Source organism: Panthera pardus, unplaced genomic scaffold (genome assembly GCF_024362965.1).
Source record: "Panthera pardus isolate Hobbes unplaced genomic scaffold, ASM2436296v1 HiC_scaffold_17, whole genome shotgun sequence".
Classification (NCBI taxonomy): domain Eukaryota; kingdom Metazoa; phylum Chordata; class Mammalia; order Carnivora; family Felidae; genus Panthera; species Panthera pardus.
This window is the reverse complement of record NW_026526732.1, coordinates 74,659,122-74,803,300: the sequence shown is the minus strand read 5'-3', so window position 1 is coordinate 74,803,300 and position 144,179 is coordinate 74,659,122. Positions and strand designations below refer to the sequence as shown.

Below are 144,179 nucleotides of genomic sequence, written 5' to 3'. Positions count from 1 at the left end.
GCTGCCACATTATATTATCTAAAATGTCCAATATTTAGGGGAAAATACCAGTATACATGACATGCAAAGAAACAGGGGAGTGTGGCCCATATACAGAGGGACAAAAAGCAGTTAGTAGAAATTGTCCCTAAGGTGGTCCCATATGTGGATTTATCAGAAAAAGATTTTAAAACAGCTAAGGAGTTAAAGGGAAGTTGTCTGACAACTATATCTCATTAAATAAATAATATCAATAAAGAGGTAGAATTCTATAAACTTAAAAACCAAACAGAAATATCAGAGTGAAAAGTGCAATTGCTGAAGAGATAAATAATCACTAGAGTGGCTCAACAATGGATCTAAGCTGGTAGAACAAAAAATCAGTGATCTTGAAGACAGATAAATAGAGCTTACTCAGTCTGAGGAACAAAAAGAAAAAAATGAATAAAAATAAACAGAGCCTATGAGATGTGTAAGATACCATCAATATAACAACACATGCATAATGGGAGCCCTAAAAAGAGAGGAGAGAATGAACCGAGTAGAGGTGGCCATAAGCTTGAAAGTGAACAAAAGAATAAAACAACTAACCCAGACTTTTAAGCTTAAAACGTCATAAAGATACTTCCTTCTTGTTATTCTGCTTGTTCATTTTAATTTACTCAGCAGGGACGATGTAAGACAGGTGTCAGACCTAAAGTTCGCATATTTGATACAAGGCTGATTTGAGTGATGAAATGGTTTCATCTTGTGCTGTGGAGAATTTATGTATCTGGAAAAACGAACTGGGAATCTCTCAAACAGGACTATAAAACAAACCACAGCAAATCAACATCCTGACAAAGCAGGGGTCGCAATGGCCATTCCCTGTCCACCTGCACTGCCATTCATCTCACATCTCCTTCCCAGCTGCACTGTTCCTTCAACATAAGACTTCCTCTTAGCAATAATTGATCAGCAAGAGGATTTTGGATTACCCTCCATTCAACCTTTGAATAAGTAAGAAGTAATTCCAACAGAATATACCTTTGTCCAAATGAAGAGTGAGAAAAGATTGTAATGTTCGTCTTCCAGACTGCTGATGTTGCTGATCAGCAGTACCACCAGACACTTGGACACAGACCTACGAGACAGCAGCTATCAAGGTCAACAGCTTCCCATAGACCTCTCCATGAGTTCCCCTCATGGTCTCGCTTCAGTGGCCACATGTGCTTGGCTTTCTTGGGCTTCCCTGCAGGCCCTCACTAGTTCACCAGCAACCAGTGCATTGGGAAGGGTTCTCTCTTTTGTGTCCCAAAACCTTCCCCTAGACCACCCCTTGCCCAGCTCCTCCCACATTTGTGTCAGATCTAATTCTGACACTAAATCCCTCTTCCCACCATCCTTGTAGCAGCTCTGTCTTCCTGAGTGACCTGGACTGAGAAAGAAGCTGAATATTCCTCTCTCCTCACACTGTGCCAGCAGCAAGCCCTCCTCTCCCTGAAACAAACATATGCCTTAGGCTAACTAGAACAAAGCTTCTATTTCCATAAGACAAAAGAGAAAAGTAAATTAATAATTTTCCAATTATTGCCACTCGAAAAAGTTCTAATCTGGGCCCAGTAATATGTTTTCAACTGGATCAGCCCTAACTTACTAAATACCTGTAAGATTTAAGAAGGGCATAATGAAAGATAAAGTTAGAAAGAGTAAATGCTATCAAACAGCTCATAAAGTTTATAGACCTAGAAAATATGAAGTCACAGAGGTCAGTACCAAAGAGTAAGTTCATGAGAAATGCAATGTTTAGAGAAAACGTCACTGTTTTAATATTGAAGGTCCCAAGGACCATGCATGGCTGAACAAAAATAAAGCTGAGTAAAAAAAAAAATAGTCATTAGTCACTTATAAACGGAATGGAATGTCACTAACCTATTAGCCTCTTGCAAGTAAGAGCTTACTGAACACTGATGATCTTTTCTCCATACATCTCCAAGTTGACAGCATCCCAGATGATGGCATGGCATTACTAGAAAAGATGCAGGGCCAGACTTAGCCTCAGACACTCTCAGTGCCTGCCTAGGACAGCTGGGGTAAACTTCACTGGCCTTCACAAAGACTCTCTCTGAGAGCTCAGCTCTTTGCATTCTTCTAGAGTAGCAATCAGGGAGCCCCTGAAATGCCCATAATAGTATCTGCGTTGTTAATGTCATATTTGGAGCCAAATATCTTTCAGGGGAGCCAGGCAGCCTGGTTCCTAGAGAAGGATGGTAACCAACCAGGAAGAGACACTAAATGGATCTGAATTCTCCCACCAGTGATTCCCTCCAGGTATAAAAGAGATTGCTTCTAGATACTTGAGAAGTAGACATAGCATATCTTTGGTTTTTCTTGTGCCCTTTCCTGAGACCCCTTTTCAGCACCACCATACCCCCCACTAGCCTCTATTCCCCGGCCCTCAATTTGGTGTTGGACTCAGGCAAGTGTCTAATGGCCCTTTTCCCAGTCTCCAAGTCCTCCATGGAACCCTCATCACTTCAGTTTCTGGTGTCAATGGTGATCACTTGCTCTTCTAATCAACCTGCCAGTATCAGCAGTGTTTCAGGTAAGGTCATTCCCTCCCCCAGCCAGGGCCCTCCACCAGTACAAGCAGCTGTTGTGCATTTACCTGCAGCCTTTGCATGGTCTCAAAAAAAGGGGGACACTATTCTGGAGGGACTCTTGGTCCAAAGGCAAAATCTGTATCATTTCAATTAGCCTAAAAAGGGGCATTTTAAGAAGCTAGGTTTGGGGCATCTGGGGCTCAGTCAGTTAAACGTCCAACTTCGGCTCAGGTCATGATCTCATGGTTCATGAGTTTGAGTTCCGCATGGGGCTCTGTGCTGACAGCTCAGAGCCTGGTGCCTTCTTGGGATCCTGTGTCTCCCTCTCTCTCTGCCCCTCCCACACTCATGCTCTGTCTCTCTCTCAAAAATAAACATTAAAACATTTTAAATAAAAATAAAAGTTAAGTCTGAAGTCAAAACAATTGCACTGTCACCTGTAGCCCACCTCCAAATCAATTCAATTCAGTAAAAGATTATTGCCCTATAGGGGTGCCTGGGTGGCTCAGTCAGCTGAGCGTCTGATGTCAGGTCACGTCATGATCTCACACTTTGTGAGTTCAAGCCCTGCATCAGGCTCTGTGCTGATAGCTTGGAGCCCTGAGCCTGCTTCAGATTCTGTGTCTCCCCCTCTCTCTGCCCCTCCTCTGCTCACACTCTGTCTCTCTCTCAAAAATAGATAAACATTAAAAAATAAAAAAAAAATGATTATTGCCCTATAGACCCACTGCCTCCTATTATTAAGGTCAGCACTGAAAAGGGTTGTCCTACTCACACTGCACATGTCTCTAAAGAGGAGAGGACCATGACACTTGAGAAGTCCCAGCAATGCAGGGACTCCTGCTACTCTCCCAGTTCACACAGTTGTCTATGTGACAACTCTGAGAGTCCTTGGGGCTTATCGCTTTCTCTTGCCCTTCTACTCCTATCCCAACTATCTTGAGAAGGCCTCATCTTGCCACTGCCATTTGTCTCCATTAACATCTCTACTCTCCCCCAGCATACTTAAGAATGTCAGCCCTTGAGTTGCCAAGAAGTGCTGTGTGTCCCTGGGGTTCTCAATATGCCAAAGCCACACTGTATTTTTTGAAAACGTAAAGAAAATCTCTCGTCCTCTCCCTCTCTGCATGCTGTATCACTTGGGCCCCAGAGCAGTGACTGTCTGTGGCTTGAGCCTCCCCAGAGTTTCCTGACAGTTCAGTCTGTGGCCCTTCTCTGCTGGCCTCAAACTTGTCTCCTTGGGGTGAACCAGGGACTGCAGCAGACCTGAACTAACCCTGTCCTTTCTCCCTTCTTGCCCCTCACCCCTACCCCATGCCAATCAGCAAGAATAGTTAGGCCCTACAGTAGCACCTGCCCCACCAGCACATCAGACCTGAACACTTGCTGTTATAAGCTGAAATGTGTCACCAAAAAAATAGATGTTGAAGTCCTACTCTGTGGTACCTGAAATGTGACCTTAATTGGAAAATGGGTCTGTGCAGACGTAATCAAATTAAGATGAGGCTATTAAAGTGGGCCCTAGCCCAATATGTCTGCCGTCCTTATAAGAAGAGGCAAAAACCATGTGAGGGCAGTGACAGAGAACACCATGTGATGAGGAATGTCAAGGATGGATGATGACCACCACCAGAAGCTAGGAAGAGGCAAGGAAGGATTCTACCCAGAGTCTCAGAAAGAGCATAGTACCTGACACCTTGGTTTTGAACTTTCTGTCTCCAAAACTGTAAGAGGTTAACTTCTGCTGTTTTAAGCCACCAAAATTTATGGTAATTTGTTATAGCAGCCATTGGAAACTAAGACACCCACTCTGGCTGAAGATGAGACCCTCCCCCATACCTATTCTGAGATAATATAAATGCACTCCACCTCATTATGCTTCATTCCTCTGGCCTTATATTTGCTAACCACAGAAAGTTGAGGGACAAATCAGCAAATCTTGCTTATTCTAAGGATAGGGGATTGGGCCAGGAGGCAGAGTTATTCTCTCTTATTTTTTCAAACTCCACCAACACTGATGCTCGGCAGCCTCATCACTCTAGGAGATAAAAAGGCTCCCATCCTTTGTTTCTGGATAAACCACAACCAGGGCATTAGAGTGAGTTTGGGTAGAGGCGTGGGGCAGAACAAAACATGAAAAGGGAATTGTCCATTCTGACACCTTCACAGTGATGTGCTCACGTATCGTCTTGATATCAAATCCAGATTGGCTAGGAGGTCGCATCCTCCTCCTGATGTGTGCACAGAGAAACACACATTTCCCATTAAATGCCAAGGTCACCCACGGGGTGCTTTGGCAGAGCTGTGTGGAGAAGTTGTACAGCACCTGCCTACATATGTTTGGCCCAACGCCCTCTCCTTGCTTCCCCTCTGATCAGAAGCACATTTATCTGCAACTTTTTTTAAGTCAGAAAAATAAAGAATCTCTCCGAGACTGTTCTGATTTTTTTTAAAACCAATTCCAGACCATGCACAATATTTTTGCTGAATTTCAGTTATGACATCCTACTGAATTTATTCTGTTCAGATAGAGCATAAAGGGAAATTCACCATCGATGGATATGAATATCTATTGCTGCAAAGCTGAGCTCTTCTCTCATTCCTCCTCACACCCATTTCTTTGCTACTTTTCTTTCTCTCCTCTCTCACGTTTAGTCCTTCCCCTGATCTCATCAGTTTCCCTCCCTAATTCACCTGATCTTTCCCTTCTCCTCCCCCAGCCCCAACAACCATCATAGCCAGCCCAAGGCAAGTTATGAAAGAGGAAAATTTGTTCTTCAGAACACTGTGTTCCCTTTTATGCACCTTTCCCCACCTCACCTCACCACTGCTGGGCACCCAATGGTCACTTTCAGTGCCTTGCTTTTCCTATTTGTATAAAAAGACATTCTTTTCATTTGTAAGTTGAAGAAAATAATGCCCTCTTCAAGGGAGTTCTTGCAAAGATCAAAACGTAGGAGTGTCTAGGTGTTCCTGGGTGGCTCAGTCAGTTAAGCCTCTGACTCTTGATTTCAGCTCAGGTCATGATCTCATGGTTCTTGAGTATGAGCCTCATGTTGGGCTGTGCTTGGGATTCTCTCTCTCTCTCTCTCTCTCTCTCTCTCTCTCTGCCTCTATACTGCTTGTTCTCTCTCTCTCTCTCTCTCTCTCTCTCTCTCTCAAAATAAATAAATAAACTTAAAAAAAATGTATGAGTGTCTAAAACTGTGGACCTTCCATAACTGTTATTTCCCTCCTGCATTCCAGCCCTCCTCATGCCTTCTTCCTCCCCATTCTCCATACCAGGCCTTGATACTAGCCAATGATCCATGGTATGAGTTTATTTTATTTTTTTAATGTTTATTTATTTACTTTGAGAGGGAGACAGAGAGAATGCATGAGCACAAGTTGAGGAGGGCCAGAGAGAAAGAAGCTCAATCAGGCTCCACACTGTCAGTGCAAAGCCCAATACAGGGCTTGATCTCATCAATTAGGTCATGACCTGAGCCAAAATCAAGAGTCAGATGCTTAATTGCCTGAGCTACCTAGGCGCCCCACATAGTGTGATTTTAAATCAAGGTAGAGCCCCTTTCAAGAACACTTGTTTTAGGCCTTATTTATAATTGATGAGCAAAAGTCTTTAATACTTGATCAAGGCATTTTAGCCTTGAGGGGATGGGAATCAGAAAAAGAGGGACCTCCTCTGTCCAGAGAAAATGCCCATCCAGGTGACACTATGACTTCACAGCCCATCTTGCTCCCTCCATGTTGAGGTGCCTTCTTGTGAGAGAGACAGAGACAGAGAAGCAAAGACAGGCACACAGAGGGTTATAGTCCAGTTATTCAAGTGTCCACTAGCTACTCTAACTTTGTTCCTGGCACCCCATCTCTAGTATATGGTAGTCAGAGATGTCCCTCTCTGGTGACTTCACTCAAACATGTCCTAACTTAAATTCCAAGAAAAAAAAAATGGTTGAGAACTTCTATCCCCGCTCCTTGCCAAGTTTAAGCCTCCCTATCAGAGAAACGAAGGGTTCCATAGATGTATTGGTTCAATAGTGACCTAAACCCCCTTGCTTCTGACAGATTGACCAATATCCCAGATGTTACCTGAGGCTTTCTCAACTCTCGAGAACCTACATACACTTAACTGGAGTGCTCAATTCCATGGTCCATGACAGTTCAAACTCCTCATGGTTTCTGTAAATTGCTTAGGGTGTGTTTCCACGAGACTCTTCTAATTCTGCTGTCACCTTTTTCTTCACCTTCCACAAAGAAATCTGTTCTTGCAAAATGATGTGTGAGTTTAGTAATTTCACCAATCAAGGGGAGTGTCCTGTAATGTACTGGATAGCATCACACTATCCCATGGCCCTTTACTCTCTGTCCTCCACAACTCCTCAGCAGTCCATAAAGTTTTTCTGCCTCACACAGAATAGATTCACTCCTTTCTCTCAGGCTTGAAGCCAGCCAATACCATGCCCTAAAAGAGGGAATATTTGCCTAAGAGAAATCACTGGGCAATTCCTAATCGATCAACTGTCCTCCTAACACACATACATAGGACAACTCTGCCTAGGAGACTCTATAAGGAAAGAGGAAAAGCCAGGAGCTTTAGTAGCTAAAGAAAAGGCCATGAGTCCATCGTAGATTCTGGCCCAGAGTGAGGCAGAGATTAATGGAGATAATCCAGTTGAGAAGGAAGGGAGAGAGGAAAACTGGGGAAGAGAAAGGGAGAAAGGAATACCAATACTCATAGACTATTCAAGTCCTGCTCAGAAACTCAAGCAAGACTTGTGCCATCTCTTTGCCCTACTTTCTTGTCTGTGAAGTGTTATACTCAGAACTAAGCCCCATTCTTACTTAAAGATACAAAGGGTGAAACCAGTTCTTCCAAAGCAGAAGTATTTTATGCAATGTTTTCAGTATTTTGGAAGAGATATAAACTTTTTTTACTACACTAGGACACTAATTAGTAAATCTCAACTGTAATAATGTGCCAAATAACATTCCAGGGAGTGAATGTCAGGGATTTAGCACTGCTTGCCTTACCGATGGCCAAACTGATTCAGCTGGTTAAGGTGGCTGCCTGTCAAAGGGAAAGATAGAAATGTCTGCAGGTATAACTGTCTGATTGTGAGCATATGAAGAGCTATGTTTACTTATAAGAACCTCCCATAATGCATTCATGGTCTCTTAAGGAGAGAACATATACATTTATCTTGGAGGAAAGGATGCATTTCCTAAAACCCATATTCCAATATTGTTAAGTGCTACATTCGTCTCCACTGCCACTTCCCTTTGCTAGTAAACTCTCTCTACTGGTCCCAATATAGCTAAGAAAAGCCAATGAATGTAGGGGTAATAACAGTTACAGCCTGTGCTGATATTGATTTCACTTGACCTGATGGGCAAAGGTGGGGCGGGGAACCTACCTAATACACACGTCTATGAATCTGGCTTCTGCTAAGTATTTATAAAATGTTGAGGAATCAAATCAGTGAATGTTTCTACTGTTTTGAATTAACAGCCTGTTTCAGATTAACACCAATAAGAAACTAAATAAAAAACAAGTTAGAATTTGCAAAATAATAATAAAGGAGAACACACAATTTTGTGTTGATGTGGCGTCTAAAGAAAACAGAAAGCATTAGTTCAGGATACTTTCAAGTACCTGGCTTTCTTGAGAGTGAAATCTTTAGGTTTCTGTGTATTCCTTGGTATCGAATGGTGAGATGATAAAACAGAGGTTAAACAAAGATCCTCCTCCACATGCCTTTAGACAAAATGTCAACCAAAGGACCCATTATATAAACAGAACATAGCACATGTAATCTGACTGGGTTTCCAAGTCATTTCTGTGACAATAAGCCCTCTCTGTTCTTGCAGAAGGAGAAAGAGGGACAGAAAAGAACACAGAGAGGAAGTTTGAAAAGTTACTCTCAGGTTTCCTAAAGTCAGGCTTTTTACATGTGAATTTTCAATGCGGATTTTCTGTGAATACTTGATTAAAGAACTCCTTCACAGAGAAAGAAAATAAAGAAGAAAGAAAAAGTATTCCAAATGTCAATTTTAAAGAAGGGATTAGATTATTCTTCATTTTTAATTTATCCCTACAGCATATACACACATATGCTAATAATACGGATAATCTAGAAATGACTTCAAGAACAAAAAGAAAACATAAGACCAGTGCTTGGAACTTTGCTTTAAAAGAAAGGGTATCAAGTGAGAGATCCTTGTCCACCAACAATAATGTCAACAATGTCTGAGAAGACCCACAGCAAAGTCCAGACCAACTTAGCATCAGAAGCCTCCTAAATCAGCCCCATCAGGCTAGGAAAACACACCCCCAGTCCTGCCCACTGCAACCATCATTGCAAGCAACGGAGTTAGATACTGCTGAGGAAAATGGTAAAAGGGAACATACAGCTTTCCAAGGTTCTGGGCAGGAGTTGCCAATAATGAAAATACTCAAGTTACCAGAAAATTCAGTCCTGCTAGAGATTTGGGTGATTTGATAGCAGAATGCACAACCTGCACACTTTTAAAGGACTCAGCTATCAAAGCCATAGAAACTCATGACCCATCAGTAATGTGCTTGTCCTCATGTCAATCACAAGATCCTGCTTTTTCAAGCTGATTTCACTCAGTCCTAATGATGGGGATTTTTTTGAGTCCCTTAAGAACAGTCATCAGCAAACTTCTTCAGTAAAGGCCAAAGAGTAAATACTTTAGGCTTTGCAGGCCACATAACCTCTATCACAATTTTTTAACTCTGCTGTTGAAGCCCAAAAGCAGCTACAAACTATATATATGTATATATATACATACATATATACATATACATATATATACATACATATATACATATGCACATATATATAAAACTGACGATGGCTGTGTTTCATAAACCTTTATTTACAATAATAGACAATGGCCAGATATGACTCACAGGCTGTAGTTTGCTGAGCCTTGCTGTAGGCAATCAACCTGAAGCCCCAGCATGTTCCCAGAATGGCTGATCCATATTTCACAGTGGATGTGAATACAGACGGACTTCTGTGTTAGCATCATGCTCTTGCACTCACTCATATCAACCCTCAGCGTAACATTTTGGTAGATTAAAAGTGAGTGCAGATTCTCTGAAATTCTTCTGTTGGAAGAGCTAAGATCTCTATACTCCCCTCTTTAATTGGAATTACATCTGTGACTACATGACCAATAGAATACAGCAGAAGGTATATTGTGCCCTTTTCCAGGCCTAGGCTCTAAAAGACTGGCAGTTTCTCATTCCTGTCTTCTTTATTGGAGCATTTGCTTGTGGAACCCAGCTGCCATGCTGTGAGGAAGTCGAAACAGTGCCACACAGAGACTCTGATGGAGAGGAATTGAGGCTCCTGGCCAACATTCTAACCTGGGCTCCCAGCCTAGCCTCTAAAGCACCCTTCACAAGATCCTCTATATATTCTGTTGTCTGCTGTTCAGATGCAGTCTAGTTGGATAATTTCAAGCCTTGGAGAATGACAAAGCCACTAGGTGAAGGACCCTGGGTCCCTGAGGAACTGAATGGAGTAGAGACATCTCCCACAACCTGCATCCGACCACACAGCCCATCAATCTGCACTGGCCTGTGACAAACCTTTACTTATTAAGCCACTAGGGTTTTTAATGTTGTTACATACTCCCAAAGTTGACATACCCTAAAGAAGAAGGAAACAAGGATGGTGGACCACTGTGGACTAGTGTTATAACAAGACAGCATGACTCAAAAAAAAAAAAAAAAAAAAAAAAAGGAAGAATTGGCAGTATTTCCAAAGATAAATCAGTAGGGCTCCATGATTGGCACACACTGTGAATCAGAGCCTTCTGGGCTCTAGACCCTAAATGAGAAGTATGAGTTGTTTATTCAGTGAAACCTAGTCAACCATGGAACTTATTTATACAGGGCTGACAAGATGCACTTGATAAATGCGGCTCTTTCCACAGCTGGTCTTCAGGAAGCAAGAGTAACAGACAGTTACTCTCTACCCTTCATACACACAACACACGAAATTGCTAATTATTTCTTTTGTTAAAGAAATGTAATGTCCCGTATATGTGGGCCAAATCCAGCCTGCTGCCTATTTTTGTATGATCCATGAGTTAAGAATGGTTTTCACATTTGTAAATTGTTGAAAATATTCAAAAGAAGAGAAGTATTTTACGACAAATGAAAATTATATGAAATTCATGTATCACTGTTCCATGAATAATGGTTTCTTGGAATATAGCCATGCTGTATTGTCTATAGCTACCTTCTCAAAATGGCAGAGTCAAGTAGTTGTGACACAGACCACATGGCCCACAAAGGCTAAAATATTTACAACCAAGACCTTTAAAGAAAAAGCTTGCAGGTCTTTGCTTTAGACCATTGTGGTCCATTAACCCTTCATCCTGAATTAATTTACTAGATTGGCCCCTCTTCTAACAAGCTCTGAGGAAACAAGAACATTGCCCTGCCATTTTAAGGAAGTGAGAGGCAGAATGAAGGAGATATCAAAAAGCTCAGTAGTAACACTGAGTAGTAATACTCCCCAGGCAGTGAGTAACAGTGAGGGGTCTCTGTGTCAAGGGAAGTCATGAGGCATGTGGAGAAGGATGTCTGGCCCAGTGAAGTAGTCAGTGAACAAAAGGGAAGAACAAAAGTAGAAAACAAAAATGAAAATGTTCCTTGAGTTAGTCCCAACTCTCCCAACCTGTCAACATATCCAGTGGTTTTGATGTTTTGTTGAAGTAAAACAAACTGATAAAGAGTAATTATAAAACAGTTTTTTTAAAAGAAGTGAGAGTGGGAGACAGCCAAAGCATAAGAGACTCTTAAAAACTAAGAACAAACTGAGGGTTGATGGGGGGTGGGAGGGAGGGGAGGGGAGGTGATGGGCATTGAAGAGGGCATCTTTTGGGATGAGCACTGGGTGTTGTATGGAAACCAATCTGACAATAAATTTCATATATTAAAAAAATAAATAAAGTTGACCAAAAAAACCCAGCTTTTTTTAAAACGAATTTCTAGAAGGGCAAACTATCTCATTATAATACAACATTTTCCAGTTTTGTGAAAATTTTTCTTTTTTTTAAGTTAATTTATTTATTCTGAGAGCAATAGCATGCATGCATGTATATCAGCAGGGGAAGGGGCAGAGAGACAAGGAGACAAAAAATCCCAAGCAGGTGGTGTGTTATCAGCACAGAGCCTGATGCAGGGCTCAATCCCATGAACTGTGAGATCATGACCTGAGCCAATATCAAGAGTTAGATGCTTAACTGACCAAGCCACCCAGGCGCCCTGAAAATTTTTCAGTCAATGCTAATAGAACTTGAGATAACAATGACCCCAGACCTGCTCTCTCAGTGATGGGGTTGCTGGGCCTGTCCATGTTTCTAGCTGAATTCCTTTCTTACCTGCTGCTTTATGGAGAGCAGGGTCTTATCCTGGATGTGGAAGCAACAACAAAAACCCCCACAGAAATTTCATAAGATTCCTTTTTTTCAGGCCAGCTCTGCAGCCACATCTCCTAAGACCACCTCAGTTTGGCTTTGGTAATGCCCAGGAGAGCCAGTAAGGGATTAGGAAAAACAGAAATCATTGTTCGCCAATGATTGGCCTCTGATGGCCAATCTGACATCAGCCCAGAGTTACAGCCTGGATAGTTGGGATTGTACTCAGGTAGATTAACTTCTAGGGGATTTGTTCTCAGTAATCTTTATTTTCAAGTGGTTGGGAAAGCTTCAAAGTAACAACTACAATTCATGAACTTGTTCTAAAAAATAATAATACCGATTGGCATCTGTGTGAATTTCAACTGCAGAGACAAGGAAAGAAACTTTTAAATAAAACCTCTCCCATGCCTATCTTCTTTCACATGTTTCCATGTTCTTTCATACACTTCCCCACTCACCCAACTTCTCACTAATTCCCTCATCCCTTTAAAATTCCCCTGACTCACAACCCTTCCTCAAAGGCACTCAGTGACCAGCCCCTCCTAAGGTGTCCTGAGAAGACAGCAAGAAGCATGCCTTTATTAAAAACACAAAAATTAACAATCGTTTAAAAACCATTATGACTTTAATAAGGCAAATGAGAAGCACCGCCCTACATGCCATCAGCACTTAAGACCATATCAATGCTGGTCCTAAGCATGATGAGGCAATGACCCGATACACAAAAACAAAGACGTAAAACATGGTAATGAACCTTAGATAATGAACAAAACTTGGATTGTTAGGACTAGAAAGAAAGTGAGGCATAATCAAGCTCAGCCAGGTCATTTATCAGATGGAGCAGGTGACAGAACCAACCCCATGTTATCTCCTCCATTCCCAGTCTGGTGCTCTCTCTGATGCTCCCCACTCCCTCTAGGTTTTCTTTCTGCCATCCTCAGCTTCCCCAGGTCTGTTGTCTTCAGAAGGATACAAACTAACCAAGCATTTCACCTACTAATCATGATTAATGTCCTTACAAACTTTGTTGTTTTAGGTAAAATTACACTGAGGTTTCTCATGGAAGGCTATATGGGTGCTCCTTGTGGAATGGAATCAATAAGCTGTCATGCTCTTCTACATAAGTGTGGCCCGCCTTTTAAATACCTAAAAACTGAATCCTTAAAGAAAGCCTATAATAATCTTTTTAACAAAACAAATAATAGACTACTCAATTTATTGCTGATTATTGATGTTTACAACTGGATTTTCTTGAGAATGTTTCCATAACTTCAGATCCAGCAAAGAAGTAACTCTAGTCTATAGGGAACTAACACTATTTAGTCTATATGTAACTGAAACTATAGGACTATAAACTAAGACTATAACTTAATGCAAATATGCAGGGTTAGATCAATAAGCCAATTTAGCACTGCACAGAAACCCATTTCAACTTCATTCACAAAATATGGTTTGCATAAACTGTATGATACAAACAGGCATGTTTATCCTAAAAAGAATGGGAGTGTTGACTAGGAAAGGTTTAGGTAGAGATGTGATTTGGATATTTTCATTGTAGACTCACTGAACTTTTCATGCCAGATTTTACTATTATACATTCTGTATGATACGCACCAAATTTTATTTCACATCACTGACTGACAGCAAACTAACTAAACTATAAAATAATTCAAAGCATCAAAGAGAAATTAACCTGCCCCTAATCAGCCATGGATATGGTTTATTCTAGTTAATTGTGGTAGTTGAAGTAACGTATTACAAGCAATGTAGATCAACTGAAAAAGTGGGAACTATCCCTGATTAGTATCTAATGTTAAAGAACAATGCTATACCTTTTCTAAAAATGTCTATTAACAGAAGAGTCAGTGAGAAGGGCAGAAAAATTGAATGGGGGTTTGAAAAAGACAAATTGCAAGTGACTATGGAAGAAAGCAATTCATCTAGCATGCGACTGTCCTCTGGGGCCTTGGTAAATACAGAGCTTCCTCTGCCTTTGTGGCTTTCAATGCTAATTGCACAGCAATCACCTGAGGACTATTTTTAAATACATCTGGGGATGCCCAAATCAATTGAATTAAATATCTAAGAATGAGTCTTGGCATCTTTATTTCTTAAACTCTTCAAGAGATTCAAACATGCACCCAGCACTGAGAACCACTTCATCTCTTCCAGGGACCTTCCATTGTCCAAAACCCCCAACTCTGAGACAAGCAGCACCAACATGGTTTACAGGGTAACTGGAGGCAGCAGCCCCAGCAGTTATGAAAACAATTTCTAGATTCTTCTTTGCTCTAACAACCAGCCTTTCCAGGGAAGGCATTCTGAGTTGCCATGTGTTCCCACTCCCAGTCCACACACAACTTTCTCCCCAGTTCCAGTCTTCTGAAAGATCTTCTTAGGAAATAATTACCCAAATGAGAAGAGAAAGTGTATAATACAGAATTGAGAGGCAACAAAGATCAACAATTTTGACTGCACAGCTCTTACAAGCATATTCTTCTGCTGACATAGTGCTTAGGCTGAGGGGAGTGTCTTAAAGTTTCCTTAGATTGCTGGGTTTTCCTCCAGGTACTATGAAGGTCCACGGAATTTTTTTTTCTTTTTTCTTAAAGTTTATTTATTTATTTTGAGAGAGAGAGTGATAGCAAGAGAGAGAGAGAGAATCCCAAGCAGGCTCTGCACTGTCAGCACAGAGCCCGATGGGGGCTCAAACTCACGAACTGCAAGATCATAACCTGAGCAACCTGAGCCAAAGTCAGACGCTTAACTGACTGAGCCATCCAGGCGCCCCACCCCCACCCCGCCCCTGCCGGCCACTGCCGTGGCTTTTTTAGATGGAATTTTTTTTTCTTAGAATAGTTCTAAAAGTTCTCATAAGTAAGTCTGGAAGCCCCATTTCTAATAAGTTTTTCTTTCTACCACTGAATTCATGAGAAAGCAGAGAATTCAAAGTTATACCCCTTAAATATACAATATTTTTCAGTCTTTCAGACATGTTGGTTGAAGATCTGCTAACCACCAACAGATGTGTTATATAATGGTTTTCTTTGGACAAAACTAAAGCTATTCATCTCTCCAAATCCCTCTAGCTGCTTCAAGGTGTCTTGAGTCCAAAGCATAGTTAACTTAGTGCTTGTTCCACTGTGGCTAATTAAAATATGCTTTAGGTAGTTCAGAATATTTCCCATGCAATTTGCCTCCCTGAGCTGGTCTAGTTCTTTCCTTTATTCCTTTTATTTCTGAGATTCACCCAAGGATTATGCTACTTGAGAAAGCATGCCACAAAGAATAATCACTGACCAACTCTAGTTGGAATGCAATATTAATCTTCAATTTATTTTTCTGAGAAAGTCATGCTCAAGCATCCTTTCATTTGTCTTCCATAGAGAGCTATGCTTTCGGCCCAAATTGTGTTAATGGTAGCTTCCCAAATGAAATTCCAACCTGCTTCCAGACTCAGGCACCATAGGGATGCACGTGGATGAGAAGAAGCTAAGTTTGAATTGAGTCAGAAGCTTCTGGACATTACTTTCACTAAATAATCTTGTAGCAAACCCATCTAATGAAAATCAGATCTCATTCAAGGAGGGAAATTTGCTTTTCTGAATAAAACTAAATTGGTCCCATAAGATCTATTACCCCAAGCATTAAAGGTCCTGTCTACACAGTAGTAAATGAAGTGGTCAATGAATTTAGCCAAAATCTCTAATAAAAACCAAAATATTCTCCTAGAATTCAAATCCTATCAGGGAACATAAGGGAGAGAGTGACTAATATTTATTAATGGGTTTCAGGCACACTTTTTCCTTGATCAAATAAATACACTGTTAATCAACAAATATATTTGAATGCTTACTATATGTTCAGTCAGAACTGTGCCAAGTCAGAAAGGAGATCTGGAAGATGTATAAGACTGATGCAAAAGAAATTAGGGTTTCGCTTGACTTCTGCTTTCAATTATAGATTATGATGCAACATAACACATATATGTTGTGAAATTTTGGAATTTTTCTCCATTGCTACCAAAAATAAATAAATAAATAAATGATCAGTCATCTCCATTTTAGCTATCAGAACCAGGCATAATGAATAGCACATAGTAGATCTTAACAAATATCTGTGACACAAATAAACAAGCAAATAAATTAATATTTTCTGAGCATACAGAGTACATCAAGCTGAAGGGTCATAGTAACAAAAACACTCTGCTGAGTGTTTATACATTTGGTATTAGACTGCTGAATCTTTACCAAAATCCATGTTGCTTTTTCTCCTCCCTGAGCACACAGCTAATCCCATTCTTCAGCCGTCCTTGCAGTGAGATTTGGCCCTGTAATGAGATGGAGCCAATGGAGGATGCGTGTAAGTAGTATGAGCCGCTTCCAGGTCTCTCTCATTAAGTCTTGTGTGCTCCTCCCCTTCCAGGTAACTGGATGAGACATTCACACAAGGTTGAAGACCACATGTTTGTGAAAGCAGAGCCTCTGTCAGCCTACACCCCTGAATGACAGTAAAGACTTCCCACTAGCTCCATTTTTATAGGTAAGAAAACTAAGTCACAGAGAAGTTAATCCTAGATAATAAGGGGCAGCAAAGAATGTGAACTGGAACGCATTTCTGTCTCAACATTGTATTCTTCCTCAAAAGCACACAAAATACTTAAAGGAGTTTCTATATAATTGACCTCTAACCTCTTCCAGTTGACCATTTCCACAACCTAGAATGACAGTGATGATCTCTCCCAATATGCCATTCACAGAGTGCCTCCCTTTACCTACTCCCTTACCTCTCAGATGCATATCATGATGGCACATCTACTTGGTGAGTCTGTCCCAATCTGCCATAATTTTCTGTCTTATGCTGCCTATTTTGTAAACCCCTCAAACAATGCCATACTGCCTGTTCAATAACAGACTTTTGGCAGCAAGAAAGAACAGAAATCAAACATTCAGTGTGTCTTATTCGTTTGGAACAAACAAAAAAGCATAGACAAAACTTGCAGAAGATTAGTAAAAAAACTACTAAAGGTTTTGCTGTTTTGCTATAAAAAACACTCATGTTAAAACGTTCAGAAATAGGGAATTAATCACTTTAGAATTCATTTAAAGGTTATATAAAGTAATGCACAAATATTTCTATAACTTAGAGATAAGTAACATGTAACGTGACAAGCATGTCCACTTAGCTGAGAGTTAATCCATTTGTTCAGTAAAACTCCCTAGGACAGGAAGGTCTCTAAGGTGGGGACATGGAACTGAGCTTCTGGGGTACCCACAAAATTGCACAGACCTTTAAAATGGCCTTATACAAACAGAATATTATCTATGATGTCTTGATCACACACAATCCACCTAGAGGAGAAATAAATATCTAGCCCCTGAAACTTCTTACATGCAGAGCATAAAAACTTCACACACACACACACACACACACACACACACACACACACGCACACACAGCAGTCTAGGAGAGGTATCCTGCATTTCACAAACAAGTGTAACCTAAAATCCCAGAGACCACAGCAGGCCCAGAAAGCAAAGTGGGAAGACTGCTGACCACAGCTTCCAACTCATGCTTGCTTTGCCTTGCTGACAAGAATTGATGTATGAAGTTTCTGGGGTAACTTTATAAGCATCATCTTTCCTTTGAGGACATCAGAGCTTATATCCTGTCATTTGGGCACGAGCTTACCACATACTCTGCCTTTAGTTTCTGTGTTCTCCAGGACACTTGCTACTCTAGAATCCCAGTACTAAAGTTGCAAATATACAGACAAATAGCTGCTTCTCTCTAACTCTTCTGGGTATATTCAGTTTTCAGAAACTAAATTTTTGAACAAAATGTCAACTGCTATAAATATTGTGTTCATTATATCATTGTTTTACAGAAGCCTTTAGATGAAACAAGAGAAGGCCACAATTAAGTAACAGATGGAGTTATGACACAGGTGATCTGAAAGTCAATTTAATACTTGCACTAGAGCAGATTCTGTATTTGACTCTCAACCATATGTAATAATATGGATAGGGAAATTATCATAATAATGACACTTAATTTTTAAATAATTTTTTTTGCCACTGTAGTGGATTTTTAAATATTACTTAGGGCCATCGAGCCATTTCCAGAATTAGTTAGAAAGAGATATTATGGAGGACTAAACAAAAGAAGAATGGATCTCATCAGTGCACTCTGTTAGTGTATGCCAGTTTTCACTCATGGGTGGAAAATTAGGCACAATAAGGAAAATACAACGAGCTTTTAATGGAGTTAAATTTATTTAAATGATTATATAATTTGAGATATGTCATTTCTATTCTTCTGATGTATAAATGTCCTTTCTTTTGTGAAATGATGTAACTATACGAGATAGTTCCTAGTATTTTGTCCACAATTAACAAAGTAAAAAAGCAAACAATTCTACCCTATGCCCCAAAATATGTTTTTAAAGATTCTACTGGTCCATGGAATCCAAAGTCTGAGAGATACTAAGCTAGTCCAGTCCTCCTGAAATTTGCAGCTTACATATGGCAACAGAAGATGAGTGTGAGGTTTCCTTGATGACTTCTAAATGAATGCTTTACTCAAGATACCAGAGTTTTTAAAATTAGAAGTATTTCCTGAGCATCTTCCGTGTACTCAGTACAAATCTTAGAATTCCTGCAGAAGAAAGAAAGAACTGTCCTTTTCAGTAAAGAATTTGTAGTCTAGGGGCACCTGGGTGGCTCAGTCAGTTAAGTATCTGACTTTGGCTCAGGTCATGATCTCATGGTTTGTGAGTTCGAGCCCCACATCGGGCTTTGTGCTGACATCTCAGAGCCTGAAGCCTGCTTCAGATTCTGTCTGTCTCCCTCTCTTTCTGCCCCTTCCCCACTGGTGCTCTGTCTCTCTCTCTCTCAAAAATAAACACTAAAACATTTTTAAAAAAAGAATCTATAGTCTAGTTGTAAAACAACAAGCACCCATGTGAACTAGAAAGAAACCAAGCAAACACACACACACACACACACACACACACACACACACACACGTGCACACACATCTTGCCAAGGGCAAGATTGTGTAGCATGGACTAAGAGCAAATGACCTTTTGAGAAATAAAAGGCGAATATAGGGTGGATAACACAAGAAATGATTCTTGAGCAAATTGTTAAAGGAAGAATGGTATCTGTGTGGACTGAAAACATACAGAGAAGGCTTTGTGAATAAACAGAAAAGCACTAAAACGAAATCTTAGAGACAGGAATAGTACCTGAGATACAGAGCAAAGCAAAGTGATGGGCCTGGCTATTATGGATGGGTCCTAAGAGGCCAGAGGTATTAGGTACCAAGTAGCCCTTGACAGAGGCCTAAAATAAGATGCTACAGAATTTAGACTTAATCTTATGACATACTAACGGCAATCATACTCAATTCAAGTATTAGATCCAACTGAAAACAAAGTGGTGAGGAAATGTTAAGGAGAATCCCAAAATTCATCTTCTCCAACCAGTCTCAAACCAAAAATAAACCTCCATCAAAAGCCCTTTTGTCTGTAGGTCAATTTAAAAGGTTTAAAGGCATCAAGCCCAGTTATAAGCTTATCATAGTAATTCATAGGCTACTATAGTATAGACTATACCTTTTCAACAAGGGCTTTATCACCCCCAAAGGGACAATAACTGGTTCTTGGTGGGGAAGCAGGGTGTGAAAAATATCTTAGATATTTAATACTTTTTAATAATATTTATGATGATAATATTTGTAACAAAATATCATTTCTTAGGATTTGGGTTTTGACTTCTCTTATTAGGGAGAAATCAAATTCATTTTTATTTTAATTTACTTAATTCATTAATTTAGATTTAATTTCGTTTTCTCCTTAAACATATGGGCAATGAAAAAAGGTTAAGAGACACTGGTCTAGATCTAGAATAGACTTAGTTTTGTTAATGATGTTTCTTTCATATATTTAGTAATGAAGATTGCCTTTAGTGTCTCTGGTTTCCAATTTTAGCATTCTTTCCCCTTTCTATTCTGCCCCTGATCCCAAGTTCTGGTACACAATCTTTTTGTGCCAAGGAAAATATCTGCTATATCAATCATCTCTACCTTAGAAAAATCTGAAGGCAAGATTTGTCTTTTGCAGATATATCTTCATTTTAAGTCTTTTATCAAACTTGGGAATAAAAGATGTTGCACTATCACATGGGCTCACCCCTACTAGGTTCAAAGTTCTCTTTGTACCAGTGAGTGAGTAGGCATTCTTCCAGACATGCCAGATGGTCACTGCCCTTTCTACAATATTTAGACTGCATTGCCCAAATGCCAATGCCCAGGCTCCAAAGAGCATTATGACCAACAGGGAGTGGTTATACTGGCAATGGTTAAAACTCATTAACTTCTTACTATGTTCCAGGCACTGTTCTCATCAATGCCTGTGACCAATTCCATTAATTCTCAAAACAAATCTATGAAGCAGGTACTATTATTATCACTCTATTTGACAAATGAGAAATCTGAAGCAAGAGAGGTTACCTTACATGCCAGGTGACACACCCAGCAAGTGCCAGAGCCAAGGTTTAAATCCTGCTATATTGACACCAAAGCTTGCTTGCTGAAGCACTCCATGACACTACCATGGAAAATGTCTCAGAGCAAGGACTCTGGGCCTGGCAGTTCTGTACTCAAATCCTGTCTCTATCATTTCCCACCTGGTGACCTTGAACTGATTACCCAGCCTCTCTGAACCTTGGTTTCTGCAGTTTGCTCATCATGGGGTTATCATATGGTATAAATAAGATTGTGCATGGCTGAACAATTCTGAACTGAAAAAATAATCAGGACCAATATTGCCAAGAAGTCAATTCTTCCTAACTTTGATCTGTAGATCTAGTCAAAATCCCAACAAGTTATTTTTTGGATATCAACAAAAATTATAAAGTTTATATGAAAAGTCAAAAGACCCAAAGCACCCAATGTAATGTTGAAGGAAAAGAAGGTTGGAAGACTAACATTAACCAACTTCAAAACTTTCTATAAAGCTACAGTAATGAAGACAGTCTGGTATTGGTGAAAGAACATAAATCAACAGAACAGAATAGAGAGCCCAGAAATAGACCCACATAAATATGGTCAGCTGATCCTTGACAAAAGAACAAAGGCAATATAATGGAGAAAAGATCATCTTTTCAACAAATAGTGCTGGAACAACTGGACGTCCATAAGCAAAAAAAAAAAAAAAAAAGTGAATCTAGACACAGACCCTATATCTTTCACAAAATTAACTCAAAATAGATCAGAGAACTAACTGTAACAGAAAACTATGAAAATCCTAGAAGATAACATAGAAGAAAATCTCGATTATCTTGTGTATGATGATGACTTTTTAGATACACCACCAAAGGCATGAAAGAAAAATCTGATAAGCTGAACTTCATTAAAATTAAAAACTTCTGCTTTGCAAAAGACATGGTCAAGAGAATAAAAAGACATGCCACAGACTGGGAGATAATGTTTACAAAAAACAGATCTATATGATAAAGGACTGCTATCTAAATTATACAAAGAAATCTTAAAACTTACCAATAAGAAAATGAATGATCTGATTTTTAAAATAGGCTAAAGACCTGAAAAAACACCATGCCAAAGAAAATATAATGCTGGCAAATATGCATATGAAAAGATGGTTGACATCAAATGTCATTAGAGAACTATATATTAAAACAAAAATGTGGGGTGCTTAGTAGCTTAGTCGGTTGAATATCAGACTCTTGATTTCAGCTCAGGTCTTAATCTCAGGGTCATTAGTTCAAGCCCCAAACTGGGCTCCATGCTGGGCATGAGGCCTACTTAAACAAAACAAAACAAACAACAACAACAACAAAAAACAATGTGATACCACTACACATATTAGAATGGCCAAAATCTAGAACACTGACAATAGCAAATACTGGCAAGAATGTGGGGCAATAAGAGCTCTCATTCATTCTTGATAGGAATGTAAAATGGTACAGCCATTTTTTGGAAGACAGTTTAGCTAAATACACTCTTACCATACGATCTAGCAATCACACTCCTTGGCATTTACCTAAAGGAGTTGAAAATTTATTTATACATTTTATGAAAATGTATCCCCACAAAAAACTGCACAAGGATGTTTATAGCAACTTCCTTCATAATTTCCAGACTTTGGAAGCATCCAAGATGTCCATCAGTAGGTGAATGGATAAATAAACTGTAGTACATTCAGATAATGGAATATCATTCAGCACTTTAAAAAAAATGGCAATTAGGCCAGGAAAAGGCATGGTGAAAACTTAAATGCATATTACTAAGTGGAAAAAACAACCTGAAAAGGCTATTTACTATATGATTACAAATATATGACCTTCTGGAAAAGGTAAAACTATGGAGACAGTAAAAGGATCAGTCATGGCCAAGGGTTAGGAAAGATGGAGGTGTGAATAGGCAGAGAAGAAAGGATTTTTAGGGTGGTGAAACTATCTGCATGATACTATAATGATGGCTATATGTCATTATACATTTGTCCAAACCCACAAAATGTACAATACCAAGAGTGAACCCTAATGTAAATTATGGACTCTGGGTGATAATGATGAGTCAATGTAGGTTCTCAGTTGCAATAAATGTACCATTGTCTTGCTACCTGTTGATAGTGAGGGAGGTGGGAGGTATATAGGAAATTTCTGTACTTCTACTCAATTTTCCTGTGAACCTAAAACTTTTCTGAAAAATAAAGTCTATTTTAAAAGACTTCAAAAGGGAGGAAAATCAGGAGAGGCTTGGAGATCAAAACTAGAAGGATGGAAGAAGATTCTTCTTTGTTAATATTCTGAGCCCAAGAGTCCAGGAAAGCACTTAAGAAATAGACCACAGAAAGATAAAAGCTTAAGTTAGGTTGCTAGGAGCTACCCAGACACAGGTAGAGTATAGACACAGGTAGAGTATAGAGTATAGAACTGACAGGATCTGGAATGACCAGATGTGCTGGTGACTGAGACTACTGAGACCTCTCCTTCCTGGTCTCAGTCCCATCACAGAACAAGCCCTTCCCCAGGGCAAGATCTCCACCTCTCCCCCTTATCTACAGCTTCCTGAATATACGAGAAGATGTAAAAGGGTACTAGTTAAACTTGTTGAATTCCTATAATATATAGGAAATAATAAACATCACTTCAACATAGACAAATGACCATAAACCACTAAGGGGCTACAGAGATGAATGCTCTAAAAGAGCCAGGAACCAGGAAGCTCTGCTTCCTGGAATCAAATTTAAGCCAAAAGGTATTCTCACCTGGTTGCCTCAAGCATATCCCATGATTCAGAGGTGCTGCCAAAAACCCAGATCAAAAAAAGAATTAAATGAGAGAAGGGTAGGGAAAAGAAACCAGAATTTCTCCCCAGGACCCCAGTAAAGGCATTTATTAGCCTCATCCACCCCGCGGTACCTTAGAAACAAAAGGTCGCCATCCAAATGCAAACAAACTTCTTTCCCTGCTGTGACTGCATTTCATAATTCTTGCACTTCCTAACATGGAGCAGCTCCATCTATGAGATCATTTGTTTTCCCAAGAACTCAGTTACAGGGCTTGCCAATCATTCAGATCGCAGGCACTGGCCAGGAAAACTGTGTGAGGAAAGAAAAGCATTAAGCCCCTTACTGCTCCTCTCTTAGGTCAGCCAGAGCATTAGAATCCCATACAATTGTCTTTTCAAAAAAAATTATTCTTACAAGATAACAAGTTCCAAATGTTGTCTTTTCTTAAAGGTATGTTTGTTTCAAATCATATGTTTTTAATCTATGAACAGCCTGAGTTATAATTATTCCAATTCTATACACTATCCAAAAGCCAAGAGATAACATGCAGAAGTGATGAATGTGTTATTGGTGATATATAGAGTCAATCTGGTGATTCAAGACATAAACAGAGTCACACGGAAACAGAAGAAATGGTGAACAACACATCCAATTTGCATTATGCCTGCTCCTAGAACAGACCAGTTTCAGGCCCTCCATTTGAGGAGCAAATGATCTCTGCTTTGTGAAAAGACTCTGGTGTTAGTCATTGTATACCTTAGGGTGAATTTGAATTACTCAACCCCCACACTCTATTTGTGCTTGAAATCTTATCATTGGGGAAAAAAAGGTTTTATCTGGTTTTTAAGGGAATTTGAAACCTCAATGAATAGATGAAATAGATGTGGAAAAGTAAGAGACTGGGAAATCACAATATGTTTAAGAAAAAAAAAGATTCACCAAGAGTGTTTTTAATTGCATACTGCTTATAATGCTAACAAAGGGGCTCCTTAGACTTAAAATCAGAGGATCTATCACAGAATTCATTTTTTTTTTGTCAAGTCTCATCAAGCATCAGGCTCCTAAAAGGGGGTTTTGTTTGTTTGTTTGTTTGTTTGTTTGTTTGTTTGTTTTGCTCTTAGTAAGTACTGCCCATTTTTTAATGCATGGTTGTTTCTTCTTCTTCTTCTTCTTCTTCTTCTTCTTCTTCTTCTTCTTCTTCTTCTTCTTCTTCTTTTGGAGAAACTAAAACAGTGATTGGGAAGACCAAGTCTTATCTGACTTGACCAATGAGGTTTAGGTCATTTCACAAGTCACAAAATATAAAGTTATAGATGCACATAAACTATTGGATTTAGTGAAGTGCTATAAACAATTAGACTACCTCACTGGAATATTTTATTCAGTACAACTCCCTGAAATAGATATTTTAGAGATTTCGAAGAAGGAAGACCCAAAACATTATCAAGATAGGGTTCTGGCATCTTGGGGATCTTCTTCCCCAGTTCAGACAGTTTCTCTCAAACTTGACCCCCTACCTCCAACTAAATCAGGCCATACAGACCATGCTGGAATCCCTTCAGATTCGTTTCTGAAAAGGTATTGCTTTTCTCCAAAGACAGGAAACAGATATTGTCAAATGGGGGGAGGGGGGAGAAATATCTTCATTACGATGGATGAGCAATCTCACCTACAATGGGAGTGAAAGATTATATAATAATTTCTCTTTTGATTTAACTCAAGAAGGCCTAAAATTCACCCTGGACAAGGAAGGGTGAAACTCATCTCTTTTCTTCATTCTACACTGAAGACCAAAACCACAGTTGTGAAAAGGGAAATCAATAGCTAACTGAAAAACCTTTTGAGGAATCAATTTACTTCAAGACTGTTACAAATCTTAGTATATTTCAGATTGAGTTTAAAATAGATCACATCTCACAGAGTTTGATGAAGGAAATGAGACTGATAAATAAAATACTCCTTGATATGAAACCTTAGTCGTCCATGAGAAGAAGAAACCTGACTCTTGTTGCTTGCTCATAAATACAATAGCCACAGCCTGATGGTAAGCATCAAATTTTCAGGAAGACTAGTTACAATGAATTAGTCTATTCTCTGGGAAAGAAAGAGAAATAATTTGTAAATACATGCTCCAGAAGATAATCAAACCATTAATTAAAGTAAGATATCTTCCCATCCTGACACTAGATGACTAAAATAAACATTAAAAGGTTCCAATAAACTGCATGCAATGATGAACCAATTTCTGAAATTATGACAAAAATTTTATTTTATTCCTGGACAAATACTAGTAATATTTATTGAATACTTCCCATATGTATAATACAGTCCCAGAGAATGCCACATTTCAGAGGGAACATAAAATAAAACCCTTCCTAGTCTCGGCCATAAAATCATACACACCCCAAAATAAACTAAAAAGTTACCAAATCCCTGGTAATTTTGACCTATTGGAAAGAAATATTTTCTGAACTGAATACAATTTTTCCGCTATAGAATATATACAAACAAACAGAATTTTAAGACTAAGTTCCCTGTGGCTAAATTGGGCTAAATGTTATTTAGTAGACATTCTGCACTCCTTAACAGATTTGAATAACTTCTAATGTACTCCAATTATCTGCACATTAGCTTTAGTTTACATGGAATTCAATCATGTGTATATGAAGAGCTTTCCTAAAATGGTGAAAACGCAGCTTTCTCAAGTAGGTAAATATTTCCTTTTAATAATTTCTGTACGTTTTATTTTGCTAATAATATCTCCTTCTTGCTAATAGCTTGGAAGCAAATATAAGCTTACTTATAATAATAATTTTCAAATTACTGAAACTGTACAATAAATTTCAATTTGCATAAAAATCACACATAAGAGTAACTTCCACTATAAGAATAACACTAACAATGAATCTTTTCTTCTGTGCTTATCATGTGCCAGTCACTATGCTTATGTGCACACTGATCTCATTGAGTTATCAAAACAACATTTTCAGGAAGGTATTCTACTGCTCCATCTTTAAACAAGTGGGAACTAGCAGAGTCTGAGAGTTTACACAGTATGTTATACTAGTCGCCCTCCAGTTGAGAGATGCAAATTGGTATTATTTCATTTGTCACTTTAAGGCACAGTCTCAGCACATTTAAATAAGAAGTGGGTGCCCATGGGGCACCTGGGTGGCTCAGTTCGTTAACCATCTGACTCTTGATTTTGGCTCAAGTCATGATATCATGGTTCATGAGATCTAGCCCCACATCAGGCTCTGCACTGACAGCAGGGAGCCTGCTTGTGACTCTCTCTCCCTCTCTGTCTCTCTCTCTCTCTCTCTCCCTGTCCCTCCCCCACTTGTACATACTCTCTCTGTCAAAATAAATTTTAAAAAAATTGAGTGCCTGTGAAAAACATCACTGAAACACTTTTTACTAGTATATACAAATAGAATCTGATTTTCAATAATAACACTATTACATCCTGTTTTATATGTAATTTCTACACTATGATCAACCTAGAAGAACATATCCCTGGAAGTAGCCTGACTGGGGATGACCTTCCTGACAATAGCATCATCTTTGCCCAGTCTCCCAGCCTCCTAGTGTCCTTTTCTTCTATTCTCTGTTGTCACTCTGGTTTATACAGTCACAACCCATGCCTGGACCATTCCAGCAGGATTATCCTGGTTTTCCTATTCAAACTTCCCTTTGCTTACCTATTTTCTGCCTATTCTCTTATAATTAGTGTTTGTCTCTCCAAACCTGACCAGTCAAGTTTTCAAACATAAGCCACACTGGTTTCCTCCCACTTCCTTCCCATTCCCTACAGTCCTGTCCCCACCCCCATCTCTGCTTTTTCTCAGGCTCCTTTGTATCTCTTCTTTCTCCTCCCACCTTTAAATATGAGTGTTTCTCAGACCCCATCCTGGCCTACCACTCTGCCCAGCCGACATACTCTCTGGCCCATTTCATCCACATATGCTAGTAACTGACTCACATCTGACCTCAACAAGACTCTGCTATCTGGATGTCTAATGGGTTCTTTACACTCACGATTCCCATCTGTCTGATCCTGCTTTTTTTCCTATGTCCCCTATCTCAGGCAATGACATATTCTAATGAATCCCAATCATTCATATGACTCCTGACCTCTGCAGATTTTTCCTCCCAAATAGCTCATGCCCTCCTCTCCATGCCTATGACCACTAACTAAGCCACAACAAGTGCCATCAACAAACCTCACTAGGACTATTACAATAGCCTCCTAATGATTTCCCTATCTCCAGTCCTGTCTCTGGGAACACCATCCTCCACATGGACATTGGATTATTTCCTAACATGTAAAGCCTGATTATAACAATATTTTGCCTAAAAGCTTCTGATGGCCTGCCATCACCTGCCCTGTCTCAGTAACACTCCTATCACGTTCCATGGTACACACTACCTTTTCACAAAACCAAACCCATGTAGGATCTCCTTGCTCTCCAATGTTTTCAGTGCTTTGTTTATATTGTTCCTCCTACATGGAATGCCCTCCCCATTCTTTGCCCAGTGTGCCAGAGGAGACTGGCAGTAGAGTCAGTGAAAGCTTCCTCAAGGAGGAAAAAGATATCTTTCTAATAAAAGAAGCATGAAGTAGAGTATCACATACAAAGTCCTGGACAACCAGTCCATGTCAACATAAGCTAAACTCTCTTTGCACAATTATGGTTTCAACTGACCCTGTGCAAACTATCTTGCTCTGGAAACTACCCATTATGTGCCCATTTTATTGTCATGTTTCTAAATTCCCTGGAGACAGACCACGTTTAAGGCCACTTCATATTCCTGCCATCCACCCAAGTATACCACTTGACACATGGTAAATATCCAATAATTGCCCAAGGATGTAACCTGACAACATCCATTGACAGGAGTATTCTGAAACAAGTCTGTCTGTCCTCTGTGAGAAGTCTGTCAGTCTAATGATTATGGCCCTGAGACATCATGTTTATGAGGGAAAAAGTGTTCATTTGGATTTGGATAAAAGGCAAGGTTTAATGGTTAAGATTTCATTCCCTGACCTAACTCTCCACATACATTAACTCATTTTATCCCTACAACAACCTTCTGCAGTGGTGTTATTGTTGCTATCTCACAGGTAAGGAAGTTGAACACATAAGTAGGTTGTTCATTAAGAGAAAAGTCAGTAACAAACACTTGTAAAGATGCTTAACATCACTCATCATCAGGGAAATGCAAATGAAAACTACAATGAGGTATCACCTCACACCTGTTAGAATGGCTAAAACTAACAACACAGAAAACAGTAGATGTTGGCAAGGATGCAGACAAAAGGGAACACTTTTGCACTGTTAGTGGGAATGCAGACTGATGCAGCCACTCTGAAACAGTATGGAGGTTCCTAAAAAAGTTAAAAACAGAACTATCCTTCAATCCAATAATGTACTACTAGGTATCCAAAGGATACAAAAATATTGATTCAAAGGGTATACACACCTTGATGTTTATAGCAGTATTATCAACAATAGCCAAATTATGGAAAGAGCCCAAATGTCCATCAACTGATGAATAGATAATATAGATAGATAGAGATATAGATACACACACACACACACACACACACACACACACACACACACCACAATGGAATATTACTCAGCCAGCAAAAAGAATGAATTTTTGCCATTTGCAAAAATGTGGATGGAGCTAGACAGTATTATGCCAAGTGAAATAGGTCAGTCAGAGAAAGACAAATACCATATGATTTCATTCATATTTGGAATTTAAAAAACAAAACAGATGAATATAGGGGGAAAAAGAAGCAAACCATGAGAGACTCTTAATTATAGAGAACAAACTGAGGGTTACTGGACGGGAGGTGGGCAGGGGGATGGATTAAATGGGTGATAGGCATCGCACTTGTTGGGATGAGCACTAAGTGTTTCATGTAAGTGATGAATCACTAAACTCTAGTCCTGAAACCAATATTACACCATATGTTAATGAGAATTTAAATAAAAACTTGAAACAATGAAAAGAGAGAGAGAGAGAGAAAAAAAGCCAGCATATGCAATCAAGCAGTCTGGTTCCAGAGGCTCTGCTCTCCTCAGGGTATCAGGGGCCTGCCAGACAGCGCCCAGGGCAACTGCTAGACACTCACAATATTACTGACCATTTTAATCCTACGTTCCAATGGCGATAAAGCACTCTAGTCCCACCCCTCAAAATACACCCTTATCTTAAACAACATGAAAAATATGTAAAATTAAAATTATTATGTTTAAATACATTTTCTGCTGAAGCACTTAAATAAAAAAAATTTATCCTCTTCCATATTTTATTGATTGTGATTAATAATTTCAAGAGAAAAAAAATCGAGCCCTTCAGTAGACTATAAGAATAAGCTTTTAGGGGTGCCTGGGTGGCTCAGTCGGTTAAGCATCGACTTCAGCCCAGGTCATGATCTCACAGTTCGTGAGTTCAAGCCCCGCGTCAGGCTCTGTGCTGACAGCTTGGAGCCTGGAGCCTGCTTAGGATTCTGAGGCTCCCTCTCTCTCTGCCCACCCCCCTCCCCAGCTCATGCTCCCACTCTGTCTCTGTCAAAAATAAATAAACTTAAAAAAAATAAGCTTTTATTATAATGAGATTAGAAGTATCATAACATTTAATGCCTCATCAGACTTATAAAAATGAATGATTCCATATATGTGGAAGGATGATTATTTGAATAATTTGTAATATATGGCCTCCATCTCCTGCACGTCCTTGTTTCCTAGAGTCCCTGCCACCAGCAGTCCAGGCAGCCAGGTGTTCCAGCCTCATACTTTCAGAGTTGAATTGTACTGCCAAAATACAGAAAGTTACTGATCAGTTTGGTTTTTTTTAAATATTCACTCATGAAAAACTATACATGTATGATATATATGTATGCCATAAAAGTTTATAATAAAATCAACTCCAATATGCCCAACATCTAGTGATCCAGACTCAGTTTTTGTGGCTCAAACACAATCATGAATCTTTAGAAGAAACTATGGCTTTGTGAAGAAGCCTTTTGAGCTGAAAATTCCTGAATCCTCTGCATCATTTGAGTCCTGGTTTGAACAACAAGGACAGAAGTAATACTGGTTATCATGAGTTTGTCAGTTTAGATTCAATAAAGATTCCATGAGACAAGACTAGAGAAGGACTAGAGAGTGGCAGGAAGAGTTGCCTGATGACAACTTCTAAGAATCCTTGGGCCTGTGTCCCCTACCTGTTAAGCTCCAATGGGAGCTTGTTGGGAGTCCAAGAGTTCCTGCATGGAATCCTGGAAAATGAAGGCATGGCCTGGGGAAAGAGGCAGAATGAAAACATGAATAGACTGAGTTTTAATCTAAGATGATTATATTTGCCTAGCATTTTCTAAGATTTCATTTTCTGCAAAGATGTAGATAGAGAGATAGAAATAAATTCAAGTGACAGGAAATTAAAGACAGTTACTTTTTTTGTACACCTGAGAATGTGACTAAGACATGTACAGTTATAACATATATTGGTAAAATATTTTTTGAATTTTACTCTAGAAACATATATACACCACTTGGGAATACTGTATCAAGTGGTATGTGTAATGGATCAGGCTAACAAAGCAAATCAATCTAAGTGTCTCTACCTTTTGTTAATGCAAAGCATTTGTCTGAGAAAAGAGCTAATGGTTGGTTTATTAACCAACTACTGAGCATTGTGGATATGGGAAGTTAGAATTATCTACCCAATCTATCTGTCACCAATATATTAACATAATCTTTGAAGTGCTTTCCAAATCTGAGATTACATAACTCTGCTATATTCTGCTCAAGAGGGAAATTAAACATTTGGGGGAAAGTCTCTGAACCCATTCAGTAGCATTTACTCCTCACAGTTAATGCAGAAAAGAGGTGAAGCCCTCCTCCATTCCATATATCATGGGCTCACAGCCACCCATTCTGAACCAACATCATTCTCTCAACCTGTAAGACCACTTAAGATTCCCATCTTCTTACAAAACCATGAAAAAAAAAAAAGGGAAATAAAGCACAGACCCTAAACATTTCCAGCCAATCTACCTCTATACAAAGATCATGCTCACAATAGGAAACTTAAGACAATGGCAATCAACTCTTAAATGAGTTTGGCCCCTGGTATGTGCTTTGCTAGAGCCCTCAGATACTGGTCTCTCTTTAAAAGAAGGTGGCTTGGTTCCATCGTGTAATGGTTAGCACTCTGGACTCTAAAAGAAGGTGGCTCAGTCGGTTGAGCATCCGACTTCAGCTCAGGTCATGATCTCACAGTCCATTAGTTCAAGCCCCGCATCAGGCTCTGTGCTGACAGCTCAGAGCCTGGAGCCTGCTTCGTATTCTGTGTTTCCCTCTCTCTCTGGCCCTCCCCTGCTCATGCTCTGTCTCTCTCTGTCTCAAAAATAAATAAAAACATTTAAAAATTTTTAAAAGAAGGATTTGATTGTGCGCAGTCATGTAACATTGTGTGCTTAAATTAAATGTATTGCTCTTAGAAATTTCCAGAACTCAGGCATCCATAGCTTCACTTTGTAACCCATGTGTGACAAAGTGTGAAGAGTTTGTGGGGGGATTAAAATCAGAAAAATTGGAGTTGAAATCCAAGGCAGCCACTGACCTAGAAAAACTTACACTCTAGAGAGGATGACAGATATATACCACAAAATTTCAATACAGTGCCATGAGTGCTTTGACAGACATAAACACATGATGTTATGAGAGCAGAAGCAGAAGTGTTGGGGGCAGGAGAAGTGTCAAGAAATGAGTCTTACAGAGAGAATGCTTGAGCCAAGTCTTAAAAGAGAAGTAGGAGCCTGCCAGGCAAAGAAAAGTGCTTATTAACTGCTAAACAAGGAAGATCAGTTACACCATGCACATGGCTACACAAGGAAAGCACACATCATCAATTGCTGTGAAACAGCCATGAGAATCAATCCTGACGAAGCGTGTATCTGGTGCTTTTGATGAAAAGTGTAGTAGAGATCTCAGGGGGAAAGATGAAAGATCAGAGAGACCTATAGGTATAAGAACCTTGTCTCTCCACACCATCCATCCACTCAAACTATTTTTATTGGACAGAACTGAAAGAAACATTGTTGGCAAATAAAATACCTACCAGAACATTCTGGACTGCTTCACGCTGCATATATACTCGAACTTTGACCCATACAGCACAAATCCATATTCAAGTGGTTAAGGGGCCATATAAGATGAGCTCTTGTTATGAATGAAACTTTGGTGATTACATCAGCTACGCTAACCCAGAACAGCTGACAACTATTGCCAATATCATGCGTTCAGCAATCAGCAACATCTTTGGTACAGATGTCAGGGAAACCATCGTGCCAATTATGCTGTAATGATGAGAGTAGAGAGCCTGGCTAGGGAATTCTCATTTCATGTCTTCTTTGAAAAAGCATCTCTTAAAAGAGGGCAATATACAATATATACAGTGTATCCTGTCACTCTTTTTGGCTTGAGCTGCACCCCTTTTGACTCTGTGGATCACTGAACTTTCTGATCTTGGAGTTGGGATGGTATAAGCTAAAGGGTTTTGGCACACACAAAACCCACTACATTCTTGAATGCTCAAGACAGCTTTACAGTGTCTTAAGCTACATCTGAGCAAACCTGTTTCTTACTAATAATGTCAGTCTTTTGAATATTTTCTCTACAAAGGACGCAAGGAGAAAAATATCATTTGTTAATCAGAACTCATCTAAATTTCACAGTTAATTGAATGATTCTGCATTCCATCTTAGAAAAAAATAATAAAGAGTAGGAGACAATCTTTTACAGGAAAACAGGCAATGCATACCCTGGTGTCAGTGTGGATTTAAGTCCTTCTCTCACATCTTCTGTAATGGCAGTACTTTGCAATTCATTCACTTTTCCTAAGCAATATTCACCAAGCACCTACTGTATGCTAAGGACTGCTCCAAATGAGAGAAAATGTTCAGATATGTGACCTCAGCACAATGTTTTCAATCATTAGAGAAAAAAATAGCTTATGCTTACTATATTGAACTTACTAAGGTTAGGAAGTGTTCAAATAGGATTTTCATCAGTAAGGAAGGAAACAAAAATGCATTCACTGTCAAGCCTCAGTTAACCAGATAATTCTATTACAAGCACTCAATTCTACTACTCATGAATGCTTTTGGTAATTCCAGGACTTTCAAAATTTGAATAAATATATGGATCAAGGGGCATTAGATTAAGCAAAAGGTTTCAGCTTCTAGCCAAAATAAATGAATGCAAGACTATAGAAAAATGGGGAAGAAGGAATCACCACAAGGCAGACCTTCAGATCATGAAGGTGACACACCTTCATAGGCTTGTGTAAATTTAGACCCTAAGCACACTCTTGCTGCCAGAAACTGCTTCCAATAGAAAATTTTATAGGCATTTTAAAGTCTCATGGGTGAGTCCCTGAGAATATCACAGTTGGTCAAAAAACATATGTGTTTCAACTTTTTCTAACTTGCTTTGGTGTTAGCTTATAAAAACTCATAGGTGTATATTGGACTCATTAAACTGAGGGACTCATAAGCACTGGCTCGATCAGGGCAGGGTGCTGACAGGCATTATACATTATGCAAGCTTCCCCACATCATTCTGCCAACGTGCTTCCATTTTAATCCAAAACATTCCCAACTTGTCAAATACTAGGCCTCCCTGGAACACATAAACCCAGTCATGCCACCTCATGCAAAGGTTCTCTGATGTGGACAAATTTCCACTGGAGACTATAAGGAACCCATGACCACATTTTCACATGTTACTTCAGATCAATCCAAAATCCTCTCTCCAGAACTCTTATAACAGTAAAGCAGTAACCTAGGCAAAGCAGGTGGAAGAAGATGGAGCCAAAGCATGCTACTTAACAGTTGTCAAGCACCAGGTTTATTCATCACTGAATAAATAAGTGAATATATACATTTCATTTAAGAGCCCACTGGGGATGAAGATGTTATTATTTATTTATTTATTTATTTATTTATTCATCATGTATTCATTTATTTGTTGTATTTTCAGAATCTCCCAGAACTGTCAAGATCATACTGAAGCTGAATGCACAAAATACTTTCAAATCTCTAAATTTTCTAAAAGGGCCACAGACAGAGTTCACATAAAATATACTTTCATGTTGACAAATTGGCATGTCAAGACAATTAGCCTCTTTGTAGAAAGATGGTGGACAGATGTATGGAAGAATCATGGGTCTGATTGTTCCACAAAAGTCAATAAGGCTGAGTCTCCAACAGAGCTACTATGTCAAAGAAGGCAGAGATAAGAATTGGAAATCTGATGGAAAACAGCCACGCAGGAAATACAAAGGGAAACATGTTGAATTGTGGTTGAAAATAGTATGAGTAAACTTTGTTCTATGACATGTGTGGAGCTGGAAGCAACACACCCAGGAAGAGTGATTATAAGCCATAAATAAGAGGTTTATGACAAGCTGAACAATAAAAGCCTAATGGAGAGGTAAATTCCTTATGATGCAATGTGAGCTCTCTGCAAACCTTATGAAAAGAAGTCAAGAGAAGAGGCAGAGGGCTCTGAATTCAGAAGAGAACCCTGAAGAGTGGTGAAGTGAAAAAAAAATTAGTGATGTGCTTCCTTCAATTAAAAAAAAAAAAAGGTAGAAATGGTCCCAAAATTTTAAGTCAATTTAACTAATATCTAGAAGAGGTTCAAAGGATATTTACTAGTCATCATGTATCTGAAAATATGCTCATTCATGTCACTGATTATTTGTGCCTAGTGTAAATCAATATCTAAATTAGGTGAGTCTAAAAGATAGGTGTGTGTAAAATGTTTGGAGAACCCAGAGGGAGAATTATGCCGGGTCAATTTAGTTTTCTTCTTCAATAGATAGATGATGTCAAAAAGGAAAAAAAACAATACTTCCAGAGAATCTGATTCTCCAAATATGACATTTTTATGAATAATTGAAAAATACACTGTCTAGAATATTTTGATGTGTGAGCGCACACAATAAACCAGAGGACTAAACCCAAAATTTGGTTATACTCAACTCAAGTTAAGGGATGTCACTGAGTGAGATGGTTGACATTCATTAATGGCTTTATCAGCAACTTAGCTGGCAGGATAAGCAACACAATGTCACTGGAATGGTCGGCAACAAATTGGGAACACTATGAAAAAACAGGAATAGAATTTGGTGATCTAAAGGTATCTGGCTAAATATCCCTGATGAATATGGATGCAAAAATTCTCAACAAGATACTAGCAAATTGAATTCAACAGCATATAAAAAGAATTATTCACGATGATCAAGTGGGATTCGTTCCTGGGCTGTAGGGCTGGTTCAACATTCGCAAATCAATCAATGTGATACATCACATTAATAAAAGAAAAGAAAAGAACCATATGATCCTGTCAATCAGTGCAGAAAAAGCATTTGACAAAATTCAGCAACCTTTCTTAATAAAAACACTTGAGAAAGCCGGGATAGAAGGAACATACTTAAACATCATAAAAGCCATTTATGAAAAGCCCACAGCTAACATCATCCTCACTGGGGAAAAACTGAGAGCTTTCCCCTGAGATCAGGAACACGACTGAGATGTCCACTCTCACTGCTGCTGTTTAACATGGTGTTGGAAGTTCTAGCATCAGCAATCAGATAACAAAAGGAAATCAAAGGCATCAAAATTGTCAAAGATGAAGTCAAGCTTTCACTTTTTGGAGATGACATGATATTATACATGGAAAACCCGACAGACTCCACCAAAAGTCTGCTAGAACATGAATTCAGCAAAGTCACAGGATATAAAATCAATGTACAGAAATGAGTTGCATTCTTATACACTAATAATTAAGCAACAGAAAGACAAATAAAGAAACTGATCCCATTCACAATTGCACCAAGAATCATAAAATACCTAGGAATAAACCTAACCAAAGATGTAAAAGATCTGTATGCTGAAAATTATAGAAAGCTTATGAAGGAAATTGAAGAAGGTATAAAGAAATGGAAAAACATTCCATGCTCATGGATTTGAAGAATATATATTGTTAAAATGTCACCACTACCCAAAGCTATCTACACATTCAATGAAATCCCAAAATTGCACCAGCATTCTTCTCGAAGCTAGAACAAGCAATCCTAAAATGTGTATGGAACCACAAAAGACCCCAAATAGCCAAAGTGATATTGAAGAAGACCAAAGCAGGAGGCATCAAAATCCCAGACTTTAGCCTCTACTACAAAGCTGTAATCATCAAGACAGCATGGTATTGGCACAAAAACAGACACACAGACCAATGGAATAGAATAGAGACTCCAGAATTGGACCCACAAAAGTATGGCAACTAATCTCTGACAAAGCAGGAAAGTATATCCAATGGAAAATAGACAGTCTCTTTAACAAATGGTGCTGGGAGAACTGGAGAGCAACATGCAGAAGAATGAAACTAGACCACTTTCTTACACCATTCACAAAAACAAACTCAAAATGGATAAAGGGCCTGAATGTGAGACAGGAAACCATCAAAACCCTAGAGGAGAAAGCAGGAAAAAATCTCTCCAACCTCAGCCGCAGCAATTTCTTACTTGACACATCTCCAAAGGCAAGGGAATTAAAAGCAAAAATGAACTATTAGGACCTCATGAAGATAAAAAGCAAAGGAAACAATCAACAAAACTAAAAGGCAACCAACGGAATGGGAAAAGACATTTGCAAATGACATACCAGATAAAGGGCTAGTATCCAAAATCTATAAAGAACTCACCAAACTCCACACCTGAAAAACAAATAATCCAGTGAAGAAATGAGCAGAAAACATGAATAGACACTTCTCTAAAGTGGCCAACAGGCTAATGAAAAGATGCTCAACATCACTCCTCATCAGGGAAATACAAATCAAAACCACACTGAGATACCACCTCACGCCAGTCAGAGTGGCTAAAATGAACAAATCAGAAGCCTATAGATGCTGGCGAGGATGTGGAGAAACGGGAACCCTCTTGCACTTGGTGGGAATGAAAACTGGTGCAGCCACTCTGGAAAACAGTGTGGAGGTTCCTCAATAATTAAAAATAGATCTACCCTGTGACCCAGCAATAGCACTGCTAGGAATTTACGCAAGGGATAGAGGAGGGCTGATGCATAGGGGCACTTGTACCCCAATGTTTACAGCAGCACTTTCAACAATAGCCAAATTATGGAAACAGCTTAAATGTCCATCAACTGATGAATGGATAAAGAAATTGTGGTTTATATACACAATGGAATACTACGTGGCAATGAGAAAGAATGAAATATGGCCTTTTGTAGCAACATGGATGGAACTGGAGAGTGTGATGCTAAGTGAAATAAGTCATACAGAGAAAGACAGATACCATATGTTTTCACTCTTATGTGGATCCTGAGAAACTTAACAGAAGACCATGGGGGAGGGGAAGGGAAAAAAAAGTTAGAGAGGGAGGGAGGCAAATCATAAGAGACTCTTAAAAACTGAGAATAAACTGAGGTTTGATGGGGGGTGGGAGGGAGGGGAGGATGGGTGATGGGCATTGAGTAGGGCACCTGTTGGGATGAGCACTGGGCGTTGTATGGAAACCAATCTGACAATAAATTTCATATTAATTAAAATAAACAAATAAATAAAGGTATCTGGCTAAAACCAAAATGATGCTCTTTAAGAATGCTTATGGATTAAAAACATAAATTTAGTGAGGCAATGATTTCTTAGATATAACATCAAAGGCATGATTTGTAAATAAATAAATAAGCACACAAACAAAATTACATAGACTTCTTCAACATGTTTTAAATTTCTGCTCTTCAAAAGATAATGTTAAGAGAATAAAATACAAACCACAGATTGGGAGAGTATATTTATAAGTCATTTACCTGATAAAGGTCTTGTGTGTAGAATATATAAAAAACTCCAAAAAGAACACAATAATAAGAAAAGAAATAAACCAAGGTTTTAAAAATGTGGAGAAAATGAACAGATACTTCACTAAAGAAAACATACAGATGGCAAACAAGATGAAAAGATGTTAATCATTATCATCAGTCATTAGAGAAATGCAAATTAAAACCATAATGAGATGCCACTACATAGTTCATAGTATGTGTAAAATTAAGAAAATTGAACTTAAGAGATGTTGGCAAGGACATGGATAAAATAAACTCTCATACGCTACTAGTAGGAACACAAAATGCTGTACTTGTTTTGGAAAACAGTTTGCCAATTTCTTAAAAAGTTAAACATATATTTACCATGTGATCCAATCATTCAAATCCCTAAGTATCTACTGAATAAAAATTAAAGATTATGTCCATACAAAGATCTGTATACTCATGTTTATAGCAACCTTTTTAAAAAATTTTTTTAATGTTTATTTATTTTTGAGACAGAGAGAGACAGAGCATGAACAGGGGAGGGTCAGAGAGAGAGGGAGACACAGAATCTGAAACAGGCTCCAGGCTCTGAGCTGTCAGCACAGAGCCTGACGCAGGGCTTGAACTCACGAACTGCGAGATCATGACCTGAGCCGCAGTTGGACACTTAACCGACTGAGCCACCCAGGCACCCCTAGAGCAACCTTATATGCAATAGCCAAAAACTGGAAACAACTCAATTGGCTATTACCAAGTGTTTGCATAAAGAAACTGTGGTATATCCACACAATGAAGTGCTTGAAATAAAAAGGAATGAACTGTTAATACACACTGCAACATGAATGAATTGCAAAATATTATGATGAATGAAAGGAGCCAAAAAAAAAAAAGGATTACACATTGCATAATTCCATTTACAAAATTCTATAAAGCGCAAACTAATCTAAAAATGACCAAGAGCAGATCAGTGGTTGCCTGGGCCCTTGGAGGATGGGAGATGTGGGGCATGAGAACAGTAAAAAGGAATAGCAGGAAGGAAGAATTATAAAAGGACACAAGGAAGTAGTACTTCCTTGTACTACTTGGGGAGTAGTACGCATGTTCATTGTCTTGATTGTGTCGATTATACCTCAGTAAAACAGTAAACAAACACATAAACATAAAATAAAAGTTAAAGAGTAATTCCAAATGAAGAAAAAAGGAACTGGCATTATAATGGGCAGCTCAGTGTATTTATGCATCATTTTTGTATGACTGTCAGAAAGGCAACGTGGTATTGTTGTGCAAGAGTTGGCAAATAGTCTTTCCATTGTAATGGCACTGGTCATTCCCTTATTTGAGTAAAGAGGTTGGTCTAGGGTCCATATTGAAAAATGACAGAATGAAATTCAATAGAAAATCTATTCATTGCATATGTAACTGGCTGGACTAAGAAATATGAGCTTGGATTATTGAAATTTCCTAATTAACAGCTACTAGTGTCACCATTTCAAAATCTCCTTTCTGCTGAGTAGCTACCTCCCTTAACAAAATCTCCCTTCTGACAAAATGTCACTTCCATTATTTTCCCATCATTTATTTGCAATTAAAACCATCTCAGGTCCTGTGTAAAGCTTCCTTCTCTCTCCAGGTCTAGCTGAACTATTGATTCAAGCTGCTTGGGTTGGGGAGGTGGGGGTTGGTCTGCTCTCCCACTCTTTTTTCTCACTTCCCTCCTTTCTTCCTCCTTCTTTACCCTTCTAGCATATGGTCACTGCAAAAGTTTCTTTAGTGAGTGCTGGGGAGGTCTGGCACCTCTTGCTTCAGTAGCCAAAAATCATAGATAGTAAGTCCACTGTCCCTTTTGCTGGTCCTTTTTTGCTGCTTCTTTCACCATGACAGGCAGCCAAATGCTGACTGTCTCATGGGGGTGCACATGTTGTTTTTCAAAGGGCACTCAGTGACCTCTCCCTCCTTAATGCCCCCCTAGATGAGAAGTCTGCTGAGGTTCTGTGGCTATGCCTCTTATTCCCCACCATCATTCACCAAAATGGACAGCCCAATCCATATCCTTTTGGGCCTCAATTCCCTTTGCCCAAATAAATATCACCCCTAGAGGCTGCTACCAAAATTAAGCGAACTTAAGATCAGTCCCCACTTGAGGTCTCCATTTGACCACAGGGAACTCCCAGAATTCCTTGTCAAGTCAAACAGTGGGAAGGCAGACAGTGGGAACTACCATCCACCCCATCCTAGAACTCCCTCTCTCTTCTGCCATCTCTTTTCCTGCTCCTTTTTCTCACAAGCAGTATTACACATTCTGATGGTTTAGGGTTTAGGGGCACAGAGAAGAAACTATCACCCATTCCTAACTATAGAGAGAAGAGTATTCTGAGTACCCCAATCTTGTAGACAGTCAAAGGAACAAATCAAATGTTTCCTCTTCTCCAAGGCAAAGAGAGGAGAATGATACCATTGCATCTTGACAAATTCTACATTCTCCCCAAAATCAGGTCCTTCACTCACTCACCCTTTTCTACCTTTTCTTGATAAAGATCTCAAAACTGTTGAGCCTCTCTCAATGGGGTAGGGTAGGGAGACAGACATTAAGAAGCAAGCCCTCTTTGGACTTGGCCTGAGAGAATTCAGTAAATGTTCCCAATGCCAGGTAAAGGGGGGTGTGTGTCCCACTATAACCTACCCCTGAGCTACTGTTGAATGGCTTCCAGGAAAGAGGATCTCCCTCAGTCCCTATACACACATACCACATGAATCTACTTTTTCTAGAGCCCTTTGCTGGGTGCTCCAAAGAATTCCAGAGTGAATAGGTATACAGTCTGACAGGAAATATTCAAAAAGTAGCTGAAGAATCATAATGGCAAAGTAGAACAAATTCCATAAAGAGCCACAGATAAGGTCAAGGATAGACTGTACTGCATCAAGCACTGTTCAGGAATTGTCTTCTATACTTAAAATGAAAGAAGAGATTTCCTCCAGTTGTGGGATCATGAAGACATTGGCATTTGTTCTGAGCCTTAAAGAGAATGGAGTTTGAACTTGTAGACATAGGTGGGGAGGCAATTAGAGGTGAGGAAATTTTTTGGAGACAGTAAATCACAAGGGATAACTTATTAACTACCTTTAAGTACAATGTTTCTCAACTTCCCTGATTATAGGAATCACTAAGGATGCTTGTTAAAAATGCAGATTCCTAGCTCCACCTCAGACCTCCTGGATCAGATCCAGAAAAAGACACAGGGAATCTGAATTTTTAACTCATACCTCCTGGACGATTCCTATAATGAAGCAAGTTTGGGAAATATTAATGAAGGATCTTAAATCTACTTTGAGTAAGAAATGAAACTGTTACCTATCCCGTTGGACAAAAAGAAACAACAAAAAAAGGGCTCTCATCTCTGTAAAAGTTTGGTATGGAATAAAAAAGACTCTAATTAAAGGTTTCTAAATACTGCAATAGACTTTTATGAGAGTTAGAATCCCCATCCCTGAAAAGCTTTTAAAATGAAGGAAATCACTATTTGCCCTAGAGGTTCTGGCTCTGGGGAATAGGCAGAGTATTGAATTATTTGGGGATCATTTGGGGATTGTGAGAAACTGAAACTCACCCAAGCAAGCACGAATGAAAAGTTTATTACGAGAACACAGGAGAATCTTAAGCAGACCAAATAGAGGAAACAGAGTGGGGCCTTAGGGAAACTGGGAAGTCATCAGGCACCTTTGCTCCCTCTCTCTCTTTGGGACCAAATATTCACTTAATTCTGTGTGTCTCTGCATACATATTTAATTATCTTCTCTCTTCAAGCCAGCTTCTCTATTTAATTATCTACTTATCAATGGCAACTTCATCTTCCAATTCAACATGACTCCCCAGATACTCAGAGTGAACTGGTACAGTCACCATGCCCCAATTCCATATTTCTCCAGGTGATAAAATCTGATTAGTCCATCTTGGGTCACATGCCCACACATGATCCAATCAGTTGTGATTAAAGGTACTCCTTTTTGGCACTCTGAGAATGTAGCTGGGAGAAACATGAAACTCTCATATAAGAATAGGTCAAATAAATCTTCTGTTGCCTTAATTTTAGATTTTATTCCAAAAACAATGATGTTCTTACATGAAAACCTTATTCTTTTAAGAACAGTCCCTTTTAGCTATATTTTGAAACTCTTGTGAAACAACCACCAATTGATATGGCAAGAACAAGTATTTGTAAAAAATGAGTAATCTGATCTGGTTTCAGAATCTTCTGGATAATCTGAATTCTTATCTAAGAATTTCTATGTCTAGAAATGCAATACAAGAAGCATTTTCCTGAAATTCCTCAGACTCTTATGCTAATTAACCTCTATCATTTTAAAACCCATGTGCTTCAAGATAAACTTCAATGTATGTGTTAATTTTCACTTAACTCATCTCAACATTGACCAAGTTACCCAAAGTCCAAAGGTCTTTAAAAAGTTTTTGCAGCCCTTTCCTTATGAACAACACTGACTTTCACCCTCAGTATATGAAACCTGAACCTTGCACTGCTTTGGCTTGAATTTGGTTGGTCACTCTGGCCCCCAAGTGATTCAACACTAAATTTACTCAACATTAAGTTGTCCTTAGTTTTAGGAGAAAAACTGTTCTCCTTGTCTCTTGTGGCTAAGGGATGTAAAAAAAAAGAGCAGACCACGAAACTGAAATACAATTCTATCCAGAATTGTATAGTGGAACAGGGGAGCACAGTGACCCTATTCTAAGTCTTGCCTCACAATGCATGCAAAGGCCCCAGTACTCTAAAAGTCCACTCTTGTTGCTTTTCTTCCACTTCTAATGGGCCCCAGTGGACTTCTCTACCTGCCTTCTATTCATTCTCTCCATCCTCCTCTACAGCCTCCTCCCAGTCATGTTCTCCTCCTAGTGAGACACTCTTATCCAGAATATGAATTACCATTGCCCAGTGACAGTGGGATTTATGGCGTTCTACTCTTACAAACAGGCTCACTTTAGCATCTCCCATTACTTTGAGGCTCCAGTAGAATACTAAGCAAGAGAAAAACTCTTTCCTTTATTAAAACATTCGACGTAGGAAACCAGCCAAGGAAATTGAATAAAAGAACAGAAGTAAAGGAGATTTTCAGTGAAAGAAATAAAGAAAAAGAGAAAATAAAACTGTATTTGTTGTAGTCTGACCCATAAGGCTGTGCAAAGCTAACCAATTAGTCATCTCAAGTTGTCTGTTCCAGAGATTCCACCAATTTTCCAGAGTTCTCAGTTGCAATCAGAGCTAGATATGAACACAGATGTATAGACTCTTCAAAAGAATACATCTGCCACTAAGAAAATGGTATGTCGGGCGCCTGGATGGCTCAGTTGGTTAAGTGTCTGACTTTGGCTCAGGTCATGGTCTTGCAGTTCATGAGTTCAAGCCCCACATCAGGTTCATTGCTGTCAGCACGGAGCCCGCTTTGGATCCTCTGTCCCCTCTCTTTGGCCCTCCCCCGCTTGTGCTTTCTCTCTCTCCCTCAAAAATAAACATTAAAAAAATTTTTTTAATTTTATTTTCTTAATTTACATCCAAATTAGTTAGTATATAGTGCAACAATGATTTCAGGAGTAGATTCCTTAATGCCCCTTAGCCATTTATCCCATCCCCCCTCCCACAACCCCTCCAGTTAACCCTCTGTTCTCCATATTTAAGAGTCTCTTATGTTTTGTCCCCCTCCCTGTTTTTTAAAAAAATTTTAATAATTAAAAAAAGAAAATGGTATTATGAATAATATACTATGAAAATGATATACCATGAATGTATAAATTTCTGGGGGAGAATATAAGGAAATAAGCTAAACAGTAACTGTGCCTAGTTCAAGGGCCAAAAATACCCATACAATTCCCCACCCCACCCCCCACCAACTTCACCTTCTCTTTGACTTTATAGATTTGTCTAGTTTGGATTTATCACATAATAAGAATCATACAGTTTGTGTCTTTTTGAGGTTCATCTAATTTATGCCATGTCTCAGTACGTTATTTCTTTTTATACCTGAATGATATTCGATTTTATTTATGTACTACATTTTGGTTATCCATTTATCTATCAATGGATGCTTGGGCTGTTTCTACCTTTTGGCTAATATGAACAATGTTGTTATAAACAATTTATGTGCAAGTTTCTGAGAAGTAAGAATCATTTATGGCAAAAGAAAGGGAGAAACATTTTTAAGATAGCAACTCAGCACCCATTTCTCTACAAGTTGCAAGGTGTGCAGTAATACTAACTTAAAAGATAACCCAGACCCAGTAAAGTAGAAAGCCTGGATGTTTTCTTAGCCACATATCAAAATGCAAAACCCCTGGGGCTAGTAGTGGCCCCTGAGCACACTTAACACGGAGCCTGTTCTCCACCCAGACAAAATCAATGGGGATGAAACTGACCACACTTCTACCAAAAATCAAGAAATGTTGTGGCCAACTTCAGAGATGTCTGAACAGGGGGTATTTGCAATGATTAATGAATTAACATCACTCAGAAGTAAGTGCTTATGATCATGGACCTAGAGGAAGACATAGGGTGGGGGTGGGGAGACAAATTCAGAACCATTGCCTATTTTTTTTCCATGAAACTTGTTTTTCTTCTTCTTTTTTTTTTTTAAAGGACTGCACATCTGTTGGAACTGTGTGAGCATTTTGAGACTGTCAAGCCATCATCTGACTTTTGCAGAATTCTTCCAAGGTGGATTTTATTGGTTTCAGCTGGAGAACCCATCCCACATCCCTCCCCGCCCCCCCCAGCCCACCATCACCAGCACAAAGCCACATGCCCACCGAGCATTGCCTCTCTTCTGCCCTGAAGCGATCAGAAAGCCAGAGTTTACCACAAGGGAAACATGCAGAGTTAGTTTGTGCCTTGAGTTAGTCCACAGCTTTCCATAAACGATAGAAGGTAAGACAGGCATCACAACATCCCAACAGGAGTAGCCCAATGAAGTTCACCATTACTAAAGGCATTTGTCCCTTTGTGGAATCTCTATTTTCTTTTACTTTTTTGGTAGGCACAGTAGTCTTAATTTTCTAAATGTTCAGTAGAAGAATATTCACATTTTCCTTTCTAAAACTTTCTGAAGCTTCAGCAAGACTAATGTATTCTGTATCAATATATACAATGGAGAAATGTTACTGGTACCAAATGAATAAATAAATAAACAAACAAACAAACACACACACACAGTTTAGGGAAAGGGGTGGGGTGGAGGTTGCTGGGAAGGAAGCTGACATCTGCTCCTGCTCACAGCATTCAATTCAGCCCACCTCGAAGTACCCCCTGGCCCCACTAGATTTTGATGCTCTGATGTTCACAGAGCAGCTCAACTCTCCTCCAAGTTACCATGTCAACACAGAGGATCCAACAAAGTGTTGAAAAAGCAACGTGGAGGACCTCCTTCAGGCACACACTCTGAACAGAAGCAACAATCACTTCAGTTCTCTTTGCTCCAAAACCAAATGTAAGCCTTTGCCAACTCTCTGGCTTTGAGGACAAGCTTTGAAAAGACTACTGCAGGATAATATTTCCCATGTTGGAGATAAATGCTAAATTTTTCCAGGCCCATCATGAAGAAAAAGTTCTTGAAGATAAATGAATCCAGACAAGCAATCTTCACTTTGGGAGCACTGTGACAACTTCCTCGCCATTAAAATGCACCCAAAAGGGACAACCTATAGAGACTCCCCAGAAAAAGAGACAGAGGTAGAGAGAGTGTGCCTTCTGAAGTAGGGAGTTAGATGTGTCTGGGAGTTCAAGTTCACGTAGACGTCAAGATAAATATGACTTACAATTTTAGTGTATTCATGTTCCAAATTTTAAAAAAATTTTATCCTTACTGAGATACAAAACATAGAAACCTGCTAGTGTTCGTGACTTTTAATTGTGGTAAAAAACACATATAACTTAGGGATGGCCCAGTCGGTTAAGCATCCAACTCTTGATCTCAGCGTGGGTCATGATCTCACAGTTCATGAGTTCAAGTCCTGCATCAGGTTCTGCGCTGATGTTGCAGAGCCTGCTGGGGATTCTGTCTCTCCTTCTCTCTGTACCTCCCCCACTTGCACTCTCTCTCTCTCTCTCTCTCTAAGTAAATAAATAAACATTAAAAAATTTTTTAAACACATAACACTTAAATTTATAATTCAGTAGTGTTAACTGTATTCACACTGTTGTGCAACACATCTCTAGCACTTTCTTATAGTGCAAAACTGAAACTCTATACGCATTAACAATTCTCCTTTCCTCTCTCCTCTTCGTCCCTGGGAACCACCACCCTACTTTTGGTTTCTAAGAGTTTGGAGTCTTTAATTTTGAAAACTGGAAAGAATTTTAAAATGATATCATCTAAACTTTGCATTTTCAGCTGAATGAACTGAGGTATGAAATATTTAAGCTACAGGTTCCAGGGCGGCCAGTGAGCAATGGAGCCAGGACTTGGGCCTCTGCTGCACAAACCCAGCCCTGTCCCTCATGTAGCATTATTTTAAAAATATTATTGTGGTATTTCTTGTCTACCATCATGCAAATCAACGTTCATTTCCATACAAAGAAGCAATTTTGCAATAATTGATATACAAAAATAAAATTATAATTCCAGAAGTATTTTACAAATCGAGCATGAAACTAGAAAATTTTATATGCATCATATAATCCTCCCCAAAATACACTGCTCAGGCTTAAGGTTAACGTGTGAAACTCCCCGGGAAAGTCCAGAAAAAGCTCTGTCAAAAGGTGAGTATTTATCCCAAATAACTGAAAATTCTGGAGAGAGTTCAGTTGTATCAAAGGGAAAGGGCTGGGGTGGAGGTTGCTGGGAAGGAAGCTGACATCTCCTCTTGCTCACAGCATTCAATTCAGCCCACCTCGAAGTACCCTTTGGCCACTTCATCTGCAAAGAAGTCACAGTTAAGTATAAGACTAAGAGAGGAAAAGAAATATGCTGATCACAGGGTGGTTAGACATAGGAATGAATGACTGAAGAATGCTGTGAAGTCACCTTTCCTGAAGGTATTGGAATTTGTCTCTAGATTCTCATCATCATGACATCACTGAGGCAATGCCTATGTTTCCTTTCCAGTTTTCATTTCCATGACTCTAAAGCACCAGAGTTTTCACAGGCCATCCAGTAGTCTAGGTTATGTGCGTGTTCATCCCCGTAGGAGGGGAACAGAGATTCTGATAACACCCTGTATTGGGTTATACGTTTCTCCCTGGATCCTCAAAGTCTACTTGGGTGACATTCTTAGGAGGCAAAACAGAAATGAGCCCAAAGCTATGACACTAGAAAGAATAAAATCGTTTTTGCAAAATCACAAGGCTGGCCCAGCTCCAAGACTGCAAAGATGAGTCTCCCAATCCTGTGTGCACATAAATGGATGTAGCACCAGGAAGCTGTCCCAGGCCATTGGCAGCAGCAGTGAAATTCATGGGGAGGAGTTTGGACTGAGGAAACAGTCTCGGCTGACGCTTACCTCTGGCTTTAAGCCCTTGGACAAGTCATCAAATCCCTCTCTGCCTCAGTTTCCATAGGTATAAAATGAGGGCGATACCGATAACTAATTCAGAGTGTTGTGGTGAGGATAAAATAAGTTACTATATCTAAATCACTTAGCACCATGCCTGATCAATATAAGCACTCAAAAAATGCCAGCAATTATTTTTAATAATCCACTCCACAATATGCACCCTGGTCTTCTCATTCTTTCTACCACTCTTTCCCTCTTCTTTCCTAGCCTAACACTATTAGTTTCTCCCCTCTTCTCCCTTATCATATACTGCCTATGCCCCCATTCATTCTCATGGACAAGATCAATATCATGTTGGATGATTCGAGAGACAGTCAAAAGGACTCTTCTGCTATAACATAAAACTTCCTCTAAAATGTCATAATTAGACATTCAATCCTATGAACAAATAAATAAGCAGCCTTTTTAATGTAAAGCCCTAGGAGAAGTACTACACTAAATTATTAGCCTGAGTCTTAATCACTCTGGTATATCCTCTTGCAGTTATATTTGTCTGAAATTATCTTGTTTATTTATTGATTATTTAACTACTATCTTCCCCAAGCTCTGTGAAAACGGGAGCTTATCAGTCTTGTTCACCACTATATCCCTAACCCCTACAACAGAACCTAAACATGTAGGAGATGCTCAATAAATAAATATTTATCAAATGTTGAACAGATGAATTGCTTACTTTCCTTCCAAAATATGTCATGCTGTCCACCCCCCTGCTCTATGAATGTCCTATTTTCTCTGAAGAGAATGCAAAATTCATTCCACATCATCAGTGACTGCCAGTTATGTGTTCCCCTGGCCCATTCCCACCACTTCTCTTCAGCTCAGCTAGGGCATTTTATCTTACATGGGGCCATCTCTGACCCATCTAGGCTGGGTCAGTGCTTCTCTGCTGACTCTCACATTGTGAGATCTCTCTTCAGCTTAGCACTCCTGAAATCATCACATATCAGCAAATCCCTCAGTATCACCAAGCCTATAGTCTACACTATAAAATTGGTGCTGGAGTACATAACAACAAAACTGAGCTCCAAAAGGACTGTTGTGGAGGGAGGGAAGAGATGGGGGAGCCTGCTGGACTCAATCACCAGTTCAGTGACCATCCCCCTCCCCTGACAATGATCTGGTTTCAGCAAAATTCTAAATGGCTCCCTGTTAGGCCTTGAGGATAACTTCAGAAGAGTCAAAATCTCTAATATCAAATCCATGAACATTAAAGGTCTAGTTTTATAACTGTCGGGTTTCTTATGCTGAGAATTCTTTGAAGAAAGAAACAATGTCTTCCTCAGTTTTGCCACACTTGGCCAAATGCAAGAAAGGACTAAAATTTCCACAGTGTGAACTAAATGAGTGTTTTTGAACTTATCTCAGTTTACTTTTGACCAAGAAACTCTGCTTTTGTTTTTAAGTCAGATATTGAAGCACTTTGACAATATGATTTCCCCATGACAAGAGCACAATATTTAAAAATAAATGAGGGTTTATTTTCTACTTATTCCTTCTCCAAGTTGAAATGATGCATCTAAGACAGAAAATCCAGAAATAGCACAGGCTCAGAATGGAATTCCAGACACTTTAGTAGACTCAGCTCTAACTCCGTATCAAGACACAAGGTCTTGACAAGTGACACACACTTGGAGTAGGCCATTGTCTTCCATTTCACATTGATGCTTTCTGGACACACTTGCTGGGGATAAAAAGTCTCTGAATGTGTGACACAGCTAGGGACAGGCACAGGCCAACATCAACAGATTCAACCAGGACGAGTGTGGAAAAGGTCTGAATTCTGGTCCTGAACTAGCCTCCTGCTTCCCAACCCAAAGATAATCCAATAGCTTTAAGCCTTATTTCTCAAGCTAAGTCAGGCCAAGGGAACATTTTGAGAACACTCTTCTGTGGGAATATGCCCTCAGCTACCTATGGGAACAGGTAATAAAATGCGGTGAGATCAACATATCCAGTTTTATTTCCAGACAGAAATAATCTAAAGTTGACAAAAATTTTATCAACCATACCATAGCAATGATTTATACCTCTTGTATTCTTAATATTGCCTCCAAATGTGTGAAAGAAGGGACTCTACCATTTCAAGAATTAAATTTTTGATGTTAAAGTAAGTCATTGTATCAATTCCAGACAGTTAGGGGCCTCACCCTGATAAATGTCTGTGCAACACATCCTCCTTTAAGATACTCCATTCTGTTGCTGAAAAAGAAAATGCACTGGAATCATTTGGGGAACAAATTTAGACATGTTGGACAACAAAATATGCAGACAGCTGCTTGGTATGCAATTAAAATACCACTGGTGGGAACAACGGCTCTGGCAATGGTAATAGGAAATCTACTCTTCCCTTCAGAAAACCAATTTCAGTTGACAGCCTCACTCAGCAAATTAAGATGGAGTTCTTAGAATGGCTCCTGGTAAGGGGTCCACCTGACTCCCATTCAGCACCTGGTCAGCCACTGACAGACTACACAGAGGGGAGTAGCAGAGTAGCAGAGTGCTACTCAAAGCACTCTGTTGGTGCAGCCTTCTGGGAACAAGATGCAAGAGCTGACCTTGGAACCAAAATCATTAATGTCCTTCTCAGTGTCCTAGAGGGGACGCACTGAGCTAGAAGTCATCAAGTGCACATAACACCTCTAGGAAGACCCATGGCATTTTATAGGGGATACACCTGCTTTTGTCACAATACTCTAAAAATTCCAAAATGGCAATTAAGCTTCCCATTTAATGAAGAAAGGGCCAGTTTATTCCATGGTTTCACCATACCTATGAAAGAAAGGCATATCTCTAAGTATACCTCTTCTCTCTTTTTAATGCAAAGTGTCAAACATATACTAAAATAGAAGACTAACATAATGAACCCATCACCTATCACCTAGTCTCAACAATTACCAACTTTTGGCCAATCATGTTGCATCTATAACTCGTTCACTCTGCTCCACCAACACTGGATTCCTTGAGGCAAATCCTAGACATCACACAATCTCGTCTGTAAACATATCGGTCTATCTTTAAAAGACAAGGACTCTTTTTTTAACAGAGCCATTAACATATATGAAAACTTGGAAACAATTATTTAATATCATCAAACATCCAGTAAGTAATTAAACTCGCTACTCATTGAAATCAAGGTCCTTATATGTTGCAACTGATACATCTCATACTTCAGTCTGTAGTACTCTCTCTCTCTTGCTGTTTGTTATTGAACAGACCAGGATTTTTTTCCTGAATCATTTCTCACACTATGAATTTTACCAGCTGTATCCCCATAGTGTCATTTAACATGTCCCTCTTTGCCTATTTCTTACTGCAAACTACTAATTAGGTCCAAAGGCTTGATTAAATTTAGGTTTGATTTTTTTTGACAAAAATACCCCATGTGTGGTTAAATGCAGGCCTCAAGAAGCACATTATGTCATTATACCTGGTCGTCTCTTTTTGTGATATTAGCAGACATTGAAGGCCATTGGCTGAGTTGTTTCATTAGTGGCTGCAAAATGGAGATGATTCTCATTCTATTCTTTCTTCATTTAGCTTGAATGTTTCTTTTAAGAGAATTGTTCCTTCATCAATGATTTGATTGCCCTGGGGTCTACTTTGAACAGGAAAGAAGGTAAAATGCTTGATCTTTCTTTCTCTTTATCAATTTTCAAAAAATTGAGTTCATTCCCTAGCATCCATAAAAGGATTTTTCTGTTTTTACTTTTACTATCATTATGAACTCATGAATTTAAAAGTATTTTGTACATTTCATCTATTGCAGATATTAGTCCCTTGTTTATTGACGCTCAAATTATCCCATTTTTTAAAATTTGAGTATAGTTGACACACAGTGCTACATTAGTTTCAGGTGTACAACTTAGTGATTTGACAAGTTAATACATTATGCTATGTTCACCACAAGTATAGCTGCCATCTGTCCCATGACATTGCTATTACAATATCATTGACTGTTTTCCTTACTCTCTGTTTTTTATTCCCGTGACTTACTCATTCCATAACTGGAGGTCTGTATCTCCCTCTCCCCCTCATCCATTTTGCCCAACCCTCTACCCACCTCCCCTCTGGCAACCACCAGTTTGTTCTCTGTATTTATAGTTTTGATTCTGCTGTGTGTTTGTTTATTCATTTTTTTAAGATTCTACTTGTAAGTGGAATCATATTGGTATTTGACTTTCTCATTTTGGCTTAATTTCACTTAGCATTATATCATCTAGGTCCATCCATGTTGTCTCAAATGGTATGATCTCATCCTTTTTATGGCTGTGTAATATTCCATTGTGTGTATATACCATGTTTTCCTTATCCATTCATCTACTGATAGACACTTAGGTTGCTTCCATGTTTTGGCTATTGTAAATAATGCTGCAGTAAACACAGGGATGTGTATATCTTTTCGAGTTGGTGTTTTCGTTTTTCCTGAGTAAATACCTGATAGTGGAATTATTGAATCATATAGTATTTCTACTTTTAATTTCTTGAGGAACCTCTATACATTTTCCACAGTGGCTGTACCAATCTACATTCCTACCCACAGTGCATGAGAATTCCTTTTTCTCCACATCTTCACCAATACTTGTTTCTTGTCTTCTTCATTTTAGCCATTCTAACAGGCATGAGGTGGTATCTGTTCCATTTTTAATTAATCAAAATCCCTTCAAGTTGGCTCCTGAATTATTTTGTCATGATCCCATGGTCTTTAATTCTTCATTTTATGTTATAAGATATTCCAGGCTCATCTTACGTATTTTGTACTGCAGAGCTGAAGTCAGACAATTCTGTAAGGTGGGCTTTTTTTTAATATGAAATTTATTGTCAAATTGGTTTCCATACAACACCCAGTGCTCATCCCAACAGATGCCCTCCTCAATGCCCATCACCCACTTTCCCCTCCCTCTCACCCACCATCAACCCTCAGTTTATTCTCAGTTTTTAAGAGTCTCTTTTGGTTTGGCTCCCTCCCTCTCTTTTTTTTTTTTTATTTTCTGGAAGGTACACTTTTTGATTTTAGGGAAAACATCATGAGAGATGTGTTTTAAAATATGTTGGAAATAGACCTTTATGTGGCTATGTCACCAACTTGATACTTAGTTGGATTCATTTGTTTCCTTTTCGTTTTATTGAAGTATAAATCACATACAATATCCTCTTATTTTCAGGTGTACATCATAGTAATTTGGTTTTTTATACATTAGTAAATGATCCCCATAAGTCTAGTCATCATCTGTCACCATACAAAGTTATTACAATATTATGGACTATATTCCCTATGCTGTACATTACATCCCCAGGATTTATTTATAACTGGAAGTTTGTATTTCATAATCCCCTTCACCTATTTTGCCCACCCCTTAACCATTCTCCTTTTTGGTAACTAACAGTTTGTTTCCTGAATCTATGAATCTGTTTCTGTTTTGTTTGTTTGTTTTATTTTTTAGAATTCACATGTAAGTAAAAGTATATGGTATTTGTCTTTCTCAGACTAATTTATTTCACTTAGCACAATACCCTCTAGGTGCATCCATGTTGTTGCAAATGGCAAGATTTCATTCTTTTCTATGGCTGAGTAATATTCTATTATATATACACCACATCTTTATTCCATTCATCTATCAGTGGACATTTGGGTTATTTCCATATCTTGTCTATTGTAAATAATGCTTCAGTGAACATAGGGGGTACATATATCTCTTCAAATTGGTATTTTCATTTTCTTCAGATAAATACCCAGAAGTGGAAATGGTGGATCATATGGTTCTATTGTTAATTTTTTGAGGAGCCTCCATATTGTTCTCCATAACAGGTGCACCAGTTTACATTCCCACCAACAGAGGGTACTCTTTTCTTTACATCCTCTCCAACAGTTGTTATTTTTTGTCTCTTTGATAGTAGCCAATCTGATATAATGTGACATAATATCTTATTGTGGTTTTGACTTGCATTTCCCTGATGTTTAGTGATGTTGAGCATTTTTTCATGTGCCTGTTTGCCATGTTTTCATTTCCATTTGATATTTTAGAGATTTTACATACATATACATATAAAAGATATGTATATAAACAAAAACATACATACATATCCCCTTTTGTTGATCATTTTTCTCCACCTTACTCTTTCCACTTAACAATATATTAACAACATAGCTCAGCAATCATGTCAATGTCATGAAAGTATACAGACATACTCATTTCTGTTTGTTTTTATAGTTACATAGTGGTCCTCATTTATTTTTACAGTCACATATCACTCCAGGAGGTGGTTATACCATAATTTATTCAACCAGTCCTCTATTGTGGACAAATGTGCCTTCTAGCCTTTTGCTCTTGCAAATACTACTTCAATAAATTGTCTTGGACATAACTTGGAGGCATAACTTTGGGGATAGATTATGTCCTTGGGACACATTCCTAGAAGTGGAGCTGCTTGACCAGAGGATAAATGTGTATGTAACTTTGCTAAATAGTGTCAGAATCTGGTAGTTTGCATTTCCACTAGTAATGCCCAAGAGTACGTATTTCTCCACAAACTGACAGTATTTAATGTAAAACTTTTGTGATAGCTGATAAGTTGTATCTCAGTGTAGTTTTGATGTATATTTCTCTTATTAGAAACAAGACAGTATCTTTTCACATTTCTAAAAACCATTTGAATTTCTTTTGCTATTAGTTCTTAATATCTCTTATTTATTTTCTGTAGGATTTTTGCTCTTTTTTTATTTTTAGAAGCCCTTTAAATAATAGGATATTAATCCTTTATCTGTGAGAGAAGTTGCAAATATTTTGCCATCTTGCCATTTTACTATATTTATGAATACTATTTGGAGGGAGGGCATAAAAAAGATTTTTTCTTATATATTTATCAACTCCTACTGCTCATGGACTTTGAATTACAGGAAATAATTCCCATCTTATAAAGAAACTCATCTATGTTTTAATCTGCTTTCATTTTTTCATAATAAATTTCTAAAACATTTAGATTTATCCTGGTAAATAGTATCTTTTTCCACATGGTTATGCTATTATCCTATTACTACTCATTTAAAACTCTATCTTCTGTTTCAGCCCCCAAAAAGCCTATAATCTGAATCTATCAAGAGGAAACATCACAGAAACCCAAGAAATATTCTCTAAAAGTTCTGATCTATATTCTTCAAACTATAACAACAGCAAAGGCCAGAGAAAGGCAACTAAAGAGATATGACAACTAAAAGCAATATGTGATTCTACATAGCATATAGTACTAGGGAAAAAATTGCCATGAAGGACATTATGAGATAACTGAAAGAACTAGAATCTGGATTATATATTAAAGTGTTGTATCAATATTAAATTTTCAAATTTTATGACTGTACTGTGGATACATAAAAGAATACTCTTTTTCTTATGAAATATGCACTAAAATATTATCAGGTAAAAGGACATGATTGTGCACCTCTTCTTAAATATTTATATCTATACTATATATATGTATATATATATATATATACACACACACACACATCTATATATATACAGATATAGATGTGTGTGTGTGTATATGGGTGTGTGTGTGTGTGTGTAGAGCGGACAGAGATAGAATGGAAATGATAAAGTAAATCTTAGGAAATCTTAGGAAAGTTTACATGAGAGTTCTCCATACAATTCAGATTAACAAAATAAATAAAATTCTATCTTTTCCCCACTGAACTCTGATGCTGCCTGTATAATAACTTCTATATCCATTTGCAATTTGGTTTATGAATCAACACTACACTATTTTAATTATAGAAGCTCTGTAATATGTTTTAATATTCTGACAGAATTCACTCTGCTCATTGCTCTTTTTTTAAAAAGGTTTCCTGAATATTCTTGCATCTTTGTTCTGCTTTCTAGAATGTTACATTTTTATTGGAATTGCATTACACGTATAGGTTAACTCAGGACTGACATCTTTATGATGTTGAGTCTCTCTACCCGAGAACTTGGTATGCATTTCCATTTGATCAAGTCCACTTTTGTGTTTCTCAGGATGTTTTACAGTTTTCCCTATCCATGTTTTAGCACTTTCTGTTGGCTTATTTTGCTATCGTAAATGTGTTATACTCCTCCATTTTATCCTTTAACAAATTTCAACATCCCTTCTGAGTTTCCCAAATGAAAAAAAAAATTGTCTATAATTTTGCAATTATTCTAAGGCAGACATTTTCTAATCTGTTTATAGTGTCTTATTATTTCCAATTCTGTTGTAATTCTCAAAACAAAATATGTTGTAATTCACTTTAATTAAATTTTGCAAACATATGCTGTAGTTAGTACCTATGGAGTTAAGAATCCCTGAATCTGAAGGGTTAAACTGGTTAAAAGCAGCACGTGGCAAATGACATTGGATATCTGCAGAAGGCTTGTAGCTTCCACATCAAAAACAGAAGGAAGGAAGCTGAAAAAATAATTTAGTCTTGATGAAATGTAAACAAAATCTTTAGTGTTATTAGTGGCCTCAACATACCTGAAGAAAGCATATGTGAACTAACTCTTTAACTAAGGAGTAAGAATTTGTCAAAGTTTACTCAGTCCTGTCTAGGAAGAAAAGAACTAATTATAAAAAAGAATAAATGTGAAGACTAAAGAGAAACCTTCTATTGAGGGGCAGTTACCCTGTAGCCAAAAAAAAAAAAAAAATCCTGCAAGATCCTGATTCTCATGGCTCTTGTTCTGTACCTACCAAGCACAACCTTCAGGAGAAAAAGTATTGGCCAACTTTCAAGTGTCCAGCCCTCACCAGGAACAATTCTCACAATAAACAAACCGATCGGTCTTATGGTATACACATCAGTTTAGAGTGAACCTGTGGGAAATACAGTCACAACTGGTCGTGCCAGCTCACAAGTCTTGTGAGGAGGCCTCTTCAGGTGCTATATACCTCTCAAACTGAACATGAGCCATCCCAGAGGTCTGAGGGAGATTAAAAACCCTAACATCAAATTAATGTAGTTTCGTGCCACAGAGATGTTGGAAACCCTAGATTGTTTTTGGTCTGAGATGAGGAAATGGCTTCTCTGGACCTGTAAATGGGTTCCTGAGAGAGAAGTTAAGTGGTCCAGCTGACCTTGAAGATTCCTTAGATGTGCAAGATTCCCCCCGGTCCTATGGATTCAAAAAAACTCAAAGAAATCCCTACAATAGGGCATACGAGTCCATGACAGAAATGACCCAAGTATTGTGGGGCCCTGGAAGGATCCCTGATGGTGAGAGCAGATTTTCTATAATGACTGGCATTCAGGCTACGTAGCACTTAAAACCTCAGCAATAGGTGGCAGCTAGTCTCCTCTAGTAGAGATTTAATAGGGTCAACAGGCGTTCCACTTCAAAGTCACACTAATGTAAAATTGTTCTCCAGAGCAGTCCTACCAAGACCCCTGGGTTTTTGTTTTGTTTTGTTTTTTCTATTCAAGAGAGGAAACCTGACAAGATTAGGGAGTTTGGCTGCCTGCCTAGAGTATAAAGTTTTACAGAACCAAACAAATAGGTTTGCTACTCCTGAAACCATCTCAGACTAAAGTTAATTTGAAAACAAAGTTGAAATCTTCCTCCAAATTACTCTTTACTATAAAATTTCCAATGAAAAGTTTGCCTTGGGGCGCCTGGATGGCTCAGTAAGTTGAGCATCCGACTTTGGCTCAAGTCATAATTTCACGGTTTGTGAATTTGAGCCCTATGTTGGGCTCGCTGCTGTCAGTGTGGAGCCTGCTTCGGATCCTCTGTCCCCACTCTCTCTGCCACTCCCTTGCTCATTCTCTCTCTCTCTCAAAAATAAATAAAAACATTTTTTAAAAAGAAAGAAAAATTTGCCTCCACTCCTTGCAAGTCCAATATATTTTCTACTTTATTCCTTCTCAAGATTCTGAAAGTCAAAAATTTTAAGAGCATGATTATAATAAGTGATGCTGAAATTATATATTAAACCTGTAAAACTGAACTCTGGCTAAACCTATCACTTTGCTAAAGTAAATAAGTGGTTTTATTAGCAAATTGAACTGCACATTTAGAAAGAATCAAACTTTCTATCCTATTTATTTATTTATTATTTTAGCCTATTAACATTGGTTTTCTCCTTTATGCCAACTGCCTTTTATTCTGCTAGCTAGAAAGAAACACCACGTATACTTCTGGGGCTTTACTGGGATTCAGCAGGCAATTCTCAAAGTCACTTAGACTTGTTCTCAGAAGGCTATGAATCCTCACACTTGGAGGTTTATCCGTTTTCATTTTTTGCCCCCTTTTCCTTCATTTTCACAAAAAGAAATAGAGAGATAGCTAAGAGATTGCTTTAGTATAATAAACTTGCCCTTGGTTTGTGGGTTCACTTTGCCAAAATATGAGAGGACCCAGAATAGTCAGGAAGACCCAAGTTCTACCCAGTGCCCTGTCAGTGTAGGTATTTGCCACCTGAGAGCCAGATGTCACTTGACTCCACCAATATCCCAAGACATTGAATGAACAAACCAACAATAGACTCAAAGCCTCCTATTTTTCTTTTACTCTTCCTCCGGGCTTGTTTCACAGCTTTGTGCCCTGCCCCCAACCTACCCCCTTTGACTCATCAAGCTAGGAAAGTCTCTTAGCCTGCTACATTTGATGTCAGATAATTGGCCAACCATCAGGGTTTTACTGAGGGCCTTCTATGTGAAAGAATTCCTAACGAATGTATTAGAACCTTTGCGTTGCTATTCCTGGTAATCTAAAAAGGAAGATATATGAATCACCAAAGGCCCCCAAAAAGTGTTACCATATATACAACTCCCTTCCCCACTCTTAAATTAATCGTGTTTGTGTGCTGGGTGTATTTGAATGAGTTATATTATTCATACACATACAGACGTGCATATGCTTTAAACCTGAGAAACATTTGGTCCTTGCACTGTATTTTAAGAAGGGCCTAAATCTTTACCATGGCAATCAAAGGAGAAAACAGCTTTCTACACAGAGTAAAACATAAGTACAGAGTAAAACATAGTGCAGAGCATGAAGTTATGAAATAGTATGAAGAACTACAGCATATGGTGAGGTGTAGAAAAAGTAAGACCAGAGCAGGCATAAGATCTAGATATGAAAGACCTTTAAAGCTACCTAAACAGTTTGAAGTTTATCCTTAGCAATGAAGAATGACTGAAGGGCTTAAAGTGAGAGAGACATGGTCAGATTTGTACCTTGGAAAACTCACTCTAACAGCAGCATGGAGGATGGGCTAGAGATTTCAGAGACTGAAGGGAAGCATCCTAGGTAGAAGGCTGTTGCAGGCAAAAAAGCCTGAAATAAATTAGTGGCAGAAGATACAGGAGGAACATAAAAGAGAGTCTTTGAGAATGCACACACTTGTTCACCAATTAAGAATTAAGGGAAAAGGAAAGGGAGGAGTCAAAGATGACTGTCAGCTTTTCAGTTGGAATGACAGGGTGTAGAGCAGTGTTATCTATCAAGGCAAGAACTAATGGGAAGAGCAGTTCAGCTTGTGGAGAAAAGAAGGGGCTCAATTTTGCACAGACTGAATTTGAAGCAATTGTACAAAACACAAGTGGGGGCATCCAAAAGGCAGTTGGATAAATGGTTTTAGAGATTGGGGATGAAGTCTGGACTGGAACTATGGATTTGGGCACCATACACTTACAGGTGTCAGACTGAGTAAGAGAAGCAGGTAAGATCCATGAAGAAGTGTGTAGAGAAAGAGAATAAGGCAGAGGATAGAAACTGGTGTTCCTCTACAATGTTAGGAGCAAATAGAGGAGGAGGGGACAGTATAAAAGACTGAAAATAGCAGAATATTCTCCAGTTGGAGGGAGACCAAGGGGTTCTGGTATAACAAAAATAGTCCTGAAGCTGGAGAACACTTCAAGAATGAAGACACTCAAAAGCAACAGATTCTACCAAGGACATAGACAAAAATGAGAAATGACAAAGATTCCTTTGAATTCAACAATTTGAGCACAGTCCTTAAGGACAGGTCTAAGAGGATCTGATCAAGAGCACAGGTGGAGAAATCAGTTTGGGGAAAGGAAGGTGAGGTTGGTGATAAGGCTGGCAAGGGAGAGAACAAAGAAAGGAAGTTCGCAGAGTGGCAGTAGGAAGCTGACAAAGTGCATACAAATGGACCCAGTTTGTCTGAAAAGAAGCAGCTAAGGATCTGTGCTGAGAGGAAAGTGGGGCAACAGTGAGGGAGGGCACTGGGGAGAGAGCCTATGATGGTTGGGGAAGATGATGCTGGAAATTCCTCCCTGCCCCACACCACATCCTTGGCACCCACCTACTCCTTCTCTAACAAACCCAGTACAGTGACTGGTTCATAATAGGACAAGTTTAATATTCACTATTGAGATTTACTTATTCTCATGTATTGAGTACCTACTTGGCATAGGCACTATGCCAAACTCAAGAGATGCAAAGATGTCGTAATATTTGGAGAGCTATAAGTATTCACCACAATTTTATCAGTGTAATGGCTACTTATCCTTCAGGTCTTATTTTAAAATGCCACTTCCAGGGTACATGGATGGCTTAGTTAAGTGTCAACTCTTCATTTTGGCTCAGGTCATAATCTCACAGTCATGAGACTGAGTCCCAAGTCAGGCTCTGCGCAGAGCATTGAGCCTGCTTGGGATTCTCTCTCTCCCTCTCCCTCTGTCCCTCCCCCACTCACTCATCTGGGTGCATGCACACTCTCTCTCCCAAAAAATAAAAATGAAGGGGCTCCTGGGTGGCTCAGTCGAACATGTGAGTCTTGACTTTGGCTCAGGTCACCATCTCATGGCTCTTGGGTTCAAGCCCCATGTCAGGCTCTGCACTGGTAGTGTGGAGCCTGCTTGGAATTCTCTCTCTTTGCCTCCCCCATTCTCTCTCTCTCTCTCTCAAAATAAATAAACTTTTAAAAAAATATTTTAAAAGTTAAATAAATAAATAAATAAATAAATAAAATGCCATTTCCTCAGGGAGATCTGACCTCACTCCCAGACTAGGTCAGGTCCCTCTATTAAACATACTTAGCACCATATGCCTTTCCTTAATAGCTTGTAGAGTAGTGATAGCTAAATGATTAGTTATATAACTATATAATATAAAATATTAATTATGTAATTATATGTAATTTTTAATATCTACCTTCTTTCCCCACCAAGCTATTTGCTCCATGAGGTTAAGAAGTTCATCTCTTTTGTTTATTGTTGGATGAGCAGCACCAGCGGACTGACTGGTGTTCACTCTTTCATTCATTCAGCCAATAATGTAGCCTTTGTGATATAAGAGACACAGTACACATACTAGACACTCAAGAAATGCTTGTTGAGTGAATGAATGAAGTGCTATAGGATGGTTCATTTAAGGACAAAATCAAATGAGCAAATAATCTATAATCACAATGTGCTATGGTACAAACTTGCGAAAGGGATTACAAGTATGAGGCACTTGCTAGGGTGAATTTAAACGGGGAAAGCTAACTTTGGACAGAAGTGATGATTTGGGGGAAAAAAATGATGAATACGGATTGGAACTGATGCTGGAGGGGTGGGTGGCCCACAAAAGGAAATGTTATTACTAGAACCACTCTTCCCAGTATTCACAGGTGGGATCCAGCTGTATACTACAGCACTTTCAGTAAGAAAAGGAATAGAGTTTCTTACCTTAATTGAACCATGAATAATACTTCTGTTCTACTTCAAACCATAAACCTATATATGACTCCAACAATTGTAAGATAAAAGACTTACACAGTACAATTCTGAGAAAAGAAGTATCATTACATTTTTCAATCTCTCAGATTCAATTAAAGTTAAGCAACAAAAGTAGCTCTATGTTACCACTCTGGAAAAATGATGGTACTAGGAGCAGTAACATAAAAACAGTGAAATGATAAACATTACAGTCCAGCAAGCTCAAAGCCGTCTACCATGTAAGACATGAACTTGAGAACATTTTCTTGGCACTTTTGGACTGTTTGAACTAAATGGAGCGTAAAAAGGCCTTACCCATTTTTTTAAATTCCATTCACCCTCTTAAGAAGACCAATGAGTCTTTGAATAACTAAACAGTGAGTCTGGAATCATACTTGATCCTAGGAACTTTTACACTGTTGAACTGGGTGGCCTTCAACAGTAGAGATACAAAAAACCTTTCCCTGCAGTACCTCTTTGCAAATAAATCACTCTTGCAAACAGCTTTCAAAAATCAGGAGGCCTCCAATAGCAAAACCATTTGGCTTACAATGGTTTCCTTGGCCCTGGCCATATTCACCAACCCAGGTCTCCCTAAGTTTCCATATTTGCCCATATGCCTAGTATAAAGGAAAAATAAAACATTGTAATCATTTTCATCTCCTGCCCCGGTCCCTTACAAAATCATAATAAACAAATGAAAAGTTCATTAAAGGAAAAGATAACTAAAGGGAAATCTAAACAAAGAAAAGCAAATATCCATCAAGATGCCTGTCCCATCTAGTTAAAGGCTGGACGGTTTCTAAACCACATGAGTGCCCCTCTCCCTCTCCAGCCATCAACAATCTACCAAATAAAAGGTTAGTGCCTGGTACCTACAGAGGTATCCATTCTTACTGGTGAATTCCTGGGCTGTGTGTGATTATACAGAGATGGAGAGACAGATGTGGAGATAACGATTCTCAGAGATAGACAGAGGGAGAGAGATAGAGATACATAAATACACAGATATAATATTGTCAGAAATAGGCAAACTGTATTCATTCTATTTTCAGCACCTGTCTCCTGATTCCCTTTAGGGTCATCACAGTTATCTCTAGATCCTGGAAAAATGGGTTAACTTCACAGTTAAAGAAAGTAGGAAGTCAATGTTTAAATAACCCTATATCTCCAGAGATATAGTAAAGCAAAGCTGGCATAAAAAAAGAGAGAGTGCTGTAATAACAACCCAACTTGTACTTTGATTTTCATTATGAAATTGAAGGTTTTGATCCCTGAAGAAAATCTCCTGATGTACTGTGTCATAGGGCTGTAAACCAATGATACCAGAAGAAGGTTAGGCTTGTGTTCAAGGTGGCATGCTGGGCCCCACTACACACCTGCTGTGTTAGTTCTCCTGGTCCTGTGAGGTCCTGCTCACTTCCTAGCTAGCCCCTTCCCAGCTCCCGAGTGTCTGTTCTACCACCCAGGCTGTGCCCTGCCACTCTTTAAAAATCTCTCTCATACTCTGCTAAAAGTTCCCAGAAATTTATTTTCCCATTTCTTTCCTCTGGGCGTTTACAGTTTCTAAATAAGCAGGGGTACTTATCAACACTTCCCCAGTAAAAAGCAACCCATGAAAATTCTGGGAATTTGAGGGTGAGTATGTTAACTCATTTGTGAGTTCTCTTGAAGTAAAGGACAACTCAGTGTTCCAGAACCCCTGCTAAGTTACACATTGCCCCCACTGATCATTATTACCATACACTTATAGCTAGGTGGTCTTATGGAGCCTACACTGACAGAGGGCTGGATGTGAGGTCAGGAGTATTTCCTCTCCCACTATCTAATGAGTGAGCTCCTTCATATGGTGCTGTGGTCTGAATGTTTGTCCTCTCCCCAAATTCACAAGCTGGAATCCTAATAGTATGAGTTGGTGTTAGGAGATGGGTTATGTTAGGTCAGGTCACGAGTGTGGAGCCCTCATGAATGGGATGAGTGCTGTTATAAAAGAGACCCCACAGAGCTCCCTAGCCCCTTTTGCCATGTGAGGATACAGAAAGAAGTCTGCAATTGAGAAAAGAGCCCTCCTCCAACAATACTGCTAGCCTGACCTCAGACTTCTAGCCCCCTGAACTGTGAGAAATAAGTTTCTGTTGTTTATAAGCCACTCCGTCTGTGGCATTGTATTACAGTAGCCTGAGCAGCCTAACACACATGGGGACATAGGGATCCTGTGGGAAGAAAATCATCTTGTTAAGAATTTAGAAGAGGGGTTCCTGAGTGACTCAGTTGTTTAAGCGACTTGATTTTGGCTGTGGTCATGATCTCGAGGTTCACGGGATTGAGCCCTGTGTCAGGCTCTGCGCTGATAGCACAGATTGGGATAGCTTGGGCTTCTCTTTCTCCCTCTCTGTCTGTCCCTCCCCAACTCATGGGCACGCTCTCTCTCTAAATAAATAAACATTAAAAAAAGAACTTAGAAGAGGGATAGAGATGACAAGGACCATGGAGGGAAGGATATATCATCGGCTCCAGACCAACTTAGAGGCTCCATCAGACCCCTGAGTTCAGGAGGACAGTTTCCCTTTCTCCAAGACAGCTCTGGGGCTGAGCTGCAGTGAAGAAGTGGGGAGTCCAGTGACCCTTTGTGGTGGATGACACCAGCAACAGGGCAAGGGCAAGGTCCCTCCCTTAACTGCCCTGTGAGCAGTGGACACCAACAGAGACTCCAGAGGGGAAAAATAGATATATGAAGAGCCTGAGTCCCAGGAACATAAAGAGAAACTCACCTAGGGCCTACTAGAAGGGTTTGTGGGAGGAGTTGTGGCCCCTCACGAGCAGGTACAAACATCTCAGCTGTTCCTTGACTGCAGTATGCTAGAACAAGTGAGGCTTGGGGGCATTGTTCTGAGTTGTACGCACCCATTCACCCCAAGATTAAGATGTATTATCATTATTTCTAGAAATCTCCTAGGAAGCAATACGGAAAAGCCTAGTGTACACATTTTCTAAGAAAGGGCCCTAAAGGAAGGCCCCATTCTAAGACACTGGTGCAAATACACCTCATGGAACATCTCTGGGGATGTCAGGACGGAAATAGCAGAAATGTTCATGAGCATCTGATGATGTTCCCTCCCATGGGCTTATGCCTTTCCGGACATGAACTTGGAAAGAATGTTCCAGATAATGGAAACACTTTGACCTGTTTGGACTTTTGTGTTAGGAGTAACTTTTCCTCTTTATTTAGGCTAAACTTGTTTTCATTATTGTCCCCCCTACAGAGAGCACTTTTAAGCCAGCCAAACTCCCCAATAAAAATGTAATGCCACAGATAAACTGTACATCTGTTTTTGTACCATGTATGTATCTGTGCTTCATATATCAAAAAAAGAAAGAGTATGATATTTTGCCCCCAAAGACCAGTATTTGTCTCCTGGATGTTGACACTGCCCCCCTGGGAATGCAAGATTTGTTTTCACAGCATGTGCATCTCAAGAGCTAACCCTGCAAGTCTTTGGCCCACCCCAGGCCTAACTCATCTTCCACTGGAGCCAACAGTACATACACCCTCAAAGATCTAGAACATTCCCTCACACACACAGCTGAGATGGTATCCACATGTATTCCCCAATGCTGTAGCTTATGTTTACTATGTCCCCAAACTGGCCAGCTGCTGCTTTGCATATATCCAAATAATACTGCCTTTTGTTTTGCTGGTAAACCATATGTGCCTACTCAAATGTAATCCATTACTACTCATTAATGTAGTTAGACAGGTCCTGAGCTTCTCCAGAACACTGCAGTGTAAGCACTTTGCCTTCCATGAATTAAAAAATCAAATTTCCCTTTTTATATCCAAAATGTTTTTAAACAACATAGTCTCTCTCCATAAAGTTCTTAGAATTTCCCAAATTCCAAACTCTTTACTCTCATAATCTATACCAACTGTCAAATCATTGGTGAAGTTGGCAAAAAATAGGAGTTCACACTAGTTTTTTTCAGCTCCCTGCTCACCACTCAAAGAACATAAAGTCAACATCTACCTTTCTTTGCCATGAGCTCTAAAAAATCCTCAAAATATGAATTTCTAAATGGAGAAGGTGTTTTCCAATTATATTAAGCAGAGGGAATCATTAAACAGGCACCTACCACTCTGGGGGAAAATCCACACATTCAACTCTAGTCATCATAAAATACAAGTATCCTAAACAGAGCCTTTATGCTACACCATGGCACCTTCAGCATTCATTTAGTGGTCCGGCCTTCTCAGTAAGTCTACTGCTGATAGCATCCAATTAATCACCCAGGTATTAGACTTTGTGATGCGGAGCAATGAAGTGCTAACGAGGACCACGTGTGGCTGTGAATGGCCTCCATGTGACCAGCCACACTTGCCAAATGGGAGAAAACACTCAAGATGGAGCTATGAGAGATCTTAGAGGGCAACTCCAAGCAGTAATACTGCGTGCATTTGGGTGTGCCAATGACTTCAGAAGGATTCCAAATGGTACGTTAATGTTTTGTGTCAATTTAATTTCAAAACATGCTACTTTCAAAATCTTCTGGGGGTTCCTAATTCATTCATAATGGTATTTGTGGGTCCGTTACCCTTCAACACATAGCAATTTAAATTAATTTAATTCATTAGGAAGAATGAGTGCACTGGAAAAATAAACATATCTGAATTATGCCACAATTTGGCCTTCCCACCTCAACTAGTCATGCAGAATTGGCAATTTGTTAACATACCTGAAATATGCTTTGAAAGACTTGAGTACAAGGCCAACTTCAACTTTTAATCAACCCTTAAGATTCACACATTTTCACATTTTATATTTTCATCAATAATTTATCAGTCTGACGCCAACTGCATGTTGATATTAATGGCTCATGTAAAATGTCTAAATCAACGTTTCTCAGCCAGGGGTGTGCCTCTGAGTAGCCTAGAGAGATTTTGAACATTGAGATGCTGATTCCCACACCTGGAGAGGCTGATTGAACATGGTTGAGGTTGGGCTCTGGAATCCTTATTTTTAAGTGGCTAACCCAGAGTTTGGCCTACACATGTGCTTAGGAACAAACGCACTAGTCCTTTCAAACATGATTCAATTAACATTTTATATTCATAGCTTAGGTTATATTCATAACTTTAAAGATACTGTATTTATTTTTATTTATATACAACTTTAAATCTATCTGTTCTGTGGAGTGAGGTGAACATACTTAGACGATGGTGCTGAACCTTCTTGAGGTGGACATTTGTGGATGTCCACTGCCCTGGTTAATATTATTCGGTAACAAACCACCCCCCAAATCAGTGGTTGAAGCAACCATTTGTTTATGACAGTAAATCAAACAGGGTACAGCGGGGATGTTTATTTTTTGGTCTCACTTGAGAAGACTCAAACGCTGAAGGTGACTCAATAGCTGAGGATAGGAACCATCTGGAAGCTCCTTCCCTCCCATGTCTAGCATGGGGGCTACACTGACTGCAGCAGAAGCAGAACTCAGCTGGGACTGTCAATCAGAGCACCTTGCACAGCCTCCCTCTGAGGCCTCGGCTTCCTCCCACATCATGGCCTTGGGATACCTGAATTTCTTACTCAACCCAGTGTGAGTGTTCCAGATGACAATGTGGATGCTGCACTGCCTTTATGACCACCTTGGCACCATGTCCGTGTTCTTGCCCAAGTTAAAAAACAAAACAAAATAAACCTTGTGGAAGAATTTCAGGCACTCTCCAAAGCCTCCCTGGGAAGAGATTTGGGGATGAGGGGCACAGCTTTTAGTGTTTCTCCATACCTATCCTGATTTGGCTTGAAATAGACCCTAGGTAGAGACCTCCCCTTCACAGTCCTAATGCAAGCAAAAAAGAACACATGCAGACATGCAGAAATTCTGCAACATCTATAAAATTATGGAAGGCATGTGGCTAGCTATCCCATGAGGTGGGAACAAGAAAGCAAAAAGATGCTCCTATGAGGAGGAAAATGCCCTTTGTATACCCACAAATAATTTTCACCTTCCTGCATTGTGGTCTCTTAGATCAGTGACTGAATGAGACTGCACGTTTTCACAGTGCTTCACACTTTTCAGCGAGCCTTCTCATTCACTCTCCCATTTAGAATTCACAGGTAGAAATTGCTGCAGCAGGTACAGAGGGAGGGCAGGTTTTAATAGCTCCACCTTTCAGTTGGAGCTGAGAATAGAGAGTCAAAGATGTGGAGTAGTTTTTTGGGGGTTTTTTTTGGGTTTTTTTGCAGTCATATTGCTAGTATGTGGCAAAACTAAGGCTTGGAGCTGCGGCGAGCATGTACCAGTTCATACCTTATTCCACCGGGGTTCGTCCAATTGTCTTCACTAATTACACAACGGAAAACCTCACCATGCACACATATCAACCATACTACTGAAAGTGCCTAGCAATTCAAAAATGTTGTTCATTTACATATCATTCACTGATAATTCTTGAGTGCTTGCTGTATTATATGTCTGGTATGGCTGTAAGCGTTTTTCGTGCACACTCTTTCGCTGCAGAACTTGTTTTTTATGTGCCTATTTGTTCATACAAGATGGATAAATAGGGGATACAGTCCCCAAGACACAAAACTGTGGTAGCTATACAATTTTTCACAAGATAACTATTATTTATATCACCTAACAACACCAAGTAAATTCAAAAACGCCAAACAGTTGCATGCAGTGAACTTGGGGGAAACACAGACATACATCTCTCGTCTCTCTGCTTCCCCACTTTACCTACCTGCTTTACCCAATGTGTGTATATAGTTCTTCCCAAATTCACGTAATTTTCCTGCTAAAAGTATTTACTGCAACCACCCAAACATGAATAGCATCCTGAGTAGATGAACCCAAAAAGCAAATGCAAAAGGAAAGCCCCAGATCTTGAGGAGAAGCTTAAAATGATAAAACATAAAAAGAAACAAGAGAACTCGTGATACCGCAACAGCAAGAGGCTGAGGACATTAGCCTGGTGCACCATCAGTGACGACACAGCAAACATCAGAGAAAGTTGTTTAGCAGGAGAAACTGTGGTGGCTGCAGTGCCTCTTGAACAAGCCTAAAGAGGCTGCAAGCAACAGTGCTGGGGCCGCTGATGCAGAACTAACGATGAGGTCAGGTGGCTGTCCACCAGAGCCGAAAACACCAGGACTGTGGCCTGCTGGAACTGGGCTGATAGGCACCTGCATGGATGGACGGCAATGCCTCCAACACCATGCAGAGCAGCTGGCACATCATGGCTTCCCATTAACAGCCGCATTGGCTGCTTCATAAAGAAAGAAGGACATGGCAAAGCAATAAATACTGGGTATCTGTTTTAAGGTAATGCAGAAGGAAAACGGGACAAAGCACCGCACTTCTGGTGTCACAACATTCTGTCCTGTTTCCTCCCTCCCTCTCTTCCTCCAGAACTCAGAAAGCCCCACATTCACGTAATGATGCCACTGTGCAAACCTCATGCTTTCTGTGAAGTGCTATGTATACCATAGTTTTTTTAAAAATTTATTGGGGACTTAAGATGTTTAAAAGTTTTATTGGGTTTTTGGAAGGGTATTCCTTACTAGACTATACAGGTGCTGAATGTTCTACCCAATTCTATTTTTCCCATAAGCCCCATCATTTTTATTGCATGAAATTCTATAATGCCTTGATTTTTAGGAAGACATATTACACTGTAGCAGAAATAATTGTACTGTCTCATTTAATCCTCCTTTTATCCCTACTTTACAAGAGAAAGCACGGAACACTGAGTGTGGTTTCCATTTGATGTCAAAATCCCACATCTTGAGTGTCTTCTTCCAACTTGTGTTCCCCTTCTTTCTTCTAATATAATGTTTACCAAGGACCTCCACCATTCAAGAGCCTTTCCTAGGATGTCATGCTAAGAAAAATCACAAATAGGGGAGTAGCTTCCAGCCCCACAGAAAGGAGGGGATTTTCTCAGCATCCAAATGGAAACTGGTTTCTAGTATCTAGGCCAAAAGTTCACCAAAAAAAAATTCTCAAAAGAAGTTTTTAAGTCCAAAAGAACAGAAGGACTTCCAAGAAATAGATCCTAAGAAAAAAAAAAGCAACTGGCAATCTGAAATAACAGGCAATTTTCCCAAAGTGACTGATAACTATTGCATTACTTTCCCCAAGGTCAGCAGCAGAATAGGAATTAGAAAGACCAACTTGGGACCTTCCCTACTCCTTTTAAATATTGTGTTTCTGTTGCTTGGAACGTTCATATTTCTGCATCAGACTGTTCTCCTTGCTATATTTCACACCCCCTCTGGCTTCACATCAGAAGAACAAGGTCAGTATTTGTTTATAATGGAATAGGGGTGCGATGGTGAATAATACAGATGTATATTTGACTTGGAACAAATGCAGTTCACCTTTCTTCTCTGAGTAAATTCAAATCTTGGGAGAGACTGCAGTGCATAAACCTTCAAAAGGAGGCCCTCCTTGGGTATTCAAAACATATTTTATCACACCACAAGATCCTCTTGTTTCAAGCAAAAAGCACCAACAAAGAAAAAGACAGTTTCTGTAAGACACTTGTTGAATTTTTGGTTTGTTTTGGATGGTTATTATTTCTTTTGGGACAAATTGTAAATGTTAACAGAAAAAAACAAATTATGTTGGTGGAATTGGGAATGAGAAGTTTAAATGAATGATTTCAAATAGGTACATCTGTCATATCCTAGAAGAGTACATTTTCTCAAACCCTTTGCTTTGAGTTCTTAAAAAGGATTTGGAATAAGTGTTTCTACATTAAAGCAGAATGTTAAGGTCAAGATGAAGAGAATCAATCCTATGGTGCTTTTGAAACAGAGACAGGACAGGATCAGTCTTGCAGCATACAAGAGATTATCTTCCATTTGGAAATAGGCAGGAACTAAAGATACAGAACATAAAATTTTCCATTGGATTTCTATTTTGTTTCTTTTGTGGCCACATGTGTCTGTCTAATCTTGACCACAGAATCAGAATGTTAAAAAGACTTTGAGGGTTCATCGAATCCACACCCAAGCTTATGGGAAGACCTCCCACTAAACCTCCAGACACATGGGGACTTACCCTGTTTTTAAAGACCTCCACGAAGTCTTTACAAAAAGTGTTCAAACACCAGCTCTCCTGCCAGCAGTCTCCTTGGCTTGTTGAATTTGCATTGGCCCCACCTCCATTAATCAATCCCACCCCAGCAAATAGGACCAGCCCCCTTGTCTCTAAACATTCCAACATCTGCCCCCGCTTATGTGTGCGGTGTCACCCAGCTCTGGCCCCTGAGCCGACAGTCTTGTTCTAATCTCCGTGGGGGCTAAGGCACAGGTGTGGGTCTCAGGCAGCCAGGGCCCCCCACCATCCCCCACATGGCCACTGGCAGCCCTCGGCTTCTAAGAGGCCAGCGTGAGGGGAGGCAAATTCCTAAACACTCAGGAGCCTGGGAGTGTTTCATTCTTCTCAGGGAAAAAAGATTCATAGATCTTCTATTAGGGAGGCTGCATGTGACGCATATGAAATATTTGCCCCCCTTCTTTTAACAGGGGATTGATAATTGTTCCCCAAATCAAACTCCCAATCAAGCCTCAAGTTTTGCAGGGCTGACTTCTACCAAAATTCCCACTCTGCTGGCTTGAAACAGCAGGGCAGGAAACTTTTCTTCCTCGTTAGTATGAAAGAATTGGAAGTGCTAGAAATAGCCCCAGGACTAAAGAAACAGGTACTAGCAGCGATGTTTCCCAGGAAATGTTTGTGGCCAGAAACGTGAATGAGGAGGACTCAGCAACCTTGAGAGGAATGTCCGCTTTCCTTGTCACTTGTATCATTCCACCTCAGAGCGGCTCCTGAAATGCCTTTCCTCCATTCCCCCCATCAGTGCTTTAAGGTCTCCCCCCACCCCCACCCCACCCCATTGGTCATCAAATGGCCTGAGAGAAACATATGGGGTTGTCCGTAGCATCCATCAAAGCAGCCAGGATCATGTAAGGAGAATGGGGCCAGCACCACATCCCACCAGCTCTCAGCAGACAGACTGCCCTGGAGATGGGTTAAGGGCCATCACCCCACTGTGAGAGGCTGATCCTGTCTGATCATCTGCCTCAATTTCAGCAACAGAAGAGAGGAGGCTTGAGGTTACTGTTGTGACTGTCCACTATAGTCTACAATGACATGAACCTGAGAGAAACCCAAAACCACCTGGAAACGGCGAGACTTGCAGGGTCAAACTCTTTTCAGGTGGCACAGATTTTTAAAAACCCAGGCGGCTCACATCAGGGCTGTGTCCCAGAGAGTTAGATACGCCAGCTACACCTCTGCAGATAAGACCACTCGCTTCCCTTTAACATCCTGCTTGTTGTATGCTCTCCCCGAAGGCCTCCCTCAGGCTATAACCAGATTTTGATATTTAGTGTAATAATTATGAAAAGCCCCCCCTTCATTTATCAAAATCATCTTTCAACCTCCCTTACTGGTTTCCACATTCACTGAGAAGTCACATCCAAATTCCTACAACCCCTTGTAACTCAGATGACCTTAAACTGACGTGTGAATTTGGATCACATTAAATCAATGTTTCCAAAGCTTGGGTCATCCTTCCTTTCATAAGGTAATTTTCCCAGACTAAATGGGGACATTTTTACAGGGCAAACAGATTGCTAACACAAACTTGGTTCATGTGACTTTTTAAGAAAGCATATAAATTATACCATCATAAACCCTTCTCTTTTCAGGTTTGTAACTGGGGTGTCATAAATATCAGACTTGATCATCTTTGGTTCATAATCCAGATGTCACTATTCGACAGTGAGAGCTAAAGGATTCTTAGAAAGGGTAGCAGTGCCCCCTGCTGGTTTCCCTTATAGGCTGAGTTTTTATAAGGCAGAAGTCTGGGTATGAAGTCCTTTGATGCTAAAATCCCTTGCAGTTAAGAGAGGAAATGAGGTTTTGAATGCGACATTCTTCATTTCCTCAACAACACACACTGCAGCAAAGAGAGGCTCACATTTCTTCAATTATTATTTCTAGCATTTAATACGGTCAGCCACATTAGACCTGATGACATCTCGGTGGCATTGTTCCCTATTACTAATGGTGTGTGACAAAACTATGAGGGGTTCAACTTGTCCCACTCCATGTAATGCTCCCACTCCAGGCAACAGATCAGCACCATTGGTGATCTTTGAGGTGGTCCCTCAAGAACCACAGGAGGACAAGGACAGCCCACTTGAGATGACAGACCCAGTTCCATACCACTCAGCTTGCTACTCTGGAGTTTCATCTGCCGTAAGAAAGCCCTGATCATCAGACATTGTAGATTATCAATCCCGATCTGAAAGCAGCTTCCAAACACCCAAACCATTTACTACCAAAGGAATCCCCATGGATTCAGAAAACCAAGAGACCTTTTGGGTGGCTGAGTATAGCATAGCATCAAGGCAGTCATTCATTATTCAACAAAAATATCATCGTATTCAACAAATATTTAGTGAGCACTTACATTGTCTTAGCACTACGCAGGCATCAAAGATACAATGATGAACAACAACAACAACAAAAACCTGCCCTTATGGAGCTTGTTGTGCAGGGGAGAAAATAGGCAACATATAAGTAATCCAAAAATGAATGTATTACAAAGTGCAACAAAGGACATAAAGGCAATGTCATGCGAGCATACATAAACTAGGGGAGTAGAGACCGTTTTCCTGTGTGACATTAAAACTGAAACCAAGAGGACAAATGGAGTTACTGAGGGTTGAGGCAGGAGGGAAGGGAGAAGCATTTCAGGCAGAGTAATAAGCACATGAAAAGCAACTAACTACCAGGCAGAGACGGTCAAGTCATTGGATGTGAAACTGTCATGGGTATCCATGTCTTTATGACATTATTTCTATAAAACTGGCACTCCCCCCAACCCCGCTCCCCCCCAAAAAGATTATAGAAGCCAATGAACCCTTTCCAGAAACTGACAAAATTCCTGCAGCAAACCATCAGCTTCTATCTTGGGGAATGAGAGACAAGTGGCCAAGCCTTGTACACAGTGGGCATTCTTCCAGTTTTAAGGTCTACCTACTGAGAGTTCTGGATCCCACCAAGCTCTTTTGCTTTGTCTTCACAGATTTATAGTTTCTTGTACCATGTCCCAGCGCCAGAGTTTTCCCTTATGTGGACAATATCTACCTACCTGGATCTCTCAACTTCCCAGACACTAGACATCCTACCTGTATTTAAAAATGCTTTCACACTAAAAAGTCCCAGAATTTTACCCTGGTCTTCTTTGACAATTGCCTCAGAAAGGTGATCTACAACATTATTTATTTCTTATATTTTAACACTCATTTAGAACTCACTATGTGCCAGATGAGTTCTATGCGCTTCACAAATAGTAACTCATTTAATCCTCCTGATAATGTCATGAGGTGATTATTAACATTATCTGCATGTCACAAATGGAGAAACTGAAGAACCAAGAAGATGAGAAACTTTCCTGAAGTCACTCAGCTACTCAGCAGTAAGTAGCAGAACTATGATTTGGCTTCCAAAAACCAAACTCAGAACCATCATTCCAAATAGCTTCTTCTTAGCAAAAAGCAGAGCCATTCAACCAACAGCGCTTTTTTTTTTTTTAATCTAGTTGTAGAGTCTGTGTCTCTGATGCGTAGAACAAAATGAACAAAATATCAAAATTTTAGACAAAGATAGGATCAGTATCACCGATTTTTCCTTCTGGCTCCAATGTGGCTTAGCACTAATCCAGTCTGCATTGAAATCTTTGTTATTTTGTTTGTCATGGATTTTTTGGCATTAATTTTTATTTTCAAAAATATTTCACTAAAATATTATTTATCTTGAAAACTGGTTGTTGTTTTTTTTTTTTTTTTTTTTTTTTTTTTTTTTTGGTGCAGTCAAGGCAAGACAAGTGCCTCACATATCTTACCACAGGCCCAGCTCTGGTGACACCAAACCCTATCCTTCTACCACCCCAAAGAGTGTACAACCTGAGTGAGATATGATTATATGCAAACACAGCTTCAAGACAAGTCCTACCTTAGCTACCACCACCTCCCGATGAGACTGTGATCCTTAAGTCCCTTTTATACTCTTGAGCCACAACTATGCACATAGTTCTGGTTTGCACATCTGGCTGCACTGTGATTATTGCATTCTACCTGCCTTTCTAGTCTGTGAGCTCTTTGAGGTCAGAGACTGAATCTTTTCCATCTTGGTAGGCATATGGCCTTGTATAGTGTTGGGTTCATAGAAAACATTTAATAATTGTTTGTTGAATGAAAGGCTCCTTGGCTCTTTTTCCCACAATTAATATTTCAAGATAGCTAAGTGAGATTCTGCTTTTATCTGGTTTAGTTCTGTCAATCTATGTAGAATCATTACATATTGCATAATGTATGTAATATATATATTATAGTATATCATTATGACATTAGTGCCATAATCCATTTAGGTCCATGTTAAAGGGCTGGTGACCTGGAGTGCCCTAACTGTGGCATGATTCAGAAAAGAGTATTTCAGAGCTACCTGGTCTCCTACTTGTTCACAATCCTCTACGCCAAGGATAACCCACTCTTGGCTCTTCCAGATGCCTTTGCCCACTCACCATCTCCTTGGACTACTGTGTCACACAGGAGGGACATGCCATGGGCACCAGTGGAGCAGAACCTACTTCTGGTTTTCCAAAGCAGTGATTCCACTTCTGTTTCTGCTTGACCAAAGTCCTGTCTGCATGCTGGCCTGATGTTCTTGGCTGTCCCACTCCTGGCTTACAGACCTGGCTGCACCTCCAGTAGGAATGCCTGCACCCCTGTTTGGTTTCCTGATCTTACTTCCTGTCTTGTGGCCACAGTCCTGACATTGGCTTGAAGTCTTTCACCACATGCTATGGCCAGCATCCCCTGTGCTCCAAGTCTTGGCATGGTGATTTATAGACTTCTCACATTTGAATTTAGTTTGGACCCCATCATCTCAATTGAGATTTCACTTCTTATTTGATGCCAGTAGAAAATGGTATTTCCAAATCCTTAAGTGCCTAGAATTGTTCATTTGGCTCTATATGCAGAGGTCTTTAAAGCAAAACTAAACAACACAGCATCCAAAATCTCAGCTCCTGAATTTATCACCCACCTCAGAGTCAAACATCCCCACCATAATGAAGTTTGTTTCGCCAATAACTAGAGTTTTGCTTGGACTGATTTTGCTATAGCTGTTGGATCACTTAACTTCATAACTAGAAATTTTCTTCCTTTCCATCAGGGTGCCCACTGTTTCTGAAGTTCCTCCTCCCCTCCTGTCTCCATAAATATAATAGCCTTCACTCAGTGTGCACAATTAAGAGCAACTGACCGAAGAGGTGTGATAAGCAAGGCGCCCAGGTATGATGAGATAGCAACAGTTGTCTCAAGCTGCCGCATCACTGTTCACAATACTTAAAAATAAAGTTGAGTTAATACCAATCCAAACTGACCTTTCCAATTTGATGAATGCCAAAATTAATTTACAAATACAGATCAAAAATGGAAGAAGAAAAGGAAGAGTTCAAGGAAGATGTAACACCCAAATTCATCTTGAGACTCTGGGAGAACAGCCAACAAATGAACTGTAGTCACAAAATAAATGCCCATTAGCATTCACAAAAGTATACAGGTGAAAATACTGTAGTTCCTTCATGGCATAATTCAGGCATTTGAAGGCAAGTATGTTTCATGGCATTGATCTAAATCTTTCTTTATATAGAATATAATTATAAACAACTCATTATAAACAATGAAACTGATTTTCATTTTTCCCTATAGAATCAGTTAGATGTCTTTAGTATATTCACCTTGGATAACATGGATAAACATGCAATGATAAAATTATTATTATGTTATTATTTTTATATAGAGAGTAAAACATTGGGTTGCAAGTAACTTATTCTGTGAGTGTTCTGCAAGATGAGCAAACATTTCTAATAAATTTTAATTTGATGAATGAGGGAGGTCTTGCAATATGAGTAGTGCATAACGCTGAACATTACATGATCACAACTGAGCCAATGGTTCTCTCTCTCTCTCTCTCTCTCTCTCTCTCACTGTGGGATTGTGGGTGATCGTCTCCCATGCTCAGATGCTCAGTCTCAGGTCGCAGTGTTTGGCAGAAATCAGTGATTTTTCAGAACGCTGGAAGGTGCCCACAACTGGCACTAGTGTATTTTTTGTCACTTCAAAACACGTACGGGAAATCCTTTGCTTTTCCATACAAGGGTAAGTTTTGGAATGCTTTGCTTCATTCTAGGTCAGGCTGCCTGCAGCAATAGACCCTTTTCTCTGCTGCCTTATTGCCAGTTACATTAAATACAAGATATGACAAGAGTTTATTAATACTATATAGTAGTCAACATATGTGCCAGCATATACAATGGCCCCCATGCAGAAAAAGGTTGAAAAGAAAGGTGGTAAGAAGGAGATGATTACAGTGGAACTTAAGAAGGAAATCATCAAGAAGTATGAATGAGGTATGCAAGTGATCGAAATTTTAAGATTTAATAAGAAGTCTACATTGACCATTTGCACAATATTAAAGAAGAAAGAAGGGGGCTAGATCCAGCAAAAGGAGTCACAAGAATGTCAAAGCAACAGCCACATGCTCTGGAAGATATAGAAAAGCTGCTTCTGGTTTGGATAAATGAGAAGCAACTAGCAGGTGATACTGTGACTGAGAACTTTCTCTGAGAAAAGCCAAAGGCTTAGTACACAAACCTCGTAAGTAAACTGCCAGGTACCCCAACAGAAAATGAAGAAGGCTTCAAGGCAAGCAGGGGATGATTTGATAACTTTAAGAGGAGAAGTGGCATCCATAGTGTTGTGAGGCATGGAGAGGCTGCCAGTTTGGATACTAAGGCAGCTGAGGCATTCCCTACCGAGTTCCAGAAGCTCATGGTTTTCAAGTGTTACCTGCTGGAGCTAGTTTTTAACTGCGATGAGATGGGGATTTTTTGGAAAAAAGATGCCAAAGAGGACCTACGTTACAGAAGAAGAGAATGCAATGCTCAGTCACAAGCCCATGAAAGACTGTCTCACCTTCTGGTTTGTGCAAGCGGAGATTTCCAAATCAAGCCTCTGCTCATTTACCATTCCAAGAATTCATGACCCTTCAAGAAACACAAGGTGCAGAAGAGCCAGTTAAACGTTATGTGGAGGTCCAACAGCAAGGTGTGGGTCACTTGCATCTTGTTTGTTGAGTGGATCAGTGAGGTAGGTCTTCAGTCATACAGTGAAGAAATATCTTTTGGAAACAAATCTGCCACTCAAAGCCTTGCTGGTTATGAATAATGTTCCTGCTCATCCTCCAGGCTTTAAGGACAACTTACTGGAGGAATTTGAGTTCATTAAGGTCAAGTTCCTTCCTCCCAATACCACTCCAATCCTCCAGCCCAGGAATCAGCAGGTCATTTCAAATTTTAAAAAGCTTTAAACCAAAGCACTATTTCAGCAATGCTTCAAGGTGATGACCAAAGGAAAAAACCTTACCCTCCGAGAGTTTTGGAAAAATCATTTCCACATGGTGAACTGCCTCAAGATCATTGATAAAGCCTGGGGTGGGATCATCAAAAGAACCCTGAATTCTGCTTGGAGAATCCTGTGGCCTGACTGTGTTCTTAGACATGACTTAGAGGGGCTTGGTCATGAGCAGGAGCTGCCAGCTGTCGAAGGAACATGGCCAGACCCTGACCACCAACTAACTGATGGATCTGCATCACAAACAACAAGAGGTTATGGAGATCTCATCTGCAGAGGAGGAGGAGAAAAAGGAGGATGAATCCCTCACTTTAAATGAGATTAGGGAGATGTGTAAAATGTGGGAAACAGTGCAAAATTTTGTAGAAAAGCACCACCCAAATAAGGCGAGTGATGAATCTGTTTAACAACAATGCAATGTCACATTTCCATGAAATCCTCAAAAGGATGCAAAAGCAAGTTCATTGGATAGGTTCCTTGTTAAAGCTGCATGAAGAGAAAACATCCCATTGAGCCAATAGATATCAGTGACTCTGTTAGTGATGGTGAAATTCGTCCTACACAAAACCTTCCTTTCTCTTGTCTCTTTCACAACAGCCACGAAGGTTTTCAAAGGTTAAGTGAGGATTAATTTGTTTATTTTTCCTTATATTCTGTATTTTCTTTATCATTTTGTATTATATTACAATATTGTAATCATTTTTATATGACTATTTTTGCGTTGTGGAATGAATCATCTGAGTTGCAATTATTTCTTATGGGGAAATTCTCATTGATATATACAAGTGCTTTGGATTACAAGCATGTTTCCAAAACAAATTATACTCACAAACCAAGGTTTTACTGTACATACTGTGTTAGTTTGTTAGGGCTGCCGTAACAAAGTGCCACAGATTAGGTGGCTTGAACAAGAGAAACTTATTGTCTTGCAGTTCTTGATGCTACAAGACCAAATTCACAGTGTCAGCAAAGCTGGTTCCTTTTGAAGACTGTGAGGGAAAGATCTGTTCCAGGCTAGTAGAGAGCCATCTTCTCTATAGGTTTCTTCATGTCATCTCCTCTCTATGCATGTTTGTCTGTGTGTCCAAATTTCCCCTTTTTATAAGGAAATCAGTCATATTGGATAAGAGCTACCATAATGACTTTGTTTACCTCTATAAAGACCCTGTCTCCAAATAAGGTCACATTCTGGGGTACTCAGCGTTAGGACTCCAACATAACCTTTTAGGGACTGGAGGTCACAATTCAACCCATAATACATACCGTGTTCATATTTTTATCCCTTACTTCACTTTAGGAAGGATTTAAAATAACGATGTGCACATATTAACAGGAAAAGTAAGTTTAGAAATTACATTGGCCAGTTTTCCCCATGCTCCTGAGCCTTCCAGAAGAGATGTTTCCCATGGTGGTGAGGACCAGCCCCTTGGAGAAGTAGAAAGACACAGGACAATTTCCTTTGTTTTTTCTGGGTCATGATTTTCTGAAGTCAGAATGAATTTTAAGTCATGGAGGGCATGGAACAGTTTAAACATGGATATTTTATTCTCAAGTTCATTAAGCCCTAGGATTTAAATGGTGCGTCTTGTCATTTGCTGACAGAGCAATCCACTTCACTTTCATCACAGCTGATATTTGCTCCCAATTCTACTGTAATGTCACCAGTCAGAACTTGCTACATAATTTGTGAGGCTCGGTGCAAATGAAAATGTGGAGTGCTTGGGGGGAAGAGGGACAAAACAGGTGAAGAGAAGTGAGAGATACAGGATTCTGTTATGCAATGAATAAGCCATGGAAATAAAAGACACAGACATGAAAAAAAAGAAAAGAAAACGTTGGGTCCTTTGTTCAAAAATTATTTCGAATTTCAAGACAGCAACATCAGAACATTATATCAGGTATGGGGCCCTTTTGGCAGAGCCCCGTACAATCACACGGCTTACATACACAGGGAGCCATCACTGAATACAGTGTATTTGAAGCAATCATTCCAAATATACATTTTGCAATGGTAAAAATATTGTTAAATTGTTTACTTTGGTCAAAGTTTCAGCGGAGGGTGCAGGGCACAAGTGACAGACCTCCACAGTGACCTATGAAGGGAAGAAACTGATTAGTCAAAGTTTTGGGTTGGTAGGAAGACTAGATCTCAGTGGCTTACCCAAGGTTTACTTCTTGCTCATTACCCTGTCAGAGGCTGGTCAGTCAATAGTCGTGTGAGGCTTTCTCTAAGCAGCCCAGAAGCCTTCCATCTTGCAGCTACGCCACCTCAGTGTTCTTTGCTTCCAGTAGCAAGGAGTAAAGAGAGAGTAGAGAAAGGCTATCGTCTTCATTTTTCAGGCCAGAAGTGATATAATATCTTTGTTCGTGTTCTCATTGACCAGAACTCAAGCCAATATTCCCAACCTAACCTCATACATGCTGAGAAATATAGTTTCCTTGAGAAATACGCTCAGGAAAAGGCAATGAATTGGTCAATACCTAGCTTAACTCTGCCACAGAAAATATCAGCTTCCATGGAAATAAAATAAATCTATCAATTAAATATTAATTAAGTGTCAAGTAAGTGCACAGGACTGTGCTGTGTTGATCTTTGAGAAGAGGTTAGAGAAAATATTTCAGTACCTTCCCTTAGAAGGCTTAGTGCTTTTTTGTGAAGATAAGACACACAAACACCAGGAAGATCAGTATCAAAAGAAGTAACTATATCATCATGAGATCTGGAAAACTTCATGCAGGAACTTGTATTTGAGGAAAAAAAATGGAAATAAATAAATATTACTCAAATGAGAACAAGCAAAGGTTTTTTATTCCAAGCTTGCTATAGAAAGGGAGACACCCACCATCTCTTGCATTTGTCAGAGACTCAGAAGCAGGCAGAGGAGTGGAAAGCTTTACAATGAATAAAAGAGAAGTCTCCAGAACCCTGACTAGAAGCAGTTGGCATGTTGTAGGTGAGCTAACTAAAAGTGGTGCATCCTATATGATTGGATGAGGCTTTCTCCAGTTTTCCTAAGTTGTAAGTGGGGACAAAATTAGGGGAATTATTAATCAAATCCTAGATTTGGGGCCCATTGGTCACAGGGTATTATTGTTTGGCTTCCTAGACTGCTTGTTAAAAGCGGTGGTCTGTGTTCCTACAAGTCTGAGTTGTGGATAGTAGGTTGGCTTCCTAGACTGGTTGCTACAGATTGTAAGTCAGAGTTCTATTTTTATATATGGTCTAACAATTGTCTCTTTGTATTTTTCAGTCTCTCAAGAGCTTTGGAAAGGGAGGGACAGTCCACGAATAGGAATGGCATTAGCAGAGACTGTTTTTTACAAAGAGGAGGAAAGAAACAGATCAGCATAGAGTTGATATTTCATGTTCATTCATTCACTTATTCATTCAGCTAATTAACAAACATTCATTGAATATCCATTCCCTGACAGACAATGTTCTTGGTGCCTGGTGATAAGAAAGAGGGAGACATAATCCTCAAGTAGTTTATGGCTTGTCTCAACAAGGGTCCTGCTGATGCCCTCTGGAAAACAATTTGAGTGACTATTTTTTCTCAATTTTCCCAAGAGGAGATACAACTAGTACCATGGATGGATAGGAGGGAAGTTCATTCACTACATACAGTGGGTAGCTTAGGGTATTCAGGGTTAAAGTTCACCTGGAGATTAAGAAAGGATAGAAAGAAAAGAACAACATGTAAACAAATAAGTGCAATAAAATATTAAGAGGTTTTCCCTACTTGATCTAACACTGCTACTCAAGAATTCCACACTGCCTACCAACCAACACCACCCAGATGTAGCCATTAATGTCTAGCCAAGGGCAAAAGAAGTCAGAGTCAGTCTCCCTTAACTTTGTGTGAGCCTGATGGTTGATTTGTTCATACTGATTAATATCATTGTATTCATATACAGTATTCACCCAGCAGTTTTCAAATTCTGATTCCCATAGCTGAGTTAACTATCCTTCCTTAAAGTTGCCAGGAGGATGATTGTATGAGGTCAATTCCCTGTTCATCCCTATAAGCTGACAGTTCTGAACAGGCCATTGTGCACCAAACGATGGCTCCCAAATGGATATCATGAAATTCATCTTTTTACCACTCTAATCATTTGGAAAAGAGTGTATGTTTGTAGGAATGTCAGAGAAGAATTTGAGATTTATGATATTGGGCATGTTATTTCAAACATTTATGTTCATTATGTATATGGACCCAAAAGGAACAAAGGCAATGTTAGCTGCTTCATCCTGTCTTTATACAAATTATTTCAAATTTCAAGATAGCAACCTGTCTTGTTATACAAAAGGCAATGTTAGCTGCTCCACCCTGTCTTTCTAGCTGAGAAGTTACGGGGCTCATAGAATATTCAGTGAGGGACACAAAGGAATGAGAGGCTTCTACTGAAGCTTCAAGAACTATTCTCCAAAAGCAATAACAGAGGTAAGAAGAAATGTGAGACATCGATGGATGAATGGATAAAGAAGATGTGGTGTGGATGGATAGATAGATGATAGATAGATAGATAGATAGATAGATAGACAGACTATAGAGTATTAGTCGGCAATCAAAAAGAATGAAATCTTGCCATTTGCAACTATGTGGATGGAACTAAAGGGTATTATGCTAACTGAAATTAGTCAGAAAAAGACAAATATCATATGATTCACCCATATGAGGACTTTAAGATACAAAACAGATGAGCATAAGGGAAGGGAAACAAAAATAACAGAAAAACAGGGAGGGGGACAAAACATAAGAGACTCTTAAATCTGGAGAACAAACAGAGGGTTGCTGGAAGGGTTGTGGGAGGAGGGATGGGCTAAATGGGTAAGGGCCATTAAGAAATCTACTCCTGAAATCACTGTTGCACTAAATGCTAACTAACTTGGATGTAAATTAAAGAATAAATACATTTAAAAAAAAAAAAAAAAGAAGAAGAATAAATGTGAGACATACTGGGACAGCTAAGGTTGGAAAAGGCATCCCAGGCAGACCAGCCTCATAAGCAAAGGCCCAGTGGATAAAATAGCAGGGAACTTTCCAGAATGACAAATGTTTCAGGTTGGTCAAAGGAGAGGAGGCTAGAGAAGTAAGCAAGGGCCATATCCTCAGGCACTTCGTAATCCTGTTGAGGTGTGAGTCATTCCTCTTAAAGGCAAAAGTAGGGCCATGAAAAGTTATTAAAAATGGAAATGCTATAATTGTGTTTTAAAAAGAAGATCCTGTCTCTTACACATTATGGGTGGAACTTATAAGCTGATCAAATGTTTATGAAGGAGCAATTGGAAAAACTATGAAAGAATTGTGAAGGGATAAGAGAAAGATCATTTGGTGTTCAGTCTAAGATTCCTTCTGAGTTACTTCACCATCTGCACTGTTTAAACTATTTTACAATTCTGTAAGTTGTAGAAAATTGACAGTAAGGCAAATTATATTTATATATTGAAATATATATTTCAAATATATGTTGAAATATATATTTCAAATATATATTGAAATATATTGTGTACAGGGGAATATAATTGACTATTAACCTAGTTTGCCTCTATTTGTAAATTCAGTTCAGTATTCATCATTTGCCTATGTATGTATGGTACTTTGAATTGTCCTTTGAACTGATTGTGACATCTTACTCGTTCTTCATTAATTAAAGAATTAACTAAAATTTCTGATACACATTCATTTTATATCTATATGAGTGTCATTATTATACTTTCTTTTAAAAAAAGTACAAATATAACAATAAATTAGAAATATCTATCAAAATTTCAAAAGTTACATTTCCTTTGAGCAGGAATTTACCCCATAGATATATTTTAAATCCCAGGAATTTATCCTATAGATATATTTTTAAATGTTGAAAATGCCATATTAACAATAGTCTTTGCAACAGTACTGTAAACAGCCTAAGTGTCCATGAGTGGATTCTTACTGTAGCCTTATAATGAAACATTTAGGAACTTACAAAAAAGAATAAGGAAGTTCCTTTGTCTTTTTCAAGACAAACGCAGTGAAAGGAGCAAAAGTTGTCCATAATATGCTACAGTCACATACGGGAGAAATGTATATGTTTTCGCTTGTGTATGCCACTATATCCTGGTACGATACACAAGAAACGGGTAACTCTGATAGCCTCTAGGGGACAGAGGTGGGAGGGAGTCTTTTCACTATAGAAAATCTCTTTGCAGCTTGGCCACTCATCAGATAGTGGAGGTGTGAGTGAGAAAAGGGAAGATCACAAGATTACTTCCTGATTGCTGTCCTGGAGGAGTGCAAGACAGACAATAAAAGGAGAGAGACTGAGATGGTCTATCCAGGTGGAGATTTCTATGGTTAGTTGGATATATGGACCCACAACTCAGGAGAGAAATCTTGTTCTGAACCTAATGAAATAAATAATGCTGGGGAAAAGAAGCTGAGCTGAACTGGAAGGACTGGGCTCTCCCAGAGTTCTGCATTTCCCCTTCACCCTCTTTATCCCTTGTTGGGCTCCCTTACTTCTGGTGTAGGAGGCCAACTGCAGCACAACCCCACTAGAACAACCCGCTTTCTTAAGTGTCCTTTATTAGGGTAAATTCTGAAATATTTACATATGAGATGATATAATATTAGAGATTTCATTCAAAATAATTCAGTAAAGTGAAGGGAAGTAGGTGCGGGTTTGGAAGACAGCTTGAGTTAATAACAAAAACCTGAGTGGTGGGTGCCCATGGGTTTATTATAACATTCTGTCTACTTTTATATATATGAGGAAATTTCCTTACTATAAAGTTTTTTTTTCAAATATCAATGCCCAGGCCTCACCCCCAAGGAATTAAATAAACCAAAATTTCTGGGGATGGGGCTTAGGTAACAGTATTGTTTAAAACCTCAGCAGGTAGTGGTCCTTTCAGCAGCACATATACTAAAGCATCACCATGTAATGCTCCAGGATTGAGAACCGTTCTATTAGTCAAGCTTTAGTTGTCATTAAACTACCTACCATTGTACCATGGCCCCACACTGTCCCTACATCCAGTTTCAATCCCTGCTTTTGTCCCAGTCCAAAAGGATGCTGTCTTTGAATCTAGCCTCCTTTGATGGCTCATTCTGGGTCCTAGCAAGAAAAGGGCAAACAGAAATAGAGAGGAACAGATACAAAGATATCCTGAATCTCCAAGTGTTTATTCATTTGAACCACATGCTGTATGTAAACACAGCTCAATGACAAGGAGAAAGAAGACCCTCTGTACCACCTGTCCCCTGAAAGCCCGTGACTGGTCTTGCTCCAACCAGCTCAATCTCAACCACAGGATTGGAACATGTATGCCTGGGGAGTGCAGGCCCAGTTTATCCCCATAAAGAAGGCAGCCATGTGTTTCCCAGAAGGAAGCCAAGCTTTGAGTCTACAATCCAGTTCTACCCCGATGAGCTGTGTGACTCAGGAAAGTCATCTTGCTGGTCTGAGTCTAGTCTCTTCATCAATAAAGTGGGAGAATACACACTGGATTGGGTTGTAGAGGAACTGAAGAGGAAATACTACCTAAAGTACCTGAGATACAAGGTACTTGCAGGATCTCAAGACTCATTAGTTCCTTTCCTTTCTTCTTCCTCTGTGTTCCACCATGAGGTAGTTTTAGTTATGAGGACTTTCTAGCAAGGGAGGGGCAGAAAAGGTCTTATCAGATCCAAAGCCAAATCCAATCATTAGACCAGCCTCTGAGCAGTCCATGACCCCTGGGTGATGCTTATATGACCTCTCCACAGTGATACCTGGCTACTGAACACTAACTCTTCCCTTCTCCAAGGTTGATGTTCTCCTAAATCTGCAACTCTGGATAACACCCATCTCTGGAGGCAAGATAACACAGTGGATACTCTGTCCAATGTCTTAGCAACTTGTTTCCAGTTAATCAATTTCATTTGAGAAAAGAAAGAATTCATTAAAAGATGTGGTCAGAGAACACACTAAGTCACACGTTCCCCCAGAGCAAATACCCCTAGCCCTGGAAACATTCTCCCTACATCCCCAGCCCTAGATGCACAGCCAAGCTCACAGGGCCCTCATCAAGAATCCAAAATCACACACCATATTACACATGGTTTTATAGATTTACCCTTGAGTTCCCAGATTAATAATGAGATTATTACTGCATCTGCTCCCTGGCATCCACTCTTCTTACTCATATATCTGGTTCCCTAACTTCCTTTGGAACAGAAAGCCAGGAAGAAGGCGGAGGGATAGTCTCAGAAGAGCCTCTCAGGTAACTATACACATCTTCCCAGATGCTGTCCCACAGTTGCCTGGCTCCCTGTACTTCTGAGGCAGGAGACTTGAGTGGAGTCTTCCCCTTTCTTTATAATACATTGCTTTCTCTCCTTCTCACCCACAAATCATGTCTGGCAGCTCTGGTGACCAATGGGCACATTTTAAAGAGGGAAGCAAGGTTACCTCCTTCCCCCTAATTCAACAGCCCACAGACCCTGAGACCCACATCAGCACATGGCTGTGTTTTCCCTGTTGACATCACAGTAGGGCCTCCATGTACAGCTATGCAGATTGTACCTTGCCCAACAAAGGGATGTGGAGGGGAGAACAGGTGCTTGCTAAATCATAAGCCTTAGTATGAAGCTATATCCGCCAAGAGGACATTGAACTTCTTTGCCTATTTTGCATAAAGACAAAATATATGAAATATTATAGCTCTGAATGTCAAGTATATGAATTCTACACTCTCAAGTAATACATCCAAACACATCCTATTTTAAAGGAGTTCCATGATGACAAGCTCCTACCTCCACCAGTAATGTCAACTTATTTCTGCATCAATCTGAACACCAATTCAGAATCCAGTGGCCTTGCCTTGTGTAATGTACACTGAAGAAAAGACTTGAAGTCAGCTGGACTGGGTTTGGCCTTTAGATCATTACCCTCATTCATTCGTTCAACAACTATTTATTGAGAATCTCCTCCATTCCAGGAACAGGTGTAGCACTATAGGGATACAACAGTGAATCAAATAGACAAAACTCCTAGCCTTCATGGCACTTACATTCTAATGGAGGGAGACAGACAGTAAATAAACAAAATTAATAAGTGAAATACATGGTGTGCTAGATAGTAAAAAGTGTTGTGGAAAAAGAAAAGCTGGGAAAGGGGATAGAGCTATCTGGGGGAAATGACAATTATAAGCAGGTGGTCAGGCAGTAAGGAGCAAGCCAAGTAGCTAAATGGGGGGAAAGAATTCCTGGAAGAAGGAATAGCAAGGACAAAGGCACTAAGGCAGGAGCATACAAGGCTTGTTTGGGACAGCCAGGAGGCCAATGTGGCTGGAGCACAGTGAGTAAGGGTCAAGAAAAGTAGAAGATTCAGTCTAATTAAAAGACCTGTACAGCCACTTAGCCCTTTAAAAGTCTTAGTTTCCTCTTCTGTAAAAAGGGACCAGTAATACCATTTCATGGGGAGGTGATAAAGTGCCAGAATATACTTAGGAGAACTTCATAAGCAGTCAACATAGTAAGGTATTGTGTAACTGAGACATCTATCCTTTCCCCTCCCTTCCTACTGCCATCTTCATTCTTCTTTCTCTGTGTCCCTACCCAGCCATGGGTGCCACACAAAATAGCAACGTACCCTCCCAAATTCTCCCAAAATGAGGTCTGGACATTACCACCACCAACCCCCGCCCCCATCATATGCTGACTCAGCTGTATGTAGAGGTCTTTCACACCCAATGGCTGGCCAATTTTAGAGAAGGAAGGAAGGAAATGCCCACCAGTTACACTTAACCACCCATCAGCTACTACAAGGAGTCACCTATCTCTGTACAGTGTTTAGCACAGAGGACATGCTCAATAAATGCCAGGTAAATTTGAGTGAAATTGAAAAGGAATTTAATGCAGAGGCAAGAAAAAAGAATAACAATGCAAGTGACCACAAAACAAAAGCCAAGAATTAGGGAAGATCTCTATAGACACTAATATTTAAGGTGAAATTTGCAGAAAAACTATAAAATGTTGGTCTCTAAGGTACAATCTGCTTGTCCTTATCTACCATTTCAAGCCATGCCTTCAGGCCAAATGGCTGCCATGGGCATCCTGCTGATAAGGACATAGCTGCTGAGGTTGAATAGATTCACAATGGAATTGGAAATAGGTGCACTGGAGAACTTCCAAGAAAAATCAAGGCTTACAGTCACATTGATCTATGGGACCAACTCATGTTTATTGGCTTATCCCAGAATAAGGCTGAACTTCCAGCATCTGGACTCAAATTGTCCAGTTCCTACTAATGGTGAGGCAATGGCTGGACCAGATCAGTTGTCAGCCAAGAGGGCTGTGGCAGTGTCCAGGGGTAATCCAGGTTAAATTCAACTAGAGAGAATGAAGAGTCAAACCTCAGGACAACCAAATGCAAACACCAAGTTTGCAGGCAGAATCAGAACAGGAGTCCAGAGCCAGGAGCTCAAATTTGGCAGAGACAAGACCAAAGAAATAGAAGCTGACTCCAAGCTAAGAAAGGTCTAAAGCAGTCACCTCAAAGAATTCGGGGGCATACTTGTAGTGAGGTTACCCTGGATTAAAGGGCAAAAGGGAGGTTTCACAGTAATTTAGGAAACATTCTGCAAGCCTTCCTCACTGCTTGTGTGATACTGAGTTTGAGCTCTCTCCCTTCCCTCCACCCACATTTCCCCCAAGCCCACCCTGTCACTTTTGACAAAATAACAATAACAATGTTATTAATCCCATAATAAATCCCTTACATTCCCATGGGACTTCATATTTCACACCTATTTATCCTGCACAACCTATATGTTGTGAGGATGGCCCAGCAGGCATCAGTGTTCCTATTACACAGATGTGAAAAGAGATCCCTGCCAGACAAGTCAGCAGTGGAATAATGACAGGAGTCAGGACCTCCCAAGCCACATCTAATTTTTTTTTTTAATTTTTTTTTAACGTTTTATTTATTTTTGAGACAGAGAGAGACAGAGCATGAACGGGGGAGGGGCAGAGAGAGAGGGAGACACAGAATCGGAAGCAGGCTCCAGGCTCTGAGCCATCAGCCCAGAGCCCGACGCGCGGCTCGAACTCACAGACCGCGAGATCGTGACCTGAGCTGAAGTCGGACGCTTAACCGACTGAGCCACCCAGGTGTCCCAAGCCACATCTAATTTAATGCAGGACTGGGGCTTAGAAATCCTGGACAACTTCATGCTTAACTTATTAACAGCAAACAACCAAAAGCAAAGCAATGATTTCATTTCTCATGTGTCAGCATTCTGTCCGTGCTTAGGTAGATGCTGGGTTAGGATAACACAAGACTGACTTCTGATCAGCATCTGAAGTGCCAATATATCTATACTGACTGGCAAGAGTCATATATCCCCCGTTATTCTATGTGCTCCCATCCTTATCAAGTAGACAAGGAGGGTATTGTTTAAAGGATCCTAATCTTTGTAGTAAGGCCAAATCAAGCTTTTCTGACCTGCTATGAAGGTAGGCTACAAGTGTTCCAATCAAAGGACCAAAATTTTCTCCCCAGTGTCACATTAGCTTAGAAAGAACATTGTTCTTCTTCTCAGTGAAGAGAAATACATACAAAAACAAAAACATAAGCAGAAATGCATGCTCCATAAAGTCCAGCCACCACCAACAAAACATACATACTAATTCAAGTCATGCTTTTGGTGCTTTCTCTCCATCAGGACCGTTTCATTGCTCATTAGATTTCATTTGGCCACCACAAGGTTCTGGGAATTTGCAAAAGAAGTAGTATGATTTTCCCCAAGGTCCCACCCCCCTCAGAAATGATTCTGGCCTATTCATCTGGCTCAAGAATTTGGGGTAAAATCACTTAAACCTATCTCTGTGGTTTCATCTGAAACACAGGTTCTTCCACTTGCCTTTTTCCCAAGTCCATTTAAAAAAAAATCTAAACATTGTCCTTAAACACTGCAAGGCCCTGAAAAAGACACCTTTGGTAGATCCAACAAATTATTAACCTGAAGAAGGCCAATGGAGAATGCTGTGCTATTTCAAAGAACACAGTTTCTGGACTACTACCAGATCTCTCTCTCTCTCCAGCAAGTGGTTTTTACAAGCACTTTGAATGTGTACGTTTAACACAGATTATTTGGTTCTTAATAAAGTACTGGCACATTTAGATTTCTATGGCACATTTTTGCCTTTATAAGGATTTTAATAACTTTTTCTCTGATACGAGTCCCAAAAACCTCTGGGTGAGCAGAACTGGCATGGGACTGTTACATGCTACATGTCCAAAGTTAACAGCTATTGGAAATTTTTATTTACTTTCTTCTTCTGTTTGAGTGTACTTAATGCTATTAAAGTTCTGTCTGGCAGCAGAAAAGGGTATAAAAGTGGCCACTTAAGAAAAGCAATTTGGCCATTTGTGACAACAGCTGCCTGATATTGCATTTTATTTAATTGGAAAAGGATGCAGGAAGTCTGTGGTGCATTAAAGAAACTCAGAGTTTGGAGATCATAGGAATTTTCTCCTCTATTTTCTTCTAATAAAATTACCATTATTAAGTAATTTATTGAGTGTCAACAACATACTAGACACTTTTTAAATTATTTGAAATGGACTGATTAAGGGAAAATCATTTAAACTCTTTTGGAAGGGCTCTCTGTGGACCTTCCAGAGCATATGTTCAACTGACACAGTGACACTGTCATTAAGACCATCCTCTAATAGCTATGGAGTAAAAGCCAAGACCCTGAGCTGGCATGCAGGGCCCTGCCTCCACCCTCTGGCCCCAGCTGTCTTCAAACCCCCTTCCCCCACTTAGTCTTTCAGCCACAGCAAGCCATCTGCTGCTTCCCAAGCTCGGTACCCTCTTCTGGTACCACTCTTCTCTTGCGTGGCACACCCTTCCTGACTGGTCTGCTTAATTAACTTCTTATTCCTTAAAACACAAGCACAGATCTAGCAATTCTACTTCTAGGTATATACATATAACTGAAAGGAGAGACTGAAAAAGATATATGTACACCCACATCCACTGCAGTTATCATTCACAACAAACAAAAGGTAGAAGCAGCCTAAGGGTCCGTCAACAAATGAATACATACAGAAAGTGTGGTATGTGTATGCAATGGAATATTATTCAGTTTTAAAAAGGAAAGAAATTCTGACACATGCTACAACATGGATAAGTCTTGAAGACGTTATGCTAAGTGAAATAAGCCAGTCACAAGAAAGCAAATACTAATTAATTCCAATTACATGAGGTACCCAGAGTCATCAATATCACAGAGACAGAAAATATAGTGGCAGTTGTCAGGAGTTTGGGGAAAGAGAGAATGGGAAGTTATTGTTTAATGGTAGAGAGTTTCAGTTTTGCAAGATGAAAAGAGCTCTGTGGATGGATGGTAGTGATGGTAGAAGAATGTGCATGTACCTAGTGCCATTTAAAAATGATTAAGGCAGGGTGCCTGGGTGGCTCAGTGGGTTAAGCATCTGACTTTGGCTCAGGTCATGATCTCACAGTTTATGAGTTCAAGCCTCACATTGGGCTCTCTCCTGTCAGCACGGAGCCAGGTTTGGATCCTCTGTCCTCCTCTCTCTCTGCCCCTCCCCTGCTGATTCTCTCTCTCTCTCTCTCTCTTTCTCTCTCTCTCTTTGTCTCAAAATAAATAAACTCTAAAAAATAAATAAAAATTTTAAAATAAAATAAAAATGGTCAAGGTGGGAGTTGCCTGGGTAGCTTGAGAGGTTGAACATCTGACTCTTGATTTCAATTCGGATCATGGTCCTGGGTTCTGGGATCGAGCCCCGCATCAGCCGCCACACCGAGCATGGAGCCTGCTTGGAATTCTCTCTCTCTCTCTCTCTCTCTCTCTTTCTCTCTCTCTCTCTTCCTCTGCCTTTCTCCCTGACTTGTGTGCTCTCTCTCTCTCTCTAAAAAAAATAATAAAAACATAAATATAAAAACAGTTAAAGTGGTAAATTTTTACATAATGTGTATTACCACAATTTTTTGAATTTGAAGACTAGAGAATTAAAAACAAAATTTTTTAAATCTCAACATCTCTATGAAAACTTTCTCCACTTCTCAGCACCAACAGAATTGGTCTTTTCTTCCTCTGAGCTCCTACTCAGAAATTAATTCCAAATTAATCTAGTCTTTAAAAAAATATAGATGGCATTAATTTTTGAGATCTCAAAAACAAGTAAAACACTGTAAGCCTGCACTTATTTTTTTTTTAATTTACTTCTTTATTTTGGGAGAGAGAGAGAGAAAGACAGCTCACCACCAAGGCACTCCTCTAAGTCTGCTTTTAAAAAGGTGAAAAATACATTAGGTCATTCCTTTCTATTCCTCTCCTCATACAACTGACATTGAGTGACTGGCCCAACTTCTCTCTCATCACCTTCATGCTGAGTTCCCAGTGTCAAATCAACTCTCTGACCCCGAGATGCACCTCCCAGTCAGTACAGTTAGACCCAGTACCCACTCTCTTCCATTTGCTTCAACCCCTTAAACTAGACCCTACTCCCCTTTACTTTGGGTCACCCAGATGAGGTCCTCAGACCATTGACTGACACCCCCCTCCTCCAGTCCCATGAATATTGCAACTTTGGCTCCCCAATAGACTCACCCACACACATTAAACATAGTGATGAAACTATTTTGTTTTTAAAGATGAAGGTTTAATGGGGTATCTGGGTGGCTCAGTTGGTTGGTCATCCGTCTTCAGCTCAGGTCATGATCTCACAGTCCATGAGTTCGAGCCCTGCATCAGGCTCTGTGCTGACAGCTCAGATCCTGGAGCCTGCTTCAAATTCTGTGTCTGCCTCTCTCTCTGCCTCTCCCCCTCTCACATTCTGTCTCTCTCTCACTCTCAAAAATAAATTAAAAAAAAAAATTAAAGATAAAGGTTTAAGGAGCATTCCAACTTTTCAGTGGCTGCAGGGAAGGCAGGTAACAAATACATAAGTATTCTCTTAAAATGCTAATGTTCCTGGATTGTAAGAAAGTCAAGCATTCATCCATTAATATAAATTAGAAGCAATATGATTAACCAAATCCTAGAAAAAGTAGAGTGCACAGGGGGTGAATTTTGTTTGAGATTGGGGGCAGGTGCTGGTAATAATCTTAGAGCATAGCATCCTTTCTGGAGTGGGGCAGTGTTAGGGATAGGGTTAAGGCACCTGAGGAAACTATATGCCAAGAAGACTAAAGACAAGATAAAAGGGAGGAAGATGTTGAACAAACTTTCCTATTTCAAAAAAAAAAAAAAAAAAAAATTAGGTCTAGTTGGCTCCGTGTCCCAAAAAGGAGAAGGAATGTCTTTTCTCTTCCTCTTCCCTGCACCAAAGAACTCCAATCCAGCACTTGGGTTCTAAAGTGTGCTATGTTGTCAGTTAAATAAGCCCTTATGAAAATATTTCTTAACTCACAAACTCTGGGCCTACTATATATGTGTGTGTGTTAAATGAATAAATAAGTAAATGAATATTATCTTAAGAATATAGTCACTATATTTTCATTAGTAATCTATTGGAAAACATAGGCTAAGGTCCAAACAAAGCTGGGAACACAATTTGTTCAGTAGAAGATCCCCTGTACTGGATGAAGTCAGTAAATTGCAAACTAAAGAATAATTTGGGAAGAAACACCAAGAAGTATCACCCTCTGTATTAGCTCTCTAGGGTTGCTCCAACAAATTACCACAGACTTGGTGGCTTAAATGACAAATTTTTTAATTTCCTCACAATTTTAAAGGTCAGAAGTCTGAAAGCAAAGTATCAGCAGGCCCATGCTCCCTCTGAAAGTTCTAAGGAAGAACCTCCTTGACTCTTCCAGCTTCTGGTGGCCCCAGCAATGCTTGGTGTCCTCTGGCTTGTAGCTATGCCACTCCATTCTTGGCCCCTCGTCTTCATGGGGCTGTCTTCTCTGTTGTCTGTCCATTATCTAAACCTCCCTCTTCTTTTTTCTATAAAGGCACCAATTATTGCATCTGGTAAATTAAGTGAATGATTTAGTGGATTAAGTCCAGGATGATTTTATCTCAAGATCTTATGGATCTCAAGATCCATAAATTTCATCTGCCAAGACCTATTTCCAAATAAGGTCACATTCTAAGGTCCCAGGTGGACATGAATTTTTGGAAGACACTATTTAACCCACTATACCCTCCATATGAGAAGCCAGTAAATATGAATATAAAAATGAGATGAATTATCTATAGGAGTACCCCACTATTACCACTGAGGATAGACACTTCCCACATCTCATGTAGGGAAAAGAAGATCTTCTAAATCTCAACAAGGAGACCACAATGTAAGCTGCATAATACCAATTATTTATATCATTTAGACTTATATAAACAGGATGTTGAAGAATACCAGAGAAGGGAGATTCTGAAAACCTCGTGGAATATTTGGCATCATCCCAGAAAGAAAATGATTTGATTACAATTAACCATTTTAATTACCTAGACCAGAATTTTCTCAAACTGATTTTCACAAAAAAACTAATTCCATGGGATCTTAATAGAATTAACACTGTACACACACACACACACACACACACACACACACACACACACATACAGTTTTGTACTCCACACTCATAAAACTGCTCTTGTGAGGAGCAAAACTAAGGACCTGCCCTTGTCCCATGGTGACCTCACCACAAAACAGTGGTTTAAAAGGGTTGCCCTAAGCACCCATCTGCGCTTTCCCTCTGCAGCCCACTCTCTTCCTATAGCCCACTACTCCTGCAAAATGTGCACACATTCTTCATGCTTACAAACTCTTGGCAAGAGACTGGAAATTTCCAAGTATTTATTCTCTCTTCACCAGTGAACTGAAGGAAGTTGTTCTCCTAAGTAAAAGAATATGATTTATCTTAATACACAATTAAACCGCAGAGGATACTTCAAATAACACAAAGACATTCTTAAACTTAAAAATCCCAAAAATCATGTTTGACAATGTAGATTTGCTGTGAAGCATCATTCTGAACTTCCACCTCTTTGAAGATTCACTAAAGGAAGAAGATTTTTCTCTATGTACCTTATTTAAAAGTTGGAACTCTGGGCTTCTTGCACACATATGCATACATACTCACACACACATCATACACTCCTGGCCAGTGCCACATTCACCTCCTCATTGCCAGGCATATCTATTTACAGGCAAGAAGACACAAACAGTGCATCAGAAAAGAAATCAGTGTGGGGTGCCTGGGTGGCTCGGTTGGTTAAGCATTAGGCTTAGGTCGTGATCTCACTGTGAGTTCGAGTCCCACAACAGTCTCTCTGCTGTTAGCCCACAGCCTGCTTTAGATCTTCTGTTTCACTCTCTCTTGCCCCTCCCCTCCTCATGCTCTCTCTCTCTCTCTCTCTCTCTCTCAAAAATAAAATAAACATTTAACCAAAAAAAAAAAGAAAAAGAAAAAAGAAAGAAATCAGTGAAACTAGCAAGAATAAAGCAATAGGAGTGGGGCAGAAGTGAAACATGATCAGAACTCCCTAATATTACACTTGGGTGCACCTCCAAATTTCCAAAGGCTTTCTGAACTATCCTCACAATTTAGGTCCATTCTCATCACTGACCCTAAAACAGACCCAAGCAACTTGAAGTTCCCTTTTGGCAGAGAATAGCAGAGACAAACTTATCATTGCTGGTTAGTTTAATCAAGCAAGCTGATCCTTGGGTGGAATGTGTTTCATAAAGAAGATTGTCAGGGCTGGAGACAGGAAGGAGATAGACATTCTAGGCTCTACATAAATGTGTTGGATAGGTGGGTGGACAAATGGATGGAGACATTTGTGAAAACAATCCCAGGAAGACAGAAGATGGTTGTTTAAATTTTCAATGACAAAACAAAGTGGTTAATGAACTCAGCATTGTACCATGACTTACACATGTTTACTTTTTATAAAATGAGGATAGCCTTAATTGTTAATTACCAAAATCATCAGATAATTGGAACAATATGTTTTCAGTTTCAACAAGTCATTGTGTGTGTGTGTGTGTGTGTGTGTGTGTGTGTGTGTGTGGACTCAGGACTTGGAACTATTTGTAAGGATACTGTTATTCCTTAGAAAATGTTTAAGATCCCTGATATTCCCAAATTTCAGAATGTTACCTCTGACTTGATGCCCTCTGAGAATACTCTGACAACTAAACCCCTTGATATTAACTAAACTAAGAATATTTGTAACCTCACACTCACGTAAATTCCAAAAGACACTGAGCACTATACTTTCTGTGCTTTGGGTAAATGGCATAGTAGATTTATGGCATAGTAGTCATCAAGGCTGGATATCATATGGCTTCTGACTCTGGTTGTGTGATTTGCAGAAGATGACTTTAGCCTATCTGGGTTTTAGTTTCTTCATTTGTAGAATACAGTGGGTAGATTAGAATAACTTCTTAAATTATATGAAGACATATTTCTATAAAGTGAACATTAAAAGTACTTTAATAATTATCATGTACCTAAAAACCCAAGCTTCACAAATGTATTGACAGACCTTTGAACTAGGCTCATCCAAAAAGGCCTAGACAAAAAGGAAGCCCACAGGTAAAACCAGCCCTGAGGAGCAAAGACACCCATGCCTATGGCTGGCAATTATAGGTACAAGATTCTAGAACAATCTGCCATCTGGAATTAGGTTTTGGCAATGGTGCAGACACCCAACCAGGCTGTAAAAGAGAGGGCAAAGAGTCCTTAAGATTGGCAGAGAGGATCCCCATGGAAAGCATGGTCAAAAGTCTGAGCTCCCTCCTATCTCTCTCCATGGGTGTCAGGTCCCCCCACTTCCTCACTCCAAAAGTGGGCAGGTTCAGCTTCCACAGAGAGATTGCCATGAGTTACTGAAGTCTAGAAGACAGAGAGACTGGTAAAGGCAAGAAGGTGGCTGTGCTGTCCCTCATGGCCAAGGGAGGAGCAGGAACCTCCAAGAGAGAGTTGGGAAATGATAAGACAGAGGTATGACCCCTATAGCCCGAAAGGGCCTTGTGGAAGACAGTGAGCCTTGTGGCATCTGGAAACAACCCCATCCCGGAGGTCAACATGCCTGGGCTAGGTGACCCCAACAGCAAGGCTCAGTGTGGAGTGTACCACCAGATGCATAAGCAGAAAGTAGTGCCAGACAAAGAAACAGTGGGAATTTCTCTCATTGAGAAGTCTCCAAATAACCCCAGATGTGCCCCCACATCATATGGGCACCTGCCATAACCAGAGCGCACCAACCCAAATTGCAAACTGCATTCTGACCTCTCCTTCCCACCACTGCTTCCTGTGTGTGTGTGTGTGTGTGTGTGTGTGTGTGTGTGCAGCTCTGTGCTGTCCCTCTAATCAAGGGACAGCACAGAGTAAGAAAAAGAAGAGGCTGACACCACAAGTTTCTGAGACTGTAAGTCCAGGCACCAAGCACGGTTAAGGGTGCTTGAAGGAGAGATTAAAGCTTTGGTTTACACTGGGCTTTTTAAAAACTTTTAAAGCAGACCATGGGAGCACCTGAGTGACTCAGTTGGTTGAGCATCTAGCTCTTGATTCCAAGCTCAGGTCATGGTCTCAGGATCATGGGATCAAACCCCACGTCTGGCTCTGTGTTCAGCGTGGAGCCTGCTTTAAGATTCTCTCTCCCCCTCCCCCTGCCCTTCTTTCCTGTTCTCGCTCTCTTGCTCTCTCTATCTTAAATACATACATACATACATACATACATACATACATACATAAAGTAGACTATGAATGAATACCTAAAAGTTACAACAAAAGCTCCAGAATCTGTCCAAAATACTTTCTGGGGTAGGAAAGAGAGATTTTCATATGCACATGTGAAAAAAAAAAGTGGTGTGAGAACATAAAATCATGTTGTGGTATCTATGCCACGAAGCTCAGCAGTTACATAAATATTTTACCACATTGTCCTCAGATCCTTCTTTTTAAAGACTTTTTTTAAAAAACTTATTTATTTATTTTTGAGAGAGCACAAAGGGGAGAAGGGCAGAGAGAGAGGGAGACAGAGAATCCCAAGCAGGCTCCACACTTTCAGCACAGAGTCATGACTCAGGGCTTGAACTCACAAACCATGAGATCATGTTTTGAGCCAAAATCAAGAGTCAAACATTTAACCTACTTGAGCCACCCAGGCACCCAGATCCTTCTTTTAAATAGATAAAACTTTAAAGATACAAATTCCCCATTCCTAATTTACCTCCCTCCCTCTCCATTAGCAAACTCAATCCTGAAGCTGGCTATGTCATTCCTGCCTGTGTTTCTATATTCTCACAATGTAATTATATATTTGAAACCAGTATATAGTATTTGAAATTTGGGGCATGCTGTCTAAGGTCTTTTGTAACTAAAATTCTGTGGTTTAGTTTGGCTTTTTTATTTTAATAAAATAACAGAAGTGAAGAGACTTTTTAATTCCCCCTCTACACTTGTCTCTATTGTTCATGAATGAAATGCCGCAGCTCATCACATGATAATGCAGAAGAGCATGGCCTGAGCAATTGGCAGCGCTAAATTAAATGAAGCAAAGCCAGGCAGGTGCGCTGCAAAAGAAATCACAGTGCAGACACAGAATACATCCAGAAGAGGGCGATATAATCTAACAAAAAGAGTGCATCTGGTGGGTGGCTTCTTTGGGTAATTATTCTGGATAATTAGGCACAGACCTCTAACAGAACCTTTAAGAGCTAGAAGGTAAAATTGGAATACACAAGCTTGATCATGTGAATTATTTGCCCGGGGTCAGAAAGCTAGTTAATATTTACTACTTCTGCTTCCCAGTTCTGCACTCTGGGAGGTCTATTGGCAGCCCTGCAAATGATTGATTCGGCAGACAAAAGAAATCAGATTGGCCTAAATCAAGAGGATATTTGTACTTCTTATGGAATTGTTTTGCTCCCTTGTGCCAGCTGTAAGCCCTCAACATGCTCCATGGGGCGGCACCTGGTTCATCATCAAGATACTAGCACTCGAGGAGAGAACCAGAGATGAAGAATTTGGAAATTGTGCTGAAAGCAGGGGTATTTTTTAACCCAAAAAAGAAACCTTAAGCTCTATTTATTTACATTTATTCTAAGCTATTTTGATATTGTTTTGTGTAAAATGTTTAGAATGATATGAAAGGTGCATTCTATTGACTACCCAGTTGGGATAAGAATATTAAATCAAACTAGGACAGTTAATATTGAGGTCACAAAGAAATCCCAACATCGAAGTAGGTAACACTTGAAATTTTTTTTTTAATGTTTTTATTTATTTTTGAGAGAGAGCGAGAGAGACAAAGAAATAGAGCATGAGTAGGGGAGTGGTAGAGAGAGGGAGACACAGAATCTGAAGCAGGCTCCAGGCTCCAAGCTGTCAGCACAGAGCCAGATGCAGGGCTTGAACTCACAAACTGCAAGATCATGACCTGAGCCAAAGTCAGATGCTCAACTGACTGAGCCACCCACATGCCCCTAAAGTAGCTGCCACTTTAAATTAGGGGTCAGGAAATAGGTCCAGAGACTAATCTTCAAATAGTTTTATTGGAATGTGGCCATGCCCATTTGTGTACACAGCATCTGTGGCTGCTTTTGAATAGTTGAGTAGCTGCCACAGAGACACAAGATATCTTCAGTTTGTCCTCTTGGTCTGCAAAGCCTGAAATATACACTACCTAGACTTTTACAAAAAAAAAAAAAAAAAAAAAAAAATGTTTGCCAATCCCTGTTATAAAGCAATGCTGTCCAACCAAGCTTTCTATGATGATGAAAATGTTCTATATCTACACTGTCCAATACATGAGTCACTAGCCATGTGGCTACTGAGCACTTGGAAGAGTGTGACTACAACTGAAGAACAGAATTACTTTATGTTAGTTCCAATTAATTTAAATTGAAAGAACCACATGTGGCCAGGAGCTTTGAGGAACTAATAGTCTAACAACATTTGTCAGTCTCTTGGCTTTACCACAGTGCTGAGGTTATGTTATTGACAAAAACAGGCTGTGGGACAGATTTACCCAAGGGCAGTAGTTCATTGACCTTAGTCTCATAGTGTTAACATACTGAGAAATTGGGCTTCCTCTGTGACTTCAGCACCAGGTATCCTCTCCCGACTAATATCTTCCCATGTCTCTTCACTTCCTTTAGAAAGACCATCACTCAAAAACCCTTCTGAGGAAAAACACAGGGACTACCTACTATGTAAACTTGTACTTAATTTCTTTGTCTTATATTTAGCTTCTTTAATCTGTTATTAGTGTATCATTTGGCTTTAAGTAACAGGATACTTAACAGTGGCCTAAGCAACTGTTTATTTAATCACATAACAAACAGTCTGGAAATAGACAGCTTCTGGCTTTGACTCAGCAGTTCAACAATGTCAGAGCTAGTATTCTACAATTCTATTGAATTTCCGCTCTTGGTTGTGAAAAGGTTGCTAACACAACGTTTTTAGGAAAGGAGTGTCAGAAAGAAGTGGAAATAGGTGTTGCACCTAATACTTGTGTCCCTTTTATCAGTAAAGTATGAGACTTCCCAGAAGACACTCTGGACATAAACCCTTACCTTATTGGTATCTGGGAATAACCAGCAGAGTCATAGGCTCATCAGAGCTGTAAGATAGGCTGAGAAAGCAGGAAAACAGCACTTCCTGATTGGATTAGCCAGTAATGGTTGTCACCTAGAGACGAGCACATCAGCCCCATGAAGGAAGGAATAGATACTGTGTAAACAACTAATGGTGTCTCCCAATTACGGTATGGCTTAGGCCGCAAGGGGTGTCCTCTAATGTCAGTTTTCCAGGATTTCATGAACAGGTTATGTGTTCTTTGTACCCATTCCTTGGTTCCTATTGACCACCTATGGGATGTCAGGCATTGGACCAGATGTCAGGAAGGGGCAGAAGATGAAGTTGGACATCCTGGCCCAGAGTATGGAGTGTCTGTCTTGTAAGAAATGTGCCCAGTTGAGGAGGGCACTTGTTAGGATGAGCACTGGATGTTGTATGAAAGCCAATTTGACAATAAACTATATTTAAAAAAGAAAAAAGAAAGAAACGTGACAAAGCTTTTGTGATTTTTCTATGTAAATTCTCCATTCTACAGGGTGGCAGAAACTATCTCCATGAATTTGTAGTTCTGTAGGGTTGTGCCTAAGTCCAGGGAGAGGGGAGGCATATTTTGAAGAAAGGAACAGTATGACAACTGATGGCATCTGAACACACCAGCAATCCATAATAGTTAAGTGCACATCCCATCAGCCACCTGCTTGTTGAAAACACATGCCTCATTCTCAACATCATGGTCCCTTCAGGGATGATACATGCCTTGCTCTGCTTCTCTATCTAAGGTAGTCATTCTGCAGTTATGTCCCACAGTGTGGTGCAGGTGACTCTAGGAGGCTGCTAAGGCCCCTTCAGGCTCAACAATCGCTGTGGTCATTTCTGCTCTGAAGTCCTACCACCTCTATATGCTCTAATAGGAGAACAAGATTCATACCCCGCCCCCCTCCAACCACATTATTGCATCCTATAGCTCCAACTAAGGGCTTTGTTGCTTCCTAGGATTCAGGAAGGAGGGTGGGACACATGGCTGCTTTCTACGAACCCACTTATCTCTGTGTTTTGAGGCTTTTCTATCTCTTTTTCTCCCCCTGGAAATGTTCGGCCAGGTATCTGAGGTTTTCTACATATATTCATGGTAATATATTTTGTTCTCAAGTATTTTCCATCATAAATCATTCAAATTTCTCCAAATCAGAGCCAACTCCAAACAGGAAGAAGAAACTGTGAGAGGATGTGGGAATTTACCCAAAACTAAGGAAGAAAAGAAGCCTACCTCATCAACCCAACCCTCTCCTCCCCAAGACAAGTACCTCAGGCCAAAGCCAAGCTACAGGACTGCCCCTCCTTCCACATTAGCTCCACCTGCATACCTGAGATTTTGCTTCCCCTTGAAATTATCTTTTAAATTCAGCTGCAAATAATTTATTTGAATACACACAATGGGTCATGGACAAGCACACTCTAAGCAAAAAGACAAGTGAATCAATAAATTACGAGTTGAAGGATGAAAGGGGGCTGGCAGATTGAGGAGCTGGAGAGAAAAGCTTCCGGACTCGTAGATGCAAGACAGCCTCGGGGGCAGATGCTAGGTGGAGTATTTAAATACTTGGAAGTATTTAAAGAATTGCAAAGACAGCAGTTCCCTTGGCCACCGGGCTAAGTTCCAAGACCCCCAGTAGGTGCCTGAAACCATGGGTAGTACTGAACCTTACGTATACTGTTTCTTCCTATACACACACACCTATAATAGGGTTCAATTTAAAAATTAGGCGCAGTAAGAGATTAACAACAACTAATAATAAAATAGAACAGTTATAACAATATACGATGATCAAAGTTATGTGAATGCGGTCTCTCTCTCTCTCTAAATATTTCATTGTGTTGTACTATCCCTTCTTCTTATGAGGATGTGAAATAATAAAATGCCTACATGATGAGATGAGGTGAGTGAATGACATAGGCCTCCCCTACGTGAGACCTAGGTTTAGGCCACTCTTGACCTTCTGAATATACGTCAGAACAACACTCCTCTACTTCCAAACTGCAGTTACCTGAGGGAAACTGAAATGTCGGACAGCAAAACCACAAATAAGGAGGGACTACTATATTTCACTTACAGTCATTTGCATCTGTTATGTTCTATAAAGTCTCTGCAAACACTGAATTAGCAAATACTGAACCATTGCTCCTTCCTAGGGGAAAATACAGGGCTAGATTCCTACATGCCTCTAGTCATAATATTTTCATCAACCGATCAACACTTATCCTTCTTCTATCAGTGTTTCTGTTTAAAGACACATTATTTAATCAAAACTAGTACCAGTTTACATTCCCACCAACAGTGTAAGAGGGTTCCCCTTTCTCCATATTCTCACCAACATCTGTTGCTTCCTGTGTTGTTAATTTTATCCATTCTGACTAGTGTGAGGTGATATCTCATTGATTTAAGATTTAAAATAGTAATTAATAATAATAAATAAAGAGGGTGGGAGGAAACTTTTGCAGGTGATGGAGTATTTATGGCATAGATGGTGGTGATGTTTTCATGGGTATATATTTATGTCCGAACTCATCAAGTTGTATAGATTAATTATGTACAACTTTTGTGTGTCAATTACACCTCAATAAAATGGCTTTAAATATCAAATTAAAGGGGTGCCTGGGTGGCTCAGTCGGTTAAGTGTCCAACTTCAGCTCAGGTCATGATCTCGCGGTTTGTGAGTTCAGGCCCCACGTCCGGCTCTGTGCTGACAGCCCGGAGCCTGCAGCCTGCTTCGAATTCTGTGTCTCCCTCTCTCTCTGCCCCTCCCCTGCTCATACTCTGTCTCTGTCTCTCAAAAATAAATAAATGTGAAAAAAAATTAAAAAAAAAAAGAATCATTGATTCATGAACACTGAACCCACAGCCAAGAGCACTATATATAGCTCATGCCTAGACAAATCTTACCTTATATATATTTTCTCCATAAGGAAATTCTTGCACTTAGGAACACTAGACAGCACTTGAGCATTATGCTTGGAAGCCATTTTAAACAGTGAAATCAACAACAAATAGCACAAAAATACAGAAAATGTGGCACCAAATAAACCATGAGAAGGACACTTATTTACAGAATGACAGTTGAAACAAGAAAGCAGAATATCACCCTGTTTGACCTCAGCTGGGAACGAGCACTTGGGGCAACTCAAATTCTTCACCACTCTGTGCACATGTACGCCCACAACAACCACCAAAGTTTCCCAAGTATGACTTAGGTTACCAATATTTCATAGAGCCGGCAAATTTATAAATATGGAATCCATAAATAAGGACGATTGACTGATGCTGGAGCAAAGGGTAGGCACTGGTGTGGACAGTAGCTTTGGGATATGAGGCCAGAGAAGACAAAATAAGAGATTACCAAGTGGCCTTGTGTGTCAAGCTGCTGAGAGTGCTCCTTTTCAGGGTGGGGAATATGGAAGAAGCCGACGGGAGGGGCGGGGGGCGGGCAAGACAGTGAAGTGAGTCACTGACCTCAAGGAAAGAATTTGCTGGTGTGGGGAACCTGGATACTGCTGGTGCCTCGTGGGGAGCGGTATTTTGAAATTACTCTAATCAATGCCATTCAACAACGCTCTGACATCAAGATCTTGGGAGAGAAAGCTAAAAGAGGTATCAAGGTATCTTTATATGGAGCCAGTAAAAACCAGCAAGTTCTAAAAAAAAAAAAAAAAGAGAGAGAGAGAGAGTGGCAAGTTCTGAATTTATGAAGGAAATGCTGAACACAACACAAGCAGAGGAAGGGACAGCCTTTGTGGGCCACAGTGTTAAACAGCTAACATTGGGGCAGTAAATCAGTAGCCCGCTGCCCAGAGTAGGGGACACCGTGGACGCCTCCTGGAGGACCAGAGATGAACTATGACCCCACTGATTCCTGTAGGTTGGGGCTTGAGTTTCTGATGCCTTGTGGCTGTGATCCCATCCTTGACTGCCCTTCCTAGACTCAAGCTTGGTGAAGCAAGGGGTATCTACGGTAAACATCACAAATCATTTAGCAACTTCTGTGAGACTTCTTTGGGAGTTTCTATTTGATAACTGATGTCACAGTAAAATACATTTTAAAGCTTTTTAATTCCCAAAATTATCTTTCCTGGAAAACAACTGTTGAATGTGGATTTTTTTTTTTTTTGCAAGACTCATTATGTTTTCATCTGAATGTGGATATTTTCCTGCAAGACTCATTATGTTTTCATTTTGAGCTAAAGAATAAATGCCAATGAAAACCATATCATTTTTGAAAACTGCATTCCATTTTCAAATCTTGCTATGTTATTTTAACAAGTCTAGGGTCTCAAATCTTTTATCTGTAACATAAAAAAAAACTTAGAGCCAGTGCTATTTTAGGTCCCTCCATTTCTGGGACTCTGGGATTCTGGGAATCCCACTATTTGAGCTTACAAGTTTGGATAAACTCCATACCACATGTAAACAGACACCCAAATTCTGAGTCTAAAATTGTCACTGACCAATGAGAACAGATTTTCAGATGAAGCTTCAGAGAAGCTAGCTCCACCTTTTTTTTTTTTTTTTTAATGTTTATTATTTATTTTGAGAGAGAGAGACAGTGTGAGCAGGGGAGGGGCAGAGAGAGAAGGAGACACAGAATCTCAAGCAGGCTCCAGGTTCTGAGCTGTCAGCACAGAGCCAGACACAGGGCTCGAACTCACGAACTGCAAGACCATGACCTGAGCTGAAGTGGAATGTTTAACAGACTGAGCCACCCCAGCGTCCCCTAGCTCCACCTTTTTAATGGCTGGAGGCTACTAAAAAATGTAGAGCTGAACTTTGGGAGAGGAAGATGTTGAACAATGCCAAACTGCCTGGGAGAATCTGTCTAAATAGGCAACAAAGTAATGATAGCCTAGGGCAAAACAGGAAAGAGGAAGGGAAACCCCTTCCCAAAGCCTCCACTCAAATGAAAAGGGCTTTGGATGAGGAAACTCAGAACTCCTGAGCTGATTCAGGTTTTCTTCTCAGGGTCAGAGGCTACCCCCTCTCTCTATCAGGAGGACAGATTCTCCTGAACACAGCATAGGAGGCACCAAGTCCAGACTTTGCCTTTGGCTAAACTGGAAGACAGACAGGGGGCGGATTCCAGTGCTACTCATTTAAGAAAGAGAAAATGGTAACTAGGGGTAGCAGGAAAGAAGCCAAGGAAAACAAATTTGACATAGATTCATGAATGAGCAAGTTGAATTTCTTTTTAAGTCAGCAAAAGCATAGGTTATACATGGTAGTTGGAGAACTGTATAAAAAGTTCAAAACTCATGGTGCCTGGGGCGCCTGAGTGGCTCAGTCCTTTGAGCGTCCGACTTCGGCTCAAGTCACGATCTCACGGTCCGTGAGTTTGAGCCCCGCATCAGGCTCTGTGCTGACAACTCAGAGTCTAGAGCCTACTTTGGATTCTGTGTCTCCCTCTCTCTCTGCCCCTCCCAGCTCATGCTCCCACTCTGTCTCTGTCAAAAATAAATAAACATTAAAAAAAAAAAAAAACACCTCATGGTGCCTGTGTGGCTCAGTGGTTAAACATCTGACTCTTGGTTTCTGTTCAGGTTATGATCTCATGGTTCACTGGATCAAGCTGTGCATCGGGCTCTGGGCTGACAGCGCAGAGCCTGCTTGGGATTCTCTCTCTCCCGCTCTCTCTGCCCCTCCCCTGCTCGCTCGTGCGCTCTCTCTCTCTTTCTCTCTCTCTCTGTCCCCTTCCCTGGTCATACGCACGCTCACATTCTCTCTTTCTCTTTCCCTCTATGTAAACAAATAAATAAATAAACCTAAATTAAAACAAAAAAGCTCAAAACTCCTATAGAAGTTCTTATTACCTATTGTCCCTAAAGAAACTGACCAACAAAATGACCTTTGTGACTGAAGACATGGCAGCGTCACTGACTTACCACACCCCAGGATAGGGGATAGAGGTGGCCTCTCCTTTGTGGAAGGAACAAAGATCGTAGGCCCCTGCCCTATGATTAAAATGCACCCGACAGGTGAAACTGTGCAAATGAAGTAGCAATTATAAATGTTACAGCAACAAAAGAAAAACAAACGAGTAAAAGACTACGGAACACAGAATAGAAGACACAACCTGACTCAGATAAATGAGTCTTCTATTCCTGCAGCTGGGTTTGCAAAAGGATTATAATGTGTATGTTGTAAGTGAAATCAGCCAGACAGAAATTGTGACACAACCATATCCCTGAGACTATACCATTCTGAAGTTTGGAGGAAATTAGTGAATTGAATCATGTAATAAGGCAATTTTATTCTTTTTTCACATTGGGCTTAACAACAAAAAAAATTAATTTCATGAGCAGTTTAAAATAAAGGTTTATAATAAGTCTCTGAAATTTTATACAAATTAATATAATAAGCACATGTATGTGCTTCCCCCACCCCACGCCCCCATTGTGAGAGTTCATAGCTTTCAACAGATTGTATCAATGAAGATAGTCATCCAAAAATGCGTGGCAGTGGGAAAGGAGCTGGTGAACCAATGTGGGCAAAAGATATTACTGAAGGGGATCAACGTCTTTGGCAGTCGAGATAGCTAAAGAGAGGTGATCCTGTGAATGTAGAGAAACTATGTTTGGTGGCTATTTGGTTAATTTTATCAACTAGGTACCCAGCATTGAACTACCAAAGGATGGGAGTTCAACTAATCCAGAGAGGACTCCTGACAGCTAAGAGATCTGGGTGAGGACCATGCTGAAATCCAGTTTATGATCTGGGAGGACATGATTTGTCAAATTAAAGTACTGATGAGTAGAATCTAGAAATCTCCCGCCGCAGAACAGAATGAAAGCCCTAACACTGATTTAAATCAATCTTTTCCCTGCATCCACACACGATATAAATACGATATAAAACACTTCTTCTTATCCCCAAGACAGACACCTCATAGGCCGTCCATCAGGGATGATAGTGGCAGAGGTTGTGCCACTAACGTCATTTATTTAAAGAGCAGGAGGTCGGTTATTTGCACCTATTGCAAGTCTTCCCACCCCAACCAGATCTTATCCATGACATATGCCTCCTTCACAGAGCTTTCTCAAGAGTCATGGAATTCAAAAGCATTAATAGGGGAAGTCATTGACTCCAATGCTCCTGTTTTAATCTATGTGGAAAGACATTCAATGAACTTTCTCAAAGTTAAAGGCAACGTTGACTTCCATATCACCGTCCTTTCCTCTGCCTCTCTCTGACAGCCACGGTCTTTACATTTCACTTGGAAATCACCCACATTCTGCTTTGGGACACCTTTTCCACTAACCAAGTGTTTAGGCCTTTTCTTTTCATTTGCCTTTCATTTCATCCTGGGTGGTTAAGCCTCATTCTCAAACTGTAGATTAAATTTTCTGAGGGCTTAGCTCAGAGTGTTCAGTAATTGTGTATAACTTAATTCATTCCCAGCTCCTGAGGGATACTTCCAAACTCATGGAGTATTTGTTTTGTTTTGTGCAGAGACAGGGAGAGGGGCAGAGAGAGAGGGAGGGAGAGAGAATCCCAAGCAGGCTCCACAGGGGCTGAGACTCATGAACCAAACCGCAAGATCATGACCTGAGCCGAAATCAAGAGTTGGAGGCTTAACCGACTGAGCCACCCAGATGCCCCATGGAGTATTTGTTTTTATCAAGAATGTTCCTTCAGACTTTGAGATCTTCAGGTACATTCCTATTAGTATAAATCAGTAAACTGCTTGCCAATAACGTGCACTAGAAATGTAAATTTGAAAGCATGATGTTTGATTCTAATAAGACCAAATATAAGTAGTATGCTTTTCTCTTTAACAAACAAAAAGAAGCTGAAATCTTTTTTATAAAACCTTCCTGGCACTATTCGTAGCTACTAGAGTTACAAACTGTTCCACCTCACTTCTGGGGCACACACATCTCTTCCCTTTTTCCAAGCAAAATTCTCCTGTGTCTTAACTAGAAGAAAACTGCAACAGATGCCATATGTTACAACCTTTTTTGTTTAAGATTGCTTTTTGTTTCCCTCCACTATGAATGCAACCGGGTGGTTTGCTGGACCCAACACCTAACAGAGAATAATACTCTGGCTCAGATGAGCACCATGTTCTGAGCTCCCAGACACCACAAGTCTATTACTCAACCCCTGGATATTTTTACTGAAAGCGCATTAACATTTATTCATTGTTTTTCAACAAATAATTACCATGCAGATTACTTTTATTTTCTTTGAAGAGTTAAAATTAGCATCAATGGGTAGAAATGACAACAAAATTTCAGGAAGGACTTCTCAGAATTCAGAGCTGTCAAAAAAAATTCATGTTCACACACAACCAAATTAAGGATGTTCTGCAAAACCTCCTGTCTGGGTGTTATGCCCAGAATTCGTGATCCCCAAATACCGCCAGGGAGCCGAGTCCAATGTACAAGTAAAAGAGCCTTTATTCAAGCTAGCTCCAGCTCAATCCCCTACCTGCACCGATGCAGCGGTGAGATACCGGGGAGAGAGGGCGAGTTTCAAAAGGACAAAGGTTTTATTGGGGCCTAGGGGCAGTTGGTGAGGTAATGGCTGTGGCCTCAGCTGATTGGCTGGGGAAGGGTCCGAGTCCTGTTAGGCAGGTGAGCGGGAGGTTACTCAAGGGGAGGAGGTGTGGTCAAGGTGAAGGACACAGAACAAGATGGAGTTGGCCGGGGTAGGCCCGCCCTTTCATGGGCTCCTGAAAAGTGTCAAAGTGGGAAAAGAAAAAATAAAATAAGCAGAGAAATTATTCTGGAGTAAAGGAAATTGCATCCACTGGATTAATACATACTATGTTAAAGGAAACATAAGGCAAAATATTTTCTTGGATTTTGGTTTGATAAAAAAAAACAGCTATAGGGGCCCCTGAGTGGCTCAGTCGGCTGGGCGTCTCACTTCGGCTCAGGTCATGATCTCACAGTTTGTGAGTTCGAGCCCCACATTGGGCTCTGTGCTGACAGCTCAGAGCCTGGAACCTGCTTCGGCTTCTGTGCCTCCCTCTCTCTAAGCCCCTTCCCCGCCCATGCTCTGTCTCTCTGTCTCAAAAATAAACATTAAAAAACATTTAAAAAAAAAAAACAGCTATAAAGAACATTGTTGGGAATATTGGAGAAATCTGAATATAGAAATACAGTCCCCATTAGATAATAGAAATGAATCTGTTACATTTTCTAATGCTAGTAATGAGTAAGTACTTTGGTTGCCCAAGGTCATGAGACTGAGGGAGGATTAGAACTTCATAGTTTGGCTCCAGAGCCATTGTAACAGTTTCCTGTCACTAAAGGTGTTTAAACAAAGACTATCAATCACCTAATAGTGATCATTAGGTAAGCTGTAAGTTTCTAGCAATGAATGAGGGTGGAGATGAGGGTCTTGCCTCTTTAAACATATTAAGGCTGGGAAAGACAAAAAAAGAAAAGGAAAAAAAAAACTGGAAAATTTCCAAGTTAAAGAAAACTAAGAGACCAAATGAGCCATCAAGCAAATGAACCAGGTGATCTTACAGCCCTGTAACAGTTTGTTAGCACAAACTCCCACCCAGAGGGATTCAAGTCTTTGTGTCTGAGTCACAAGGTAAAAGGGTTGGTCTAGAAATCAGGGACAACTACTGATGCTAGAAATAACTCCCTTAATGTATAAATCACTTTCCTTGACTGAAATGACTGATGAGTCCTTCATTTGACCCCAAATTCCTCTAGTTAGGTAAGAGCTACCTGGACAGCATCTGGCACCACTCTAAAGCAATCACAGTCTAAGTCATCTCTCACCCCACTTTGAGCACCACTCTCCCCATTTTAAGTACTAACCTCAATTTCAACCCGTTCAGCAAACATTCATTCAGCTGCCTCTGAGAGCCAAATGCAGCTGCAAGCTCTGAGGATACGAAGGTGAGAGGTTTGGGGTGGGACAGCTTTGAGCACATTAAAGATTTTTTTTAAGATGCTTTTTTTTTTTTTTTGAGTGTATTTACTTATTTTGAGAGAGAGAGCTCAAGTGAGCAAGCACAAGCACAAGTGGGGGAGGGGCAGAGAGAAGGAGAGAGAGAATCCCGAGCAGGCTCCATCCCAACTCAGCTCCATCTCAGGAATTGTGAGATCATGATCTGATCCAAAATCAACAGTGGGATGCTTAACTGATTGAGCCACATGGCATAACATTCCAATCATAAATGGAGAAATATGGGGGCGCCTGGGTGGCTCAGTGGGTTAAGTGTTCTCACTGCCGGCTCAGAGCCCACTTGGGATTCTCTTTCCCTCTCTCTGTCCCTCCCCCATTTGTGCTCTTGCTCACTTGTGCTCTCTCTCTCTCTCTCAAAATAAATAAACGTTTTAAAAAAGGATTTTTTTTATAGCATGGTTACTATTTTCTTCTCACAAATTAATATTAAATTTGTTAAAATGACAAAGTTTTTTCCTTAAATTTTCATGTTCCATTTTAAAATCCTATGATTCTGGGTGTCTGGGTGGCTTATTTAGTTAAGCATCTGACTTCAGGTCAGGTCATGATCTTGCAGTTTGTGGGTTCAAGCCCCACATCGGGCTCTGTGCCAACAGCTTGGAGCCTGCAGCCTGCTTCAGATTCAGTGTCTCCCTCTCTCTCTGCCCCTCCCCTGCTATCTCTCTCTCAAAAGTAAATAAACATTTAAAAAATTAAAAATAAAATCCTATGATTCTACTTATAATTTGGCAAATTTTAATATTCACTAAGGAGAACTTCGATTCATGTTTGGTCCAATTTGTAATAAGTTAATAACTTATTAACTCCCTTAAATATTTTAAACTGAACTTACCAAAGTAACATATTCAAATTGTTAAGCTTTTCAACTGTCTAAGCAAATGCTTCCCAAGTACTTAAGCAAGTTTAATAAAATCTAATAAAACTAAACACATAAGTATAATTCATCTTAATTTATTTTAAACATCAACATAAATCAAAAATCAAGTACATATTTTAAACTGGAATTGGAAAGTTAATCCGATAGACACCCTAATATACTGAATTCTCTTAAACACTCAAAAACACTTTAAAAGCAAATATATACAGATTTTTCTACTGATTTTTCTGTAACTATATGGCAGACGGACCTCTTTTGAGTCTCTCTAGCAAGGTGAATTCCACGGTGGTATCTCAGCAACTCCCCGCCCATTGGTTTTGCCAATGGTCAATATTCCAAGGAACATGTTTCACATCCGCCAGGCTCCCCTAGGGATGGAAATGTCATCTGACTGTATTCTGGGTATCTGTGCCCAAGGATCACAACTGCGAAAGAGTTGGTCTGAAAGACCTACTCCTCACTTCAGAGAAGTGTACAGTATATGCTGGAATCGAGGGGAGATAAACTCTTGTCCCCAAGGCCCCCAACTACCAGTCCCCCCACCCCCAGAATCTAGGCCCTCTATTGGCTACCACCGCTGCCCTCTCATCCAAAGGCTCATCCCTGCCCCCATTCCCAAGCTGTCCTGTCCCCAAACAGATGGATCAAGCATTTTGTCATTTCATAATGTTGAGACCAGTAGAATGGCCTTTAACATGCCATTCTCTCAAGGCTTGAGTTTCTTAGCTAGATGCTCCTACATAAATATTGCAAACTGACAGCCCATAGGTAACTTAGGTCAAAGACATGTTTGGCCCAAATGACACTGATCTAACATTTTAAAACTAGGAGATTCCGCAGACAATCAGAATATCCAACACCTCTTGAAAATCTAGACAATCCAGCAACTCTAAACCCATAATCTTGCATGGCAAAAACTGGCTTGAGGTAAACATCAGCTCCCTTCTTTGAAAAGAACATAGCCTCCCTCTATCTACCTGGGTCCATCTGCTGCCCCACCCCCAACTCTCTTCTGTTCACATTTCCCATCCCAGACTGTGGTGGTCAATTTCAGTGTTTCCCATCTTTCTGAATAAAGGCCAGGTCAATGGTAGAAATTTTAGGCACGACAGATATTTTTGATAAAGTTCTCAAAGCTCTTAGTAATCACACTGTGGTAGGGTCCCCTCCCTAAGGAAAGGAAAAAAAAAAACAAAACTCAAGGCAACCTGACTATACGCCAACACTTACACTTACGTGACAACTTCCCTCACGACCTTGTAACATGAGACCAGTTAATCAGACTACATGTTTGTGTGTTACCATATATGGGAGACAAAGAAGTAAAAACCAGATTTTAAAAAACTACGCCATGGGAGCCACATGGCGGCGTTTGGGGCTCAGTTCATAGGGTATGAACTCATTTGAGTGGTGCTGGCAGGAATAAAGTTGCCTCCTGGAAAGAAAAGCCTCAGTGTCACGACTCTCTATGTGAGAATCCTGCTACGACACCCCTGCTGTTTATTATGTTTGTGGATGGGATCAGCCTATATCACGGTTTCCAAGAGACACTGCAATTTCTGATTGTCGCTTTAAGAAAGACAGGTGTTATTGGCCAAAACATTATATTGACTGCAAATATTCTATGAAGCAGAAGAGTAAAACTAGATGAAACTTGGGGGTCATCTAATTCAAACTCTTGTTAAAATCAATTTTTAAATAGATGCCCTGAAAAACAAAGCAACTTGTCCCAAGTAATTTAGTATTGTACCTCCAGAGTTTTACTGGATTTATTAATTTATTCCTATATTGCTTCAAACAATCCAAGATAATTAATACTTGAGAAACTTAAAAATATGCTGAAAAAAATGAATTTTCTTTGAATTTAGAATAAAGGACAGGAAGAAAGAAGAAACTCACCAAAGATAAACATCCATTAAACCCCCAGCTCTGGCCTCCCTAAAAATGTTTTTAAATGCAAGTAACACCTGACATCAAAGGAAATATTAAAAGAGCAAAGAGCAACATTACCATTATTTTTTACTTGATTTTGAAATACCAGTAAGTAAATTCTTTACATTTAAGCCTCCAACCCCTAATTCACATAGTGAATCAACAGACATGCTTAAAGATAAGATTTTGTTTTAATTGCCTCAAATCTCAGCCATAAGCCTGTAGTCTGGAAGCATTCTGGCCTGCTTCCCGTGTAATCTACCCGTTAGCTTAATTTACTGTCTTTCAACCCATGCCACAGTTCCTTTGAGGCTGTGTCTTAAGTTGACACTAGTTTACTGATGTCTGCCAGCTGATTAATTGCATGCTAAACTCACACAGTTCTCAGCTATTACTTTCTCCTCAGTCCCATCACCTCTGCTTTCTGGGTTTCCAAACTCTCTCAGAGAGGTGTCCCTCTCCACATCAATTCAACTCACCTACTGAGGAAAAGCCCTGCGATGGGCTACCAGTTATCATGACCACTTTTGAAAGAATATATAGAAAGAAGGTGTCAGAGGCATCAACAAATAGGTATTAACAATATTATGTGCCAAGCATTAGGCCATAGACCTTTACATGTTATCTCATTTAACCTCTCAGTAGAGAATTCAAAGGGATGAAAAATACACTCTGTTAGGAAGGGGCAATAAACAGTGCTATACAACCCAGAAAAGAAAATGGTCTCTCATTTCAAGAGGGAAGGACTTCATGACAGCCAAAGAAAGTAATATCCAAAACTCCCTGTGCACACCATCTAAAACACTCACTCAGTTCTTAACCACAAGCAACACTGCCACTTCTCTTGTATTGTCTCCCTGTGCTTATCATCTAAATATGGTATCTTTCCATTTTTCTTATACCTGTGGCTTATCTGCAGACTTCCTTATAACTCTGAGGGCTGGAAGGGAGCTCTGATCTCCCCATGGCTCCCATACACTAAGTAGGTGTCTTGTTTCCAAAAGCTGTTCAAATCAACACTCACTGAGAGAAACTGCAGTCAAAGAAGGTAAGAGGAGATTTTGGTGAAGAAGGTGAGAAGAGCTATCCTGGAGGAGCATCCCATATGATTACCTCAGCAGTAATTGCTTAATTGGAGCACTGGGTACTTAACTTAATTAGGCTACTCAGTATATTCCAGGAGGCGATTGTAGCATCTCTCCTTGCTACAAAGTTTAATAACTTTTGATGACTTAATTTAAAACATGGTCTTCAACTCAGGAGCTGCTTTTGTGTAGTCCTGAGTCTAAATTCAACTCTTGAATTCCACCGGGGACGTAGGCCTGCTTTTAAAAAGGCTTGTGGAATCACATCCTTATTTTGTGAGCTACATCTGGATGGATCCCTTTCCCCTTGCTCCTTTACATTTCCTAGAGGATACCTGGCTTCAACTTAGAATAGGTTAGCCACTCCTCAATTTCAGGTGTGGGGAAGCTGGAAGCCATTAGATTTGAATCACATGTAATTCTTGTAAGCATTACAATTAAACACACTTAAAAAGGTATGTTGATAATACTATGGCATAAACATTGTATAGTTCTTTTGCAATTGTCGAAACTTTAAAAACAAGAACTGTAAATATGGATTTGGATTTACTGGCATTGCATTTTATCCATTTATCTTAATTGGATAATTTATTTTCCAAGGAATTATAAGTGGGGGCAGGTAGGACTATGAGCAACTACAGCTGATTTGTCTCCAATACACATTTTCTTCTGATTGCAAAAGTGAAATGCTAGTTTGTTCATTCATTCAACATTTATGAAGCACCTACTGTGTGCCAAGCATTGTGTGAGCAGAGGATACTATGGTGAGCAACAATACACATGTCCCTGATACATGAAGCCAGGAATTAGTTTCTCAGAAAGGAGGGAGTAACTGGAGGATAGAGAATGAGTATATGAAAGGGACAAGAAGTACATTACAAGTAAAGTAAACAATGTGAACAAAATTTCCTCAAGATGGTAGTAGACTAGATGCAGAAATCTCCACTTTCATTCAAAATACAACTGAGAGATATATATGTGTCACACACACACACACACACACACACATATGTATATAGTCCCATGGTAAAGACACAGCTGATCTCAAAAGAAATAGATACCTTCATGTGCTAGAAATGAGGAAGGAACACATAACCATGAAGATGATAAGCAGTTTTTGAAACCATCCTGTCCTTAAGGGAAACTGGACTACCTAAGGGCTGGCATGTTCATACCTTTGTGAGAAAGGAATTTAAGCCTCAAGACCCACCTACATCAAGGAGGAGGAATGGGCATTCTGCTTAGCACTGATTGTCCAAAAATGTGCTAAAAAGCTATGTACATTGCCTAAAATCTTCTTCAGCATGCACAGAGTTACAAGAAAAAGTGGGTTTGCTCACGTTCTCAGAAACAGATTCTGACGGTTACTTCCACACACAAACACACTGTGAGGTTGAATTTTGAGCCTGTACCATGCACCAGTGCAGAACCAATCACCTTTCCATTACCCACGTGATATGGAAACCTGGAGGGGAGAACACGGTATTGAATGTGGTTTGGAAACAGTGAACTCAGTAGGGCTTGGGCAGGGGAACCAGTGAGCTTTGTCATTAAGAGACCTCTACAACCCAGGACATGGACAGGACTTCCTCTCAAGATAACTCCTCCTGAAGACAAGCTTGTAGACATAAGTTATAAAACACAGGAAGAAATACAAAGCAAAAAGGGAAAGTCCAAAGACCCCAAAGTAGGAGCATTTATGCTTCACAGTATATATTGTTAAGCAGATTTTCAAGTGAGTATTTTAATTGTACAAAGAGAAAGAAGGATATGTAAATAAAACTTTTCAAAATGTACAGAAACAATAAGAATAGGCTGACTTAAAAATGAACCAACTAGAAACTTCTAAAAGTAAAAGATATAGAAGAGGAAACAGGCTAAACAATAGACTAGACCCAGGTGAAGAAATCATTCTTGAATTGGAACAGGATGTAAGTAAATCATCCAGAACATAGCATGGACAGAAAAAGAAGTGGGAAGTATGAAAAAGAAGTTAGGAATATGACAGCTAGATTGAAAAGCTCTAACATATGTTTAATAGGTGCTTTAGAAGGAAAGACTAAAGAGACCAGGGAAGAGAAACCTTTGAGGAGAATTTTCCAGATTTGAAAAAAAGTTAGGGGATGTCAGATGAAAATACATAAAACTATCAATCATCAAGAACAAACAGAAAATCATGGAAGCTACAAGAGAGAAAAGATACATTACCTGAAAAGGATCAACAATAAGACTAATAGCATGCATCTCTTCAGCAATGAGATGTGCCAGAGACAGTGGCTGAATGTCTCAAAAATGATGAAAGAAAATAATTGTCAGTCTAGAATTCTATATCCAGCTTAACTACAGAGTTTGGAGGAAATAAAAGCATTTTCAGACATACAAAGGCAAGAAAATAACTTCCCATAGACCTTCACTATAAAACCTACTGAAGGATACACTTCAATAAAAGGAAAATGAGTAGGCTACATAAAGCCAAGGTGAACAAAAAAATGAGAAAGGAAGGAAGGAGGGAAGGAGAAAAGGGAGGAAGGAAGGAAAGAAGGAAGGAAGGAAGGAAGGAAGGAAGGAAGGAAGGAAGGGAGACAGTTGTCATAAGTTGGTGGGGAAATATAAACTTAAAAAAAAAAAAAACCTCCCAATCCAGAAAACCTCTCCGTAAAGATAGAAGAGAAATAAAAAAAAAAACTTATTGAGTAAGTATTAAACAAGAACATGAGGCTGATCACAGGCAAAGAGCTAGAGGTTGCAAAGACAGAAGAAAATCTTACTTTTTTATATAGCTAAGTAGACATAGCCCCCTATATTCATGTTTACAAGATTAAATTGCTAAGTTTATTTTGTCTTTTTCATTGTAAATAGAGTTTGCCATTTGGAGTCAGAGGACAGCCGAAGTCAGGCCCACTTTCTCCCAGGTTACCAGCCCCTGGATTCCAGAGGCAATTTGTCTTTGAAGGCCTATCTGGTAACTCCAAATTCATACCTTGAAGTGATTAGCCTCTCCCCTTTCTCCAAAAGCCATTCAAGTTTAAAAGTTCAAATTTGTGTGTTCAACTAATGTTCAAAGCAGTTATGATTAGTAGTCAGGAGATGATGGTCCCTCGTCCTGATGGTGCACTAATGATTTGTGAGGACTCAAGCAAGTCATTTCATCTTTCTGGTCTGAATGCAAAATGAGGGAGTGAGGCTAAATGAGTTCACAGATCCCTCAACTCTCAGTCTGTGGGCCTCTATTTAGGACAAGCTCGATTTGGCTGTGTGTGATAGACTCCTTTTTCCTGTTCTTGAAGGGCTTTGGAGTTAGTTCCGTCCTGGAGAACAGAGCTCCTTTCAGACAAAATGCAAATAATAAACATGAGAGAGAATAAACGAGCAGCTGCCACCTATTCACCCACTGGGAGAAGGCCAAGTGCTGAGAAGGCAAGGTCACAGACTCTACCTGATGCCAGAATAAGATGCTAAGGTTTGCAGAGAAAAACACTAGGACATCAAACCCTAAAAGTTATTGCCTTAAAACAACAACCATTTTATTTGCTCACAATTCTGTGGGTCTACACTGGCCCTATATTTAGCTAAAATCTGTTGGTTTTGCCTGAAGTCTATCACACAGCTCAACCATCTAAGAGCGCCCCTAAGCTAGGTGGCCTAAGACAGCATAAGTCACATGTCTGAAATTTGGTATTGTCTGCTGGGTGGTCGTGTGTCCCCAGCCGGCTAATCAAAACTTCTTCATTTGACAGCAGCTCTCACCTAGAGGGTGAAAGCACAAGGCCCTCATAGGGCCTCTTGAGGCATCACTTTGAATGTTGAATTTCCCATATCATTTCCTGCATTCTACCCATCAAGCAAGCCACAGTTCAGCCCAGACTTAAGGGGGAGGAGAAACATATTCCACCAATGGACATAAGTGGCAGAGATGTATTGCATGGGGGAGGGAGTGAGGGCATGGGAGGGATACTGCAACCATCCTTGTAAACTAATGTCCACACTCATCACAGGCAGCATCTCTAGCCCAGCATGAAGCACGCACCCAGTAAACACTTGTTCAAAGGATGTATGTCCTTAGTTGCAAAGGCTATATGGGTCCTTCCCTCTCCTAGGAGAAAGTAACAGTGATATAGATTAGATGTCTTACTGGGGAAGAAGCAGTTGAGTTACTGCTGAGTACAAATTCTAGTGCACATGACTGGGGGTAGTGGGTATATTTCTTCTTCAGCTTTCAATGGGATTGTCATTTTCCTCTGTTCTGTGTATCTAACATATACTGACATGGAATGTTGACCCCATAAAAACCCCTTTATAATCATAGTTATAGTTCCAAAAGAGAAATACTACAGGTGAGATTTGATTACCATAGATTTCACCATGGCAAATAAGATATGCATTGTTCTCTTTATTACTCTCTTATCTTCATAAGTGGAAAAATTATCCAATCATTCCAATCAAATTCAACAACGTATGTGATGCCTATTTAGTGCCAAGAATATAGTCCCTGGAAATAAAGAAGACATAAAAAGGTGTGTGCCTCCTCCCCCATGCTTGATCCCACCCAGTCCAGGTTTCATTAGATCTGGAGGTGCAGAATGTTTCCTGCTGTTCTTACTATTGCAGCCTCAAGAATGATATCCAGCAGGATAGGCTGCCCCAGCTATCCTGCCTTCAAAATGAAAAGTTACAAGCATACTTGTGGTGCATTTGAATTTGCATATGCTATTCCTTCTAAATGAAATACCTTTCTCCTCTTTTCAGCTCAACCCAGTGTTTCCTCCTCTTAAACTACACTCTACCCCAGCCAGGTGACTGGTCATCTATCTCCCAGGCTCTTCATTCCCCTGGGTATGGCTCATTTGTATACCCATCACACCTACTGTTCTGTTGGTGTATGTGCCCATCTCTTCCAGGAATTTGAGCCTCCTGAGAGCACATAGTTTCTTACTTATCTCTAAAACACTATGCAAATACTTGATAAATGTTTGATAAATGATTTCAGAAATGAGCAAAAGAAGGAACAAGTTGAAGAGCAGTAGATAACTTGTGCTAACATTCTAAGGCCCACAGCGCAAGCTGACCTGTAACTCTCATTCAAAACAACAGAACTCATTCCCCTTTGTTTCTGCCTCCTTCACTTTTCTTCCTCTAACATGATACAAATTAAAAAATTCATAGTCAATTTCTGTATGTTACTCTCAAGGGACCAGAGATAATGACTTTCTATAAAAAGATAGCTGTTGTTGACTTTGCATGATTTTTTTTTTAACCAAGAGTTTACATTTCATGTTTAAATACCAAAAGTATCTCTTCACAGGCTACATAGCAATGTTATCTCCTTTTTTGACAATAGCTGTTGGGTTTACTTCTATCAAAATGGAGGTGTAACTGCATTGGAATCCCAGTAAGCATTCTGGTGAGCTTTTTTAATCAGATACAAAATCTCTAGGGAGAACTGTGCTAAGTCATGGTTCTACCACCCCTGCCACAATTATGCTGGGGAAAAGGCAGCTGGCGAAATCATGTTAAGTCTCTCAACGTGGCAGCCACAAGGCACAAAATTTAGGTAACTGACCCCTGGTTTAGTTATCCTTACCAGTGAATGTGTGCCACACCAGAGCTGGGGTAATAAAAGAATCCAGTGAAAACAACCCAAAATATAATAAATCTCCAATAATATGATTTTGTCTAAAGTAATAATATGGTAGCATTAGGAAATAATGTCTTCGATAATCTAACCATGAAAAGTTCCTGAAATTCTTGAGGGCAGACTTTACTACATCCCCATTTATGTCATCATTCTCAAACATGACTAGACACACACAGAATAAATTAGATACCTAATTTATGTTCATAGCTGAGATAGGAATATATGAGTCAGAAGTTATTTGGAACCTAAGTCCAAAAGTCACAGCTAATGAAATCATAAAATTTAGACCAGAATTTGTTGGTTGCTATAAGATCTTATATTATGGAGTATGTGCAGGAATGAAATGCAATGAAAAATACAAAAAACAAAAATAAAACAAAACAAAACAAAACAACAACAACAACAACAACAACAACAAACACATAGAACCGAATGGAAGCAAACAGCAAAATTTCAAAGAAGTACTCATCAAAGGTAATCCTTCTGTGGTTCTCCTAAGCAATTTCTCTTCTTTCATTGAACTTGATCTCTCCTAGTACAATAATAAATATGTGAGGAATTAGTAACAATGGTGGTTCTCAAACCTCACGATCTCAGTTACCTAGAGTGTTTTTTAAATATACATATTCCCATTCCCTTTTCAGATGCTCTGAATAAGAATCTCCTGGAATCTCCCAGGAGTCTGCATTTTTCAATCTCCCCAGGTAATTCTCTTGATCAGCCACTCTTAGCAATCTTTGCTTTAAACCAGTGACTAAAACAAAACAAAACAAAAAAACCCCATCAACTTAAAGGTGCATGGTTATGGCCTGACTTGTGTTCTCCCAAAATTTGTATTCGTTGAAGTCCTAGCCTCAGGATCTCAGAATGTGACTGTATTTGGAGATGGGGTCTTTAAAGAGGTAATTAAGTTAAAGTTAGGTCATTAGGGTGGATCCTAATCCAATATTGCTTGTTAAAAGAAGAAATTAGGACACAGAGAGGTACAGAGGGAAGACCATGTGAAAACAGACAGCATATGTCCATCTACAAGCCCAGAAGAGGGGCCTCAGAAGAAACCAACTCTGCCAGCACCTTGATCTCAGGCTTCTAGCCTCCAGAACTGTAAGAAAGTAAATTTCTGTTGGTTAAGCCACCTAATCTTGGGTACTGTGATACTGCAGCCTTATCAACTAATATGTGTACATTCTATTGTTAATTTGTCAAGTGACAAATGAATGACAACAAGACATTATGTAAAGGGGGCCCTGTGTAATTAAGAAACATTATATTACACTTCAAAGGAAAAAACAGCCCTACTAAAATGGCTAATTGTTAAATTTCAGTTCTATTTAACTTCAGCAGGAAAACAAGTTGCTGAGGGAGAAGGGAAAGAAAAAAGAACAGAAAAGAGTCCAAGAGAGAAAGGGAATAACAAAGAGCTGGGAAAATAGGAGAAAGAGGGGGCATTCAGGAAAATGCAAACTATAACCCTTAAGGGCTGAACTATAATACAACAAATGACATTATGACATTATTATGAAACACAGAAGGGGAACGGTGAACCTGCATACTCACAAACACGTGTAAAGGTCATAATGAAATTTGTCTCTGAGTCTTTCCTAGTCAGAGAGCAAAATTTAATTTCCTTCTTTCGTGTATCAACAACCATTTATAGTCTACCTACTACATATCAGGCACTTAGATTCAGACTGGCTAGGCAAAGATGATCAACACAGGAGCTGTACCACCTAAGAATGACAGTCTAGAAAAAAAAGAGTTCCAAGCCATCTTCAAGGTCCAATCCCAAGAAGACACACTTAAACTTCCTTTGAGAGATCTTAGGTTTGGGGCACATGGGTAGCTCAGTCAGTTGCACGTCTGACACTTGATTTCGGCTCAGGTCATGATCTCATGGTTTGTGGGATCAAGCCCTATGTTGGGCTCTGTGCTGAGAGCATGGAGCCCGCTTGAGATTCTCTCTCTCCTCTCACTCTCTGCCCCTCCCCCATTCATGCACACGCATGTGCACATGCTCTCTCTCTCTCTCTCTCAAAATAAATAAACATTTTTTAAAAGGGAGAGATCTTAGGTTCTTCAGTTCTTTATCATTTTGCAGAGGTCCCAGATTTCCAGGAAGGGAATCCACAGCTAATTCTTGTACCCCAGGGGTGGATATACTTCTGATACCTGTGTCCCTTGTGGGCTGTGATCAGGAACTGTACTTCTCTGGCATCCTGACTCTAGAACAGGGTCATGCACATAGTAGGTGCTCAATAAATAGTGAATTAATTAATTAATGGGTTAAAAAATAAAATCTTTCAATTCTAGGAACCCTCCTAGCTAGTCTGGTACACACCCACCTTCCCCTGTGCCCTAGATCCTTTCCAGAAGTAGCTTTGCCTTCGTTTTACAGAGTCTCCTAGAAGAGTCCACATAAGGTGATTTGAGGAAATATAATTAAAAACAAAATCTCCCCGGGACTTCTGGGTGGCTCAGTCAGTTGAGCATCTGAGTCTTGATTTCGGCTCAGGTTATGATCCCGGGGTCATGGGATTAAGCCCCACATCAGGCTCTGGGCTGAGTGTGAAGTCTGCTTAATATTCTCTCTCTCTCTCTCTCTCTCTCTCTCCTTTTCTCTCTCTCTCTCTCCTTCTGCCCCTCTCCACCACTCACAAACTCTCTCTCTCAAAAATAAAATAAAATGAAAAATGTTAAAAAGAAAAGAAATAGAAAAAAACAAAATCTCCTCCAAACCTAGAAAACCTCCCCACAAAGGGAAGAAAGAAAGAAAACAATTTTATTATTGCATAAACATTAAACCAGAATGTGATGCTCATCACAGGCAATTCGCTAAAGAGATTGCAAAGACAGAAGAAAATCTTTCATATAGCTAAGTAGATACTATCCACTCCATCAAGTTTTCAAGACAGAATTGCTAATTTTCTCATATCTTTATGACTAAAGGTAGAGTTTGCCATTTGAAGTCAGGGAACAGTTGTAATTAGGCCCATCTTGCCCCAGGAAACCAGGAGATAAGGCTTTACCTTCTTTGATGATTACGTTTCAAAGAGATGGGCTCCCTGGGGCCCAAGAGGGAAACATTCCTGAGCAGTAAGACTGACAAGAGGCTTATTTAATAACATTTGAACTTATAGGATCAAGGTGGCTTAGTCCTCCTGGAAGCCTGTGCTCATCAAAGTCTCCTTTGGTCTAGCCTGCCCACATACAGAAGCAGCCTCAGGGACCACAAGTATTCTGTTAACCAGGTCTCTTGTGGTCCTACACCCTAAGCCTGGTTCTTGGGGCAGAAAGGTGAAACCTCTTTCTGAAGAACTACTCGGTAACATCTTTTGACCTTGATCTTTAAGCAGCATCTCACTTACAGCCCAGATTTTGAAGTTAGACAGACTTATGCTAAAAGTCATGCTCTATCATCTATGTTGTCTGATCTTGAACTGATTGATCAATTTTTCCAAAACAGTGTCTTTATCTGTAAAATGGAGATAATACCTTCCACACAGAGCATATAAGAAGACTTATTAATTACTCTTACTACTAGTATTGAAGCAAGAGATTATAGAGGTTTAGCATGCATGCTCTGAACTTGATGTCTGGCTTTCATCCCAGATCCACTTTAGGCAAAGTTACTTATCCCTTTCCTCAGTTTCCTCACAGATAAAGTACTCAGAGAGTGGCTAGCCCATTTAAGAACATCATAAATGTTAGCAAGTAGCTTTTACTTCTCACTAGTGTTGCCAAGGTGCCAAAGCAGACCTCCCATCTTGTTCCTCTCTCTGTCTTCTACTTGTCTCTTGACCTTCACCTCCCTCTGCTGTACAGGAGTGAAGAAAGAGTATTAGTCTGATATTCCACTGCTCTTTCAAGCAGTCCTTTACATCTGTAATTAGGTAGAACTCCTTGAATTTCAGTGTCTCTAGACAAATTATTATCCAGATTAAACCCATGTAAAAGCAAATGGAAATAATTTGAAAACCTAAAGAAGCACAAAATCCCAAATTGCTGTAAGAGAAGACCTCTGGTTTTCATCTTTTCTAATACTTATTGCCTTTCTTCTTTATCTTTCTTTTCTTGGCAGTTTCTGAATTAAATGAGAAAACCTTAGCCTTTCATGCCTATTGAATACCTATTTAACAATTTACATCACTTTTAACAGAGCCAACTATATCCCAGCAGGAGAATTACTACTAACTGCTATCCACAATATGTAACAGTCTTTCTTCTTTCCTATTACTAAGTTGAGATCAGATCTGGGGGCAAAGTTCAGTAAAATAAATAACACTAATCAAGTCCACTGATAAACAAGAGTGTTAGTTGAAGACTATCTTTAAACATCTATTTTTAACTGACAAGATGCAAGCCATATATTCTAGTTGAAACTAAGTATAAATCAAAACCCTAATGCCTTTTGTAGTGTCTACTGAGATGGGAATTAACTGTCTCTCCATCTAAAAAATAATGCAGTGTTCTAGATCCAGTAGTGTTAACTGCCAGGTCTCAGGCTCTTCATCTGTTGAAAAATCATGATTAAAACTGATTTGGGCAAATAATAAGCCAGGACTTGGGGTAGAAGTAAATAATGAACATCATTTTTGGCACTATAGTCCAAAGGAACATTTTGATCTTTCACTTTTCAACCAGCTGTGTTTGCGTCCACTTTCTGAGACTGGCCTCACTGAGATTTTGATCCTATAAATGCTATTCACCTACCGTGAGCCAACCAATTAAACTCTTGGACCTCAAATTTCTGTATCTATAAATTATAGATCATGGTACTGTAATGAACTGAATGTTTGTGCCTCCCCCCCGCCCCACCGAAATAAATGTGTTGAAACCCTAATCCTGGTGTGATGGTATTTGGAGGTGGGACCTTTGGGAGATAATTAGGGTATGAAGGCAGATCTCTCATGAATGGGATTAGTGCTCTTATAAGAAGAGGTCAGAGAGCTAGCTCTCTACCATGTTAAAATACACGGAGAAATCAGCTAGAAAAGAACTTCACCAGAACCCTACCATGTCATATATATATATATATATATATATATATACACATACATGTCATATATATATATATATATATATATATATATATATATGACACACACACATACACACACAGACACACACATATATATACATATATAATGGAGTATTACTCAGCAATCAAAAAGAATGAAATCTTGCCATTTGCAACTACGTGGATGGAACTGGAGGGTATTATGCTAAGTGAAATTAGTCAGAGAAAGACAAAAATCATATGACTTCACTCATAGGAGGACTTTAAGAGACAAAACAGATGAACATAAGGGAAGAGAAGCAAAAATAATATAAAAACAGGGAGGGGGACAAAACATAAGAGACTCTTAAATATGGAGAACAAACGGAAGGCTACTGGAGGGGTTGTGGGAGGGGGGATGGGCTAAATGGGTAAGGGGAATTAAGGTATCTACTCCTGAAATCATTGTTGCACTATATGCTAACTAACTTGGATGTAAATTTAAAAAATAAATTAAATAAAAAGAAAAGAACCCTACCATGGTAAAACCTTGATCTCTTGCCTTCCAGCTTCCAGAACTGTGTGAGAAATAAATTTCTGCTGTTTGTAAGCTGTCTGGTCTATGGTACTATATAGCAGCCTGAGTTGACTGTGACAGATACCTTCCTCATAAGGTTATTTGGGAGACTGAATGCGACAGTGTGTATAAAACCTGTGTTCCTAATCATTATGGCCCTTAGGCTGTGATCCGTAGCCTACACTCTATAAATATTCCTTCCCTTCTTCTCCTTTCCCCTCCAGTCAAAGGATCTACTTGTCAGACCACAGATTAAAATATCTTCTCAAACCCCCAGGGAAATAATTTATTTTTTTAAAAGCTTATTTATTTGTTTTGAGAGAGGCAGTGTAAGTGGGGGAGGGACAGAGAGGGAGAGAGAGAAGCAGGCTCCAAATTGCCAGCGCACAGCCTAACTCAGGGCTTGAATTCACAAACCAGAAGATCATGACCTGAGCCAAAACCAAGAGTCCACTGCTTAACCAACTGAATCACCCAAGCACTGCCATAGGGAAATGATTTAATGCCAACTCATTCTTCAAGCCCAACTTTATCCTACTTCCTCCATGGCCCTGTTCATCCCACACTGAAGCCATCCTCCTTTCTCTGAATCCCACTATAGCTGTTATTTTTGTACCATTCATAGTAAATGGGCACATTCTGCTGATAATGCATTTTTACTTAGTTCTTCCTCTGCCTCCATTACTAGATACTTGAAAGTTTATTTGGTCTAACATGGTGCCTTAGTCAAAATGTGCTTACCTGCCTCTGAGTTCCTCTGAAAGCTAACCCTGAGGCAATCCTGGGTTAGTCAGATTATTGGGAAGATGATCCCAATTTCTTCGGATTTCCACAAATGGGGAAAGTAAAGTAGGGAAGGGAGGAATGCTAATAAATGCATCAATGAGCTGGTTGCCACTGTGGGCAGGTAGGTCCCGCTGAGGACCCTCTGAGAAGCCCCCTCCAGAATTATTCCACCAAAGGACAGCAAAGCTAGAGTATTGATTTACTGACTTTCACCCCTCATTGGCTGACTCGGGAACATTAATTTCCAGCACTACTGCATGTGAGCTGAACAAACTCTGATTGCAGGGAGAATCAAAGAGACAGGGACCCTTAAGGTGAGAAGTTGCCAGTGTGCATAAGAGCTGTCTGCTATGGCAGCAGGTGAACTCAGGGACAAGGCATCCATACCATCTGCTATAGTGCTCAATAAAAATCTAGTTGGTATTGAATAAATGGAAAAAATAAACACTGCCTATATCTTAAAATTTTTTTTTTTAACGTTTATTTATTTTTGAGACAGAGAGAGACATAGCATGAACGGGGGAGGGGCAGAGAGAGAGGGAGACACAGAATCGGAAGCAAGCTCCAGGCTCTGAGCCATCAGCCCAGAGCCCAACGCGGGGCTCGAACTCGCGGACCACGAGATCGTGACCTGAGCTGAAGTCGGACGCTTAACCGACTGAGCCACCCAGGCGCCCCTAAACACTGCCTATATCTTAATACAAACTCACCTACCTAAAAAAAAGTTACACATAGTTTTTAAGCCACTATTCTATTTAATCTACTTTATATAGAATGCTCTGAGGTCCAATTCTGGAGTGTTCTAGAATAGAGGTCATGGATATTTTGTTCTCTGATTCTGTTTTGGATACTGTCAGAGTCTCTGAGCATTGTAAAAGACAAAGAGGAATATGGAAGCTAATGGCTATCAAGAACATTTCTCAACAACTTCCCAAATATTCTTTACAAAATGTACAGCGACTTATCCAGATCCAAACAGTAAGTCAGCTCTTACTGACTAGAAAAACAACTTGGAATTTCTCAAGTTTTCCAAAAGCCCAATCAAATGAGACAAGCAATTAACCACTCATACAGCCTACATCCTTGACTCTCCATCTACCTAACCGTTCCATTCATGCTTCCATCATATTTTCTTTCCTCCTACAAATACCATGACTTTATGTTTCCACAGAGCTGCTGTTCCAGGAAGCCCATGGGATGGTACAAACAACTCCATGATTCTAAATAGCTTCTCTTTATCCTTCACTACTTTCCTCAAACACTGTGGGTGGTAAATATAGAAGCCAACAATTTTTGTGCCAATCTTTAATATTTTTAATCAGGCCACACCATTCACACAGAAATTTCTTAGAGGAATGTCAACATTTACATCTTACATTTTTCTACTTGATAAGTTTAGTCTAAAATCAACTAATAAATAAATGTAAAAGTAGTAATAAAACAGAGCTGTTTATTAATTTTTATCAATTCCAGTCCTCTTGTTTTGTAATATCTCTGTTTAATGTCCTAAATTAGAGCAAATATTCTCAGATCAAGCTCAGAGCCTTAAAGACACATTAAAATTTGACCAGGGCTTAGCATAGACCCCTGCTTACTATGAGGCCTTGAATAAACATAAGTAACTCTGGGAAAATTGTATAAATTCTCAAAATTTACTTGAAACCTGACATGACCATCTTTAAAGCTACTATTCTGGGGCAAAATAAAAATGTAAATAATTTTCTCAGGATTACACTTTTAAATTAATCATGTTTGAACTGTTTCTTTTGCTTTATTACTTTTTAACTTTATTATGGTTCTAAGCTAAGAGGAGATCATTTTATTCAGTTAAGCTGTGATTTCCTGCCAGTTTTATTCACAAAAATAAAACTGCCTGATTAATGCCAAATATTCTCAGTACCCATGCTTTATGACTACTTTCAAAAAACCAAACTTTCAAAGTCACATGAAAACCAAAACGGCTCTGGCAAAGAGCTTACTAACTGTACCTTTTCCCTGGCTATGTTTTTAAGAAACAGAAGAAAGAGGGAGGGGGAGCAGAGAGCACAAAGAGGTAAAAATAAAAACAAACAATGTGTATATACCAGTTGCACACCTAGGCTGGCCTTAAGGCTATGAAGGCAGGAGTGTAGAACGGTCCTCAGCAACCAGGAGGATCTTTGGAAGTGCTTGTAAACAGAAGTCACGGCCACCAACAAGAAATGTGTTCACAGCTGCTGTGGGCAGAAAACAGCAAATACTTCACTGAATACACTCAGACACTTAAGACATACAGACTTTTCTACCCTGTGGGATCTTTGCTTCCTCCTGACCATACCAACCTCCAGGACGGCCCACTTAGAAATCAATAACTCAGTCACCCATAAGTAATTGACTCTTTTGAAGAGACCAAGCTAGGTGCTTGGGAAGGCAAAGTAGAAGTTTCTGTCCTTGCTCTCAAAGTAACTACAACCTAGCTGGGGACATGGCTGATGTGTTCAGAGAGAGACAATAAACACCTCCAAGCAATCCCACCCTGTCAGACTCCCAGACCCAAAATAGCTTGGAGCAGAGGGGCAGTTCCAACCTCTGGGGAAAGACTGGATGCCTGTTTTTCATCATTTACTTTCTCTGAGCTTCCATTTCCTTATCATGAGTAACACAGCATGTCATGAGAGCTTTTTTATACAATTGGTGGTATAGTGTAAGTACTAACTAAACAGTTACTTTCATCACTATTATTGTTGTTGTTATTATTAAGTAATATCTCCTAGAAGAAGATCTTCCGGAAAGGCAGGACAATGCTTTGCGAGTCCCACCCTGGAACTGAAATGCACTTCTCTATTATTATCAGTAGTACTTATGGACACTAAATACTTTGTGAATTAAATGGATGTTTATTATCTACCATCAATCTATAACTGTCACAGATAACATTCTTTGACACACTGAAGCTGAGTTCCCAAAAAGTCAACATTATGCATGGCAGGCAGATGAACAACAGACATTTGGAAACCATCCTGTTTATAATAGTGTCCACCAGAGGATAACAGAAGAAGATTGATGAACCAGGCAATGTATGTTCAGATCAAAGTCACCCAGTGGAGGGGGTTTGTATTATGCAAGCCCCACACTACTCCCAAGCCAAGAACCTGGTTCAGTGACTGCAGCTTGCAGCCTTACTTTTCCTTGCATGAAGAAGCCTCTGGGCTGCTTAGAGGAGGAAACATTCTCTAATTTCTCTGCCCTGAGAAGCCACCTTCTCATAGGCCTCACAAAGGGAAGTTGCTTCCACTAGTCAGTCAATGGTATTAAAAAAAAAAAAAAAGGTAGGAGGAGAGAATTTCAGTGATACAGGTACTCATAATTCTGCTAGTAAAATGGCAGTTTTTAGAGCAATAATGCCTTTTTAACGTTGAGGATTTTTTAAATGTTTATTTATTTTTGAGAAAGAGAGAGAGAGACAGAATGTGAGTGGGGTAGGGGCAGAGAGAAAGGGAGACACAGAATCCAAAGGAGGCTCCAGGCTCTGAGCCGTCAGCACAGAGCCCGATGCAGGGCTCAAAACCATGTGTGAGATCATGATCTGAGCCAAAGTCGGAGGCTTAATGCTTTACCGACCGAGCCACCCAGGTGCCTAAGGATATTTTAAATATGTGAATTACCTTCATGAAAAAGTTGTAAAAATAACAAACAATAAATCACTATGGAATACTCAAAAAAATATTCTAATTGTCCTGGAGAAGGCACCTTCCTTTAATTAGTACAGAAAATATCAGCCATTTTGGTATGATGAACAAGTACTCTGGGATTCAGAGGAGGGTGGGATTCCAGGGTGGCTGGGCCACCTCCAGGAAGGTGTCATAAAAGGCACAGGGTTTGGGGCTCCTGGATGACTCAGTTGGTTAAGCATCCGACTTCCGCTCAGGTCATAATCTCAAGGTTTGTGAGTTCAAGCCTTACACTGGGCGAGCTCTGTGCTGAGAGCTCAGAGCCTGAAGCCTGCTTTGGATTCTGTCTCCTGCTCTCTGTGCCCCTCCCCAACTCACGCGCTTTCTCTCTCTCTCAAAAATAAACATTAAAAAAAAAAGGCACAGGATTTGGACTAAGCCCTGAGATATGGTTTGTATTCAGCAAGGCGGAGAAGAGAAGGGGCCGGACTGAGAGAAGGAACAAGCAGAATGGAAGTTCCGCAGCCTTTACTAAAGCCTTGCCCAAAAAGCATCATTTCTATTAAGCATAAATGAAGGCATGTACCTTAGTAATACAGTTTGGTCTTAATATTTGACATACACTGGGCTGTGTACACCTGTCTAAAACATCCATCTATATCAAGATATACAGACTGAGAGGTTAGAGAACTTGCATAACTGTTTTTGATGAAAATCCAGAGCTATGAGACACTGAGAGCACACAGATACTTACTAAAAACTTCTGTCCATTCAGGGCAGAAAGACACATAGCCAAGTGAACCATTTGACCCAAATCTAAAAATGACTCATAGGATTTTGTTGTATCTTTCATAACTGAAGTAAAAAAGGCTCAGGCCTATCATTCCCTGCTTTGTCCATGCCCTCCACAGGATCTCCAGATTCGGGCTCTTTACATATGGATGGATGACGGAGTTCTGGCCTCTAAATGCTGGAGTAACAAACCCCTAAACTGCACAATGCCCTAAGTTGTCTTTAAGCACCTCCTCCCATTTCTACTCTACTTCTTCCTCAAAAGTAATGCCAGCCCAAGTAATTCTGCCAACCCCGTAACCCTCTCCTGACCTGCACCACAAGCCTTTAGCAGCCTAAGCCAGGCTGGGACTTCCAAGAGCTACTCCCAACATTTCTCTCCCTTCTTCCTTTTGAGGTCAGGGCCTTGGCCACCCACCGTCATCTTTAAGACAATGGATTCCCCCATACAATTTTACTCAAAAGGTATGGATTATGCAGCATTCCATTTCATTCCTCTCTACTGCTCCACCATTAGCCCAATTTTATTTATGCATCCATCAAACTCATTAAGCAATGACTATGTGCAAGCTACTCTGCTTGGCATCCTGGGAAATATGAGGCAATCTAAGAATCCAAAACAGCTGCCCTTAGGGAATTCACACTCTGGTGGGATTTGGGAAAACATTAAAAATGACAAGGGTCTAAAAGAGTAGGGAAGGTAGGGAAAGATCACAGGCAGAGGGACAAGAGGGCAGAGTGGATTCTTCTGGAATAGCTATTTCACCAGCCCATTGGTAATGCTAAAGTGGGGAGGCATCCCACCAAGTTGTACTTGTCCTTGTGCTGAAAGAAAGCTTGAGAATTTCTAACCAGGAGGGTCTTCGGTGTAGACACTGATTAGGGACTGGCTTAAGCTGTTGCACACACCATTGGACTTAGATTGTAACTTATTTTAGGTCACTTGTGGGGGCTGATGGAGAAGTGAGGGGCAGACTGAGACCCTGTGACAAGCCATCCTGTGCAGCCTCCACAAAGTAATTTCATGAACAAAAAAATCCCTCTACAGGACAGGAAAATCCCTGTTACTCTTACTTTTCTTGGGAAAGAAGCATCAAATCCAAATAAGTCTGAATACCTCCCCAACTCTGAGTTGAAAGACAGAATTTAGGTTTGGTAAAATTTGAAGCCTTCTTTAAATTGGAATTCAACATGGCATTGGGGCTGATTTCTACAGACCCAAGTGACCATTACAGCAGAAAAAAATGTGGCCATTAAAATAAATACAAAATTGATATTACATATACAAAAGAACATTAAGTGGAAAACAGTAATAAAATAGAAAACAGAATGAACTTCCCAACGAACTTCCCAACTAGAGTCCCTGAGAAAAAAAAATCTGCCCCCTGCCCTGAGAGGGACCAGGAGTCATATAATTAGGTGGCCTTTTAAGTTTATGGATTTGTTTCTCCTGTGAAGCAGTTAATAATAATATGGAACTCACAATCTTCATGAGCCAAACTCTTTCCTCAATGCACAGGGATACCAGCTTGAAGGAAAGCAGCCAGAGGACAATGAGCCACCTGAGAGCATGAACAGCTCTAGAAACATGACTCAAACAGTCATACCAGATTTAAATTGAATTGACATTTGGTTAAAATTTTCCCCACTAGTGTTTAGGGGATTGGGTAGAATAGAAGATCACTTACAGTCAAATAAATAAATGAAATCTCTTTGCATCCCAAGTTGTGCTGTGAATTAACAATTTCTGACCTCTTAGATCTTAACGAAGAAAAACAGAACTCAAAACCTGTGACGTAATTCTGCCCAAGGCCTGATGCCAAACATCTTTCAGGTCAGGTGTCCCTTCATGGTTATAATGAATGCAGCTATGCCCCCTTGGCCATTCCTATGGTAACTATGGCCCCCTGGTTTCTGATGGTTCACTGCTGCCAAGGATCTCTCTTGCTTCAGTGCCCCAGTATCTTCACTACAAGCCTAACTCTGTAACCACCTCTCCTAGCTCAGCCCCAGCCTACAGGGGAGGCAACTACTGAACTTCTAGTGGATTGGGTTCCCCTCTCACCAGTACGTACCCTGATGGCCTTCATGAATGGAGTGTCCTCTGGGTCCTCCCATAGAACCTTTGCGGGTATTCAGGCCTCATATATCCACTTTAGCATGCCCAGTTCCCACAACCTTCTAATCTCTTTCCCTACCACCTGCCATTGCAACTCAGGCATTTCAACCTCAGTCAACATAGACAGTTACTTTCCTCAGGCTTCTCAAAGCTACTCTAGAAGTGAGTTTGTCCCATCCTTCAGGGGCCTTGCCAGGATGTAAAATGACTTGCCCTGAAAGAGAGCCTCCCCCAATAAATGAACCCTTGCTTATTCAGTTTCATGTCCCCAACCTTTGTTCAAGTGTCCCTGAAATCCAATCCAATTGGGTACCCCTCTGGCACTTATTGATGAATGCTAACTCTTGAAGCTCCTCTAGAGCATAATCTCCTCCCTTTTAAAGGCCTGCAACCCCAACTGGGCTATGCTGGTACTAACCCTACTTATCAGCTTTGGAGCCACAAGGGGGGCAGGGTGTAGCTCCTGAGGGAGCACCTGTGTCTTTGCTGGGGAGAGGCCTCGGAAGTGTCTTCCACATGGGATAAATGCTTGGTCTTAAGAGGAAAATGCAAGTCACAATCTTCAAGGTTACCATCCAAATGTCCTCATCCATGACTTGGGGTCTCAGGTTTTCCCATCTTGGGCCCTGATCTTAATAATAAACCTGCCCTGGCTGAGCATTCAATGGTCTTCTGAGTTTGCTCCCTGGCTATGTCAACTCTCTTCTTGCAGGAGATAAGGGCTTCTTTGTAAGCTACCAAGGAGGCCATCTTCTCACACCTACTTTTTAACTGTCTTTTAATTACTCTTGGTTTCTTATTACCCCATGTAGGGCATCAATACAATTTAGTAATAACAAGTCAATTTCATTGTCCTTGTGTGCCTGGTTTCCCCATACCTTTCAAATGCTGAATCATGGTACTTCAAGGACATTTTCCTTCCCCAAGATGTTTTTCTAAGTCATAACTGATTTAAAAAATAATAGCAACTGGGCCACCAACTTTTACCAGAGATCACCTGTACCCCAAAAACCACTTGGGATAGGGTCCTCCAGGTGAGTTGGATGATGAATGATTCAGTCCCCAAATTGCCACTTGATTTCTCAGGCTGTTACTGGTACCAACAGTGTCAATTCGAGTTCTCTGGGAAGCAGATGCAAGACAGAAATACAAGAGATTAATTGGGAGTGATGTCTGGAAACCATGGGAGTGATGTCTGGAAACAGCAGAAGCAGGTAAGGCTCAAGACCACAATGCAAGCCTGACACCATGAAAGGAGCAGAAAACAGGAAGAATCACGTAAACACAGCCTGAGATTGAGGTGCAGCTCTGGGAGAGTCTTGATCAGTCCAATATGGCTCTGGAGCAAAGAGTGCCTGTGGGAGTCCCTGGTGGGCAGAAATTGCTAGGGCCTGGGATTTCTACTGTGCTAGTCATTCGTGGGAGCTACTCAAGGAGAGCATGGCTTCCAACACTAATGGACCCCACATGCACTACAAGTGCAAGGAAACTGTCAGCTAAGTGCACTTCTGGCGGGCTCTCTCTTAAAAAGAGAACTGAGTGGCACATCTCCATGGTTACCACAGGGAAACCCACAAAACTTACCTATGAGCTTCCTACATGAATTCTTTTTTGACATCGCATTTCACCACTGGTTCCAGCCTTTCTCCTTAAATTTGCACATGTAGCCTTACTGAACTATATCAAAATGCTTTGCTTTTGTATTTGCTATTACCTCCACTGGAATAGCAGTTTCCCTCTCTTCACCACTTGTCAAGTGTCTTAGCAATTTATCCCCCAGCTCAGATGCTACCCTCTCCATGAGCCCTTCTCAGAGAGCCATAGATAGTGAGTGAGCTCCTTCACCTTCAGAGTTATAGTATTTTCATAGCAAATAGTATGCAATATAATGCTTGTTTATGTGTCTTTCTGTCCAATTAGAGTGTGAAAATTCATCATGGTCTAGGCTATAAGATGAATAAATTATTGTTGAAACTCAGAAGATGCCACTTGAGGATTTCTTTGCCCTCAGAAAAATTAGATGAATGTGGCTCAAACCTTCCAATTGCACCATCTTGGATGAATCTTGTGTCTTCACCATTGAGAGCTGTGACATCCAACTTTATTTCCTTGAGACACCTTTGTCTCTGTTCCTGCCTCTGTTTAGCCAGTTCTATCCCTAGGCCAACCCTGAAGCAAAATCAACACTCTCTTTTTTCCCAAGAAGAAACTTAGTCACACTGGGAATATCATGATTATGGTTGTTGGATTGATAATTAAAGGGACCCTGGTGGTGGGGGCACTTGTCAAAGTATTACATAGGGCCCAACCCTACCTCCTCTTTCTCACAGAGCCAACCCATGCCCATGACATGGTTTGCAGAAGCCAGAATAACTGAGTATTTGCCACATAGCTGGCACTTAATAAATACTGGTGGAATATATAAGGAAGCGAATGAGGAAGCGAATGAGTAGTCATACATATCTCTAAATCAAGCTGCATTCCAGATTGAGGTGGAATCAAGTGTTCTTGCAAAATACATCAAAATGGACAAGCCAGCACAATACATCTGGCTCCCACAAAATTTTGTGATCAGAGGAAATAAAAGCCTATATGGCAAAGTGGTTATCTACAGGCTGGAATGTTTTCTAAACAGAAGAATGTTTTCTAAACATTATGCCTAAGAAGGAAAAGCAAAGCTGGAGCCGGGAGCCAGGGAAGATTCCTTGGTAAAGAAGGACCAGAGTGCTGTGCCTGTGACAGGATGGGAAATAGTGAGCATACTGGATCCTTGTCACCAGAGCAGGCCCCCTTCCCATGGCCAGCCCTGGAGCAAACCACAGAAATGTGGCTTCAGCTGTGAATCCTCACAGTCAGGTAACATGTCCCCAACACCAAAAAGGGCCTACTTGCCAGTCTTGCAGTGAAAAGAAAATCCCTCCAGGGCCTCAGGCTGGGCAAGAGCAAGCTGTTCTCACATCCCATATGCAGCCTCAGAAGCATCATCTCCAACTCTTACCCTAGAGAGAAATGCCAGAAATATCCACAGCATAGCATAAAAGACAGGTTTGCCAGAAAGAATAGCATTTTATCCACCCCTTCTTAAGTGTGCTTTCAAATGTTGTTCTTTCCCCCTCGCCTGGGTATTATGAATCACATCCTTGGGAAGTACAACCAGCTGAGTAAATCAGCACTCTAAAATGTCTTCAGAAATGAAGCTAGTTTGGTTGACTCATCACATTGATGCAGCTCTAACCAAATATTTGAAGCCCTGAGACAGGTATGCTCTGTTACTGATTCCAAATGAGTTACAATGATGGCCAGGAGTTTGTCCAGGCAAAAGGAAGGCTGGCTTAATTTAGAGCCCTTAATCAGTGTGGTTACCAATTTACCTGAATAAATGAAGAAAGCAAAAGCAGTCTGGGAATTAGCTTTAGGAATAGCATGACTAGTGTTACCCTTAGGCAACTTTGCTTTTAAAAGAACAATATTAAGGAGCTACCAAAGAGAAGTTATGTTGTTAAGAGCATCTTTTATCACTGTACTGGAAAATTATAGAGATTTAAACTCTGAATCCAGAGATAATTTTGAAAGAAAGAACAATATAATCCTTTTATGTTCACACAATTTGCCCCTGTGTTCCAGCCTTGATGGAATAATTGGGCATTACTGGTGGGGGGGTGGGGGCGAGTCAAGTTGGCCACAGCTCAGGAAACTGGGTGAGGCTTGTCCATGCTATTCAAATAAATAATAAGAGGTATTTTCATTTATCTCCCCAAATTGGAATGAATCTAAAAATGATAGGCAGAGAAGTATAGTCACAGTATGATCTGAGGCAGATGATTTAAACCCAGTTACTTCCCCCGTCTTCTGTTTGTCAAAGAGATCTGATGGCAAACCTGAGTGAAGGGCGGGGGGGGGGGGTGGGGGGAGGGGGGGGGGGTCACAAGTACAACACAGGTGAGAGCTCCCTGGTGCGCCCTAGTTGATGAAAGGTAATCACAGGTGTCAGTCCTTACTGGGCACAGAAAACACTCTAAGTTATAAGAGAATATTCCACTTCATTCTCTAAACTAAAACAATACATTTCTCCAGACCACAATCCCTCAAATTGTATTCCAAACCATATCCTTTTAGTCTAGTTCACCTAGTCCAGCTGTGGCTAGGAACTCAAAATAAACAGTGCTGATTCCGAGAGCCGCAAAGCTTTGCAAAGAAAGAAAAGAAAAGAAAAGGAAAGAAAAGGAAAGAAAAGGGAAGAAAAGAAAAGAAAAGAAAAGAAAAGAAAAGAAAAGAAAAGAAAAGAAAAGAAAAGAAAAGAAAGAAAAGGAAAAAAAAAGTTACTATTGTTATGGGAGACTGCATACATCTTTGATTCAAACCAGAGGAGAGGTGGGGCTAAAAGCCAAATGCTATAAAATATGAAAACTTCCTCCTTCTACAGGTGGGCGGAATTGTCTTAATAAGTTTAATGCCTGATAAGCCTGTGCAAAGTCCAGAGTGGATGACTACCGCAGCTCTAGTCAGACCAGCTTCGATTCTGACTTGGGGAAATCTGTGACCTGGGTGGATCCTGCCCTTTAGAAAACAACTCGCAACACTCCCCGTTTTCTGGCCTTTCTCCATTTGAACCACCCACTCTAATGCTCCTTTATCCACCTGTTCTCTCTTCAGCGAGATGCTCCCTTACAGAGAAACCACCAGCCTATTGGGTCCCTTTATATGACAGCACTTCTGAGGGAGCAGGAAGAAGTCCTTTGAAAGCTAGCTGGTGCTCCCCTCACCGTTCAAGGGGCACAGGCTGGCACAGATATATGCCTCATAGCCCTGTCTTCACTCTCCTCCCCAACGCTAATTTATAATCTAACACGGGAATGACCTTAAACCATGTCCCAGATTATCTGGAGCTTTGTCACTTCCAAAGAGCCCCGGATGACAATTTCCTAACCTAATCCTTACAAAATCTAATTAAAAGTGGTTAAGAAGAAAGCCTTAACCTGGGCTCTCCTCTCTTGGTCATTGTTTTTTACATTGCTCCTTTATGATTTTAAAGCAATAACGGTTTATTGTAGAAAGCACAAAAGCATATTCTCTTTTTCTTTCTTTTTTTTCCAAATTATTGAATAGAAATTTTGGGCTTTTTTGCATAATAAAGCATACTTATTTTCCCATGCCATTTAAAACGTTTTTGAAACACTGTAATGACTGCATAGCATCCCGTTCATGGAAGTACCTTTGTTTTCCTTTCAGCTTTACTGCGGTATAATTGACAAAATTGCAAGCTCTCCATTTTTACTCCCCCACACATATTTTATGTTTTTGATGTCACAATTTACATCTTTTTACTTTGGGCACCCATTTACAAATTATTGTAGTTATAGTTATTTGTATACATTTGTCTTTTAATCTTCATACTAGAGTTATAAGCAATTTACCCACCACAATTATAGCATTAGAGTATCCTGAATTTAACTATATATTTACTTTTATCAATAAGTTTTATACTTCCATATGTTTTTCTGTTACTAATTAGTATTCTTCATTTCATCTTGAAGAACACATTTTAAGGCCTTCTTTGAAGGCCAGCCTAGTGGTGATGAACTCCGGCTTTTGTTTGTCTGGAAACTTATCTCTCCTTCAGTTCTGAATGACAACTTTGCCAGGGAGACTATTTTTGGTTAGCAGGGCTTTTTTTTCCTTTGCAGCATTTTGAATCCCACTCTGTCTGGCCCACAAAGTTTCCACTGAAAACAGTCATATGGGAGTTCCTTTGCATATAACAAGCTGCTTTTTTCTTGCTGCTTTTAAAATTCTCTCCTTGTCTTCAACTTTTAACAATTTAAGTTATAATGTGTCTCTGTGTAACTTTCTGTGGTTCCTCTTATTTGGAACTCTCTTGGATTCCTGGTGGATGTTTGTTTCCTTCCCCAGATGAGGGGAGTTTTCAGCCATTATTTTTCTGAATAAGCTTCCAATCCCTTTCTCTCTCTCTCCTCCTTTTGAGATCCCTATAATACATATATGGTGGGTCTGCTTACTCACGTCCCATAAGTCTCTTAAGATCTTCACTTTTTCATTCTTTTTTCTTTTGTCCCTCTGATTTGATCACTTCTATTGCCTGTCTTCAAATACATTTATGTTTACTTCTGCTTGTTTTAGTCTGTTGTTGAACCCCTGTATTAAATGTTTCAGTTCAATTATTATATTATTCAGCTCTGTGACTTCTGTTTGGTACTTTTTAATATTTTCCATCTCTTTGTATTCTCACTTTGATCATACATTGCTCTCCCAAGCTTAGTGAGCGTTTTTATGACTGTTATTTTGAACTGTCAAGTAAATTATTTATTTCTGTTTCACTAAGATCTTTCACTAAGATCTGTTTCTGGAGATCTGTCTTGTTCTCTTGTTTGGAACATATTTCTCTGTTTCTTCATTTTCCTTAATTCTCTGTGTTGGCTTTGAGCATAAGATCAAATAGTTACCTTTCCCAGTCTTGATAGAGTGCTCTTGTATAGGAGATGAACCTCATCAATCAGTCCTGCCTGAGCTTTTAATTGTCTCTCAAACCTCTGTGATTGTCCAAACCACCCTCTTTATTCTTAGTGGCTCCCAGTAGTTGAAGGTGTGCCAAGACCCATCAGTGCTCCAAAGGAAAGAATTGCATTCAGCACCTAGATGCAGGCTGATTAGAAACTGGACCCCCAGGCAGTAGCTGGGATAGTTCCTAGGTAAGCCTCCTTCAGGGAGAAACTGTAAGATGAGTACTGTTGCCTGCTTCCTCTGTGCCAGCCTGGTTTATAGCCCTGGGGGTGGGGGAAGGAGCTGCTCTTTTGCCCATTAAGAACTGCTTCTTTATTTGCTACTTCCTGTAGGACTTGTGAATACAAGCCCCATTGGCTATCAGAGCCAGGCAATCCAGGGGGCCCAGATCTCAGAGAACAACTGCAAAAGCTGGCATGCCAGATGTGTATGTAAGCTTCGTCCAGGGAGATACTAGACACTTGGAGCAGGCCAGGGGGAGAAGGCAGAAGAGGTGTCTGCCACTTTCCCCAGTCCCCAGGGAGGGCTGCCGTCAGCCCCTAGATGTGTGCTAACACCTAGGAGATGGGCATTTTTGCCTATTCTCTCTGTGGTGAGCCCTGGGGTGGGGGAGGGGGGATGGCCCCAGTGAGTGCTCCATATGCCCACCAGTAAGCAACTGCTCCTTTGTTTGCTATAGTCTTGTGGATCTCAGGGATGCAAGCGCTCTTGGCTTTCAGAAATAGATGTTCTGAAGGGCCATTCTTCTGGTGGAAGTCTTAAAAGTTGGGTCAAACCCTTCATTCCTCAAGAAGAAGCTAGGAATTATGAATTCCCTCTTAATTGTCTGGTGCTATGTTGGTAGTGTGGTTTATGGCAAGACTGTTTCAGCCGTTCCTACCTGTTTCAATGAGGATATTTTCTCATACAGGTAATGTGGAGGAGTCACTCAGCTACTTTCTAGATTTCTTTCAGAGGTAACTGCTTTATGTGTCACTTATATTCAATGTATCCATGGGAGGATGGGAGTTCAGGAGCCTCCTATGTTGCCATCTTGATTTATGCTAAGTACCTTAAGTGTACCACTGGACCTGATTGTGATATGTTCATTTATGTATTACCCATTATTGCCTATGGTCTGGGTTCTTAGCCATTGTGGGAAAACTCAAGGCATGTATAAACAAATTGGGCTCATCCCTTATTTACACCTAGACAGAGTTTACCATGTCTTTTGGAGATGACTAAATCTTCCAGACAAGTTGAGAGAGTGTCTCTTGCCCTGACAAGCCAACACGAAAGGCAGTGTGTTGAGAGCACCTGTCAGCATCTCTGAAATCCCCTTTCCTTTTCTCTTCTCCTCTGCTTTGGAGGCTAGGTAATGGTCCACATCATGGACCCCTCCTGCCCTCGAGTTACCAGTGGACATTGTGAATGGGGATGGCAAGAGGTCAGAGAGAGGGGAACAGGAGAGTATAGGTATCTATTCCCCTAGCTTCCTTCCTACAGAGTGGTCTCCACCAAAGAGCAAACCTCCTCAGCTCCCAGCTTCTCTCAAGGCAGCCTCTCCATAGGACTCTCTGTCCTCGTTGCCTCTGTCCCTCTCCAGACCCTTTGGATCCTTCAGACCCTATTTCTAGCACCATTATTAATTCCCCAGTCATTCCTCCAAACCTTGCCTATGCCTTTGTAAATAGTCCCTTAACTAAAACCTTCTTAAGTTATCCTATTCTGTTTCCTTCTGGGCCTCTGACCAATATTGCAAGGATGTACAAGTGCCCCTTTACTTATAGCATAACTTTGTAATACACCTCTAAGTACACCAGCCCCAGGTTTCACACACCATTTTACTTTTTCAGATCCTCTGAGTCACTACCATGAAAGAATAGAGGGAAAACTGGCAAAACAAGTCATAAAATGTTTCAACCCATGATATGTACTGTACGGATGGGGCAAAAAATGTGCTCTACAACCACTGTAGAGAAAGAACCATTCAGGCCAAATCCCTGAGGGTAATGAGAATTTTAACGGGGTAAAAGAGCCCTCACTTGGATCAGAGAGCCTCCCCACCTATATTAAACTATGCCAGACACTGACTGCAACTTGAAGCTTGTTCTGGCACCAGTACAACTCATGTCAAGGGGAGGTATATAAGACCCAGCACCTCACTGATTTATTTATTGAGTGTCTCTATGTGCCAGGCCATGTTCTTAGTGATGATCTCACCTCCAAGTAAGGCTTTTACTCTTATATTCTCCAGTCACGAAACTAAAGGCAAGTCACACATCATTAACATCCTTATCCTTATCCTCATCTCTTACCAGCCATTCAGTTTCTCACCTTTAGGGTCACATCTTCAATCTTCCATCACCCAGGACTCTTTCTTAAGTTTTACACAAGGTACCCCAGTATCCTACTCACTAACAAACCCCTAACTTTTGGCTGTCTTATGTTCTCATTCCCATAATGTCTCCCCTTCTACCTCATGGAGATATCTAGGACTTTAACCTTTTATTTATTTCCATTCATCTCTTCCCTCTAGGATCTCCTTCCTTCCTTACTATTGCCCTAAATTTCTTCCTGCTTTTTAAAAAAAATTTAACGTTGGGATGCCTGGGTGGCTCAGTTGGTTAAGTGTCCAACTTCAGCTCAGGTCATGATCTCACGGTTCCTGGGTTCAAGCCCCACATCGGGCTCAGAGCCTGGAGCCTGCTTCAGATTCTGTGTCTCCTTCTCTCTCTGCCCCTCCCCCACTCACACTCTGTCTCTCGAAAAATGAGTAAACATTTAAAAAAATGAAAAAAAAATTTTTTTAATGTTTATTATTTTTGAGAAAGAAAAAAAGAGAGAGAGCATGGGCAAGGGGTGGAGGGGCAGAGAGAGAGGAAGATAGAGGATCTGAAGTGGGCTCCACGCTGAGAGTGGAGAGCCAGGTATGGGGCCTGAACTCACAAACTGAGATCATGCTGTGAGCTGAAGTTGGATGCTTGACCAACTGAGCCACCCAGGCACACCTCTTCCTGCTTTTAATGTCTCCACGGTTCAAATCACTCTATCCTGCCATCAGTGGAATGTTTCTAAAATTACCTCTGCTCGTGCTGTTCCCCAAATCTTAGCAAGGCATAGCAATCCTGAACTATTTCCACTTCTTTAAACTTGACATCATCCCTTGGCCTTGGAAACTGGCTCATGTTGTGTTCTCCTGCCCAGGATGTCCTTTTCTGTCCCTGCCTTAGTGAGCTATGTAACCAAAGTATTCCAGTCTATCATCACCTCCTCACGCTGGTACATGAGGCTGAGAGATTTTATATTTCTGCAGTAGGATGATCAGTGAAAACCTCTATTACATACCATCATATTGTCTAATAATGCTTTTGTAGGCATAGAGTCTACCAGAAATAATTGTGATAGGTATCTCTGGGTTGGCACAGGTTGACATGGAATGTTCTCAGGATCAAAGGACAAGTGACCTCTGTTCTCTCTGTTACATCCCTACTCCCATTGTCCTGGTTCATAAGCCCACCATCGCTTGCCATATACTAGGGCAGCCCCTCTACCTTAACATGCTTCATGTGTTTGTTTGCTTATTACCTGCTTTCCCCACTACAGCAGGGATTTTATCTACCATTTACTTATTTACAACACCTAGAACATTTCCAGGAATCAGTAGTTCAATAAATGTCTGAATGAAGCCAGGAAGAAAGACTCCTAACCATTCTTATAATCACTAAGTCATGTATGCCTCCAGGTTGGAGAGGCCAGGGAAATCTGAGCTACCTAGCTAAAGCTCACATTTCTCCATGTCACTTCACTTCTCAGAAATTTCAAATGCTTCCATGTCTCTGACTGTGATATAAATGCTATAAAATTCAACCTAACATGGCAGGGGCAGTGTCTTTGATCTGGCCCCTACTTGCATGCTGATTTCATCTGTCACCATTCCTGTTGTTATATTTTACCCTCCAGAAGCATGTAGGAATTTGTTGCTTCCCCTACACATTATGCTGTCCCTCCCCTCATGCCTCTGCTCACACTGTTTGTACCTTCCCCCAGTCTTCTTATCTGTCTCAGACCTACTTTGACATATATTAAAATGAAAACAAAATTTATCAAAATTTGTGGAATGTACCTGTTCTCGCCTTCCAAGGGCTCAGTTAGAGCCAGGGCTTTTTCTGGGCAAGGCAACAGGAATGAAGGCAATTTGGACATGTTGAAGAAGAGGTGGCTAGGTCACTGACTCAAACGGGAGACTGTGAAGTGGGGTCATCAACTTGGCCAGAAGATTCTGAAGGCCAAGTAGACCAGCAGAGGAGTTTGGATATTATTGTAAGGATTACAGAAAATACCTCTTCCTGTCTCCCAGTGCTCATGTCCTCCCTTCAGTCATGGGTCCAATGTGAGAAGAAATGATTATCCAAAATTTGGAAATAGACAAAAGAGATTACTAGTGACAAAGACACTTGCCTTGACTAAACTTTAGGTAGGTTCCTCTGAGCCCTTTTTTCAACTAGGTCTCAACTTTGGGCTTCCATGTCCATCCTTGAAGAGTCTAATTTGAATAATCCTGCTAGGTTCATTTATCTAGAATCTCCCTACTCTTGATATCTGATCACCATTCATATCTAAGCAAATTCCTCAATCCCTACCAACCTCCACGTGATATCTGATGACTGGCCTGACTGCAACAGGACTTCTGTTAGATCAGTATGGCAAGAATCTACTTACCCTTGATGTCTCT

The 144,179-nt window shown here is 40.1% G+C and overlaps 1 long non-coding RNA gene across 1 annotated transcript; it reads right to left on the bottom strand.

The window, feature by feature from the left end:
• Positions 1-30,591: 30,591 nt before the first annotated feature.
• LOC109263366 (uncharacterized) lies at positions 30,592-135,937 on the bottom strand. The gene is made up of 3 exons (XR_002078176.2): positions 135,835-135,937; positions 128,481-128,601; positions 30,592-30,657 (listed from the first exon to the last, which is right to left on the bottom strand). It is a non-coding gene; the product is annotated as an uncharacterized LOC109263366 (long non-coding RNA).
• Between the last annotated feature and the right edge of the window lie 8,242 nt (positions 135,938-144,179).